We start from the raw sequence: 128778 nt of genomic DNA on the forward strand, positions 1-128778 counted from the left end.
ATGGATGCAACCTTGCTAATATTTTGTTGTGATGGGATCATGATTGTGACCCCAAGTGGTCTACACCGTCGAGGTGTTCAGATTTATGTTTATGTATCAATTGCTTTGATTATGCTTTTGACTGATCTTTGAGATTATGATGTGATTTATGGTTCACTGAGGTTTGTGCTAGTGGTTACCAGGATCGATGTGGTATCATGAGGTTTTTCCGTGATTACCTTGAGGTGTGTGCAGAGGTTGCATTGTGTACTTTTTACCATGCTACACTAGACTAGGTTCTTGTAGCAGTGGTTAGTCATGTTTATGACTATGGTTGTTTATGTGTTTTAAATGCCTTTTAATGCAGAGTAAACAATCATTATTAAATGCGTAACTAATTAAATGGATTGTTCATGTGAGATTATTTGGTTATGTGCTGCAGACATTTACCTTGTTATATTTCTGATTAGAGAGATATTTGTTACTCATGTTATGTTCACAGTTGAGACGACCCGAGGGTCAGATGTTACACTTTGATTTCAGTATCATAGATTTTAGACTACTATGTTGTTCGGTTAATCATATTGCATGATGATGCCATTTTGAGATGACAGTGTGTTCTATGATGATATCTGGTTATCTGGTATTTGGACATATCTCTGATTATGTTATGTGATGGATTTAATGCTATGGTTATTTACTTCATTCCTATGTTGCTATGCTTTATGTGAATGTGAGTGATGTAAATAGATTATTTTAATATAATTAAATAAATGGTTAAATTAGGTGATTTAATGCATTTGGTGCTTCCGCTATGTTATTATATGCAATTGCACTTGATCGTGTTGTTTAGTGTGCAAGATTTATATCCCTGGCAGTGGCACACGGAGTTAGTGATTCAGCCATTCATATTTTACCAATGTCATCCTTATATGGTCGACGTATCCTTTATTAAATGTTTAATTTAAACTTTTCGGTGATTATTAAATCCGAACTCATTTGCATTATGTGATTAGACCAATAAGCGTGTTTGTGCTTTTAGAGGTTTGCATTGTCGCGAAAGTTATTAAGGAGATTTATGTGTTTTTGGGTTTTCGATCTTTTTAATGGATTTATTTTAATTTCTAGCAGCTTAGCCATAGATGAATTTCTATTTATAGGAATAGCCTATTTTCGTTTGGGTTGATTCGAGGTTTAACTAGGTTGGCTGGTTATTTGCCCTAATCGATTATTCACTCAAAAAGTGAATAAGTATCCAAAGAGGAATTTAATTCCTCACTTCTCACTTTCAAATTGGAAAGTTGGAGAGTAAAACCCAAAATCCTCTTCATGAGGATTTATTTTTTTGTTTGTTGTGGAAGCTACGGGCGTGGGATCGTTGCAAGGTTGGGCTCGTTGGATCCGACTCGGGGAAACCTTGGATTGCCGCGATTTTCAGCTACTTCTGCGAGATATTTATTTTATGGTTCAGATTCCCATTTTGCTCTTTTGGCTGTGAGGTAGGGCTTTCTTGTTTTGTTGTTTCTGCTCCGTTTTTGCTTCTGTTTTTGGTAGCCGTTTGTTTGGAGGCTGAGAACTAGTGTTCCCCTCCGTTTTTGTATGCTAGTTCTACCCGGTTGAGCAGGTATGAACATTTCCCTATTTTTGGGATGAGGATTTGAGATTTTACGCCGTTATGCTGGCCGTTTTTGCATACGGTGTCCGATTCCATTTATTTTTGGATTTTTGGGGTTTTTGAACCCAAATGCCAAATGGGTTTTAATTTTGGATTTTTTTTTAAATTTGGGGTTTTTACCTCATTTTGTGTGCCACCCTATTTTCTCAAGTTTTCTTGGCACAATGTGGGTCGTGGACTTGGATGATCCGTTTGGATATCAGTCATACCACTTATGCACTTTTATGTTGCATTGGGATGTGTGTTCCATCCGTACTCTTGACATTATGTTCGGTTGAGTGATTTTATACATGGTGTTATGGTTTCTTTTAGACCTTTGCTTTTGTTTCGTGAACGCTAGGATTCATGTAGAATCCATACTCTCGGATTGAGGCCGGTTGAGTGAGTTCATGATGTTTGGTCTTGTTACATCATTGGGATTCGTGTAGAATCCATACTCTCGAATTGAGGCCGGTTGAGTGATTTCATGATGTATGATTTTATTGGCTTTGGGATTCGTGTAGAATCTGTCCTTCCCGTGTTGCTTTCAATTGGGTGTTTTCTTTGCATTGTGTTTTCATTCCTGTCCTTGTGTTTTGATCTTCGTGATGGTGGTGCGCCACACACGAGTATGTGCACGTACACTTGTCGGGTGACTTGCGAGGCCCGATCTTCCATGGTACTTTCAGAAGTTATGATCATTAGGGTCAAGATGGGAGTATGCATGCCCACGGGCACTTGTCGTATTATGAGCATGGGTAGGGTAGGGTAGCATGTGGAGGGGGCTTCTATCTCGCAGCCTGGCGATCATGACGCCACGGGTATGGTTGAGAGGAGCTTTGATTAAGTGATAACTTAATGACATGTGTGGGTTGTGCACCTTTCGTCGAGAAGAGTTGCTGCCCAGGGTTGTGCGCCTTCCGTGGAGAAGAATTGTTGCCCTAGGTTGTGCGCCTTCTATTGAGAAGAGTAGCTTCCTATACTAGCTTGGGCTTTTGGATGCCAAGCGACTCTCCATGATGTCAACCCCTACTTAGTAGCCTATTAATTGTCTGACCAGGACTTGTACTCCTTGCATTGTCTTAGGTTCTTGGTTGCAGCCATCATACTGTCTGGCGTGAGTGTTAGCCATGGATGTTGTTTATGTGTGTTTGTGGTTGGATCTTTATCTCCATCAGCATGGCAGGTGTGGACCTACGGGTTTCACATGGTTGGGAGGCATAGCTACCTTCACCACTGCTAGGGATCAATGTACAGAGATGATCTTTTGTCCTAGTGCGACCGTTGCTGGATGTCTTCACTTGGTACTTCGAGTTTCGGAGTATGCTTTCTTGTGATTTATGCTTTCATTGGGATGCTTGTATATCATGTTTAGATGATGTTATTTTATTTGACGCATTCCCTTATTATGATGTTTAGCATATGATTAGATGTTGTGAATTATTGTATTAGCATATCTATTGCTTATTGTTGTTTAGCATGTGATAGGTGATGTTATCTACTGTAGGATTATCTTATGCTTTTCTACTAGCATGTTAGATTTTCTTATGCTTATATTGTTGCATTTTTTAGTAGTGACGTCCTTATTACGACAGAATCGACGATCTGGTCGGTGGCTTTGGATGTTACGCGCGGGGATGGCTAGGACCCATGATGGTCTTATGATGCTATTGACAGTTGGGAGGAACTGCGCACTTAGTTTGGTTGTTCAGTTCACTGCAATGTTTATTTCAGTGTGTTCTTTGTTGCTGTAGTTTAGATGGATGGATGTTCTTCTTTCTATGTTGTTCTTGCACTCGAGTGTTCATTCCTTGAGCCTTTGTGGATCCGGTACTCCCTGGTGTGGAGGTTCTTTGCTCTATTTTTGGTCCTTTTTGCTTCTAGGAGTGTTTTCGTGTTTCTATGGGCGACATTTTGTCAACATTGTGTGACATAAAAATGTATCGCACACCCATACAAACTGTGTCGTACGATACTATAAAGTATCGCACGCCTTCTTGAAAAATGTTGTACGACACTGGAAGAGTGTCACACACCTTCTTGAGAAGTGTCGTACGATCCTGTAAAGTATTGCATGCCTTAAGGAGAAGTGTCGCCCTCCCTTAGTAAAAAGTATAAGTTGACGTATATTTAGTTTCTTATACTTAAGATATATTTTAATATATGCGATGAATCTTTTGAGATAGGTTTCAAACCTCTCGGAGATAAGTTATGGATTCTAGGAAATTTCAAGGCTTCAGAAATCCAGACTTAGCCAATTTTCAGGGCTTCAAGATTTCAGGCTTAGCCAAATTTTAGGTTTCTGCATTTTACCCCAGCTTGGTGTTTTGTTGACGAGTGGTTGTTTCTTGTGCCTTCATCATGTGCATTATCGTGGTTGGCTTTGTTTGTGTGTGTCAGTTTGGTAGTAGCGTTTGGAGATCTGTTGGTTGTCGGGATTGCAGTGAAGTCTTCCGTTGCGATCTTTGTGATCCCTGTATGATGTTGTCATGTGCATTTATACTTGTAAAAAAAAAAATCTTGGCTTGTATTTCATCCTTGTTTCCAAGGATCTCCAGGCGGGGCATTACATCTCTTGGCATGTACTAGTCTAAGTTGTATATGGGTACAAAACTCGACTCCCTTAGGAGGTATCATATTGTTCCCTCACACAAACTTTCATAGAAAAATGACTACCATCTAGACACCATCCTTGGGCTGGTTCCCTTGAGACACACAACTACAACCTAAATGGGTAGATCAATTATCTTATATTAAGTTTTATTATCCCATATAAATTAATTAGTTATCACTTTTTAGCATCTCCCATTTCACCTTCTCAACCACTTCCAAGGTAGGGTACCCGTGTGAGCCCACTCCACCCTGCTATGCTACATGCCTTTTTGTCATACAATGAGTTCCATATGGTAATGCAAGTTCCTAACATAACCCCTAAATGAACAAGTGCTAAACTGGTTAAATCAAGGAGTTTAGGTCTCACGAGATCCCACCATAGGAATGTGCACATTCTTGTGGGTGAGCACAATAAACTTTACATGAAACAAAGATAGAATAATATGCAAGGGTGGGATTCAAGAAATGCAACATCACAAGAAAAGCATAAACATGCTCGAAAAATCAACCAAGTGGAAACCATAAGGAGATATAATAATACATAGCTCAACTAGCCAACTTGTCGAGAGCACAAATTCCCATGAAATCCATAAATCATCTCATAATGTATAAGGATGATATATTGCCCAAAAAGGAACCAATACTCAAATAAAGGAAAAATTTAACAAAGGACAAAAATCTACCCTTTACAAATGAAAAACACACATTCAAATCAAGATAGAAATTCCTTGAGATTGTTCTCTATCCATTCTAATTTTATGATCCTACTCTTTGTAGAATAGTCTACTAAATACATATCTACAATCAATCTAAAAAGGTGATATACAAATACTAGGTGACACACAAAATTAGGCAATGCCCAAAACACCCTAAATACAAACATCCCCAAAGTCGATGAAATAAAAAACTCACTTGCATAATGTACATAAACTCTAAAATATACAATAAAAATCCCATTTTGGGCATACTTGCAAAATTTGACAACACAACATTACCAAAACTTGCATTTTGATAAACTAAAATCACATAAATAAAGATACTATAGACCAATTGAGCTATGGAATTGAAAAAAAATAGAGAGGAGCACTAGTTCTCAGCCTCCACCCATTTAGTAATTAACAAAATATGAAGAAATGAAGTTAAATAATAAAATAGTGAGAGCCCTACCTCTCACCAAAAGCTTAAAACTAGGAAATGAGTAGGACTTTGAAGATGATGAAAACCTCAACAAAGAAAGGGAATCTCACTAAAAATCCAATGAGCCTATCCTCATGATAATCTAACTAGCCAATCTCCCAGAATGAGAAAATCAATTAAAATATCAAAGAAGGTTTTGGGGTTGATGCAAGAGAATCTTCAGTTCATTGGAAATCTTGCATCATCCATAATATTTACTTTGTTTTACTTTTTGAGTTTTCTAACTGTTGAAGTTGATGAAAGATCAACCTCATAGCTCCCAAGAATCACTTGCATGCAAAAACCTATCACAAAAAGAGAGGAGAAAATCTACGGAGGTTGGAATTTCGAGATTCATAGATGAAACATTCTTGATGAGCAAAAAAATATATTATTAATATCAAAAGTGAATTAATAAATTACAAAGAGATCAATCCTTATAAAAGGCAAATCAAAACCCTAACAGGTAACTAACCTAGGTTGCATGATAATAATTAATAAAAGAATTAATTATTATATGCCCAAGGTTTACCTTAAGTAAACTAGATATAATAAGTGAGTTAATAATTAAATCAATATGATTTAATTAATTAGAATATACTTTATTATTGTAACACCCCCTTAAGATAAACTTAGGAAGTAGCTAAAAACCTAGAAATTACTATTGAAAGTAAATCTAGGTCCTAGCAACAAGGCCTAATCAGGTACTAAAGAATAACCAAATCTTTGAAAAAGAGGAGAAATAGAGAAAGCCACATGGGAAAAACCCTATTCCAAAAAGAGATGGAAATAATGTTGAAAGAACTAGTGAAGGACTAAAGAAGCCTCCAAACTACAAAATGCCCTAGAAGATAAGAACAATAGATGATCTAGAAGAACACCACTGAAGCATGAAGCTGGAAACACTACCAAACTCCTGATTTGAAGAACCTCCACTGTATAGAACATGACCAGGTAGAGAAGACTAAGTCTAAAAAGCTAATCAATAAAATATGGAAGGTGTCTTCATGGCCTCCAAAAACAAGAATGAAATAATGTCTATATGGTAAATGATCCATCTCACCAAAATGCATAGGTATCTAGCCACTACAATCACCTAGTACATAGGATCAAATATTGAATACATAGCTCACTCCATCGAACTAAGAAAGTAATAGAACCAACATAACCCCCATATAATGTTGAGAGGTCTAACATAGTGAGATCTAGAGGGAACCCCTTTTGGAGGTAATCTAAACTCCTAAAATTAAACCCAAAGTGGAAATAAAACAACAAAGCAAGATCTGATACCAATTCTCAACACTTTATTTATATAACAACTATTTACATGCAATGTGCCTGACTGTAAGGCCTTTCGAGTCAGGGACAAATACAATAGCATTTACAATAATAGTTCTACAAGATCCCTCAAGATACAACTCAAATTCTAGCTAGTCCAGATTCACACTCTAGTAGAAACCTCCAAGAAAGATCTAAACTTGTGCTCACAAGCCCACCAAGTAATCTCCTTGTTTCCCAAGCCGCAACTACTAGCCCTTCTCAAAGTTTGCTCCTCTGCCATATCCTCTTCTCCAAACTGGATAATTATGACCTAAGACTCCACAAGACACCTTACTTATACCCAACTAAGCCATAGGTCGGCCTAGCCCATTACAAATTAAAATAATCCTTCCATTAAATATATGCATAAGGCATAAGTTGACTGTAACACTCATTAAATACCTATAACCCAAATCAAATGCCAAAAGGTTAGCTCACATATAACTCAGGCAACACAAAAACCAAGACATGACCAAGTGTCAGAAACCACTGACGAGCATCAACAAATCCTCAAGATCAATCAAACTCCTTCATTAACTAAGCTCCTTGGTTAATACATCGACCATGAACAACTCAGTATTGACTGAGCCACACCTCTTCCTTTGACTAAGTCCTCCAACACCAAGCACTAGTACATTTGAGACCATTTTTCGACCATTATTGGTCAAAATTTTGACCCAATTTTAGACCAAACTTCGACCAAATTCGACCAACCCATTGGTCAGAATTTTTCTGGTTGAAATTTCGACCAATACGTTGGTCGAAAAACCTCCATAGCCATGGTGCAAGTTCTGTCAGGAATTGGTTGAAATTTTGACCAATGAAGGTAGAAAATTTTGACCAATAAAGGTAGAAATTTCGACCAATGAAAGTCAAAAATTTTGACCAATAAAGGTAGAAATTTCGACCAATGAAGGTCAAAAATTTTGACCAATGAAGGTAGAAATTTTGACCAATGAAGGTCAAAAATTTTGACCAATGAAGGTAGAAATTTCAACCAATAAAGGTCAAAAATTTTGACCAATGAAGGTAGAAATTTTGACCAATGAAGGTAGAAATTTCTACCAACATGTAGGTGTAAATTTTTTTTCAAGCATTCTATAAAACAGTCACATGCCTTGCGTATGATATGACATTTTGCATGCATCTTGCACTCTCATCCGGCTGATGATGGATTACGGAGAGTGATCTAAAACCATGATGCTAAAAAACACACAATCAAATCCAAAACGAACTTGCATTACAAATGGATTGTGGAAATCTGATATTGTTAATTTTGCATGCATGTCTACCAGGACAAATATATGTTTAAGTTGTGATTGTCCTAGTAGACATGCATGCAATTTTACCAATATCAGATTTCCACAATCCATTTGTAGTGCAAGTTCATTTTGGATTTGATTGTGTGTTTTTTAGCATCATGGTTTCAGATCACTCTACGTAATCCATCATTAGCTAGATGAGAGAGAGTGCAGGATGCATGCAAAATGTCATATCATATGTAAGGCATGTGAACTGTTTTATAGAATGCCTGAAAAACACTAACAGTAACTAATATGAAAAATATATAATTAGTTATATGATTGAGACAAATCATGTACCAGTGAGTTGGTCAAAATTTCGACCAGAAAAATTTTGACCAATGGGTTGGTCAAATTTGGTCGAAAATTGGGTCAAAAATTTGATCAATGAAGGTCGAAAAATGAACCTAAATGCACTAGTGCAAGTATGCTCGCCAAGTTGACTCTTTGAGTTCGATCATCAAGTCAACCCACCAAAGTGCCCCATCAAGGTCAATCTTTAGGTCCGCTCATCGAGCTTGCTCACCAAGTCAGCTCGCCATGTCACGTCTCTAAGTGGCCTCACTAAGTCAGCTCACCAAGCCAGCCCACCAATTCATGTCACCAAGTCGCCTCACCAAGTCGGCTCGCCCACATGTCCCACCAAGTCCTCAAGTCTGCTCGCCAAGCCGACAATTCAAGTGCGCTCACCAAGTCAACTCTAAGTTTTCTCACCAAGCCCATCCCCTAGGTCAACTCTTCAGGTCAGCTCACCAAGTCACTCCCACCCAGTCACCTCAATGAGTTGACTCTTTTAGTTAGCTCACCAAGTCTACTGTTCAAGTACGCATGCTAGGTCGGCTCGCCAAGCCAGCCCACCAAGTCATGTCACCAAGTCGATTGTTCGAGTACGCTCACAAAGTTGACTCTTTAAGTTGCTCATCAAGTCACCCCACCAAAGCACCTCATCAAGGTCAGTCTTTAAGTCTGCTCACCAAGTCAGCTCGCCAAGTCGCCGCACCAAGTTGACTCACCTCTTGCCTCACCAAGTGGACTCACTAAGTCAGCTCGCCAACTTGCCCCACCAAGTCGATTGTTCAAGTATGCTCGCCAAGTTGACTCTTTGAGTTCGGTCATCAAGTCACCCCACCAAAGTGCCTCATCCAGGTTAGTCTTTAGGTTCGCTCATCGAGCTTGCTCACCAAGTCAGCTCGCTATGTCACGTCTCTAAGTGGCCTCGCTAAGTCGGCTCACCAACTTGCCCCACCAAGTTGCCACTTTAAGCCCACTCACCATGTTAGATCACCAGGCCGGCTCCCCAAGTCAGCTCACCAAGCTGACAATTGAAGTATGCTAAGCAAGTCGACTCTCTAAGTTCACTCACCAAGTCCGCCCCCTAGGCCAACTCTCCAGGTCAACTCACCAAATCACCCCCCACTTGCCCCACCAACTCACCACTTTAAGTCAACTCGCCATGTCAGCTCGCCAGGCCGACTCCCCTAGTCAGCTCACCAAGCTGACAATTCAAGTATGCTCACCAACTGGACTCTTTATGTTCGCTCACCAAGTCCACCCCCTAGGTCAGCTCACCAAGTCACCCCCACCCAGTGCTTATTGTGAACAAACCAATCTGGATCATAAGAGAAGTGATTATAGATTATTATGAAAGGGTGCGACTGAAAAGAGAGATAACTCACTTCATTTACGACATGACTAATCATTTCTAATGAAAGCTGTAAAAAGGTAGTTCTATCATTCAACTCAGGATGATTGGAAGAACTTATTATATTTTGTATCTCACAATGATCGCTCTATAAGAGAGCATATTGCCTTTGGCACCCATTCAGTGCAGGCATATAAAGTCTACCATCAGAAACAACATCATCTTTGAGTATATTTATATTGTCATATCATACAACTTATCACATTATTTAGAGCATAAATATAAAGTTATATCAGAGACGGCCTGCATATTTGCAAATTCTTACTTGTATATCAGACACAATGAACAGTACAAGGTACTGAGAATTTCCTCAGTCATTGCATGTAATTTCATGTATATCAGAAATAGAAAATATATATCATCTTGATTGTTATGCAATCATAATTATTTTGATCTAAACCATATTGTATATTCATTTGGAATTAAGAATCATTCAAATATTACTTTAATACAAGAAACTATTTCTATATTCATTGAATTGTGAAGAATTCAAGTAGTATCTCATAATCAGAAACATAAGGAAATTACAACCACCAAATTATGTGACTGAGAAGTGAGTCTGCAGAGTTTGCAGTTGCTCATTTTACTATAGACAACATTTTCCTAAGAAGCTTTACCCCAGTCAGGAATTGATACTCCAATGACACATACTCACAACCACTAGTTTTCTGTCCACCAGGGTCCCTGCCAATATTTGAAGGTTGCATATGATGCATGACTACTACTAGGATTTTCTCCACAAAAAGAAATTCATGTTGTCATAAAAGCTATTGTCAAGTAACATCCTGGCAAATCTCGTGCCTCTAAATTTCTAATGATGTCTGTATATGTTGGATCCCAATTGTGACAGTCGCAAATAACACATTACATATCTTCCTAGAATGTTCTTGACAGGAAGAGATCCCCTGTTTTAAAATAAGACAAATCAGAGTCAGTCCATTTAAAAGTCAGATATACAAATATAGGTGGCACACAGTCTATTAGAAACTTAAGCTTCCACTCTACTTACCAAACATGAGAGTCATAGTTGTTGTTCCGGTTATCGCCCATCACAAAAACATAGCCATGAGGCACATGCTACAAATGGATATAACATGAAATGTAGAGATTTTAGTTAACTTTATTGATCATGTAATCAATGAATAACAAAAGGATATGTGATGTGTGAAACCTCTATCTTTATGGATATTGTAACTTTAATTCCCATATGAGTATTGTTTCCAGTGTATCAAATTATGTTAATTTATCAGGATTCAACTGCGAGGAGGGTTTGAGTCAAAACTTATACATTTAGCGTATTTTGCAGCGGGACCATTGTCTTCTACACCCAATATAAGATGTCAACAAGCTCTACACCATATGCAACAAGAACATAAAAATATAATTTGTTGGATTCAATCAACACTAAAGAAAAATTGCATATTTAATTGAAACTACTTTGAAGCCTCTATGATAAACTTGTAAATCTTTAAATGGCACTACAATTTACTACTGAGAGACTTGGTCCAGAAAGATAAGATGGATGACTGAATAGATTTTCCCCAACTAACAATTTGCTTTTCTGAGACTTCAGGAAATGCTATCAAGATCCTTTACAAATCAAATTTGGGGCAATTATATTATTTGATGAGAACCTGACTTTGCCCTCAATAATTAGACATTTTTCCCTTCACAAACTCTTCACATTCTCAATTTTGACTCCTTAAACATAGACATAGCTATGATATTCATTGTTTCCCACATCAAGGTAACATCAATGGCCATAAGCAGTGATGTTCAAATTAAATTTAAAAAGGACCAATAATTATGGCAAGGTAGTTAACTAAGTCCAACCCCAAGCCTTCCTCCAACAAAACCTAATATGACATCCATAACTTGATTTTGGAGTAAAAATAATGACTATTACAGCACTATATATTTCTTTCACAAAAAAAATACCAACAAGATAGGTATCAAATGATAGTGGTCATGAATCAATTTGTCAAGATGCCAAATGCATCTAGTCACCATATACTCTAAAAGCTTAATTCCCTGAGACAAGATTCGTAGGCAGGAAAATAGCCAGTATACAAATTGAGAAGAACTGAAATATTAGGCAGAATCTGCAAAATAACATATCTGAGTACCCCATGAAAAGTAAACTAGATTTCAAAAAGTTTGCTATCAATATGTATGGCATGTGCCATATAGCAAGCAACGTAGCAACATCCCCAACACAAGTGGTAATTCTGTGGGAAGGAACACTGATATCAAATATAAAATTTGATAAGAAAGAGACAAAACTCATTTTGATATTTCTTATGAAGGCTTGACCATGAAATCGTAATAGGGGAACCCATATCAATTGGACCATCAAATTGTGAGAATACTTGCTCAAATGCCCAACAAATCACAAACTTTCCAACAAACTCAAACTCTTTGCAAAAATAAGGTTGGGGACTTATCTAGGCATGTGTGCAATTGTGTTAACTAATCAAATATTGTTATACAAGAATACATTGCAATTTTGGCTTGTAGAAGAATATTAAATGGGTTGGTGGTAAGAAACTCTTTCAAGTTACTCCTGATTACATGTATGCTTGACTACCCTCTGCGGATTGGTGCAATTAATTGAACCTCCTATGAGGTCTTCATGATTCTAGGAATGTTTGGGCTAAGAGACAAGAATTTGGTCTAATTATCTACCTAAAAAGTTCTGTCCAGATGGGGACTCCTATTCTTTATGCTAAGTGTCAGAGAAGTCTTTCAAAAGGTGCAAGTAAATGTTAGAGGTATTATCTTTGAGACAAACTCTATTCAAACAATTTGATGCACCTTAGGCATATAGCTTGTGCCAGCCCTTGCAAAGAAATAGTTATTTAAAAAATTTGAGCCAATGATACTATTGTAGGCTTAGAAAGTATATGTTGGTTTTCTTAGATCATATCTGTACAGAATATTCCTTTGCTTCAACTATTTTTAGTTGCAGAATGTAGCTAGGAGTAGAGAAAAATGACATCACTAACAAACAAAATAATCTCAATATATTTTTCTCTACATGGATGGTTCCTCAAATGTGATGATCCCTCTCAATATCTGCTATAATTTTTCTTATCATTTTGGTTTTGAGTTATTGTGATTGAATATTCATTAAAAACGTATATTAAAATGCAAGTGCAATTCTGTTTGACAACAAAAATGAACAACATATATCTTCACAATAAAATACTATTATAAAGAACATTAAGCAGATATGAAGCTTCTAAATATAATGGAGGTTACAGATCTACTGTAACAATTCTCCCTTTATATGAAGCTGTATATAGATATAAACAAATATAACTAGTACCATGGCCATATTAGCCACATGTAATTAACCTTCACCTGACAGAGCTATAAAGTTGAGTCAGCATTTCCTCTTTGGCTTTCTCAACTTGGCAGAGCATCACAACCTGTCAATCATTGAAGGACAAGTTAATACTCATGAGAACCATACAGAAGAATGCCTATTTATGTAGTGCTTTAATGCAAGGATGTTCTAAGGTTCTTACTTTGGGTACATTTGCAGCAAGACTATTCAGAACAGCTTCCACATAACCACATACTTCCTGAGACATCAACCTGAACTCCTCCTCTGGATCAACTAGTCACCTGGCCATTGTATCCTAATTAAAAAGAACATGAATAAACTGAACATTAGCTTTTCCTCAGTATTTAATTTGTGTCTTGTTAGATAAATTAAGACGCATCATGATCAATCAACCTTATAGAAGGAAAAAACCATTCATAGCATTTTCATTAAATAATTAATAGAAAACCAACACAAATGTTTTTTACCACATTACATAAGTTTGTTTTAAGAATGCAGAGTGTAAAGCGTAGAGCTACTACAATTTTATTGTAAAGCAACTATGAGAAATAATTTAGCACATTGTTGAAAAGTCATCTGAGCTCCATATGAATGGATATTCCTAATAGTACATGAGTCTGTGTCTCATCTCACATTCAAACTCAGTGACCTTCATTACCTAAGTTGAATTCCTTCTAAAAGGTTGCAACTAAGAGATAAAAAGATTTGTATGGTTGATAATTGACAATAGTTCCATAGGGCAGACTAAAGGGGAATCTGTTTGTCCATCTCACATTCAAACTAAGGTTTTGCATATCATCTCCACAGTTTTTGTTTATCACTTCGGCTAAGATATATTATAATATTAATGAAGTTGCACAGACCATAGTCAAGGTACCTGGTCCATTAAGAAATTTATCAAATTAACTAAAACATTTACAAGGTAGTTATCTTGAACTAAGATACATGGCATGTACATAGGCAGAGATTTTTAATTTTTTACATTAAGCTTCTTAACTATAAAGGTCAAAACTCTACATGGGCATCCTATACTGTATTTCAATATAGTTATGCTTATATTGAGCTATCTTATTATTTTAGTTAGATACCTAAGTTACTTGCGCCAAAAAAATGTCTTCCAGTTGATGTCAAAAGCATTGACAAAATATGCAAGCTCATCATTCTTTATCTGCAAGAGTCATTCGATGAAAATGTCTCAAGCTACCAACTAGTAGCTTGTATAATATTTCTGCACTTCGATTCTCATTCAGCCACCTCAAGCTACAAGAGCCTCTTCTCATAAAACTCATTACAAGAGCATAAAAATCATTACAACTACCAACAAGAGGAAAGGAGGAGCTCAAGTAGTTCATATATAGGCTTTCATTAGCATCAAACACTTTATGTTGTATGGGTAAACCATTCAAAGGGACAGTCAGCATGACATCTTCAAACTAGTCATCATGTAAATTGTAAAGCAATAACCATCACAAGATTATCCATGATCAAATGGTGAAGGATCCTCAGCGTGACATCTAGTATTGAGCAATCATTCCTAGATGAAGGAAAGTACTCATATTAGAGAATCACAACTATGGATAAATCGTCATTTAGAACTATTTTCACTAGTAGCTAATATATCAATCTACATCATACATGGAAGAAGTTGAAGAGCAATCAATACACATCAACATCATGAGAAGAAGTGATTTGGTTAATGAACCAATTACTAAATCAATATGGAGTGATACATAATAGCAAATGAGGAATCCATAATGGGTATTCTGGTTCCCAAGTGCTGATAAGTATGATAGCTACTATGAAGACCAAAAACCAAGTGATAATTGATCAATGATCATATGTATATCCAATGATGGTCCATGATTACTATGTAACAGGATGATACGCAAATCAGGAGAAGTTGTATCAATAAATATAAATAATCAAGAGGACATCAATCAACATATGACTGAGCAATAATAAGCATGCAACACTCATAACCGATACCAATATGGAGGAACAATAATTATGTTATGATAATTATTAAGTGAAAAAATGACAAACTTTGAGATCTATTGAACCAATGAACCATATTATTATACTAGCTCATAGGAATTTCTAAGGCAATGCTCACTCTTCTCTTTTCTCCATGACTGATTCCTCTCAGGTGCCAGATTCCTATGGGAGTGTTGGCACATTCCTAAAGACCCATATAATATCAACCAATCAGCAAGCCCTTTGTAATGAAACACGTGGGCCTTATATGACCAAATCAAGCTTAAACTAGATATAATGATGCCTATAATCAGGCCTACGATGAAACATGAAGCTCAAAACTCGAGATTGGAGCCTAAAAATTATTTAAACAGCCTCTGGGTCTAATGAATGGACCTGATCTAATTAGACAAGTTCATAATTCAATGTAGAATGGGCTTGATTAGGCCCCAATAGCTGACATACAGGCCTAATTAGGCCTAGATCCAAGTGGCTAGGGCTTTAGCATATAGGGTGTGAATTTGGGAACATATACCAGGCTAAGTTTGAGACAGATCTAACCTCAAAAGGGTAACATGTGGGCCTCGGCCCAGAACATGAAACATATAGGCCTTAGCCACATGAAATAAGACCCAAATCTGGGCACAAAACTCGTAAACAAGGACCTAAACTAGATCCAATCCAAACATGTCACCTCAAATCTACAAGGCGGATCCTAATCGGCAAGGTGATGGAAAACTAAAAGTTTACCAAAACAAAGAACATTTTTTAAATAGAAGAGAGACAAGGGATGGAAAACTAAAAGTTTACCAAATTATGGTTCACTAACGTTTATAGCCATTGTCTTTCACCATTACTATGTCTCTGTTGTACAGAGCTGTGAGAAAAACCAGTCGAGTCATTGTCTTTACCTTCGAAATTCCCCTCACCCATGGACTTACTTGGAGTAATGTGCACGTTTGTCAGGCTGGAAATCATACTTCCAATGCAAGAGGACTTCTCTGAAGGTAAGTTCAGCATTTTGGACATGGGCATTATAGCTAAGATACTATGTTCCCAGCTTGACTTTTGACTGTATGAAATGATTCCTCAGACAATTTGGCTCAGAATCAGAGAGAAAATTGGGACTTGAATTAGAGTTGATAGTCTTGTTTCTGGCACGAGCATCCTTGAACCTGAGGAGGAGCATCTTGGCAGTCTCTTTGCCCCTAAAAAGGCAGGCTGCTTCATCCTTTGCAGTGTCAAAGGTGCCCAACAAACTGATATTTTGAATGTTGTCTTCTATCTCTGCAACCCATCTCCTTGATGGCCTTTGTCTAATAATAAGACCATTAGTTCTGATAGAAGAACCATTTCCTATAAGCAATATGTGTTGACACCAATAATATCATATCTGATTCTCATCATGCTGAATATACATGGTTTAATCTTCAAAACATTTGCGGAGTTCAAGGATTGCTTCTTCTGTCAGTTTAATGTTTCCTTGTTTAGCTTCTTCTTAATCAGAATACCAGCAATCTGTTGAAGTCAGTTTCTCAGTGAGATATTAGATGATACACATTTTATTATCCTTGTCTTTTTGGCCCACTACCAAGAAATCTCTCTTCCAATTGTGGTAAAACTTCATACATCCCGGGCAGGCTTGACAAAGCAAGGTTTCATGGACCAAAAAGCATGTAGAAGCCCAAAAACAATTCCATAAAGGAAAAAGCATTCCAGCCTAGCATGTATAGAAGATATAAAATATTAATTGTGAGCTGTATTATTTCTTGAATTTCTAGAGGCCTGTATGATTTACTCTATGTTCTTCAAATTCATATATTTGCACTTGTTTTTCTCATCAAGCTCATTCTTTGAATATCGTGAATAACCTTCTTTTCTTTGCACTTAGTTAGAGCAACATCTTATTGTTGGATTAATTGTCAACATTTTCTTTTGAAATTTGTGAGATGGCTTAACTCTTTAAGTTCGCTCACCAAGTCCGCTCGCCATGTCGGCTCGCCGAGTCACCCCTCCAAATCGCTTGAAGCAAAGAAAAATTTGGTGTATTGTGCAAGTCTAAATAATGCTATCATTTTATATTTATAAAAACACTTACTTGGAAACATAACGAAGTGTTCTCCCCTTAGATTACTTCCCATTTAACAAACCAAGGAAAATGCAATAGATATATTTATCAACAAAGAAATAACATCAACGAGAGTAACCATGCCATCTACAACAACTACAAGATGATAGATGTCATGCCATTCTCATGGCCCAAGGGGCCATATGACTTGGACACTCATTATGTGCCCTTGAGTTTAATTGAGGAGGATAGTCTCAACTCTCCCAGCATCCTATCAAGCTTTTCCACCGAATTCCTAATATGGTCAGCTATTAGAAGTATGCAGTGAAATGGATACAAGTGAATTTAGGGTGTTCTGTTTTCAATATCATTTGTATAATGATCATAAATCCTTGATACAATTTTCTCTAAATTGAATTGCAATTACGTATTTTATATATAGAATACTATTTATAAATAACTTGTGTTGTGGGACTTGTTATTTTTGGGCAAAATCCAATATATCCCATAAAGAGATCAATATGCTGCTTGTGCAGGAGCCCCATCATTCTGAAGAATCATACCATTTTTGGTAGGCACCTAAAAGGCAATTTCCATAAGGAGTTGATGCCTTCCATTGGTTAAGATAAAAACTTAAAATAGATCTTTGAGGAGTGACTGCAGAAGATACTTGAGCAACCGTAACACAATTATTGTTGTTTTTTGGAAAGCCTTAAAGCATCTACAAATGTAGCAAACTGAGGTAGGCAATCACATTTTAATATGCAATAACAAACAATTCATGCAATAACAAACAATTCATACACTCTCTCAGGTTATCATACTCAAGGCCCTAGAGCCACTGGGCTCTAAAATGACAAATAAAACTTCAAACTAAGAACATGCAGCATGAAATTAATTACTAACTAATGTCATTATGCCAACATCACTGCTGCACTGCATCCTGGAATAGTTTAACAATATACACTACTTCCAAATGGCATTTAAAGTATGCGAGCTAGAAAGCAAATCTAGGTAACAAAAATGAGGGTCAATCTCAAGGTCAATGTTTTACCCTGCCATTTGGCAGAGTCAGTCAAATATATTCAACCTGCCCTTGAAAAACATGAGATTTGTTGAACATCCTTAAGATTCATTTTATTTTTTTCCTTACCTGTAACTCGTGGTATGCAGAATAATATTGTGGATATCTTCCATTTGACCCCCCAAAAGCTTCCTACCATGTATCTAGCAGGACCAAGATCTTTTCTCTAACATTTAAATCAGGCTACAAAATAAAATACAAATAAAACCCACATAAAGGACTGCTGAAAATATGCACTAAGAGCACAAACCGAAAATTGTTTAAGCTACAACCCAGAAAAACATGTGCAAGTTACACAAAAGCTTTTTTTACAGACCTTTTTCTTTACTATCCTGACCATTTCATGTAGCACATCTCTCTCGGCAACTTGCAAGTGAACAGTATCACCACAATTTTTTGTAAGTGTCTCTAATAGCTGCAAAAATAACCAGGCAAATATTAAATCAAAGTTATCCATCAAAGTCAATCATAAATGAATTCTTACTATAGTAAATTTTTTGCACTCAGAATTCAACCAAATATCTCAGTAATGATAACTTAAAATAAATCAAAATGTATATAGAAATTTATAATATTATTCAATACTAACCGTCAGAGAAAGAATTTGGATCTTAGGATTCTTATTGGCAATGTGTTTCTTAATTGTTTTGATTACTTCCTTTGCTTGTTTGTTCCAACACAATCATATTGACCAATATAGACCCTTCATTACTATCACCATATCCAAATGTCCATTTATAAGAAAGAACTTAGAAGACAGAGCTGTTAACCTGGTTTATAAAAACCATACCAACATCTCTTATGCGAACTCTATTCATATAACAAAGATGGGATTACATTCTCCGAACATGGACTACCATTAATGCATAATACAGAGCAACTACCAATCAAATAATGTCAAATTGGATTTACAAAAGAGGATAACAGTGTATCAATATTTGCAAAGCATAATCAAGAAATCTGAACCTAAGGTGGATTAAAGCAATTTAGCATGATTCTATGTCTTGTAACTCAGAGATGAAGGTATTTCCAAATATTTTGTATGACTTCTCATCTTAGACAAAAGATTATATAGACACATCTTATAAATATAGCCAAGATAGAATATATGACAAAAGGAGTAAGATTTCTTTGTGCCATTCAAGGTTCTTGGATAGGCAGCATGAATAAAATGAAATGCTTTCATTTCTTTAAAAATTCTTGAAATCCATGTTTGATTGTGACTACCATACATGTTGATCTGAGCACGCCTAGCTCCCAATTGCTGCTATGATATAGTTTAAGATTACTGCTGTAACTGATAAGTGGTGATGTAGATGAGCAAATTTGGATAACAATTTATATATGTTAGGTGTCAAGAAGCTTCACTTTACAATTTAAAAAATGGTTCTAACATACATGCTGTTTTATTTTGTGTCATCTTGGAAAACATTGGATCATTCATGTAAACAAACCTAACAAGCTCTCTTGTGTGTTTATACTTAAGTTCTAACGTTTCTTTTCCAGCCTGCACTGGAAGACTCTTCTGAAAAGTAATTCAACATTATAACATAATTATGAGCTGCGGAAGCATCAACTGTACCAAATCCTTACATAGTTGAAAACTATATAACCCATCACTGAAAAGTGATCAATATTACTCAAAAGATGCATTTGTTAAAATCATTGATTGATCAAAAGATGCACATCTTGTTTCCAACTCGTACTATTTCCACTTCTTAATCTATTAATTCTCTGAGCTTGATTGTTCTAACACCGTGCATAATGCTTTTATTGTTCCTTCCTAAATAGGCTCTGAAAGGTATCAGAGAGAAGGTGCATATTGTAACTAAGTTTGGATTGACTTGGAGTAATGGAGAATTTGGTGTGAAGGGAGATCCTGCATATGTCAGGGCTGCCTGTGAAGCAAGCCTCAAGAGGCTTGATATAGACTACATTGATCTTTATTACCAGCACAGGGTGGATATTATTGTACCCATAGAAGCTACTATAAGTCTTCGGATTCCAAACCCTTAACCTTGCACCAAAATACTATTTTGTCATGGCGCTGTAAGTTTTAAGATTCAAAATCTATACTACTGTGACAGGTTTTTTATTTTAATCTTATTTGTAAAATTTTGGGCAATGGTTTTTCTCCAAAAACTACATAGTTGAATCTTGAATTTGATTTGATGTGAGAAATATATTTTACATATCAATTCTTGAGATTGATAAGTATGAAATATTTTCTACAGCAAGTCAATTTGTGATTTTACTACAAGGATTCAACTATGTGGTTTTCTAGTGAAATGCATTGACACAAGTTATTTTAATAGTGGTTCACAAGAACTCATTTTTCATAAGAATGAATGGAACATGTAGTACTCATTACATTTAGATGATGCTCATAAGGTGAAGCATTAAGCCTTTCCAGAAGGTCACTAAGTGCAATACTACTCCAACTTATTGTCATGAGAGATGATTTCTTATGAAGCTAATGTAACATGAGTCAATGAATTTGTCTCAAAAACAATAAAATCAAAATTTCAAACCTCTAATTTCACTAGAAAATATGTGTCTAATAATCAAGGTTGTATGGCTTTGGAGGGCAAGATTGTATCCCTCTGGCTCTTTACCGACGCCTAGCAAAACATAAGAAATCTGATAACAAGCAAATCAATTTTCCTTTTATACAGATGGGTGAACTAAAGAAGTTGGTAGAAGAGGGAAATATAAAATATGTGGGTCTGTTTGAAGCCTCTGCTTCAACAATCCGTAGGGCCCATGTAGTGCATCCAATCACTGTTGTGCAGCTTGAATGGTCTCTCTAGAGTAGGGATTCTGAGGCCCAAATTATTCCCACCTCTAGGTAAACGTTGTGACGATATAATACCTCAAAAGTCAGTGATTCAATGTTTACTGTATAGATTGCAGAGAACTGAGAATAAATATTTGTGAATTGGGTTCACAGTATATACCAAAAGTTGAAGTTTTTAATAAGATTTTTTTTTAACTTTGTTCCATTTGAACTTAGATAAGGAATACAAGCTTACTTATATTTATTTTATTTCATTTTATTCCATTCATAGGGAGTTGGGGATTGGGATTGTTCCATACAGTCCTTTAGGCATGGGTTTCTTCAGCACAGGAAGAAAACTTCTTCAAAGTGTGACAGATAATGACTTCGTAAGGTAAAGGATAGGATTTTTTTTTCCATTTAATAATTGTACCATTTTAAAGATGATCTGATGTTGAGTTCAAACACTGAGACTGAACAACAAAGTAAAATCTAAACAAAAATCTACATGACAAGACTGACAATAAAGGTGAAAATTAATTTGATTTGATTTTGTCATTGTTGATTGTTTCATATCATAATAATTGATCTGTTAAACAGGGGAATTTGAGGTTTTAAGGTGAGAATCTTGAGCGAAACCAAGATCTATTACTAAAGCTAAGTAAGATCAGTTTAAGAAAAGGGTGCAGCCCAAGCCAGGTTGCTCTTGCATGGGTTCAAGACCAGGGAAATGATGTTGTGCCCATTCCTGGAACCACCAAGATGAAGAACCTGGATGATAATATCTTCTCTCTCGGTAAAATTGACAGCAGATGACATGAATGAAATCAAAGCCATCTTTCCTATAGATGCTGCATCTGGAGATCGACACAGAGCTGTTGATTTGCAATTGACCTGAATAAATTCAAAAATGTTTCCATACAACACTCTCCATTGAATTAAAGCACATTAAATGTTTGTGTTCCAGAGCAGAACATTTGCAATTGAGCTAGATGAATAAAGGGCTCTGAAGAGTTAGCAGCGTTAAAAAAAAAAATCTAAATAAATGGATTTTTTAGCCTTGTACTATATCAGTTATAAATGCTTATTGTTGAAAATGTAGTATTTTTAAAGTCTATTAATAGAGTATTTTCAGAGCCTATTAATAGAGAGCTTTTGGTAAATGACTCTATAAAGAGTTTTATAAACCCGGTGGAAATATATTTTGTTAATAGTAATGATACTGGCATTTTAACATTTATGCATGACAATATTTATGGACCAGTGATAAACCCAAACCCTTCCACATGGATCTTAAGTAGGAGTTAGTAATAAAGATCCAATAAATGAGTCGTAATGTCTCCAAGGTTCTCTCAAAGACTTCGATATTCAACCATTGTTACTCCACATAACTTGTGGGCTTGGACATCAAGATAACAATATGCCATTTATTATCAGTGCATGCCAAGGATACATTAGAGGTTTTCACCCCATATGTCAACAAATTCACGCTTCAAAGTAGATAATCTAGAATGTCCATCTGGTGCCAATTACATGTTTTATTATCAAGACAAAGCACAAGAACCCGTAGCTACAAATAAATCCAAATTTCCTTGAATTTCCTTGAAACAATATGAAACACACTCAGAGAAGTGGTATAACATTGAATAAGACCCATATTACATTACAAAAACCATATAAAAATCTCAAAGTCTTTCTAATACAAATTTCAAACTCGTTTATGATCATATTAATTTAAACAAAAATAAGTATATAATGGTAAGAAGTTGCATGCAAAAATTATTTATAATATTGCATTCAAATTCATTGATATGCACAGAAGTAGTGCCATGTAGAGTGCAGGAAGGGTCTACGTTGTATGGGTATGTCTCTCTTGATACAGAGGTGTGACACTTGAGAAAGAAATGGTAGCCCTCGTTCACTATGTTGTGTACACAGATGTCACTTTTCTTGATACTTTAGAGTCTTAGACACTAATAAAATTATTGTAGGGAAAGTCAGTCAACTTACTAAATCTATTATGACACCTCCATTCTAAACGACATTATCATATTAGACTTTGTGATCCAACGTATTGAAGAAATTACCTTAATATTGAAGAATTAATACAAGTGATGTTGCAGGTGTAGTGGGATTGCTTCCAAATTCTGACTCTTCCACAATACCACTCTAAATATATAGTCCATCTCTAGTTCCTTTGTGCTCATTCCATTAGGAAGACTCCAATCGAAGGAGTGAACCAGCGAAGCCAAAATTAAATGAAGCATCTTATCAGCCAAAGGAAGCCTTAGGCATATTCTTCTCCCTACTCCAAATGGTATAAGCTCAAAATCTTGTCCCTTAAAGTCCACAGTAGCTCCCTCTCCCTCCAAAAACCTCTCTCGCATAAATTTGGAAGGCTCCTTCCAACACAACAGGATCCCTCGCAATCGCAAACCCCTTATTTCAAAAGATCTTGATGCTTTATGAGGGATCAAAAGAGGACCAGGAGGATACAGTCGAAGCACTTCTTTCACCATTGCATGAAGGTAAGGTAGATGATTAATATCAGATTCCTCCACTCTTCTACTATGACCTACAACCTCCTCTAACTCCCCTTGGACTTTTTCCATTTTATCTAGATTATGAATGAGTTTTACCATTGCCCATTCTATTGTTGCACTAGTGATGTCGAAACCAGCAATTAACAGATCCTGCATTATCAAAACACCCCATCCTCATTAACCAATGCCGCCACTCTCATCTTCAGCCCTAACTTGGCCTCCTCATTAGCAGACGACAACATTGATTGCAAGGATTTCATTAACACCGCCGCTGCCACACCCGTCTCCACGCACCCCCTATACATAGATGCCCCTTTCTCAAAAACCTTCGCCTTTGCCTCCTCCAGCCTGTGAAACCCTTCCTCCATTTTCGTCCTCAGCAACAATGAGTTTTTCCCACTTTTAAAAAAAAATTTAACATATGAAGCCCGTGTTGGTCGAAAATTCGACCAACACAGGCATGGATTTTTTAAAAAAGATATTTTTCCTTGCTTATTTCAACCAATCTAAAACATTTTAATAGATGGTCGAAAATTTTGGTCAAAAATTGGGGTCAAATGTACTAGTGAAGGCTAAACCACACCATCCTGCAGGATTACTAGCCAACCAAGGATGCTTCTGCATCATAAGACATGAACATTGAAATTGAATGCAATATATCTTGCAGAAAAAAGAACCAGGAACATCAAGAGTGCAAGAACATTGAGAGTGCAAAAGAAGTACAAACACCTATAATGACACGTGTCATTGACACATCACAAAGCTAATGTTGTGGAAGGAACACTCACTTGACAAAGGAAGATGGCGAATATGGCTAACATGAAACCCCCCAAGGCACTTTATAATGTAGTGTAAGTACAACAAAACTCAAAGATGTTCAAGATCCCATAATGCAATAGAGTGGAACTTTATCTCAATGTGTTTGCAAAAATACTACAAAAGGATGTCAACAAAGATCAAAAGAGACATAAGGTTGATATAAGATATAGTACAACCCATGAAAAATCATCTGAAGTAAAAAATTTGATCCCCAGACCTAAAACAACAAAAATATCCACCATAATGCAAAAAAACAAAAAAATTAAATGGGATGTGCTTGGAATAGAATCTGGAAAATAAAATGTCTCAAGATATGTATTCTGAAGTGCAAAATAGAACCTCTAATTTTGATTGCATAAAATAGCAACCAAACAACATCAAAAGTCCAAATAAATTGCACCATCATGATGGGCTCAAAATCAACTTTTTGATGATATCTTGTTTGCGAAAAATAGAGTCTGGATGAGCAAGTTATGACAAAAAAACCACAAGTAGGTCAAAAAAAAGTTGAAAGGGAAAAACAAAAAACCTTTGCCTCGGGACCCACGCCAAACTACCTCGAGAAGCGTGCCCACCACATCCAAAAATCACCTTGGAAAGTATGTCAATTCATACTAGAAATTGTCTTAGGAAGTGTGCAGGTTCAACACCAAAATTGCCTTGGGAACCATGTCAATTTGGTATCAAAATTATCTCGAGAAGTGTGTCAATTATGTACTTGAAATTGTCTCGATTTCCAAGCCAAAAAATATTAGTTTTTACTAGAAAACCTTGATTTTCATGCCAAAAAAACATAAAATTATAGCCTCGAGAAACATGCCCAATCTAGGATCAATATTTTTTTGTCTCAAATTCCAACTATGTCCAAATTGGACAAATTTTATATGAAGTTGAGGGTTTTTGGGTGCTTTGAGCTCAATGACAAGGTTTGTTTAGGCTCAAAGTGCATGAAAAAAGAGGTGACCCTTGGATCCAATATACAAAAAAAAAAACTCTGAAAAATGAAACCCTCTGAAATAAAAAAACACAGATCTGAAAGCTAAGCCAAACCTCTCATTAATAGAACAAGGGCATGAAGATCTGGAGCTCTGATACCATGTTGAAGTTGATGAAATATTAACCTCACAACTCCCAAGAATCACCTGCATGCAAACACTTATCATAGAAAGAGAGGAGAGAATCTATGGAGGTTGAAATTCCCAGATCCATAGATGAAACATTCTTGATGAGCAAAAAGAGAATTTACTATTATCAAAAGTAAATCAATAAATTACAAAGAGATCAATCCTCATAAAAGGAGATCAAAACCCTAACATGTAACTAACCTAGGTTGCATGATAATAATTAATAAAATAATTAATTATTATATGCCCAAAGTTTAGCTTAAGCAAACTAGAGATAATAAGTGACTTAATAATTACATTAATATAATTAAATTAATAAGAAAATACTTTATTACTCTAACACTCGCAATTTGAAAAGTCTTGCTATTCTTTCTTTGTTTTAACTATAAGCACAATTTCTTTTTGTGGACCTATCTTAGATCTTACACCTTTGGTTGCAGTTCTTAATGTTTCATCATTGGTGTGTCCTCATTCATTCTTGCTCATTATATCTTCTTCACTAATATCTTCTATAGCATGTGGAAATCTACTTATGTGAAGTTCATGCGTGTATGCAATCTTTCATGATTTTACATGTCAATTGTTGGATCTCGTGCAGACCTATCTCCAAGCTCGCATCTCTTCGCATGCTTAATTGTGCAGTCACTAATGGAATATGACCTATATGTTGTAACATGTTCTTGATTTTTAGAATGTGTAATATTTTAGCCAACTTGTGTATCCTTATGGCTATATTATGTAATGTAGTTGATGTTTATGAGAGAAATCAGAGAAGGCAAGATCAAGAGGTTAAGTTCTTGAGCAATTTTGTTCACGTATTAGTTTTCTGTTGTAATTAGAAGGTTGCGATTAGGTAGGCCTTAAACCTAACAAATTGTAATCAAATTGTATTGGATATGCATTATGTATATCAAATTTTACCATTTCATATCTATTGTGTTGTGCTTTTGTGTGTTTACTCTTCTCGCTTGGTTTGGAACATCTTCTTTGGGGACATCTCCTACCTAGCTTGTGTTAGGAGCAAATTCTCTCTAATTTCTCAACTCAATAATCAAAAGTGAGAGTAAAAGCTCTCTTTTTCCCTAACATAAACACTTTTATTAAAGTAACTTTTAAATCACAATATTAAACCACTTAATAGACTAAGTGGCACCCTTCACAAATTAAATAAGATAAATCCAAATATTCAAAATTCAACTACAACAAATTAGCCAGTAAATAAAGAAAATAATTAAATCCCCCAATATTTAGTTAAATCAACATTTTAAATAACATTTTTTTGCAACAACTACAAAACCCTAAATACACATACACATACACAAGTATAATCACATAATGCATTATGAATCAAGATTTACTAACATTTATTAGATGGTTAATAATAACATTAATACAAATACGTTACCCATCCATGGATGACATTGGCTCACCATGAATGATCAAGGTCACTAATGGAATATGACCTATATGTTGTAACATGTTCTTGATTTTTAGAATGTGTAATATTTTAGCCAACTTGTGTATCCTTATGGCTATATTATGTAATGTAGTTGATGTTTATGAGAGAAATTAGAGAAGGCAAGATCTAGAGGTTAAGCTCTTGAGCAATTCTGTTCACGTATTAGTTTTCTGTTGTAATTAGAAGGTTGCGATTAGGTAGGCCTTAAACTTGACAAATTATAATCAAATTGTATTGGATATGCATTATGTATATCAATTTTTACCATTTCGTATCTACTATGTTGTGCTTTTGTGTGTTTACTCTTCTCGCTTGGTTTGGAACATCTTCTTTGGGGACATGTCCTACCTAGCTTGTGTTAGGAGCAAATTCTCTCTAATTTCTCAACTCAATAATCAAAAGTGAGAGTAAAAGCTCTCTTTTTCCCTAACATAAACACTTTTATTAAAGTAACTTTTAAATCACAATATTAAACCACTTAATAGACTAAGTGGCACCCTTCACAAATTAAATAAGATAAATCCAAATATTCAAAATTCAACTACAACAAATTAGCCAGTAAATAAAGAAAATAATTAAATCCCCCAATATTTAGTTAAATCAACATTTTAAATAACATTTTTTTGCAACAACTACAAAACCCTAAATACACATACACATACACAAATATAATCACATAATGCATTATGAATCAAGATTTACTAATATTTATTAGATGGTTAATAATAACATTAATACAAATACGTTGCCCATACATGGATGACATTGGCTCACCATGAATGATCAAGGTCACTGTCTCTTGGTGCTACTGTTAGGGATATAGAAACACACTCAAGTCTTGTAATCAGGGTGAATGTATTGGGTGCATGTTTAGTAAACAAGCAAATATCAAGTACATATACTTAATATATAAATAGTCAAAGCACAAATATACACGTAGTTACATTAGAGAAGAATGAAACACAATGTAGATCTCACAAGTAAGTGACTACAATTCCATTCCCACTTCATACTAGCACTAAAATGTAACAATACATACTAGTAGTGCAATATAGTATAATAATATATAATCACATGATATTCTATTTAAATTCAAACATTTGAATAAACATTTACAATCATTTTAGCATATATCCATTGGAACTAGAAGATAAATATCCATGACACAGAGGTGCATTAACAATGAGTCCAAATGAAGATCCTCTAGGTATATAACCCATTATCTAAACCTGAATATAAATAAACTATTTCATGATCATTCTAAGCATATATTAATATAAATAAATAACTAAATTACTCAAGAGCATAATCAAACATATAAGTCAATAGTAGTACAATGACTATAATCAGGTGTAGTAATCAAATTTATTACACAATGTGACCAAAATTTGTATCTCAAGGGTACTCATGAAATAACATCATGATACCATACCAATCTAGGTAACTAGAGGGAACTTCCTAAGTGAAACCATCAAATACATCACAAATCTCATAAGTTTGACATAAATCATAACTAGTCTACTAATACATCAACATAAGTCAAATCACCCCCATGGGTGTAGACTACTCATGGGTCCCAACATGATCACTCAGAAAGCAAGGACATCAATGTTACATCCATCAGTATGGCATACACAATGCAAATGGGAGAGACACTACATAGAGCAAGGAACCACTCTCCTGTGGTAGAGACAACTTTCTTGGTCCATGGTTGCCATTTTTTAAAAAAAATTTTGATGGTTGGATACACTCGTCCACGAGCTATTATGCAAATATGTAATTTTTTGTATAGAGTGCTAGGAATGGGAAATTGAGGGTAGAATATGAACACAACCCTTGGTATATGATCAATATGTATGCAAATGGTTTTTTTTGGCATAAATGTTCTACATTACTTCCTAAACTAGATTAAAATAACTTTATACTTTTCTTCTATATATATATACACACACACACACACACACATATATGTATATATATGTATATATATATATATGTATATATATATATCTATACATATATACATATATATATATATATATATATATATCTATACATATATACATATATATATATATATATATATATATATATATATATATATATATATATACATATATGTATACATATATATATATACATATATATATGTATATATATAGATATATATATATATACACATATATATATACATATATATATATACATATATATACACATATATATATACATATATAGATATATACATATATATGTATATATATATATGTATATATCTATATATGTATATATATATGTGTATATATATGTATATATATATATGTATATATATATGTGTATATATATATATACATATCTATATATATATATACACATATATATATATACACATATATGTATATATCTATATACATATATATGTATATATCTATATACATATATAGATATATACATATATATGTATATATATATATATATATGTATATATGTGTATATATATGTATATACATATATGTGTATATATATGTATATACATATATGTGTATATATATACATATATGTGTATATATATACATATATGTGTATATATATACATATATGTATATATATGTATATACACATATACGTATATGTGTATATACACATATACGTATATATGTATATACATATATATTGACAAAAAACAACAATAATATTACAAAGGTCCATTAAACCATATCTATAAAATATATTTATAAAAAAAGAGAATAAATATACATAAATTCACACATTGAATAAATAAACATCAAAGCACATCCTACATTCTAATTTATTTCAAATCCACCTTTCATTACGTAAAAATGAATGTATTCATTTGTTAAAGGTTGTAACATAGCCAAACATCTAAACATAAAACTATGAAGATCATAACCACAATTGATTCATCTCATCAACCACAAAAGTATTGTGATCAAAATTCTAAAACACTTGGAACTCGTGTGGTTGTGTGACCGTGAGAGGAAGGGGGGAACATAGTAGCATTTCATATTCTTACATGTGATGTGATGAGTTGTATAAAAGTAGATTACGATGATAATCAAATATCAACATTCAAATACATCCGATAGGTGATGTGGTTATTACTAACGTGCACAACACAAGAAATAACAAAGTATACGCTCCCTTTTAACTTCTAAGACTGATATATTTCTTTTATCATATTACATAATGTATCACAAAGAGCTAAATTATAATTAAAAAATTCAAATAAATTCATCCAATTTGTCATAGTTAATACACATTGTGACTGATATATTTGGACATAATAATCAAATTATTAAATCAAAATACCTTCAATGTTACTTCTTTTTTACATATGTCCCCTAAAAGCGACATCAAATGTGTCTATACACACAAATATTTAAGTCCCTTTTGACTAACCATATCATATTGGCCCTTAAAAATATGTATGTACTAATTTAGTAAAAATACTTTAATTATCAAACCTTTTTGATCCCAAACACTTCTCTGAGATGGTTTCAAGGCCTCTAAAAATAAAACATCACTTTTTTGAACAACCATGTCACAAAATTCTAAACCTTCTGATATGGTTTATAAAATCAATTTAGAAAGCCCTGGGTTAAGCTCTTGTGAAAAAACTCTAAAGACTGCTTTCCCCTATCCAATGTTTACCATAATATTATATAGATCATAATTTTGAATCCAAATGTAAACTTGTGATATTTCTATGCCTCGTTGTTGATGTGAAAAAAATTAAACCTTTAATGAGCACATATAGATTAACTAATGTAATAAGTTCAATACCACAACTTAATTAATCTAATTGTATTAAAATAGATTGCACTAATATACAAATATTAAAATTTCAAACTCATTCAAAAGTTAATAGCACACTTAATAAAATGCATGCCACTCGAAAATTGCTCAATGAATCCCAATAATGAATATAGTAGAAAGATTTTGTCTATACCTAGATTCATTGAGCAACTTGATGCACGAATCATATACCCTCTTCGATTATGAGCAAAGGGTTGAGGAGTCTCCATTCCAAGCCTCTTCAATTAAGAGCCAAATGCTAAGAGGTCTCCATTCTTTCAAATTTGTATAGGGCTTGATTCCAACCTTATTCTTTTACATGTTGGAGGTTTTTATACTCAACAAGACTTGATCCCTCATAAACTCATTCATAACAATTTAATTTTATTAATAACCCAGAAATATAATAACATATTTTAATTTTAAAAAAATAATACATTACCAAAATCTAATAATAATAATAATAATAACATGAAAAATACATACTACTACTCTCTAGAGGATGAGATTCAAAATCCAATGAATATATATTCGTTGAACAATAAAATTACACATATTTGAGTTAACAAAATACCTTAATGAAATGAAATACAAATCAAAACTTAAAAATACCTCTAAATACCTTTCGGCGTCCCGTAGTACTTTTATGGTGCCTTCGCTGCTTTAAAAACCTTTAGAGAGGGATGAGGGTAAACATGAATTTTCTATAGAACACCGGAAATTTCACATTAAAGCTCTCGCGAAGTGTAGTGTTTTCGCTTCATACGGAGGGCAAAATACGCTTCTGAACAGATTGTCTGTGGTTGTGAATTCGAAGAACCCGTGAGAAGGAACGTAAATAACTGTTCAGAGTTGCAGTAGAAGCAGAATGGAAGGAAAAGGGATGGAGGAAGATTCCCAGAAATCTGTAGTTGTGGATGCCCTTGACTCTGACATTGCTGAACACAAGAAAACTGCTCTCCAGGTTCATATCTTCTCTGCCTTTAACATGCTTCAATTCTTAATGCTAGGATTCTGACCCATAACCGTTTTCCATTTTTGGGCCGAATGCACGATAACATGGGGAATCGTGGGATTTTTGCTCAGTTTAAACCTTGTATTTAGACTCTGACTAGGTGAAGCGCAAGTTCATCTCGATCTCGGCTCGACCGAAATGAGAGATAGGCAAATGCATATAAAAAGTGAGGTAAACGCAGAATAATATTATGCAAAACAAATTGGTCCAATATTCATTAGATGACCCCCCAAAAGACCCTTTTTTGTCTGTCAAAAATCAGTACCCAGGTTTTTCAGACAATAATCAGTTGCCCGCCTTGCTAATATTTCTTTTACGTAGTGTACCTATGACCCAGAATTTTTGATTTTTAATTAAACAAAGAGGGAATGAGCAGTTTACGCTTTCGCAGCCATTTCTTTCTCTCTTTTTGTTCTTTTTTCTCGTCTTAACTTCTTTCGCAATGTATTTTTGGGGCACGCTGAATAATGACTTCGAGTTTGTTTGTGGAAACTGGTGTGACCTTTGTATAATCAGTTTGATTGTGTACACAGGAGCAGTTGTGGCCCGTTTGTGATTTGGTAGCTTGATATTTCGGTACTTGTTTATTATCAATTTATATGATAGTTTTGAGTCTGTTAATGGAAATGGATCTGACTTTTTCTTAACATAATACCATAATATTTCCCCATTATTGTTTTAAAAATGATTCTGACTCCTTAAATGGAACAAGGTGTGACATGTTTTTGATATGCTTGTAGTATTTCCATCAAATTTATTGCATTATAATTCTGAGTATGTTTATAGAAATGGATCTGGTCTGTTATTCATATAATAGCACAATAATTGTACGACATACTATATATTTTGGTTTTGGGTTTGTACATGGAAACAGGTCTGACTTGTTTTTGATACGATAGTATGGTATTTCTATATTACTTATTGTATTATAATTTTAAATCTTTTAATTGAAATGGTTATAACCCATTTTTGATATTATAGCATGATACTTTCACAATTCATTGTTTAATGATTTGACTCTGTTGTGTTCGTTTAAGTGGGTGTGACCCTTTTTTATATTAGTATAAACTTTTACATCATTCAATATATTATGATTTTGAGCCTGTTCATGGAAACAGTTGAGACGAGTATTTTGATAATTGTATAGTATTCCATATTTTTCATTCAGTTATGATTTTAAGCCCTTTGATGGAAATGGGTGTGAGGTGTAGCTTATATAGGAGTATGGTGTTTTAATATCATTCCAAGTGTTATAATTGACACTGTTCTTTGGAGTTGACTCGCTTTTGATCTAATAGTTTCACATCATTTAGCATGCACATGGATTTTTAAGGAATTTAATTTGATGAAATTCTTGTATTGGTTGTTTTCTGTGCAGGAAGGCAAACTGGATATGGCCATTGCTTCCCTTTTAGACATAGAGAAGCAGCTGAGGCTTGCTGCTGATGTTTCTGGTACTCGGAAAGTGGTGGTTGCAATAGTACAGCTTTGCTATGAGGCACGTGCATGGAAGACATTAAATGAGCAAATTACTCTTCTATCCAAGAGAAGAGGACAGCTTAAGCAGGTATATAACCCATGAATGGTACCATGTAGTATATACATGCTTGTTATTAATGACATTTACAAAGACCTAAAATCTGAATTTTGCTAAGAAGCAAATATGCTAGAAGTTAAAATGTCTATAGTTTGTATTTCTTACTTTTACACGTGCGTGGGAGAATACAGTTGTCATTAGGATTTGAAGATTCAAAAAGTTTAAAAAAGCTTACTCAAATCCCTTAAAAAGAAGTTCTTTGATTATCAAATGGAACCTTTACCAAATGGGATACATGCTTATTATTGCTAGCTTTGCAAGATAAAATATGGTAATGGTTTACTTGTACATTGCATATGATCCAAAGTAACAAGAATCGAAATCGGATCGAAATCGGCAAGGCCGAATCAAATCGTGAATCGGCCATGAATCGGAATCGAATCGGCCATGAATCGGAAAATTTAAAAAACCCTTGAAATTTAGTGAGTAACTTATTTCATAAACCCTTTATCGCTGATTCGATTCACCGATTCACAAAAAATCGGTTGGCTTGAATCGAATCGCCGAATCGCGTGAATCGCATGAATCGCCGTGATTCTTGGAACTATGTGATCACAAGGATGTTTTATTGCTACTTACATTTGTTTCTATCTACAACAAGCTAGGGCATTAAGATGCGGATAGCCAGAACATTTGAAATATGGGAACTTAGAGTTTGATTAGAAACATGCTAAAGATTACTTTTCTTCACAGTTTTCTATGTAGAATGTTGAGATAGATGCAATAGTTCTACCTAACCTTTGAGCAATTTCAAAAAAAAAATTATTTGAAGCTTTTCAAATGATTAGCCTTTATAATTTTTATAGGGATTTTGGCACTTCTAGAAAGGGTCATAATGTTCCTTATAACCAGAGGTCTGCTGAACAATCATAAAAGAGCAAGAAATACTAAAAAAAGTTTTGACCTTAACTTATCTATTGAATTGTTAAAAAGGTCTCTGATCCATATAATCTTACTGAAGGTGCCTGCCAGACATATGCGACCATTTTTGGAAACCAATTGTAAGAGGGATTACTAATTTTCAATGAAGGTTTATGAAGGCAAGTTTCTTGGAGGCCAGCCATGAAGAGGTCTGGAAGAGTCTTTATCTGAAATTTTATTGCATTTTCCAGGGGGAACGATGTAAAAAATTGGGAAGAAAACCTTTGAGAACAAATTTAAAATTTATCTTATCATTCTTGAACTGTTTGATGGAAATAACATATTGTTCCAAACCTTGTTTGTAACTGACGTTGATCATAAAGAAACTTCCAAAATCTGTGAATAGAACATTTTTCTTTTTTCATATAAGCAAAGATTGACAGTCTTCTCTAAGGAATACTGTATTGTTGTATTCTTTCTTATTTGGAATAGGTCATGATTTTTACCTCGTTTGTTATCAATTGCATGCAAATAAGAAATTAACTTCTTTTACTTGGACCAGATTTTAAAATTATATCCTCAGATGGTGTTTGAAAATGGTCAGTCTCCTCTTTTCGTACTTTTGGTGCTTGTTGAGTATATAATTTTAATTTATAGAGGTAGGAGGCTTCAATTGATATGTATAGGCACTATAGTGGAATACTTCATAAACAACTAAAGTCAGGCCTTGGCAAAAAAAAGTTTTTACTTTGGGAGGTTCATATTGAACTACAAGTCCATCATCTTTGGATGGCTTTTAATTTTGGTTGCCTTTTAGCTCTGTAAAAATTGCATTTGATTTTCGAAGGTCACTGTTGCTCCCCACACATGTAAGCCAAAAGTCTTCTAATCATGAAATGAAACGAAGAAACAACACAACCCATGTCGTTTACATAGACACAATGTGGTGTTTGGAGTATATTATGGTCTATCTTGAACTCAGATCTATGGTTTGTGTCAATGTATTGAAGGGGTGATGTTTAGAGTTTTCGTATTTTGGAGTTTCATATGGTTTGGGCATAACTTTTTAGGGGTTTCCAAGGTGCATCACTAATTTCTCTTGCTGAGTTGTTACTAAATAAATATAAGAGACTTGTCAGTTGGTCTCATGCATATTGGATTTGAAGGTGTGAATTTATTCCTATTTATAGATGTTGCAGGTTCCTTCTTTTGTTCTCTTGCAATGTTGTAATATAGCAGGTGAAATTAGGCTCAGCAAATAATCATGGCCACAACAATCATGTCATAAAGTGTTTATGCTGGAGATGAGCAGGGAGATAAATTCCTTAGGAAATAAGTTGATTGATTCAGATATGAGATTATTGAATGACAGGAGTGCCATTTTGGAACAAGAATAGGATGATGTAAACTCTTAGGTGGACCCTATTTTTGCAGCTCATGAAAGAGAGGTTGAGAAAGAGTACAAGGGCCTCAATGTTTCTTATATATTGTATAGAATAAAATTTTACAAATTGTTTTTTAAGGATGTAGACAATATCCATGAATGGTTGATTACATTCATATTGACATTTAGAGTGCAATAAGTTAATTGTTTCTCTCTAATGTGTATGCAATGTCAGCACATGGGTATTTCTAGTTAAGGCATGTCTATGGAGAAGTTGAAAATAGATATTTTGAGTTTTTGGGGTCCAATGCCAAACTTTCCTCAATAATGGTGCAGAAAATATACATCCCCAAGTGTCAAGTTGAGATCCACACAAGGGTAATATTGTATGAATTAATTGCTTTGGAAAAAGCTATGACTTTAGTGAGGAGAAAGAAAGAAGGAAATAAATTATATTAATATGCAGTACGTCAGTGGGACTCAAGAGCACATCAATTTACAATATTAAGTTTTAGGAAGAGACACCTAGAAAAGGCCCCCTAAAAGGGAAGAACAAAAGAAATACAAAACAGGAAAGAACCGCCAATACAAGTGGCTGAGAAACTAGTACATATAGCAATGGGGAATAAGAATTCCAACGAACAAACTGTGTGGACACTAGGGATCATTGAGCATCTCTGTTTGGAATTGAAATGGTTCCATCATTGTTCACTCCGATGAGACTGATACAAGATTTGGTAATCGTCATTAATGAGTGTTGAGGGCCCAATAGGGTTAAGAAAAATACTCCTGGAAATTTGTCAAGGTGTTGAGAAAAACTATTGTGGGTACACGTAAGAAATCCTTTAAATTTAATAAGGGAAAGGAAGTGGGAAAGTGAGTCTTCATCTAAATATCCTAATTGCCAAACTTGAATCTGTTTTTGCTAGTGTTCCCAACCTTGGAGTAAGGTCCATTTTATAACCCCCAAATTTTTGTACAGTTGAAGATGTATAACTATCCAAATGAGGTTAAACTAAATAATGATTGAGCAACTTGAGAATGCTTACAGTTGAATAACAAACCACATGGGATTTAGAAACAAGGAAGTCATTAGCATTGTTGTTGCCATGACAGGGTTAGGTCATCCTTAACAGTTATGGCATGCCTTAGCAGTGTATTTAAAATCCTATCAAAAAGCAAGTCTCTATTTTAATATTTTGGAATCTTCCCAATCTGATTCTCAGATGGTTGGGACATTAATAGGACTGGCACACGGTATTGAATGGAAAAATTGTGATCACAACCTTGAGGTGAAGTTTTCTTGTGGTGAACATTGTAGGAGTGGATCGTGTTTTGACTTGTAGTCTCCAAGGGAATTCAGATTGTTGGCTTTTTGATGCCAAAAATTAATTGAAAAGGAGCTTTTGGATTTTATGGGCCATCTTTATTGTATGGATATGAACACTGATGAGTAAACTCAAAAACCTGTGTAAGTTCAAAGCTGAATATAATTAATTTCAGTATTGATATTCTATGTATGAATTGTCTATTTGTTTTGATTGGTTACAAGTATTTACTCTAAAACTCTAGACCTGAAACTTGGGCGATTTTAGATTGTTCAGGCAAATAGTGAATTCACAAATAACTAAATGAAATATAATCTAATAGACAGAGCTTTTAAAAAACTTTAGTTATTTGAACTATTATTGGAGTCAGTGGACAGGCTTGAGCAATATGATTAATATATCTGGCAAAACTTTCTTTACAAGTTTGCACTCTATTTGTGTGTCTTAATGTGAGCTAGTCATTCTGAATTACATGCTCTTTTGATGAAAGTTTATTTACACTTTTGGGGCCTTTGTTCAGTATGTATATTAAGGTCAAGCTGTTATTTGTCATTGTTAAACTCAAATGTGATCTTGTGGTGCATGCAGGCAGTCACTGCCATGGTCCAGCAAGCAATGCAGTATATTGATGAAACACCGGACTTGGATTCGCGAATTGAGCTCATCAAAACACTGAATAATGTCTCTGCTGGGAAGGTGTGTGGGCACTTTTTTGGTTTTCCTTCCTCTTCTATAGCTGCAATTAATGTAATTGCCTGGATATTATTATTTATTTTTACTATTGATGACTTGTGTATCAGATTTATGTTGAAATAGAAAGGGCCCGATTGGTCAGAAAGCTTGCAAAAATAAAGGAGGAACAGGGTCTTATTGCTGAAGCGGCTGACCTAATGCAAGAAGTTGCTGTATGCATTGAACTTGGTTCTTTTTTTTATTATAGCAGTCATTGGAAAACAGTGCTTCAAATTTTATAATTTATAGTTTATTGTGAAAAATATATATGTTTTTGTATGGTAGATGTATTGCCTTATACGTGGAGAGGTGACCATGAAATATTACTTTTGTTCCTCTTTTCAATCTTTTGTTTGCTGATTATGGTTTATGATGTATTCTCACTATTTTATATTACAGGTAGAGACATTTGGGGCAATGGCTAAGACAGAAAAAATAGCTTTCATTCTTGAACAGGTACAAATTTATGAGCCATATACGTGTTGCCACTGTGGGAGTAGTTCCTTTATTTGCATTTCAATTTCTAGACTTAGACATATGAAAACCGTTATCTTTCAAAATATATATCCTATTCATTATATTTGGGAATATTTTGCAGGTTCGATTATGTTTGGATAGGAAAGATTACATGCGTGCTCAGATACTCTCTAGGAAGATCAACCCCAAAGGATTTGATGCTGATACATCAAAGGAGAAAAGGAAACCAAAGGAAGGTGATAATATGGTTGAGGAGCCTCCTCCTGAAATTCCTTCAATACTGGAATTGAAGCGTATCTACTATGAGCTAATGATTAGGTAGGTAATGATGTTTGACAAAAATTCTCCACTACCAATGGGTCTTTGAAAACAAAAACAATTTTTTTTTATATTAATCTTTGCAACGTGTTTTTTTTAAATGCACTAGAGATTTTCCAATGGGATTCTATTTAACATCTTTATGTGCTTGTGTGTGAAAGCGTCTATCTTGTCTTAGTCATGTCGACATTGTATTAAAGTTGAAACTCCTCATTATGTAAGTGGGTTAATCTGCTATAGTGTTTATTGCTGAAAAAAATTCCCTCGTAAAAAAGGGGAGTTATACATGTCTTGTTGTCCATGAAAGACTTTTTGTTAGAAATGCTTTAGTTTTCATCTTTGAGTAATGATGGACATGCACAATGGCGAGATTACCATATGATTATAAGTTAAAACCACTTATGCTAGGTTAACTGTGATCATTAGATACGGTAAGCACCAGCATTCTATTGACACGTGTTTAAATCTTGCTCAGAATCTTGTGGCTTGATTGAGATGGCCTATTGCCCTTAACTTTTGTAAGAATACTTGAGTGCATTAAAATCAAATTAACATGTATAAATTTTGATGTGTCTACCTTTTCTAGGTGCAACTAATTTCTACTTGATTGATTCTCGACCTACAACAGGTCTATACCGTAAAATGCAAGATTTGTAGACAAGTGGAGACAGAGATGTCTTTACTGTGGGATTTGCATGCTTCAAATAGATTAGGTATAAAATTACTAAGAGAAAAAAATACACAGGGTTTACATATATTATAAATTTGGATTTTTTTAAAGAAACTGTATTATCTTTTTCTCATTTTTTGTCATTCTAGGTTTCTGCTGCAAGAAATGTCAGAAGATATGTTGGTAGATATAGAAATTAGGCAAAGTTTCATGATGACTAAACCTATCCTTTGTTACCCTGCTCAAAAAATTTAGTCATCTCTAAGATGCATCAGTTAGGAGAGATTGCTCTTGTTTACTATGATGCAAATTTGTACAATACAAAAATTAGAGGGAAATGATTCAAGAAATGGATGTAGAATAGAATGGAACAAAGGATGTGCTGTAGAGGTTGCAGGCAGAGAGTGACTTTGTAATTGATATATTTAATGCCTTAGGTTAGTTCAAAGGGTTTACACTTAAGCACATGAAAAATGGGGTGTAAGTGACTTGAAATTTATTAGAACAGAATGCATGTTATCTGTTCACATGCAATCCCCAGTGAGTAATTGAAGTACTCATAAAAAAATTGATTCATGTTTTTGAGCAAGTACACTATGCATTACTGATCGACAGAGGTAATAGATAGTTCTGAGGTGATCCAGACCATAATTAGAAGATTTGGACTCAACAGGCTGAACTTTGACTAGCATTCATACTTCACAACGGGACTTGGCAAACTGAAAATACTATGAACTATATAATTTTTAAAGGATTTAATTCTTCTATCCTTTTTAAAATAAACTTCAATGACACAACAATAGATTAAAGTTACAACTATGGTTGAGAGGAGTTTATATTGCTTGGCCCAATGTTTATAGCTCTATGGTGTGTCTTGTGCTAATGTTCAAGATAAGTCCTCAATGTTGATGCAACCATGATATTTACATGCCGATGATTTCAAAATTCAAGGGATTTACTTGTGTTCTCTCTTTGGCCAAAACTACAATTGTTGCCTCCACAATAGCCTAATTAAACCAACCCTTTAGTTGGCAATTTGTTGTGCTTCTTGGATTGTTGATGTAGGAGCATCCTAGGGTAGTCAGCGATCCTATATGCAGGAGCTTTGTGTTTGGATTTGTGGAGTGTTCGAGGCATATTGGGGAATCTTGTCCTAAGTGCGCATAATGATTGGAGTAATCATCTTGAAGTTAGAGCCTTTTTTGGTGATTGCTAGTAGCATGTTCCTGATTTATTGTAGACTTTGGAGATTGTATTTGCAAGCTTCAATCCAAGGGAATTGATGTGTGCTCTCTTGGATTTGGATAGTTGGATGACACGTGGATCTATGCCTAAGAGCCCATACTTTCATGTTGTCATTTGAGTTAGTTATGCATTGTAAACTTGGGGACTGTCCTAAGAATTTAGTTATCTTATGTATTTAATTTCTGTTGCCAAATTGACTTGTGGCTTGAGGGTTTATTTAATATGTGAGTGTTTATTTAATGTAATTGGCTATGCCGACTTGTGGCTTGGTTTAGTATAAGTAGGGGGTCTCTTGTGATGTCTTGAGTCATCATTCAACATTGAGTTCAGAATGGAGTAGTCGAGAGGAGCAAAGTTTAGCAGAGCTAGTAGCTAAGTGTGGGCTTGGGAAACACGAAGGTTGCTTGGCAACTTGCGAGCACAAGTTTAGATTCTTCTTGGGGTTTCCTACTAGATTGTGGATTTGGGTTAGCTAGGAGTTTGGATTTTGCGAGGTCTTGCAAAATTATTACTGTAATTACTTTGTATTTGGCCACAACACAAAAGGCCTTACAACTGTGCATGTTGGATGCAAATCTTGTGAGTCTATTATGAGAATTGGTGTTGTTATGGATCTAAATCTTTGTGTCTTTGTTTATATTTTCCTGTGTGGTTATTTGCTAGGGGCTAGGACATCTCCTTTGGGGATTCTCTTGCCTTGTACTGCATCAAGTGGTATCAGAGTTGGTTGTACTTGTGGCGCTAGTTGATCTTGTGGATTTGTTGCTTTGGGTCTGCAAAAATCTTGGAAGATGCCTTTGAGAAGATTGGACTTGCAGATCTCTGTGATGCTGTGGAGACTAAGATTTAAGAGAGTTAAGGTAGATTTCAGATTTGAGATGGAGTTGGTGAAGAATGATATGGTTGTTGAGATCATGAGAGCTATAGCTAGTGTACATAGGCATGTGGTTATTGAAGATGGCTGTTAAGAAGTTGCTGAAGACTTTGAGGTTGTTGGATCTAGTGGTGAAGACAAAACTGATTGGATGGAGAGACTTGTGGAAGACAGAATTGGTTGATTGGATAGATTTGAAGCTCACTTGAAGTTGAAGCATAAGGTGGATGTTTCTGATTTCTCAGGTACTTCGAATCCTGAAGACCTGATTGATTAGATTGGTGAGTTAGAAGAGTACTCTGAGTTACAGGATATTGGAGATCCACTCAGAGTGAGGTAGGCACAAACTAAGTTGAAAGGACATGCTGCGTTATGGTGGAAAGAATTGCAAAGAGATGGAGAAGAGGAAGGTGAAATGAAGATCACTAGGTGGAGATTGATGTTGACAAAATTGAAGGCTTAGTTTATTCTTGTTGATTATGAACTTGAGTTGTTTAAGAGATTGCATAATCTAAAATAGGAAGATATGATTGTGAAAGATTATACCAAGGAGTTTTACAAGTTAACAATTTGGTTTGGACATAGAGAACTTTCTAAAGAAAAGGTGTTAAGATATGTTAATGGTTTGAGAATCAATATTTAGGATGAGATTGATATGTTGAAGATTGTTTCAGTTGAGGATGCCTTTTAGTATGCTCTGAGGGTAGAAGAAAAGTTAAAGAGAAGACCCCATCAAGGTAATTCTCGAAGGAAGGCTAGTGATAAAAGAGTTACTATGTTAAATGAGAGTTGCTGAATTACTACCATAATTGCTTTGTATTTGATTGTAATCCGAAAGGCCTTACTACTGAGCATGTTGAATGTAAATCTTATGATTTTATTTTGAGAATTGTTGTTGTTCTGGATCTAAATCTCTATGTTATTGATTATATTTCGTTGTGTGGTTATTTGTTGGGGTCTAGGACATCTCCTTTGGGGATTCTACTGCCTTGTAATACCTCAAGTGTATAGTTTAAAACACACTCCACTTGTGCCCACATTTTGCTCATTCAATCATGCATTCAAAATGAGAAAAAATGGAGACTATTTGATTGTTCAATATGAAAAAAGTTTAAAGTACTTTTGTAATCAAACTGAAACATTTAAATGTTTTGCAATGCTATGGGTGTTGCCTTAAATATGTCTTGTGCAAAGAGGTCTCCTTGCTAAAATCTAAAGATCTCAATCTTGGAAACAATCTTCACTCTTGGTGGAGAACATACTTTGATCTGGCCCCTTGAATCTTCAACATTGACCTTGAACTTTGAGTTATTTGAATGTTGGAATCAAGAAATGAGAATTGCATGTGAGGGCCCATGAAGCTGGTTGTGCCATCACTCATCATCAATATATATGTAACATAATTCTTCCTTAAACCCACCATAAGGGATCTAATGGTCTTCTTGGCCTTGTACTTCATACACACCAACAATACGAGGGAGGACAGCTCAAGCTAGATAAACGGTAACATGAATACAAAACTAGATGGCGATTTGAAGAGGGAACAAAACTACAATCAAATAGAAGTCACATAAATTATAACCTAGAAAAGAGAAACAAGATAAACACTTACATTCATGGTCTTATTCTTTGGAAGCTAGAAGTTATGCTCATTATAAATTCACTTAGTCAATGTCAACTTCTTCAATGATCTTGGCATATATAGTGTGAGACCACTCTTCACTAGGATACATGTGCATTAGGGCAGCCTTTGATTGAAGCAAAGATTGCAATGAAATAAATTTAATTACAACTAGACTTATTCCAAGATAGACCAACTCCTTGTTTGAGTGTTGTCTCATTAAGTTTACCAACCATGCATGGTCATAATTTGTTTTGATTTTTTTGTACCATGCTTCACAATTGCTTAAATCTATGAGAGTTTGCTAAGATTCTCAATAGAAGAAGGCCAAGACAATTAGTAACGTAGTCCAAAATAGGGAATTGGTACTTCTCAATGAGAAATGTACTTGCAACAACTTAATTTATTATGTTGTTTGGCATTACATGCATACCATTGCCTCACTTGCTTTGGCTACGATTCCCTTCAGAAGTAAATAATGAAAATCAATATATTTTCATCTTCTTTGAAGCATTGGGGGGTGTCATGAAAACTATATGACTTGAGGAGAAAATAAGAAAATTCAAGAATGTGTTATTTCTCCTATATGGCCAATCATTAGATGTGATGTTGCAATCCTTCTTCCTCTTTATCTCACATTATTCATACTATGCTCTTAATCCTCAAGTATGTATAGGGTCATGAGTAGTTGATTTGTGGTTACCTTAACTCCTAATTAAGTCATATTAACATTATTTTATTTCTATTTAGTTATTTAGGCTGGCCTAGGGCCTATATATTCATATCTTAGACGACATGAGCGATATCTCAGGCACAAGTCAGGTATATATATATGAGGAAATGAGTTTTATTTCAACATCAATATGCAAATTGTGTTTTTATTGGAGATATTAGGAGGTTTGTGTTTTTAGAGTGGTTTAATATTCTTAGCTATTATAAACTATTTGCAACATATATTATTTTATCTTTCTCATTTGTACAAGTTATTTGATAACAACCCATCAATAGCAGCCTTCCTTTAGAGATGAACGATTAAAAATGAAGGTTGTAAATGTTGTGAATAGAGATTAGCCTTTCTTTGAAGCATTGGAGGATGCTATCTCTAAAGCAATTAATCTCTGTTCCCCTTAGGGATTTCTTTTCTTTCTTTCTCCAAAGTTTTGTTTCCTTCGGATCATATAACCTGTTCCTTGAATCACAGAACTCAGCTGGTAGTTTCTTGCAGTATGCCTAATATTCTAACATTTAAAACAAACCAAATTGAAATTTCTTAATGCATGAAAATAATTTGGACTTACAAAATTGAACTTTCCTCTAGGCACAACCTTGCAATTTACTGCTTTGTGACCAAAATTGTTGCAATAACCATAGAATGAGCGGAAACTATTTCTTAGTTCCAACAAAATTCTTTTTACCTTTTGCATCGTTTGAACTTTCTGCCTGTTGAAATCCGAAGCCCGTTTTGATGCCAGTGTCACGTTGTTGAGCCAACATATCATTTAGCATTTTTGAACTTTAGGTGAATCTCATTTGATTATCAGGAATCATAGTTAGTTTCTTGACTTCATTCCTTCTTTAAAGCAATTAATCTCTATTCAGAATATTTAAAATTTTCTTGAGAAGTTCATATTGGAATGGTTATATTTAGGGCTCCTTGGGATGCATACCTTGCCTTGGTTTCCCTCTTTCCTATAGGGGATGTTTTGGGGATTTGGGTGTGCCTAGGAAGTGTCCCCTCCTTATCCCCTTTCTGCTCCTTGTTAAGGAAATGTTTCACAAACATCAGGGAATGTCAAGGGTTAGCTGGCCAGGTGATGTCCAAACATCCCCAAAACATATTTCTAATTGCCATTTGATATGACCTAGCAATGGATGGAAAGATAGCTTTTATTATTAACTATCAAGGGATTCTTTGAATAGTTAGTTCTGATAGTTTTTATTATTAACTATCAAGGTATTCTTTGAATAGTTAGTTTGTACAGTTTATACATGTATACATTGTAGTAAATTCTATACTTGAATGAGAAAAGGTTTCAATTATTTTGTGGATCCTTGTACTGCATTCCAACATTTGTTTTACAAGATCAAAGCACTTAAAATAACAACACTAAAATAGTAGCAACTTAAAGTAAGATGCTAAGAATAGCAATGTAAAATGTAGACTAAAAATAAGTAATGTGTAGGTCGTTTGGTCACAGATTTGATGAATGCTTTTCCTCTTATTCAAAACACTCTGTAGGTCTTTTGATCACAAATTCAAAGAAGGCTTTTCCTCTTCTTCAAAACACTCTGTTGCTGTTGAGACCCTCCTTGGATCTGTAGAAAATAAATGACCAAGAGTAGCAGAGCCCGTCCAACTTGACGTTGGGTAACAAAGCTATCACCCCTTATAGTTAGAGACACTAAGATGAAATTGAAACCACGATTTTGAGGGAAATGGGCAAACCCTTTTGTAAATGGGCACTAAGCTCTAAAATAGACTGCAAGATACCACAATTTACCAAGAACTTTTGTGGCTGAGTTCTACGACTCAAAATAGACTGTAAGAAGCCATGGCTACAAAATCTCGAGATTGAAGGTTACAAGGCATTTTTTTTTTCTCAGTAATAAGATTTTATATTATTGATAAAGTATGAATTGTTACAATAAAGAGTCCTCAAATAGCAACTTTTCATGGGATTCTTGAAGCAACGTTTACAATAAATCTAATCCTAGCCCCCGAAAAACAAAAATTGTGGAACCAAAGATTTCATTACAGTTCGATTGACATTATTGGATAGCTCTCTGCGCACTTACTTTGTAAAAATTGTAAAAATTGGTGATGCTGGATCATGAAGTCTTACTGTATTGTGCAACTTTGAGCATTCCCGTGTCATTGACTTTCAGAAAGCTTGATCTAAAAACATGACCAACCATCCATCTTCTACCCACCAAGATAATATACACTGAATAACCATAAATGAGTAACCTTGAGGATTGGCTATCTTGGCTTTTTGGCAATGTTTTGGAACCTGCAAAGAGTTTCTTTATTTGTGCCCCTTCTTTTTGTAGCATCTTAGCAGACTTTTCTTTCAGTTGTTGTTCACAATATCAAGAACATTTGTTTTGGTTATTTTGTCTTAGGATTTGGGAATCGTGGAAGAAGATCAAGGGCTTGATCGCTCCTAGACAGTGTGCTCACAGACTTTGCAAACACAATCCTCTTCTGCTCATGCCCTTCTGTATTTTCTCTGCAATATTTATTTTTTGTTCATGTTTTCCACAATTTCAGTGGTGTTTCTTGGCATATGTGACGCGACATGTTTTTTAATGCTACTTTACAAACTTTTGCACCCTTCTTGTGTTTGACAGGCCGTCTATTTATAAATGCCATTTTTGCCCGTGATTCTACGACTCTTCCTCTGCATGCTTTTAGCATCATGCACCTTTTTTGCTCGTTCAAGGGTTTGAGTGCAATTTTTACTTGCGTTTTCCATTTTGTTTGTGGCATCGTAATCCGCCCCTGCAAAATGGCTCAAAATCAAAATGCGATTTCCTCTACCCAAGACGAAAAATCCACCACTGTTCTTTATGTTACGGGTCTTGTTTATTTAGCTCAGCTTTTGGGCTTTCATCATTTTTTCCCCTTGATCTTTTTTTTTTGCATGGATCTATAATTTTTTCCATAAAAAATTCTATGAGTGTAATCTAATTTTTTGTCCATAAACAATGTTTTTGGTTTTTATAATTTATTCCTAAAAAAATTACCACAAGGTATTATTGATTTTCAAAAAAACATCCGTTTTGATGTTTGTGTTTTGCATGAGTTTGTCCCCAAAAATCATGGATTCTTTTTTGAAGGGCTTTCTAATTTTGTCCAGAAAAATTATGTCAGTGGTTCCCGTTTTATGACTTTTACCCTTTTTTATAAAAAACAATTCCTTGTACCTGTTAATGGGGTCCGCTGAGGTTGATCTCACCATTTCTTCTCTTACGACTTCAGTTCAATGGGAAAAACCACAAGATGGATAGTGGAAATGCAACTTTGATGAGGCTTCCAAAGGCAATCCAGGACCCTCAGGGGCAAGCCTTATTATTAGAGATGGCTATGGTGACCTCATTGCATTAAGGGGGAAAGACTTCAGGATGGCACTAATAATGTTGTAGAAGCAGAGGCAGCCCTGTTGGCAATTAGATCATCTAAGAAACTTGGGGTTACCAGGTTACATTTGGAAGGTGACTTACTTATCATTATTAATGTTGCCATTAAAGGTAACATGGAAGCTTGACATCTACAAGAGTTCATCCTCAACATTAATCAAGAATTGGTCGCTCTACAGACTTCATAATCACACACATTAAAAGAGCAGGTAACACTAAAGTAGATAGAATGTCAAACTGGGCACTGAATCTCAACATGTCTGAAATAGTAATTAAAGACTTCACAAATGTACAATGGAATGATTTAACCATACTAAACTCCTAGGCTGTGTTCCACAATAAGACAAATCCACACTGTCATTAAATGACCATGAAGTAAGGTTTAGTGTTAAGCGTGCCACATTCAAAAGATTAAAAGAGGATGTGACAGGCATTTATGGTGACACAACTCACCACCCTTGTTGCAGCTTTTTAACTTCTCCTTCTGAGCCAGCAAACAAAGGGCAATTGTTGGGTGAAACAATGGAGTAGGCCTTCACTCTGGAATGTTCAAAACAACAAAATCCATTCCATGAAGTTTGTGGGAAGGCAAGGATGGATAACCTGTTTCAATTTGTTCATCCTAGACTTATAAATGGGATTGAGTTGCTCCTGGGGGAAATGTTCTTTATGGTCGAAAATCGTGTCCGCACAAGCACATGTTCACTCCATGATCATGGCATGAGCACTGCAGGTGGACAAATCTAAAGACATTGTGCGGTGTATGATGCACCTTCTGGTTCCCAAGTGAGCTCTATTGGGATTAGAGGAAATTCTTGCTACCTTTGTTCCTAGCTGCGGAATTAACTTGGGACAAAAAGAAACTGGTATAGAGAAATTCCTTGGCACAAAACTTACCCTGTTTGTTTGGCGATTTGTGGAAAGCCAGAGGCACACATGGTCTAGGCATGCCAGGAAAGGATGGTTTGCCCTAAAATTGTTGGTCATGCAGCACATTATAGACCTGGAAATATAGCAAATGAAGGCTAGTGTTGGATGGATTCGAGAGGATTAAACCGGGCTTAAGAACGCCAGTGAGCTCGTGTATCAGCCAACCAAGGGGACAACCGATGGACTGAAGCTAGGGTGAATGCCATGCTGCAGGCAAGAATTGAGGGTGTTGTATCGAGGTCCCTAAGATGAAGCAAGATTGCTTCTGGACAACCCTTCAGTGGGGATGGTGTGTGGGGTGGTTGTGGTTTGTTGTTTTGAGTTTTTTTTAATCTTTCTCTATTGAATGTTTAAGCTTTAATTTTTGGTAGACAGTAGTCTAGCGGTTTCCTGCTTTGGGTGTTTGGATGCTTGCACATACAGCAAGGCATTGACAGTTTTGTGGTTTTTTGGTTCCTCTCAGAAGTTAACTTCGAGAAAGGTGTTTGTTTATAAGCTTCTTTTTGATTTACTCCAGTGTTCCTGCCTGGTAGTTTGAAAATGTAATTGATCATGTAATTATGTAAATGTGTTTCTGGGTCAAGATAACTCATTTATAAACATAAAGGGCTATTCAATGTACATAATCTTGGTGGGTAGAAGATTGCTGGTAATGTTTTTAGATCAAGCTTTTTGAAAGTGAATCACACAGGGATGCTCGGAGTTGCACAATACAGTCAGACTTCGGGATCCAACATCACCAATTTTGGCAGTTCTTACAGAGTAAGAGTGCAGCGAGCTATCCAGGAATGTCAACTGGGCTGTAATGAAATCTTTGGCTTGATGCTATTTGTTTTTTGGGGGCTGGGATTAGAAATTATTGTAAATGTCGTGTCAAGAGACCCATGACAAGTTGCTATTCAAAGACTCTTTACTGTAACAATCCATATTTCATCAATAAAATAAAATCTTATTACCAAGAAAAAAAAAATGCCTTGTAACCTTCAAAACAGGCTAAAACTGTCACACGTGAATTAGTGAGCTGAAAAAATTTCCCAAAATCATGGCCCCCTTTGTGAGGGAGTCAGGCCCAGACCCACTCTGATACCATGTTCAAATATTCAATGTAATCCAATGTAAAACTGAGGAGACCAGGGCTCTTTAAATAATGATTACAAGACTGAAGTGCTAAAAATAGCTGACAACTTAAATTAAGATGAACAAATAAAACAACTAAGCAATGCTAAGAATAGCAGACCTAAAATAGGTAAATATATTTATTATTAATAGAACAACACCTTTACCAATCTCATGCCTCCTGAGCCCCCCTCCATGGTTGGTAGTTTTCATGAAGGTTCCTGATTTTAATGAGAAAAGGGCATTCTCAAGCCTGTGAAGAACAACACCATACAATTCTCACGCTTCTGACCCTTCCCCATTCAAATTTGAAGCTAAAATATAAAATCTACCACATAAATAATGATATTATTATGCATAAAGGCCAATAAATTTCATTTCCAAGATTGAGATGAATGAACTATGTGAGTCACCTATATGATTTATAAATTAGATGAATATTAAAAGATAATTAGCAATAGTTTTCATCTTTTTTTCTGCAAAGAGGGAAGGTCTATTAATTGACATTGTTTTGGCAAGAACAATATCAAAGTGTGTTGGAATATACAAACAGATTTTGCATGAATGCTGTCCAAAGGCAGAAAGATCTTCATGATTATGACACTTTGATAATACATACAAGAGGTCATACAAAACTATACTAGTTTCTCACCTCAACCTCTCCTCCCTGCCATATAAATGTAATGTAAATGTTGGAAACTTGACCAGGGGGTTGGCTTTGCCTACACATATTTGAGATTACATTAATTTATATACATGAAGAAGAACAAATCTCGTTTTCAAAATTGTGATTTGTGAGTCATGGTCTCACTTGGTGGGAAAGTTGTATTCATTTTAGGATAATAAGGAAATTTACCACCATTTTGTAAATTTTATGAATATAAAAGGATAATTAATAAACTGTTTTATCCTATTTTTTGTAATGAGGAATACCCATTGATTGGCCAAATGTGCACATTGATATTGAAAAGTGCATATAGGGATATATGTTGCATAGCACAAGTAAACTCTCCAACATGAAGCGGCCTGTGTATGCCACAATTGCTTCCTTAAAGGTCATGTTAGAGCATCTCCATGGATTTTGTAGGTGTTTAGCCTTATTGGAAAAAAAGTATAATCAGTAATATTTTTTTTTCATGTTCAGTTTGTTTATCTCTATCATCTCAAACAAAAATACAAGGTTCGTGGGCTAGTCTTTTAGAAGACATATAAGTTTGAAGGATTCAATTGCTTTTCATTCATAAACAGATGGTCAAACTGAACAGGTCAATGAAATATATTCCGTCTCTTGAGGTGGTAAATGAAGAAGAATCTTAATGCTTGGATGAAAACTTTGCTTGTATTAAACATTTTTACATTGTGACTATATTATTCTAGAGAGATTTCTTTTTATGCACTTCTAATATAGTAATTGGACGACAACAAAGAACTCAGAAAGCAGAGATCCACATCAGATGTCGGAGGAGTCCTAAGCAATGTACAAGTTGTGACATGATCAACATAGAGTTGAGCATAAGTTTACAGTTGTAGACATTGTATTGCTGTAATTGAGCAAAGATAGACTCCAAGGTTGATCAAGGAAGTGGAAACTTACAGGTGGTCCATTTTAGACATTTTTCCGAAGTGGGAAAATGTGCATTTAGATTATATAGGTTGAGAAGTTCATGTTTGAGAGTTTGGTAGGGAGTTGTGTGTGGCTGGGATTATGCATTTGTAACATGTTGCAAAGCAATTGCAAGTGCTGACCATGACTTCATATGTTTTGTTAAGGTTAAGAGCATGCAAACGCGATGGTAGCAAAACAAAGGATGTAATGTTCCTTTTTTTGGGACTTTCCTAATTTTAGCACTAGACTCACAAATTCCATTGAAATAAAAATTGTAAGATGGTTAGAGATAAACTTTACCAATTAAAATTCTTTTTTACAAGATAATTCGTTATTTAGCTCCTGCAACATCAAAGTCGAAACAAAAGCACAACTATACATTTATAGACTAAATATATTGTTTAAAAAACAAGGCACTACAAACTAAACAGACACTTAAACTAGAAGTTTAAACTAGCTACCAAGCTAAGAGAAATATCGTTGTCATGGGAGGATAATGTCAATCTTTGTTGTTTCCTGCCATGCCTTTGCACTTCCCACCCCTCTTTCAAGACCCAGAGGGGGTCGAGCTAGAGGATGAAGTGCTGCCTTCTGCCGTCATGCACATGCTTTTTGCGTCCTCGACCCTTGCAATGACATGGCAGTCTGCCCTATAATTCAGGTGAGCCACTCCCTGTACAATCTCGACCTCCAGCTTATCAAAGGCGAACTAGTCCTCCCTATAATCCAGCAAAGAAGGAAAATCCAGGTCTGCAAGACTAAATCCGTCATCATCTTGTACCCATAACCCCTTGCCATCGCAGTACGCGTGAAACCAGTCTACCATGGGTTGTACTATTTTACTCGCAACTATTTTTAAGAGGGAAAAATGTTTGTCTACCACTATTGATGCCTTCCACTATTGATCTACCTGGTGGTAACTACTTTTCTCTTCTATGATTTTGTTGAGAAGCTTTGTTAACCTATTAGCAATGATTTTGGTAATTGCTTTATAGATGGTATTGCATAGGGCAATATGTCAAAAAATTGCCATTGTCTGTGTTCGCTTTTTTGGGGATGAGTGTGAGGAACGTGTGATGGAAGGCTTGCAACATGACTTTGTTTTTTCTAGATTCTTCAACTGCTTTTGTGGAGGTTCGGGTCTATCACATCCCAAAGGGTTTGGAAGAAGCAAAGAGGGAAGCCATCTAAATGGGGTGCTTTGTTTGCCCCCATTTGAAAAACGCCCTTTCTTGTCTCCTCTAGATTGATACTATTGTATAAGGTTGCATTATCCGCTGGGGTGATTTAACTGGAGATATTTATGAGAAGATCTTCCCTATTTGCCTCATTGGTGGTCATGTTTAGGGTTTAGGGATTTTTGCAGCTGTAGACGCTTGAGATCTATCTTCCCTAGTGATTGTGCTGATCCTATTTTGCTTGCAGTTAGCCATTGTGGACTGGTGAAAATATTTTGTATTTTTATCCCCTCTTGATAGCCAGTTTTCTCTTGACTTTTGGTGCCAAAAGGTTTCTTCTTTGTCCAGGATATCCATGAATTCTTCCTTGAGTCGTTTTTCTATATTGGAGTCCTCTGTGTTATAAATCTCTCATTGAGACGAGCTAGTTTATCCTCAATTCTGAGTTTTCCTTAAAAATGGTTTTGAAGTTCGTTTCATTCCAATGCTTGAGGCAATTTTTGACTTGGAGCATTGAATCATAGCAAAGTATTTCAATTTGAATTGGAGCATCCTGAGCTTATCTATGCACCTAACTTTATTCCACCATTCCTTAATAAGGCGTCCCAACAATTTATCTTGGAGCCCCATGTTTTCAAAGTGAAATGTGAACCCTCCCTCTAGAGTGTTTGTGATCAAAGTTTTCTGTACTAGGTAGTGCTCAGCCCGTATATGGGAGGATAGAGGCCTCAAAAGCATTCTGGATATTGGCCTATTCTCCATATAGGGAAAAAATGTTTTAGCTTCTCTGTAATAGTGGTGAATCCAGCTTTGTGATTGGTCCAGGTGTATTTGCCATTCTTGATTTCTACTTTGTGCAATTCACAAGTGTGGACCCATGCTTGGAAGTCCTGCTAGACCTGGGATTTGTGCTGTACACCTACCTTTTCCTCAGAATTGTCCAAAGAGGCGTTGAAATCCCCGCTAGAGAGTGTGGGTTCATCTGGGTTTTGAGATAGCCGGTCCTTGACTTCCCTCCAAAGAACTCTCTTCACCAAGGTAGCAGTGGGTTCGTAGATGTTAATAACTTGGAACTCTAAGTTAGTGGATAGATCTCTACATTGTATGGCCATCCAGCTTCTCTGTAATAGTGGTGAATCCAGCTTTGCGATTGGCCCAGGTGTATTTGCCATTCTTGATTTCTACTTTGTGCAATTCACAAGTGTGGACCCATGCTTGGAAGTCCTGCTAGACCTGGGATTTGTGCTGTACACCTACCTTTTTCTCAGAATTGTCCAAAGAGGCGTTGAAATCCCCGCTAGAGAGTGTGGGTTCATCTGGGTTTTGAGATAGCCGGTCCTTGACTTCCCTCCAAAGAACTCTCTTCACCAAGGTAGCAGTGGGTCCGTAGATGTTAATAACTTGGAACTCTAAGTTAGTGGATAGATCTCTGCATTGTATGGCCATCCAAAAATGACTCTTTTTTATTGGAGAACAAGATATAGTGCGGGGATTCCAAATAATACCAATACCACCAGAAGCACAGTGAGCTTCAACCAGAAATCGCTCCTCATGCAGCCATCCCCTTAACTGCCTAGGGCCCTCCTTGCTGCAAAATTTGATTTCTTGTAGTAGGATTGTGTCTGAATGACTCTGATGAAGTCGATGCTTTAATAAACACCATTTGCTAGCGGCATTAATGCCCCTAACATTCTAGTTATCAGCTTCATTGACCACTTCTAGGATCAGTAGTATTATATACATGATTTCACTTCTATATATATACACGAGTATAATTCTGATTTCACTTCTATTACCATAGATGTATATGTATATCTATATATGCATATATAAACGTATAAGTATAATTCCGATTTTGTTCATATATATAATATATAATATTTTTCTATATTAGCATTATATAGGATTCTTATCCTTCAGAAGTTAGATATATCATTTCACAAATCAGTAATTAACTTACTCATACCATCTTCTGTTTCATCAATAGCTAATATATATATTTTATAATGTCTCTATTGATAATATGCAGAAGTAGAATGCAGAAGTGATTATACTGAGATTTTGATATTTGTTAGTATACAGACATTGTTATAACTGCTTTAATTATACTCGGAATATAATTAAAGATAAACTCATATTCATATTTCTTTCTGCCATAGATGCTATTTTCAAGTGCCAAGCTTAATAACAGTTTATCCATACATACCTGGTCTCTTGGCCATAATATCTTTCTCTTGATGCTTTGTGATCTTTCTAATCCGGATTGCTCTCTCCTTTTTGCCTCCTGGAGATGGACAGAATGCTGTTGTTTAATAGAGGATGATACGTCACGTCCAAAGTGACATGTCTCCTCTTTCTATTCATATTGCTCTAAATAACTGCGCCAAATGATTACTTTTACCAATCATCGACTCCTTTACTTTTAGCAACGATTTATCACTTATTTTAGTCATTAGTTCTTATACTTTGCTATTATTTCAATATTCCTTCAGTTAGCCTCTAGCCATAGACGTAGGATAAATTTTAGCGACAGAACATATCAAAAGAATTTAAATATTATTAATTTATTATTGTATAAATAATTTAGCATTACAGTAATAATAGATTACAGTTACACTGGGTTAATGTTTTAGCTACAGTTGGATTGATTTAACCATGATATACATTGGTATGACTGATTATTATGATTAATAATCATTGGACAATTGATGTGTGCGTAATCTTATAATAACTATTGTGTAATTATTAATCTTAAATATCAAATTAAAGGGACATGTCTCTTCTTGTCTTAAACCATGTATAAATGCCAGAGGTCGCTGCACTTGAAAAACACATAACAAGAAGGCATTGCTATCAGAACCTAATTACAGATTTAAATGGAATAGAAAACAAGGAAATAAGGAAAGCGAAAGGACTGGCATATGTGGGCATCGAACATGTGACTCACCGACCATTACCGAGTAAGGGAGCAAGATAGTCTTTGTCTCTGCAATAACGTTGACATCTTATATCTTCATCAGAGTGCAAGGCAGGAGAGGCCACACTTCATTTTGTTGAAAAGAGGGAGGAAGATGCTTAAAAATAGAATCTCATATCTGCAAAAGAAATAAAAGACACGAACATCAAATTCCTTACATAGCAGGAGAGCAGAGTAAGAACAAGGATATTCATTGAAAATTAAATTTTGAAGACCATGAAAAGATAGAGTAATGTTTTGGAAAACCGAGTTGGGATCATTCTATAACAGTAGCGATAGAAAAGATAATATTCAACATTGTTATACCGGCAGCTATGTGTATTATGTGGATGCCATTGTTATGATTTGGGTATTTGCATCTGTACGATCGCATTTCCTCATGATTGGGCATATAGCCATGGTCGTACTTTCTAATGATTGGCATGGCGTTAAGCTCGATAAATAATCTAAGGGTTACATACATGGAGTTTTAATCACCCATAATTTTTTGTGCCACAGATAAAGATTCAGTCAAAATTGCTTGTGAGAAGGCCACTACCAATCATTGACTTGGTAGTTGAGTAATAGTTTGAGGAGCACAATCCACTAGTAGTGGTTGGACCAATACATCAACATGGTAGAAGGGGTCAGGCCAATGCATCAACATTGTAAAGATCAAGCCAATGCATCATATGATCATATTGACGACATCAACATTCATTGCAAAACAACTCAACTCCATCATGTTGAGTCAGCCCAAAACTCAGAGCATAATAACTGACGTGGTACGTGGTATATGCTTGAGTAGTCTAGAAGTGTTAAGGCACCCCACTTATTGACTCGATTGAGCTGACGATAAAGGGTATGAACCCATTGCACTTACTCTTCTAAACTATTGTCCATGTCAACCACTATCGGTCCCACCAAGGTAAGTATGTATGGTGTATGGTTTTAAGTTCTTTTCATATTGTTATAAAATACATTATAAAAATTCCCTCCATTGATATGTTAATAGATATATGGTAAGTATTTAATAAAAATAAAATGTATATATGTGTGAAAATTTATAAGATTAACATCTTTTAATCTAATAATTTGACATTATTAAATGTAAAAGGATTTAATTTATGCAAAGATATATATTTTCCTTAAATACCATAGTTATCTATTTATTGAAGCCTCTCTATCTTATTTTTATTTTCAATATACTATAAGAGCTTTTTGTTTTGATCTTTTCCTCCGAGAATGTTCTTGTAGGAAAAGAGAGATTGATATTAGATTCAGAGGGAGTCTAACACATTCGTTTGGAGGAGTAGATGGAGGATGTGTTTCAGTTGATCTTTAAAGACCTTCATCATATTAGATTCAGAGGGAGTGTGACACTTCAACAAAGGCAACCTTGGTTGAGGAGCTCATATGGTTGATTTTCAGAGGGAGTTCGAAAGTCCTTGTGTGTGATTGTATGACCTTAATGGGCCTATCCCTTGTGTACATCATGAGGTAGTGAAAATTGATGTTTTGGAGGCCATTATATGGAGTATGTGGGGAATATAATGCGACTTGATGTTCTGGAGGTCATTACTCACAATACTTGGTGAATATCTTGCATCTCGACATTCAAGAGGCCATTACTCAGATTATTTCGTGAATATCATGTGTTGATATTTTGGAAGACCAATACATATGATATCAGATGTGATATCAAACCTTATTTGAGTACTTGGTGAATATTATGCGTTGATATTGTGGAAGACCAATACTCATGTTATCAAAATGTTACATAGAGTATTTGGTGAATATCATGTGTTGATTCTAGAAGACCAACACTCATGTTATCAAATTTGATATCAAAATGTTGAGTATCTTCTGATCAAAGATTATATTACATTGAGGTAATATATGGTCATGTGTTTAACCACCCTAGTTAAGAGGGAGTGTTAATGTTGTAGCTTCAGTCGGATTGATTTAACCATGATATACATTGGTATGACTAATTATTATGATCAATAATTATTAGACAATTAATGTGTGTGCGCGCGCATACTCATATATATTGGTAATCTTATAATAACTATTGTCTAATTATTAATCTTAAATATTAAATAAATGAATAGACATGTCTCTAAAGGGACATGTCTCTTCAAGTCTCAAACCATGTATAAATGCAAGAGGTCCCTGCGCTTGAAAAACACATATCAAGAAGGCAGTGCTATTAGATCTGCAAGCGTTATTTATATATTATTATTTTAATATTTGATTTAGTATTACTAATTATTTATATTGTAATCATAATTATATTGTATTATTAATTTATTTATTCATATTTTAATAGTATTTAATATTTATTGTTAAATTTTATTTTAGAAAGGAGACATGACAAAGAACCACCTCATTTCTTTGAGGTTTCTTCCAACATTTAGTTCTCAATGGTAATCTCTTGTGTTAACACCTGCTTGTATGATATTTTCACTTAACTTTTCTTGTGACTCTGTTAAATAGTAATCTCTTTCATTAACAACACTAAAACAGCTCTTCTCTTTGCATGCATTCATTGTTTTCTTAAACAAATTAAAAGAGGAAAGTCATATAATCGGCTAAGCTGTTACAAGGAATTGGTGATATTTGTGTGTTATAAATAAGATTTTAAGACTTGTGTAATTCTGTGCTAAGTCAGGATTGATCATTCTCTAATCTGTTTTGATAGTTGATAAACATCGAGTATAATTGTAATGTGGCGGTTTTAAAGTCTGTCTGCTCAATGTTAGTTTCTTTGTTAATAAGAAGTTTCCCTCAATGAAACACTTCTTTCTTCTTTTACATTGGCTCCCTTAATTAGGTCTATGGGGTTGCAGGTGATTCTGATGTGATTCAGACAGTTCAACAGTTTGTAAGTACCTCTTAACAGAACAGAAAAAAGGTGAAGTTCTGTTGTTGAAAAATTCTCAGAAGCACTAGGGTGGTGGTTTTGCCATGGCAGTTAAAGAAGTGTTGGAGGAGCTTAACAAATAGTTTATTGCAACCAGGTTGTTATATGATGATGTATGTGGTAGTTTCCCTTGTATTAGTTTCCTAACTGCCTTTGAGCCAATGCCCAGTCAAGTAGGCAAAACATTATTGCCAGATGAATAGTTGAAAGACTTGTGCTTTTACCATTCATAGACAGGGAAATTTTTATTTAGCAATGCACCTCCCATTTCTCATGTGGCTGAAGAATTCTTTGGGTGTAAAACTCTATTGCCAGTTTGTAAGTTCCTCTTAACAGAACAAAAAGAAGTTGAAGTTTTGTTGTTGAAAAATCCTCAGAAGCAGTAGGGTGGTGGTTTTGCCATGTTTATTAGTTTCCTAACTGCCTTTGAGCCAATGCCCAGTCAAGTAGGCAAAACGCTATTGCCAGATGAATAGTTGAAAGACTTATGCTTTTACCATTCATAGGCAGGGAAATTTTTATTTAGCAATGGACCTCCCATTTCTCATGTGGCTGGAGAATTCTTTGGGTGTAAAACTCTATTGCCAGTTTGTAAGTTCCTCTTAACGGAACAAAAAGATGGTGAAGTTTTGTTGTTGAAAAATCCTCAGAAGCAGTAGGGTGGTGGTTTTGCCATGGCAGTTATAGAAGTGTCATGGGAGATTAACAAAAATTTAACTATATTGCAACTAGGTTGTTATATGATGATGTATGTGGTAGTTTCCCTTGTATTAGTTTCCTAACTGCCTTTGAGCCAATGCCCAGTCAAGTAGGTAAAACTCTATTGCCAGATGAGTAGTTGAAAGACTCGGGCTTTCACCATTCATAGGCAGGGAAATTTTTATTTAGCAATGAACCCCGCATTTCTCATGTGGTTGGCATATTCTTTGGGTGTAAAACTCTATTGCCGGATGCACAGGTGAAAGAATTGGGCATTTACCTTTCATAGGCAGAAGGGATTTTATCTAGCAGTGGACACCCCATTTCACATGGGGTTGGAGAATTCTCTGGGTATGTTTTTCCCAGATATGGTCATTGTAGTAGATTCTAGGAGTTACAATCTGTGATTCTAGCTCTCAGTGCCTACATGGTGATTGACATTTGAACATGGATTTATTTAGAAAATGGTAGCAATTGTACAACTTCACAGCCTTGACATGGTGTACAAGGATACATTAAGCATCTGTATAATTGCTTTTGTGATATTTGGACTTGAAAGTTTGTTGTTATTGTACACAAATCAGCTGTTTTCTTAAGTAAAGCATAAAAGGACTTCAATGTAATCGGCTAAGTTGTAATGAGCAATTGATGAGTGTGGTGTTAATGAATTAGTTATAGAATATCTATACTAATTTTCAAATCAATAAGATGCTAAGACTTTGGAGTAATGATGTGTCGAATCAGGATCCTTCTGTACAAAAACCTTTTATTTTGTAATTGACTCTAGGAGTGACAATCTGTGATTCTAGCTCTCAGTGCCTACATGGTGATTGACATTCAAACTTGGATTTATTTAAAAAATGCTAGCAATTGTACAACTTCACAGCCTTGACAAGGTGTACAAGGTTACATTAAGCACCTGTAAATTGCTTTTGTGATATTTCGACTTGAAAGTTGTTGTTATGATACACAAATCAGCTGTTTTCTTAAGGAAAGCAATAAAGGACTTTAACATAATCGGCTAAATTTTTATAAGCAATTGATTGTATTGGTGTTAGTGAATTAGTTATAGAATATCTATACTAACTTTTAAATCTATAAGATGCTAAGACTTTGGAGTAATCATATGTCAAATCAGGATCCTTCTGTACAAAAACCTTTTACTTTGTTGAGACCTTTGTTATGATTCTCTAACAAACATTTTGTTTTGACTTCTTAGATAACATGTTAATCAAAGTTTTGTTGATAATGGTTTCTGAGATTGATCCCTTTGTTTAGGATTTTGTACACTTGTTTTCTTAAATTCTATTTTAATGTGTCAATTTATCATTCTAAGCTTCTTTCATTTGATGTTTGGATAAGATGAAATTTGTTTAAATTTCGTATTTGAAGCTATTCCACTGCATACTTCTGATTTGTAACTTGGGAAATCATCCCTGTTTTGTTCACAACTGATTGTTATCATTATTTAGACAATTTTCACCAGTCTTTCAACAGTCTTTGATTTGATTGTCATATAAACCAGCATGCTTAATCAAGTCGTTGCTTACAAATTTTCTACTGACTCTATTGTTACACATGACAATTACTTCCTTGCCCACAAAGGAAGGAAAACCGAAAATGTGAAGTCTGTTATAGTGGCCTGGTGAATTCAGTATCCAACTGTTTTTTTCCTATATTGCAGCAGTGATCATATTCCAATGCCAAATGCTCTAGAGAGCATGATTAATGTTATACAATGAAGTTTCCGATGTTTGAAATAGCACACAACAGCAGCTTTTGGAAAAATATCTTTAAATAGTAACACATCATGGGGTTCTCTTTCGTCCGTTTTTCTACCAAACTTGCTTTTACATACTTGAGCAAAATTATCGATTACATTGATGTTCTCCAGCTTAAATATTAGGTAGTTTTGTTTGAGAAATAAGTTCATCTCCTCTTCATTTGTTCTATGATCACGAGGAATAAGAATACTTGAGTCTGAATCTCAAAATGAAATATGGAATGAAATGAACAAATCTTTAATCACTTGCTTGTTTTAGTAGGAAAAAATATATTAAGAAGACATGTTAGCTGAATCTTGAATCATAATGAATCAAGCTTATGGTATATCATTGACAAATTGTTCTTAGGTTCTGTTTAAAATAAAGTTTTGGTTTATCTTATGATCATACAGACCTACTCCCATGGTTATTTTCAATCCGAGTCCAGCGTGTGTCTGGAGGTTTTTACACGTCCTACAGGCTTTGTTTTGTAGACTTCAAATTGAGTTTTGGTAGTTTAAGCTTGTGACTCAAGCTCAATGAGGTCATCTTCATTTTATTTTGTTTTAAACGAGTTTTTGTTCAGCATACAAACCCTACTGCCAGGGTAATTACGGAAGCCCATTTTCTTTTGATTGATGTTGTTCTATGCTGCAATAACATTATTTGTTGGGGGTTAATATTTTAAACTGAATGTTTTGTAATGGAAAACCAAAGCATTGTTTGGAGAGCTTTATGAAGTCCTAACATCTGTTTTAACTAAATTACAATGTTACCTTGCCTACAGGTATCACTCTCACAGTAATGATTATTTGGAAATCTGCCGCAGCTATAAGTCAATTTATGAAATACCTGCAGTGAAGGAAGACCCTTCTCAATGGATTCCTGTAAGTGGGAATTTTTAATTTCTGATAAGATCTGGTATCGTGGCGATTTGGGACTCATTCTTGTTCCTCTCACAATGATACTGCAGGTATTGAGAAAAATCTGCTGGTACCTTGTATTAGCACCCTATGATCCTATGCAATCAAGTCTTCTTAATGCCACACTTGAAGATAAGAAGCTGTCTGAAATTCCAAAATTTCGGTATTTATCTTTTGGTTTTCTATCCTTATGTCTTACTGGCTACCTTTATTTCTTTGTACACTTATAATTCATATTGTCTTTTGTGTATCCTTTTTGCTTTCCTTCTTAGCCAGTTGACCGATGGAGCTATGCACCATCATTTTCTTTGCAGCAAAGCAAACCCAACATACTGTCTTCATTATATTTCATTGACTCACTGCACAGATGTTTTTTTTTCCTCTTATTTAATATATGGTATGTTTGATACTTCCATGTTCAATGTTGATTCAATAAGTTACAGCCAGCATTCAAACTGACTATTTCAAAAGGGGTGAATATCAGCAGTTACTCTTAACTTCTTGAGTTTTTGCAACTATATTGGACTTTGTGGTATCCTAGTTAGACACTGGAAAATGAATGGATCCCTTGACTGACAAAATAGAAATGTAATGTTTGGCACTGTTGAGTTGAAATAAGCATTGATTTGAATCTTAAAGAGGGTATGCAATGTTTGGCATTTATTTGAATATTAAAGAGGGTATGCAATGTTAGGCATTGTTGAGTTGAAACAAGCATTGTATAGAGACAATGGTTGAGGTTCTTGAGAGTGCTATTATGTAGTGGTCCAAGTGAACATTACCTTTGGCATGCATGATTTGGCTGATTGACCACGTCATGTAAAAATTTGAGAAAGTCGTGTAATTTGATGACATTGCGTGGAGCTGGCTAGTATTAAATCATCTTGGTTTTCTGTAGATCTACATGGATACTCACACAATTGTTGATGTGGCCTAGATATGGGATTTGCATATTGCTATAGGTAAACTTGCTAAACTTGGCTGAGGCTTGCAACTTATGTGGTGTAGGATGTCTAGGATACACAAAAATGCTCCACGTGTTCCTCTCATTCCTTGTTGAAGAGGAGAATGTCATCCATGTAGATGATAACAAAGGAGTTGGCATTTCATAGGATGTTGTTCATCAGGTGCATGGTGGGTAGTTGAAAATAAATAACCATCCATTTTTACAATTTTGTGGTTTTGAATGTTACTTTTCAAACATTTAAGGTAAACTAGTGGTTGGTGATATCTTAACTTCAAGTTGATCCCAATCAAGTAATGTGGACCATGGAGTTGGTCCAAGAGGTTATTGATGTATGGCAAGGGACACTGATTCATCATTGTGTATTCTTGTAGATGCCCTAGTTTTTACCCTAAATTACAATTGCAAGTAAAATAGAATTAGTAATGTTATGTACCCAGTTGACATACTGCAATATGTTAGGAAATCATTGAAACATAATCCACAAGATAGATCTTCCTATTTAGAGATATAAAAAACATAGATAATCTCAACTAGGATTAAAAACATAAAATTCACCGCAATATATATTTAATTTATTGATTGGATCCAATTATAAAAGAGGCAGAATAAGGGGCGTATTTGTGCACCTTAATAAATTCTGTACCCTAGGCCTAGGAGCCTATTATTACTTCTCTTGGGTTCATGTCGCTCTTGCCATCCATTTGTGGGGGTGTACCTAGTGAGGTGTTCTTAATCCATTAATTGTCTACCCTAAGCTCAAGAGCTGGTTATTATCCCTCTTGGCCCAATGTGGCTTTTTGCCGTCCATATGAGGGGGTATACCTAGTGAGGTGCCCATAATCCTTTAATCCTCTACATTTGGCCCAAGATACAACCATTATCTCTTTTGCCGTCACGTGGAACTTTCTATCCATATGAGGGGGTTTACCTAGTGAGGAGCCCATAATCCATTTATCCTCTACCCTAGGCCAAAGAGGTGATTATTATTCCTCTTGGCCTCATGCAGCTCTTGCCTTTCGTGAGGGAGTGTAACTAGTGAGGAGTCCAGAATCATTCCCCTTTTCTGTTTCCACCTTTATACTCCTATGATTAGAGATCTCTATCATAATGAACAAGCAAACATATACGAGTTACACAAAATATGCTTATATTCTTCAGATGGAAGTCACACAATAATAGTATCATATATATACATGTTATTCATAAGCAAGAATCAATCATAAGAAATCATAAATGAGAATACACCATGCTGCTCATTTTCTGAACTGATACTTACATGATTTATAGGTATTATTACTCAAACACTTAAGAGTTATTGCTCTAGATTTAATTTGCTTAGGATCCAATGCCTTTCTTGATTGTTAGTTTTGATACCTTTACATTCAAGCAGAGGAGATGTGCCCAGCTTGTATCTCTTAGAAAACCAATGTGCCCATTAATTAAAGTGCATCCTTTTTTTTAACCACGCCTTGTTAACACTAACTTACACCTCCCTTATTAAGCATATTGCTGATTTTTATTAATATATATTTTTCTAATAGACCGATCATCATATTAGTTTTCCACCTTAATGTGCCCAGCTTGTATCTCTTAGAAAACCAGTGTGCCCATTAATTAAATTGCATCCTTTTTTTTAATCACACCTTGTTAACACTAATTCACACCTCCCTTATTAAGCATATTGCTGATTTTTATTAATATGTATATTTCTAATAGACCAATCATCATATTAGTTTTCCACCTTATTTCTGAATTATACTAAGAGGATAACAACCGTGCATATAATATTGGTTTATGCAGAAATATTGATTGACATCTTTTCTTCTGGATCGGCATCTTCAGAATATTGTGAGGTCATATAAGATGATTTTCTGATGGATTTAGGGATCCCCCATATTGGGGACACAACAGATGGTCAATGTAGAGGCAGATGGTGCCCATCCATCTTTCATGTAAGAACTATAGGGCTGTCACATGGATAAGAGTTGGGTGTGATACTGCCTTGATCAATCAACTACTAATTTTGGGATTTAATATTATCATTTCCTAAATGGATGTGTTACACAGGGCTATTTGGAAGAGGAAATTTTGATTTAGGAAATCTGGGAACCAAATTGATCTCATGTTGCATTGTGCATTGGGTAGGAAGTTTTTGAACTCCTCAAAGATATCCTTGTATTGTTGATGTTTCTTCGAGTTGTTGCTATCGTAATAATGCTTGTTTACCCTTGTTTTCTGCCACCGCACACTTGCATTCATCCTAAGAAGCCTTTGGGTGAATCTGACAAGCATAAACTCTTGTGTATCTGAAATGATTTTGCAACATTGTTTGGTAGATACTATGTCTACTTCAGTTTTGTTGAAGACTTGCAAACATAGATGTAGCAATCATAAACATGTACACTCCACCATCGCAACTTCCTTTAATAAATAGTAAATACCATCTTTGTCATATGCATGGCCTCCTAAGTAATATGCCATAGGCTTCCAATCATGTGACGTCACAAATGATTGTGTCTTGCCTGGATTTTATTGCTTACTTGAAAATACATTACTGTCCCTTTCTGGGATCACCTTATATTTTGCCTTAAATTGACAAATCCAAACTGATACGAAGAGCAAAATATAGTTAGAGATACAAAGGCATACTAATTGATACCTTATATTCTTAATCACCCAGTTCGCTGTAATGCCTACCTGACCAGCAGAATTTGGAACTGGTACCTGGTTCTTGTATAGTTCGTCTTCTGGTCCGGGCAGGGTTCGATTTTCAGCCACCCAGTTCAAACCAACCCATTTGCCACTCGTACCCTGGTGGAGCAGTCACTAACTGGTTGAACTAATGTTGAACCTAGTCATTGTTTCAGTTCAGGGGCAGGAGGATTTATACAAATATGACATTTCAGTATAAGTTATACTTGAAGTTATATTTGTACAAATGTTTGAAATAGGCTTCAGCTTCATAAGAATTAAAATGCAGTTTCCAGATTTTGGGGCTTTTCAAAAAATTTCAGACTTAGCCGAAATTCAGGATTCAGCATGCTTTCAGCAATGTTATTTCCCACAACTTGTCCTTTTTTTTTAGGACAAATTGAAGCTGGAACAAGGATTTTGTAATGTTTCTAACTCCTCACAAATCACATGGTTTCAATCTATATTTCTGGGAGACTGCTCAACACTTGCTCACACCAAAACAGACATTACTTCCCATCAAGCCAAAATTGCTCAAACTCATTCTCGGACTTGGGGACTTGAAAATTGCTACCACCTAAGAGGCTAAGACCACCTAAGACTTAAAAGTGAAGATTAAGAAGATGATGAAGAAGAAGAATATCAATAAATTTTCATCCATTAGTTGAACTTCAAACAGTGATACTTGAACTTGATGTTATGATTTAATTTTTATGTTGTGAATCTTTGGCGTTGAACTTGAAATATCTGATGCTATGATGGTATGATCATGATTCCTGATGCACTCAATACTAGTTTTTGTTGTTTCAATGTTTTAATGATACTATGTGACGTTCTAATCTTAACTCATGCTTCTAGGCTTCATAAATATGTATGTGTGTGTGTATGTGTCTATACAATTTTTATATGTTTTTTTTACTAATGAACACAAACGATGCTAAACACCTTTTCCAAATTTTGCCGTCCTAGCAAATTGGTCCTTTGTACCCAGACTTGGAACTGAATTCAAACCAGTAACTTAGTTTTTACTCATTGTTGAGTAAGCGCTTAGTTTTTATTCATCGTTGAGTAAGCGTTTGCTTTTAATGATGCATGCCCCTTCTCTTACATCAGCATGTATGATGAGTGCTAAATAATCTGCTTCTGCCTTTGACATGATGATGACAGACATAATCATGGAAGTCTTGGTTTGGTTGGATTCTTCTATGTGCTGCGATTATAATGGGTCTTTCTGCCTTCCCATATTTGGCCAAATTAATGAAACGATGTATCGATCATCTCGTTCGTTCAATTATCAGCAGTGTTCATTTTCTAAATACTTAATCTAACCATTGACTAGATATAACACAAGGCATATTGGCCTCTATTTGATTTCTTTAGCTGTTATTAACACATATCTTTAAGCCACGTCAGAAGTAATGTATCATATATATTTAGCAGTTACTATTAGTATTAAGAAATAATAACACATCTTTGAGTAGCATATATTATTAGTAGTTACTATTAGTATTAAGAAATAATATTAGGATTGGATGTTAGTATTTGATATTATTATATTGATTTTATATTGATATCATATTTATCCAATGTTACCCTAGTACTAGGGTGTGTCAGGATGACGGGATGTTGGAATGAGTTTTCAAGACGGGGGAAAATGGGCCTCATTTTCGGGACAACGGGGGATGACCAGGGGAGGGTGGCAAGCGGAGGACGTGGCAGGGGGAGGACGGGGCAGGGAGGAGTGTTGTATAGTATACATATAGAACTTGAAATGCTTGTTATGAAATGATGTTTTAGCAGAACATATCAAATTAAAATACTTGAGCATAGCCAAATTGCAACATGAACTAGAACCATTGAACATTCAATATAGTAACATATTACATACCCAATAGTAACATTCAAAAAGCAATAATTCAAGTAGAAATCCAAGTCCCTATACTAGCAACAACATGGTTGCAGAATGACGGAGGTTGGGGTACTTGGTGCAAAGACGTCTCGAGGATGGGTACTACGAGTTTTGGGAGGGGGGTGCGAGTACCTGTGTAACATTGTATTTATCTTATATTGAATACTATAATATTAAAATTCAGGGTAGATTATTAGTTATTACTAGTTATTGCCCTTTTGTAAAATTATATTCTATTGTTTATTTATGTATTCTTTATTTTTTAACTTTGTAAGCATTTATTATTATATCCTATTTTGGAACGGGGACATTACAATCCACCCATCCCAAAAATTGCTTGTACTCAATCAGTGATTGAGTAATTATGGAGTCCCATCTGTAATCCACCTCTCTATCATACATTATAGTTGTGCTCAATAGTCCTTATGTTATTTGTATTTCTTATAAGTCATTTTCATAGATAGAAATTAAGCATACGCCTTCCATCTTGGAATGAATAACGTAGCTATTGAAACACTTGTAAAACGCGTATGATTTAAGTTTGTTTGGAGATATATCAAACATGAAGTGCATACATTTTTAGGAAGGCACACTGATGCAAGTAATGGGTGTAAAACACTAGGATATCCTAATATCCTTCCTTAGGACCTACTCAAGATTAGAGTGGTGGCGATTGGTTTCCTCAACACACCAACTTCACCTCACAATACCATCTCTATCTTTGAAGTAGCCTCAAGCTACAAAGGGCAACCAAAACTTCTCCACAACTCACTCCCTTGCACCCTCCAGGATCTCAGACTCCACTACACCTCCTTGTACTCTTTTCCACCATTTCACCAAGTTTCATAACCCTCTGATAGGTTTTGGACTGCCTTCCAAGCCAAAACAGCAAGTTGCTTTGGGAGGCCTAATAGGGGCTCTTTCGTAGTAGCCTTGTCCAACCAAAACAATCACCAAACTCTAAATCCTCCCATAGAACTCACCCAACCAGTTGCAGAATCTCTAATGATATATGAAGACCTAACAAACTTCACAAGATGGGTTTTGGGTTGACTCTCCTGACCCCTTAACTCTCGAGCCCTAGTTTAAGGCCAGTTAGGCTTAATAACACAGTTCGGGCTTCTAAGCCTTCAAATTTGAAACCCACATCAAAAATTCTTCTTCCATCACCTAGGACATTCTTCCACATTACCATATTCCAAATCTCAAGCTCCCATGGCTATCCTTGTGCTTCTCGCAGTGTTAACTCTGACTGTCTGCACGCTAAGCACATCAGATGGGTGGGTGGTGGCAAAATAAACATCTCCATCCTATACCCCTTCCATACACTAAAAACTAGGGTTTTTCACTGTGGGGATTAGGAGGGAGACTTCATTGTAGTTAAAACCCTAACTGTAGACTAGGTTAAGCAACAAGCACAAATAAAATCGAAAGAGATACAAGCTTATTCGACACGACCAAACCTAATTAATACATTCACAAGTAAACCGAAACACAACTTTCCACAATCACAACATGTACTTATTGTCACTCTGCAAGAAGATCTCAAGGTTGTATTCACTGTCTCTACATAGTTTACCACCAAAAAATTGCTTTATTGATTCAAATTCTGTACAACACATTCCAACCCCTTCCTAGGTTGTAGATTTTATAGGCCAAGCCTCTTGACCTTACATTCATCCTTACATGATCGATCAAAGCAACAATCTGACTGTTGACATTCCAAATTTGCAAGAAAAGTTGCATGACAACTTTTTTGACAATTTTTGCAACTTTTCCATATTTCCAAACAAATGACTTCAAATGCCTATCAAAACTTAGGGTACGTTTGGTTCTTGGAAGATGATAGAAATTGGCTTTTTCAAAACCCATATTTGAAAATTTGTTTGTTTGTTTCAAAATTTGCAAAATAGAATTAGCATACGGTTCTTCCAATTTTGCCTCAAAACCAGGTTTTCCAACTTCCTAAAAAAGTAGGAATTGAAAATCAAAACCTGGTTTTGGTTTTTAAGGAGTGTAAAAACAATAGATTGGACTACTTTTTGAAATTTGCCTTCAACTCCAAGCTTACGCATAAAAATGTGTCTTCACACACATCTTCCAAGTGAAACAAACGGTTTCAGTAAAATCCCAAAAATCAGAATGAAGATATACAAAACCTTGATTTGGCTAAACCAAGGTTTGTAGAAATCCAGGTTTTTAAAATTCCACGAACCAAACGGACCCTTAATGAATCATGCAAGAATACTAAAAAATCATGAAAATGAAGATTTTTGGTCAACTCATAGCATTGACCAATGTTGACTGACGTTTGACTTGCCCATAAGCCTTATTACAACATGCAAGAAATATGCTTAAATGCATTCTAGGGATGCTTGAAATTGCCTTATTGTCTTGTGTCATCTTGGACACTTATTGACCTCCTAATCTATCCGAAATTGGTGTTTGACCACCTTGTTTAGGACCTTGGGCCCTGCACCACACAGATTCATGAAGTAATTAATGCTGAAACCACATTAGTCATGAATCAAACACACAAAAAATGAAATATGCGCATAAGGCATGAATTGTTCATCAATGCACAAAGATCGTGGAGTATACACCCGAATATGCATGAGGCAAGAAGGCATGAAGTAATGCATGTAAGGCATGCAGCACCTATGTAAAACAATTATGCAAGGCATGAATCACAAAGAATACAGAAGAATAAATACACTTAAGACCAAGGCATATATGAGAGAGGTACTCATGAAGTAAACATGCGGAAAAAACATCAATCATGAAGCGTATATGCTATAAACACATTAATCATGATGAAGTTATTCATGTAGTAGACATGTTGAAAACCATCAATTGTAAGGCATATAGGAAAGCATGCACACTCATGCTGAAAACTCTACAAACATGAAGCAACAGAATTTACAGAAGATGCATAGACATGAATTACCTGCAATGCATGGAGTATACAGTTAGTCATGAAGTAAATACACTTAGTGCATAAGCATGAGTTCACTTAAGTCACAGAGCATCTATGTGAGCATATGAAGTATATCATGGATTCACTCAAGTTATGAAGCATACATGTAGCAAATGAAGTACGAAGTAGGCATATAAATTCTTTAAATCATGGAGCATACACATAGCATGCAAGGCATGAATTCATTTATCCTGAAGCATACATGTCAATGCACGTAGAACATGAATTTACTCGAGTCAGGAAGCACATATTTGATTGCACATAGCACATAAAGCATGAGTATATAAATGAAAATACTGAAGTCAGGAAGTATACATAATACATATGAATTCACTTAAGCATACATGTAGCATGTGAGGGATACACATGAAATGGTCCCAAGGCATGAAGCATGCACGCAGCATATACAACATGAAGTAGCAAAATACATAGGTATGATGAAGGCACAAATGTATGTAAGCCACGGGGCTTGTGAATACACAAAAGACATGTACATAGAACACGGATTATAAATAGACAGAGCAGGAGACCATATAATGTATGCGAGGTAAAAAAATACACATCGGACGCTTCTAGGCAGTACACTTAATCACACGCCAAACGTGTAAGGGATGAGTTGTACACAAATACATGTCAGACATGAAGCCAGCAATAAATACCAATCATGAAGCAATACAAAAAGCATGAATGATGTTCAATAGTTGTGAAGCAAGCGCAAGGTATGCATATGAACGGAGTGCATAAAATACATTTAGAGTAAGTGTGTAGTTCAAAACACATTGGATTGCCCAATGTTTGTCAATAAATTCATATCTTTGGATTCACTCTAGTTTTTTAGTTATTCTAGATCAAGCAAAAGTAAAACCACACATGGGGCGTATGCTTGAAAATATGGAATATGCACAGAAATATATGAAGACATGAAGCCTACACAAAGTATACACAATATATGTACGGTTAGATTCCTTCTTATTGGTTAGAATGATTCCTTGTTTCATCTTTTACCCTGCAAGATGACATGATTAAAGCTCTAATACCATTTGTAATGTCCCTTGCAAGACTTAGGCTAACATTAGCCAATGTTTAAAATATTTAAGGCTTGAACTGAATTGATTAAGACATATTAAACCAAACTACGTTATACCATAATCAGAAGTAAGAAAAGTTATACAAACACCAAATATACTAAGCAATCTTATTATTTGCGATTCTTATGGTCCATGCTACCCTTATTACCAGTTCAGTCTGAGAAGTAGAAGATTAGGGTGTAACCAAGTTGCTTAGATACCGTTCACAATAGGTTCCCTCAAAGTTTACACATCCAAGCCCTTATCCTATCTTGGTACTATACTTGCAAGGGGCCCAGGATCGCCGATCTTACCTATCTTGGGAATTAACCTATTGGCTGGATTTAGACAGGCCTCTCATTGTAAACACTTCAGTCCCTTCCTCCTTTGGTACTAAATTGTAAAGAATTTGAACATGGATAGATATGATTATGACTTTTTATATATATATATATATATATATATATACATGTATATAATTCTGATTTCATCCTTGTTAACATATAATGTTAATAATAGACTATAGACTCTTTACATTTATATGCATGTGTGTATGTATGGATATCATCCTTATTAACATATAATGTACATAATAGAGTATAGACTATATAACGAATCTTTATTCTATATATTTGTCTACATTTAATATAATATAAATAATTCTGTTTAATTACTATTGACAGATGCCTCTCTCTCTCTCTCTCTATATATATATATATATATATATCTGTGTGTGTGTTTTTCTGATTTCATGCTTATTAACATATAATGTATATAATTGACTATATATAGATTCTTTACATTTATATGTATGTATATCATCCTTATTAACATATAATGTATGTAATAGACTATATAAAGACTCTTTATTATATATATGTATACATTTAATATAATATAAATAATTCTGTGCAATTACTATTGACTCTTTATCCAATGTGTTCTGGCTGTCAGACTTGTTTCCAGACGCTGAATACAGATTTAGTAACCTGTCAATATACGTGTAGCTTCCTCTAAATAATTTGTCTTTCCTATATAATCCTCCCATATTCTCTTATCCTTCGATCTCGTTCTTGTGAAGAGTGGTTAATTTATTTATATGCTATGATTTTCTATCCCTGTTGAGAATGGAATTGATCTTCAATATATATTCCAAGAATTCCAAAGGACATCTTCTTTCATGTGATAGATTATCTTGTATGAAGTGAACCACATCCCTTGCATTATAAGCCATCTCCTTCAAATAAATACTTTTTACCGGTTAACATATTCTCTAATTTATGTTTAGCCTTCCGTTTTATTGATTAATCATTATTCTATTTGGATCACCAAGGCATGCTTATAGATACCTTATATTCATTGTTGAGTAAGCATTTGCTTATAAGTTATAACGATGCATGCCCCTTCTCTTACATCAGTATGTATGATGAGTACTAAATAATTTGCTTCTGCCTTCGGCATTATATGATAACAGACACAATTCTGAAAGTCTTGGCTTGGTTCGATACTTCTATGTGCTGCAATTGTAATGACTCTTTCTGCCTTCCCATGTTTGGCCAAGTTTATGAAACAATGTTTGACTAGATTGCTGTATTGATCATCTCTTTCGTCCATTTATTGTCACTGTTAATTTTCTAAATACTCTATCTAATCATTGACTAGATTTAGCAGAAGGCATCTTTGTCTCTGTTTGATTTCTATCACTGTTAATAACACATATCTTTAAGCCATGTTAGAACTAACATAGCATATATAATATCAGTTGCTATTAGTTTTAAGAAATAATATTAGGAATGGATATCAGTAAAATTAATATTATTGTATTGATGTCCGATTGATATCATATTGATGTTATATTGAATTATATATTATTAATATTTGGGGTATATAATTAACTATTAGTAGTTATTACTATTTCTTGTAATTATATTATTTATTTATGCTTTAATTTTGTAAATATTTATTATTAAATTCTATTTTAGGAAGGGGACATTACATATATACATATATATGATGATCTACACCACAAATCACAATGATTAGTTAGGAGCTCAACCATAACGAGGGTTGTGATGGAAGACATGATGAGGTGCCCCAAATATCCTCCACCTTAGGCCCAACAACATACATTATCCCCTATGGCCATATGTGGCTCTTAACCATCATCATGAGGTGGTGTACCTAGTGAGTGCTGTACACCACTGCTCTCTATCATGTCAACCTCTCACCTTTTATGATTGAGGATCCCTTTTGGTTCACTTCAACAATTGATCAATGTGGGGAGAGTAGGGGAGCTGCAATAGGGTGCCCTTAGATTACCCTCGACTCTAAGTCTAAGCGCAAGATTTTATCCTCCTTGGCCCCAGATGGTCCTTAACCAGTAGTCTTTAATAATCATTATGAGGTGGCCTTATGGTCTTTAACCAGTGGTCCTTTATAATCTTTATGAGGCAGAATGCCTAGAGACTAATCATTCACCCCCTCCTTGCACTACCTTGTTTCATTCTACATGACCACTTCTATTATACAGAAATATTTGTTTTGATAAATGCATAGATATAGGGATTCAGCATACATTGGTTGCACAAAATCTGATGTAAACGCATATACTCACTTCTATGTATAATCCACATAAATATATTTGCATAGCTACTTCTTCATACTACAATAATTTAAGAGATCATAAAAGATAGCCTTGATGTAGATATGATTGTTTTTGCTATTTCTTCAATTATTGTTGAATTAATTCTTTTAATTTGATGATTCAAGATATTGGTGAGTTATGATTATGGAATCGTGAATAGATGAATGAAGAGTGACAATATAGTGTTAGTTTTATACATTGGTGGATGATGATTGAATGAATATTTATTTGATAGGGTGATGTTTGAGTGCTAAATTATCTGTTTTCTTGATCCCAAGATGGTGATGATTGACGTGGGATTGATGATTGTTTTTTTGCTTGATCTCTCAAGGGAATAATGATTTATGGATCAGCAAAGGATTTGTTTCAATGGATTCATGAGTGAAGATTAATAAGTTACCCTTGAATGATTGGAATGTTCTCTTTTATGGGTAAGAGGTCACTGCCTTTCATAAGGCTTGAGTCCCCACTGTTCATTGCTGTCCTGAGAGTAATAAATTATCTCTTCTCTATTTTGAAATATTCACTTCCTTATTTCCTTCCGATTTGTCCCCTTTATCTGTAATTGCTATGCTCTGTTCTTTCTTCCTCCTTCCATCGACATCTGGTCTCCACAGGGATGGTATTCAGTAATCTTTATCTGATTCCTTATATCAGTTTATAACTTCGTCAATGTCTGCTGCTGCTTATACTCTATTTATAGCTGCTTGGTTTGATCCTTATATTCTTTTTATGTTTCCTTTTTCTAGATCAATGTTCTTGAATTCTGTGCTTCTTTAATAATTATTTCTGCCATTCATTCAATCGATTGTGTCCTCCTTTCTGCCTTAAATTGTTCTCCCTGATTAATTCATTGTTTATCAGATCTGATCTCACTTGCTGTGTTCTGCATTCACTTCAGAGTTCAGAACCCTTTTTCTATTTTTCTTGATGACTTCACCTTCCTTCTTCTACCCCTTAATGAGACACCCCTGCATTTGGCAAGGGGCACATTTTTTCAAATTAATTGCTGTCCTTTACCATGGTCGGCACTTTATTCTTATCTTTATTAAGCTAAATAAATTGTTTTGTTCTCAAATCATGTCTTCTCTTTTAATGTTTTATTTATTGTTATTATTTTATTAAGTTGTTTCCTGGCTTGGTCAGCTCCTCATAGCTTGGCAGTTTTATGACAATCCATTAGCGTATCATGGAAGAGACATTTGTGTTCCTTTGAATATCAATTGTTGCGATGCTTTTGCTGAGAAATTATGTCTCTTGATTAGGCTCTTGGAATTGCAGGAGATTTGACATGACTTGCCCAATGAGAGGTGATGGATGTGATGACTATGGTATTATTTATCACTTGTATTTCTTCTTTCTCGTCTTTGTTTGGTGCAAATGATGTTGCAGATTTAGAATTTTTATGAGTGGCTTTGAGTTCTCCTGTGGCTTCTATGCTAGAGAACTTTTACCCTTGTGTAGTGTATTTTTAAGTCGCTTCTCATGCGAAGAGAGCTGCTTTTGGCTTTAAACAAATTGAAGGCGTAGCCTGCTTATATATTTGAGTACTTTGTATTGTTCAAGAATGTTTTCATGCAGCTGCATGAATTATTCCTTGAACATGAAATTCTAGAGATACAATTGCTTTAATTTCATATACTCATCCTCATAGTGATGAGGGGGGGCTGTAAACCTCTTGCGAAGTGCTAAATAGGAATACCATGTGAATTGAATCATAATCCCTGTCACACTGTGATTTGAGTTTTTGCTATTCGTGAGACACTAAAGTGGGCATTTTTGATGCTTTGAAAAGAATTGTTTAGAGCAGTGAAATGATTAATAGAGAAATATGCTTCCAGTTGCTGCTTTAGTTGTCTGTTTCTGTGACATCAATTTTACGTTTAGATGTTGGGGTGTCCAGGTTTAAAGGTTTTTAGCTTTTTTGGATAGTTTGGGAATGTCCTGCTTGATGTTTTGTGGCATTAGTCCAAGTTGATACATAATATAATTTTCGGAATATAAGCTTTGAATTGTCATTATATATCTGATGGGAAAGAATTTAAATTTTGTAATAAATGGACTGATTCTGTTGCAGTCTTGCTTAAATAGTTGTAGTGACAAGATGGGTAGAGTTGATGGGTGTCTTTCTTGTTGAATTTATACCTTCTGTTTATGGGTAGCTGTTCATCTCGTTTCCAAGCCAGTCTTGATTTACTCAGTTTAGGTACACTATACAGGAGAACTTATAGCAAGCTCTTTGTCTAATGTGTCTCTCCATTTTGTGGAAAGTATAAATACAAATGCTTTGTTTAAAGCTTCTCTCCACTTTGTGGAAAGTATACATACAAATTTTTATGTGTCATTTTCCAATTGTTTTTTCCCCCCCTTTATAAACTTTCTTTCCAGAACGATCACTTGTATCTAACTTGGGCTTCTGTGTGAACATCAATTGGATGCAGTGCATTGTTGAAGTACTTTGTTACAATGGAAGTGATACAATGGGTGCCCTTTTGGGAAGTGTACCAAACTGAATTTGAGCAGGAAACAAATATGCCAGGAGGGTTTCTAGGTGATACAGCTGCCGAGCACCTTAGAGAGCGTGTCATTGAACATGTAAGCATAATATTGCCCTGCTATATGATATTGACACTGCATATATTTTCTATCCTGACCATTAATTATTCTCATTTTGTCTGGCTTGCCATTTATGCAGAACATTTTAGTTGTGTCAAAGTATTATTCTCGAATTACTCTGTCACGACTTGCTGAGTTATTATGCCTCAGCATTCAGGTTGGTTGCTTATATCCTTGAAATTGTAATTTAGATAGAGATTCTATTTAATTGAATTGCTATTATTCATTCTATAAATTCATAGAAACACAAGCTGGAAATTGTAAGATTACCTCAGATGATGTATTATTATACACTTGGCTGTGTAAGCATGTCTGTATGATTTTTATATGGAATTTTATTTAGTATCAGTTACTCAGAAATCATTCATTAATATTTGTTATATCAGTTGATCAGATTTCATTCGTTAATATTTGTTATATAATTACATTGCCATGCTTTTCAGAGCTATTATATCCTTCAGCTTTCAGGTTGTTTGGATAACAAAGTTGTGATCTGTTCAGATACATATCCTTTTCAATATCAATCGTCTCATGAAAACTTAGCCGATGCTTATGATAGATGCTCATATTAAACCCTCCAAGAAAAGCGGGATAAACTTTCATGTGTCTTGTTTAGTGGAGTCCAAGGTTTTTCAAATTGTGTTTAATATCTGTTAGCCTTGGTGAGCTTCCTCCAGAGAGTTTTAGTGTTTGGTATGGTGTCATGGAGATTTTTAAGATGCTTTAGAACTTGTGTTGTATATCTTAATTCTATCGTAGGTTGCAGTGATGGTATATGTGGTGATGTACTTGGCTATCATCTTTATGCTTTAGGATTTTGAACATGAACATGAAATCTGCTAGCCAAGTTTAATTTGGGAACATATCTATCTTTCAAAGAGATACTTGTTGATTATTGATTACCATCACTTCTAACTAGTTTAATTGTTTAGACAGTATATTCCAGCAATTGTCAAAATTAGTACGTTTGGCATGGTGCTTGTAGATAAATTAGGTCTCTAGATATCATCCATGTGGAGCCCTACAGGAGAAAAGGAATCTCCGATATTCTCTTCTCTGATCCTTCCTATAATAGATGAGGCTGTAATATTATTTGCATTGTTATGATCCCTTTTCCCTGTTTTGAACCTCTAATATGTGCACAGTCTATTGCATTCATCCTTTAAAAAAAAATTTATTGGCATCTTTTTTTCTCTTCTTAACTCTGATTCCATTTATTTGTTTTTTGCATTTCTGAACTATTTTTAGGAGCTCTGGTAGCAATGCCATGTTAAGTAATTTATTTGTTTGTATTTGGCGTGCCTGTACTGTTTGGTATAATACCATTTGGATTTCATGGTATTCTGGTGGCTAACAGGTTTTCTACTTGATTATCATTTATTTCATGTATGTGAGCTTTAAATAGCATATTGTTTCACTGACATAATCAGCCGATTTATTTCTCCCAAACTTTCTTCCTCAAGGTATCCGACTTTTCTGTCTCCAATTCGCATCTTACTCATGCTGGTGCAAAGTCACCAAGGCAGTCGTCTTCCAATCAAACACCACTTAAGATGAACTCCTTCATTTTGTAACTATTGTCATAACCTTCGATTTGTCAAGTATTATTGTAACTATCCGTCAAGAATTACTAGTATTGTTGATAACAATCTCAGTTTCATTTTTGTCTTCCTATGGTACTCGTCTATAGGAGACAGATCAATACATAGAGACTGACTGATGTAACATTAATGTGTACAGGAAACAGAAAAACATCTCTCTGACATGGTCGTTTTGAAGACTTTGGTGGCAAAGGTTGATAGACCTGCTGGTATTGTAAGTTTCAGGACCGCTCAAGACAGCAATGAAATTCTCAACTCATGGTCTGTCAATATAGAAAAACTGCTGGAACTTGTTGAGAAGAGCTGCCATCAAATCCACAAGGAAACAATGGTCCACAAGGCTGCTTTAAAAGTTCAATAGACTGGAAAATAAAGCATTTTAACAATTATTTGTCTAAAATCTTATTTTTTCCCATCATCAATTCAGCATTTGAAGCATAGCAAGAAGAAGTAATCAGTGTTCTTTGTCCCTGGCATTAATTGAAGACATTTACTAGCAAGAACATCTGAGAGGAGGGTGGTATTTTAGTCCAAAAAGTTATATGAATTTGAACACAGCATCCATGTGTTCTTATTTTTGCTTCTACTTTTCAACTTTCTTGGTCTTACTATTATTTGCATGTACCGATGGAACTGAGTCAGTTCATAACCTTTTGAGCTTCTATGAAATGGTAGTCTTCTATTTATTTGAATCCCTTATTATCCTCATCAAAGGATTAAAGGAATTTGTAACATGAAATTTATTTTTAACTGACTTCAAAATGCAAGAATCAACAAATATGTTTTCTTACTTCACAAGACATCATGTTTACCCTACTTACATGATCTAGGATAATTGTTAAATTTTTTTACTCTTGTACTGTAAGATATCTGCTGGCTACTGTGATCAAGAACATCCTGACGATAGTTTTCAAGATGCCAATATTCAAGAATTCATCTACATTAGAGGAGTGATCCGAGTAAATCTACTTTTAAAACACATTCAACATAAATAGAACTATTACTTCTCATATAAAATGCGAAAAATAGCTTCGTTGTTATTGAAGTAGGCTAACATATTAGCATATTTAGAAGTAGGCTACCATATTAACATATTTAGACTGAATTGAAGGAACAGCATAGCACATATTAATTTGTTCATATCAATCCCATTATTTGCAGATTTTGTCTCTATTGTTCTATTTTGCTGCATTCTTCCACTGTTAAATACATTTTATATATCAGCATTTTTCATTTCCTATAGCATTTCCTCTTTACTTTTCTTCTATTTTATGTGCAAAAATGACATTTTTCAATGTGTTACGAAACAGTTTATACCATCTGTTTTGAAAGGGTAATAAAAGAATCCCTAATACACTTTCTTTGACCTTGTATGGTAGATAAATGACAAGTGCGTTTTGTGATTATTGTAGAAATTTGTTGCTGTTGAATGCTCCATTGCCAAAATATAAACGCGTAGTAGTCCAACTTCATGTAGAAAATTACTCGTCATATCATAAATTCTCCTTTATGTCTTGTCGTCCAATATCTATTTCGTCTATATACGTTGCTTTATAAGTTTAGCTCTTGATAGACATCCGATGCAGTGAATCTCAAAACTATGTTATTACTTGGAATTCTATTTCAATTATTTATGTTTTTTGAAATGAAATTTCCTTGAACAAGAATGTACTTGCCAAACTTATTCAGAAAATGAAAATCTGGAATCAACTTGAAGGGATATCTATAACAGGCCCAAAGAATGTGAAACTGTAAATATAAAATGAAAGAGAAAATATAAAATGCTGAAACTATTGATTCAGATTTTCTAGATACATTTGGAAACATACGGAATTGAAACTAACAATGATATTGAAATGATATTGAATATTATACTGGAATGATATTAATAATGTTTACATTGATGTCTCAACATCTTTATAGTCTTATTTTCCCTTACAATAACTACTTATAGGAATAATTTCTCGCAACTATATATTGAACTAATTTTATTTATCTAATCTAAACACAGAAACTAACCTAATTAATGTAATAAATCTAACATTCTTTTTTTATTATATTAATTCAACAATCTAACATTCTCGCTTATTATAAGTTAACCTAATCTAATTAATGTAATAAGTCCAACAATATCAACCCGATTGATAGCTGACCTCCCATTTGATAGCTGACCTCCCATTTGATGTAAACATGACTAGATCCATAATCAGTGTATTCCATCTTATGGTTGATCAAATACATAACTACATGATTGCTAAGTTCCAATCTTGAATCTTTAACACCTGAGGAAAAGATGATTTGACATGGATTTCTTCATCTATCTTAATATGAAATAAATAAATAAAAACTTTTCTCTAAAGTCCAACGTGGTTCCTTTTTAAGTACACTATAATAATGAACCACTATAGCTACAATTTCTGTATATGAGAACCCAATTATGTTAGTTTAATAGTTAATGCTAATAATATTGTTAGTTATATAGGAATTTCTTTGTGAAAGTTGTATGAGATAGCTAATTGGAAAACATGGCTATAAGTTGTTGGGTGTTATTTCTCACGAGTGGTGGAGGGGAGACATGGAAAAATGTAAGGCTTTATAAACCCATGCATGTCAATTTAATAAACAATCCTATGAAACAATATAGCAATATTACTGTATAGGAGTGTTGGTAAATAGATTTGTTACTTAGAAAATATACAATTTAGCCCAATGGAATGTGTGACAAATCAATTTCTCCAACAGTTGGATAGGCCCTTGGTATCCGACCTTCCTTTGCGTTTAGAGGGGCAGCTCCCTTGTAAGATTAAAATTTTTAATTTTTCAATAAAGGTGATTAGAACTTAGAAAATAAAAAGAAAACCATTGATAGTGAATGCACCACATGACTTAAATGTTTTCATAAAATCAATGTAAAATTTTAATGAAAATAGTCAAGAACTACGCTTGAGAGCTATCACTAACACAATTTTGATTCAATAATTCATGAGCATTTGCATAATACCATGAAAACACCCATTACAAAGAAAGAATCAACATTTCAATGTTTCAGATATGTGAAAAGAGAACGCAAAATGTACTTTCTTTATTTCTTAGCACCAAGAACATAAGAAATGATGGATTACAAGAACAACAATTGTACGTACTTTACAAAAATTGCTTTGTTATCAAAACATAAGTGTTCCTTGTCTCCTAGTCCAAAAAGTCTCTTATTACATTGAGATTTGCGAATTTATAGCCATTCTAGCTTAACAAACTTTTTGGGTTCGTAACCACTCAAAAAGTTAGAGTTTTGAATTTGGCATGCATTTGAAAACTAACTCTAACTCTAACTCATATTAATAAAAACTCTAGATCTTAACTCTAGTTACAATAAGCAACATAAATCACTTAGCATTGTAAGGTAATTAAAAATCTACTTAAAAGAAAAGATCACAATACTGATTTCATTGAGGTAGTCTTCTATCTACTTCTTTCCTCGTACTTTTATAGTCATCCCACAATAAAATCTCTATCCATACCACAGAGTATAACCATACACCAAAATATGCGTGCCTTCAAATTCAGCCTATGAGCAATTCCTTCAATGAAGTGATGAACATTTGAAGCAATATCACAATTTGACTAGCTGTGGAAATTATCTCCTACTTATCAATTGATGAGCTTAAGAGGCTTTCTAATGAATGGTTCATAAGGCACAACACTTGGTGAAGGTTTTGCAAATGGGGTTGCAAGCTTTGGGTTTAACCATGGAGGAAACTCCGTAGTTAAGCACGCTTAGGCTGAAGTAGTACTGGGATGGGTGAGCTCCCGGGAAGTCCCGGTGCTTCACCCCTGTGAGCATCACCTAGATCTAATGAGTGCTAAGTGTTCCATTTATTCTCATGAGAGATGGATTCATGTTGAATCACTACTCATGAAACAGGGGTCAATGAGTTTGACTTAAAAATCACACAGTTAAATCCTAATAGCAATATCACAATTTGACTAGCTGTGGAAATTATCTCCTACTTATCAATTGATGAGCTTAAGGGGCTTTCTAATGAATGGTTCATAAGGCACAACACTTGGTGAAGGTTTTGCAAATGGGGTTGCAAGCTTTGGGTTTAACCATGGAGGAAACTCCGTAGTTAAGCGCGCTCAGGTTGGAGTAGTACTGGGATGGGTGAGCTCCCGGGAAGTCCCGATGCTTCACCCCTGTGAGCATCACCTAGATCCAATGAGTGCTAAGTGTTCCATTTATTCTCATGAGAGATGGATTCATGTTGAATCACTACTCATGAAACATGGGTCAATGAGTTTGACTCAAAAATCACACAGTTAAATCCTGATAGCAATATCACAATTTGACTAGCTGTGGAAATTATCTCCTACTTATCAATTGATGAGCTTAAGGGGCTTTCTAATGAATGGTTCATAAGGCACAACACTTGGTGAAGGTTTTGCAAATGGGGTTGCAAGCTTTGGGTTTAACCATGGAGGAAACTTCGTAGTTAAGCGTGCTCAGGCTGGAGTAGTACTGGGATGGGTGACCTCCCGAGAAGTCCCGGTGCTTCACCCTTGTGAGCATCACCTAGATCCAATGAGTGTTGAGTGTTCCATTTATTCTCATGAGAGATGGATTCATGTTGAATCACTACTCATGAAACATGGGTCAATGAGTTTGACTGAAAAATCACACAGTTAAATCCTAATAGCAATATCACAATTTGAATAGCTGTGGAAATTATCTCCTACTTATCAATTGATGAGCTTAAGGGGCTTTCTAATGAATGGTTCATAAGGCACAACACTTGGTGAAGGTTTTGCAAATGGGGTTGCAAGCTTTGGGTTTAACCATGGAGGAAACTCCGTAGTTAAGCGCGCTCAGGCTGGAGTAGTACTAGGATGGGTGACCTCTCAGGAAGTCCCGGTGCTTCACCCCTGTGAGCATCACCTAAATCCAATGAGTGCTAAGTGTTCCATTTATTCTCATGAGAGATGGATTCATGTTGAATCACTACTCATGAAGTATGGGTCAATGAGTTTGACTCAAAAATCACACAGTTAAATCTTGAAAGCAATATCACAATTCTATGCAAACTGAAGACAGAGAAATCATCATGCCCTTAATGTTTCTTGAACAATTTAAGTAGCATAACAAAAATGCCTCTGGTAACTTCATGTATATAGTTTTCTTAGTCATACAGGTTTTTGATTTGGAGGGGAAGTAATCTTGTTTTTCTCCCTTTCTTGGCTTTGTACGATCTTGTCCTTGTCCTATTTCATTTAGTGGATAGTCTTGAATATGTGTGAAAAATTAAATCACAACCCTAAAAATTTCACTTGGCAACAACTATTGCCGAGTGCTAGTTTTGCTTGGCACCAATGGATGCCGAGTGACAGAAGGGTGCCAAGTAATCTTGGCACAAGAAGCCGAGTGAACTCGACAAACAAACGGCAACTCGGCACAAGTATATGCCGAGTGAGCTTGGCAGCAAGCAATGCCACTCGGTAGCCACTACAAAGTGGTGCTTGACAGAAGAGGACACCGAGTGAGCTCAGTAATAACTTCAGAGAGAGCTCAGTAAAAGAAAACAAAGAGGAACTTGGTAAAGACCAAACCGAGTGGGCTGTAAACCAAATCTACAATATAGATTTTTCCACCATTAAAACCAGAGAGCCGAAGTATGAAGATTTCAACAAAGAACCTCTCAAATGCAAAACATGTAATAATGAATAAGAGAAGAAAAACAAAGATATGTATGCTTGCTTGCTTGTTTGCTATTCAAATATGATAAACTATTACAAAATCTAGGAGCATTCGACTTCAACCAGAAAACCCTAAAATCTTCAAACTGGTAAAACTTAAAACTTTAAGCTTTAAACTTACAACTCTAATCGCTGCATACAACAATGCTTGGAGCAATCACTGCTTCATAAGACAAATCCAATAAACAACAAACTTACAAAATGACAAGAGAAAACATGTGCAACTGGAGTCATGAGAAAAAACTTCCTCTGAACTCAAATGATGGGATCTGCTGATCGATTTTCTTCACAGCTCTGTGCACTTGCACTTCTCTACTTTCCAATTCTTCCAACTCTCTGATCTGCTTAATCATCTGAAAATGAATCAATAAACATTCCTTTTTTCTCTCTTCAAAATGTTTTCCCCCTCTTTTCCAAATTTGAAACTCACCTATCGAACATTAATATTTCTGACTGCGGTCAGGGTGGTAGGTGGGTGTTTGGCTCCAGGGGCAAACAATTATTTGCATTTAATATTTCAACACTCACCCTTTGTCCCGAGCCAAAAAAACAAGGATCACCGTTGATCCACATCAACTACACCAAGACTCTCTCTTAGGTGTACAAAAGTTCCAATGCCCAAAGGCTTTGTGAAAATGTCTGCTAGCTGTTGCTCAGACTTGCAAAATTCTATTTTGATATCCCCATTCTCCACCAACTCTCTAATGAAGTGCTATCTGATCTTTATATGCTTGCTTCTCCCATCGAAGACTGGATTCTTGGACAATGCAATTGATGAGACGTTGTCACAATAAATTGTGGTTCCATCCTCTTGCCTTTCATTCAAATCCGTCAAGATCCTTCTTAACCAAATAGCTTAACATGCTGTTGCATTTGCTGTTAAATATTCAACCTCTACTGTAGATTAAGCAACTATAGGTTGCTTCTTGGATGCCCATGAGATTGCACCCGATCTCCATATGAAACATGTATTCGGAAGTGCTCTTCCTATCATCTAAACTTTCAGCCCAATCACTATCTGTATAACCCACCAACATGAAATCATTTTCTATAGTATACAATTCCAAATCCCTTGGTACCATTCACATACCTTAGGATCCTCTTTCCCGCTTGCTAATGAGAATCCTTTGGTGTTTCCATAAATATGAAAATCAAACTTACTGCATGCATTATGTCGGGCCGAGTTGCAGTCAAATACATCAAACTTCCAACCATACTTTTGTATAGTGTTGGATTCACACTTTTGCTGCAATCTTCCTTGCTCAACTTCAAACCTACTGCTGTTGGTGTTGGGGCTGCCTTACTGTTCTGCATTTTGAATCTCTCCAAGATTTGCCTTGCATACTTTTCTTGAGAGATGAAGATGCCATCATCCATTTGTTTTACTTCTATGCCTAGAAAGTACTTGAAGAGACCTAGGTCTGTCATTTCAAATTCAATTTTCATAGCCTCCTTGAACTCACCAATTAGGAAATTGTTATTTCTGGTGAAAATTAAATCACCAACATACAAGATGACTATCAACACATTACCATTTGCTTCCTTGATGTACAATGTGGGCTCACCATCGCTTTTGCTAAAACCATTGCTCATCAAATATAAGTCAATCCTACTGTACCATGCCCGTGGAGCTTGCTTGAGCCCCATTAAAAGCTCTTTTCAATCTATAAACTTTGTGTTCTTCACCTGCAACTTCATAACCAGGTGGCTGCTCCCTATTTACTTATTCCTTCAATACACCATTTAGGAAGGCGAACTTCACATCCATTTGATATACCTTCCATTTGTCCTGGGCTACAATTGCTATGACAGCACACACGGTTTCCATTCTTACAATTGGGGCATATGTCTCATCATAATCTCTGCCATATTGCTATTTGTACCCCTTGACCACTAAATGTGCCTTATGCCTATCTATTTTTCCTTCAGCATTGCACTTGGTCTTGTATACCCATTTCACTCCAATTATTTGTTTCTTGGGAGGCAAAGTAGTTAACTCCCATGTCTCATTTCTTTCAATAACATCTATTTCCTCATCCATGGCATTGCACCATTTCTCCTCATTCACAACTTCCTCAAAATAAATTGGATCATTATAAGAAAATAATGCAAAATTTACACTCTCATCATAATTTTCATCATACCTTTCTTCTTGGTATATCTCCTTTAGACTTTTGGTCTTTCTTGGCACTAGGGAGGCGAGCATGGGATCTGAATTTTCAGTATTGTTGTTGCTACTATTTTGCATACTAGCTTGGGGTTGTCTTGATGTGCTTGGAGCTGTTGCTCGGCATGTTAAGGGCTGCTTTCCTTTTTGCCTTTGTTTGCAATCCATATTTGCTACTCCATTTTCTCGCTGATCACCAATGTCATCTTCTTCCTCTTCAATAGTAGGCACTTTACTTGAAGTGTTTGAAGATTCATCTACCGATCCATCCCATGACTGATTTTCAAGAAACTCCACATCTCTTGAAATGATGATCTTCTTGTTAATTGGATCATACAATCTATAAGCCTTTGATTTTGAGCTGTACCCTGTGAAGATGCACTTCACACCTTTGTCATCTAGCTTTTGCCTTTGTTCCTTAGGCACATGTGCATATGCTACACATCCGAACACCCTCAAGTGCTCAACTGTCCATCTATTCCTTGACCAAGCCTCAAGAGGTATCTTGTCATGAACTGATTTTGTAGGACACCTGTTGATCAAATATACTGTTGTTGCTACAACCTCTCCCCAATATTCAATTGAGAGTCCTTTTTCTTTCATCATGCTTCTTGCCATTTCAACAGTGGTCCTATTCTTTCTCTCAGCCACTCCATTATGCTACGAAGTATAACTGGCTGTAAGTTCTTTTTTGATGCCATTCCATCTGCAAAAATTTACAAACATATTGGAGGTATACTCCCCTCCTCTATCTGATCTAAGGACTTTTACATAGTGTCCACATTCTTTTTCAGCCAGGGCTTTAAATTCTACAAATTTGTCAAATGCTTTAGATTTGTTCTTTAAAAAATACACCCATGTCCTACGATTGAAATCATCTATGAATGTCATAAAACAAGTACTCCTCCCAATAGAAGTAGTTTGCATAGGGCCTACCAAATCAAAATGCACCAATTCTAATGGTGCTCTAGCCCTTCTAGAATTTTCAGAATTAAAGGGAAGCCTATGTTGCTTACCCAATATGCAAGCCTCACACTTGTCATATGAATCTACAATGCTTGGCAACCCATCTACCATTCTTTTCTTGGATAACAAATTTAAACTAGCAAAGCCCAGATGTCCATACCTAAGATGCCAAAGCTTGGAGGGGTCTTCAATCACGCTCCTAAGAGATGATTGTTGATGTACTATTGTACATGCATGCTTGAGAGGTGCAACATTGACTTGAGAAGAGAATCATGTCTCTATTCTTAATGAGGACATCCGGTTCTTTGTCATTTGAACTGCTACAAGTAATCTATTACTCCCATCCTCCTCATGAATGACACACTTGTTATTTTCTATCATCACTTTATATCCATTTCGAATGAGTTGTCCAACACTCATTAAGTTGTGCTTCATACCGAGGGAAAAATACACATTCTATATCTCCTTCTTCTCACCTTGCTTGGTGCAGACCATAATAGATGCTTTGCTCATTATGCGAATGGTTCCATTATTTCCCATTTTAATTTCAGACTTAAAAATCTTATCAATGAAAAAAAAATAAAATTGCTACAACCACTGCCTAGGTACCATACCTCAAGGTTTCCTTCTTTACCGATGTTACACATGATGAAGGCAGTGGGATTATTTGCATTTCCCATGTTCACATCAGCCACATTAGCATTTTGCTTTGATTGATTACCTTGTTTCTTCTAGCATTCATTTGCATAATGCCCATACTTATGGTAGTAGTAGCATTCAACATTACTCTTGTTGGAGTTGTAATTCTCCTTACCTCCTCTAGAGTTGTTTTGGGAGGTGCTTGCTCCCTCTTGGTTGCTTGCTCTTCTTGAGCTTTCTACACCAGCATTCCTTTGACCATTCCTTCCATGACCTCTACTTCTTGAGCCTCTACCGGAGCCATTTCTACCTCTCCCCTTGCCTCTTGAATTCTCTTGAGCCTTAAAAGATTGCTCTTGGGAAGTAGTTGCTGATTTGTTTATCCGATGCTCATGGGTTTGAAGAGTTCCCATCAACTCATCCATGGTCAATGTGGTGAGGTCCTTTGCTTCCTCTATGGTCATCACAAGGTTGTCATATTTCTGAGGCAAACTCCACAATATCTTTTCCACAATTCTCTGCTTATCATATTCTTCTCCATTTGATTTGAGTTGGTTTATCAAAGTGGAGATTCGTGAGCTTAACTCTGCAATAGGTTCATTGTTCCTCATCTAAAGGTTTTCAAACTCTCTTCTGATCATCTGTAGCTTCACTACTCGGACTTTATCAGTTCCCTTGAAGTTCGTCTCAAGGATATCTCATGCTTCTTTTGCGTAATTTGCTACTGCAATCTTGAGAAAAACTGTCTCTGTCATTGCTGCCTCAATCAAACTTAATGCCTTAGCATCCTTTTCTCTTGACTCTTTCAACTGAGCCTTTTGTGGATTTGTGAGAGTAACATACTGAGCTGGGTCTGTCACATCATTGAACTCATTAATCACAAACTCCCATAAATCATTTGCAACCATTATGATTTTCATTTTCTTTGCCCATGTGTAATAATTTTGTCCATTAAAGGACGGTGGCTACTGTCATATCTTTCTTGTATCTCCTGTCATGTCAAATATCTTAGAAAAAAAAATGCCCTAACTCACACTGGATGTGGGGCCTTAAAGCTTTGATACCACGTGAAAAATTAAATCACAACCCTAAAATTTTTTTGGCGAGTAAGCTTGGCACAAGAAGCCGAGTGAACTCAACAAACAAAGTGCAACTCGGCACAAGTATATGCTGAGTGAGCTCAACAACAAGTAATGCTGAGTGAGCTCGATAGCCACTACAAAGTGGTGCTCAACAGAAGAGGACATCGAGTGAGCTTGGTAATAACTATAGAGAGAACTTGGTGAAAGCAAACAAAAAAGGAACTTGGTAAAGACCAAACTAAGTGGGTTGTAAACCAAACTTACAACATAGATTTTTCCACTATTAAAACTAGAGAGCCGAAGTATGAAGATTTCAACAAAGAACTTCTCAAATGCAAAACATGCAATAATGAATAAGAGAAGAACAACAAAGATATTTATGCCTGCCTGCTTGCTTGCTATTCAAATATGATAAACTATTACAAAATTTGCGAGCATTCGGCTTCAACCATAAAATCCTAAAATCTTCAAACTGGTAAAACTTAAAACTTAAAACTTACAACTCTAATGATTGCATACAACAATGCCTGGAGAAATCACTGCTTCATAGGACAAATCCAATAAACAACGAAGTTACAGAATGACAAGAGAAAATATGTTCAACTGAGAACAAACTTTCTCTGAACTCTGACGACTAGATCTGTTGATCGATTTCTTTCACAACTCTGTGCACTTGTACTTCTCTGCTCTGCAATTCTTTCAACTCTCTGATCTGCTGAATCATCTGAAAATGAATCAATAAACATTCCTTTTTTCTCTTGTCAAAATATTTTCCCCCTCTTTTCCAAATTTGAAACTCACCCATCGAACATTAATATTTCTGACGCGGTCAGGATGGTAGGTGGGCGTTTGGCTCCAGGGACAAATGATTATTTGCATTTAATATTTCAACAGTTTAAATGTGAGTTTCAAGTTCCCTATTAAATCGGTTTTGTACAGACTTTTGGATTCTTTCACAACCCATTTCTCACTTAATAAAAAGCAATAATTTTGATAAAACACTACTATCCAGTGCGACTTGTTAATTTAAATTACTGTAAAAACAAAACTCAAAACTTTGCAAATTCATGCCATTCTTATCATTTGAACTACTTAGGTGAATACTCATTTAATGATTTCTGCAATTTTAAGTTTTCTAATCTATGAAGAAATCCAAAAATGATATGAGGTCTTAGCCAAAGAAAAGGTGAGGTACACAAATCTCGAGTACATAACACGGATGCGAATAATCTTTCAACGATTCGTAGCTAAATAGAGTGGAAGAGAATGTATTGAGACACCTGGAGGAAGAAATGAAAGCGGTCTGGAAATTGATAGCATTAGGTGTTGATAGCTTTCATTAGTGTTGATTTTATGGATTTGAAACTTGAAAACAAACAAATGATAACCATCTTACGTAAACAAAAATATAATAGGATGGTTTGTACGTAAAGCCTTTTGAAGCTTCAGTAAAATTTGAAGATGGTTTATTGGGTTTGGTTGTATAAAGACAATCTCATCGCTGAAGTGACTTTGTTCAAAGCTGGCAATGTCCAGTATAATTGTGTATTGAACTTGTTGGGTTTTACACGCTACTTTGTCATTGTGAAGTGTGGATGCAGGGCTTTATTATTTATAATTTAAATGACAAAAATAAATAGTATTTTTTTGTCATTTAAATAAATTTCGTGTTGGAGTCGGCAGTTTAAAATGGGTGTATTATTAGTTGAATTCAACTCATTTTTGGCTATAGGCACTTCGGTATATTGAAATGTTTTCATTGATGACACTTTTGGAGATCTTGTTATTTTTGCTTTTGGTTGCTAAGAAGGTTGGAGAAACTTAGCCCATCTTGGTCTACCTTTTGCGTAAAAGATGGACGATGTATAAGAACTAGTTTTTCATTTATGCCAATTCTTTAGTGTTGGCATGAAACCAGTTTCCTGTTCTTTGTGGATGGTAAGTTTGTTTTGATGCACTAAAAGTGTGCTATATTTGTTGATAGTTGAGTATGTCTCATTTCACAATAAAAGTATTTGCACATGGGTGGATAGTAAATAAGCTTTGATTAATATAAAAAGTATAGTGAATAAGCCTTGATTCATATGCAAAGTGGTATAGTGAATAAGCCTTGATTCATATACAAAGTGGTTCTTGTGGATTAGACATATGTTTTGATTCACAAGAGTGGATAACTAATGAATAGAAATGTGTTAGGATAATCAAGTCATCCAATTTATGCAATCATAAAGCTGTGTTGTGTGCGAGGGGTATTTGATGAGTGGTGTATATGTCTTCTCATGTTTTTATTTGGGGCTATTGTGTTCATACTTTGTTGTTTTTCTTTCTTTGTTTGGATTGATGCAATTTATAAGACAAATGGAAGCATTGAAAGAGTTAAAAGTGGGGTATGGAGTATTTGATGTTTAGAATATGAATGTTGGAAGTCAAAGTTTGTGTTGAGAAAATAAGAGGGCATTGAGAGGTGGATAATTTGGCAAAAAAAATAGTGACCACCCATAGCACACTTATTGACATTAGTTAGACAATCAACATATTCTTATTTTTCTTTCTTTGTTTGGATTGATGCAATTTATAAGACAATTGGAAGCATTGAAAGAGTTAAAAGTGGGGTATGGAGTATTTGATGTTTAGACTATGAACGAGGGAAGTTAAAGCTTGTGTTGGGAAAATAAGAGGGCATTGAGAGGTAGATAACTTGGGAAAAAAATATTGGCCATCCTCAACACACTTATTGCCAATAGTTAGACAATCAACATATCCCTAGTTTAGTACAACATCAAGCGTTAATAAGATGAAATATTATTGAAATCTACTATGGCTCATGATAAATACACCATTTCAAGCAATTTTTTATGTTTGTGAAGATGTCTTTGAGTTTGTATTATGGGAAAAAAACTTATGACAACTCTTCATATGTTAGAAGAAACAAATGCATTTACTGAGTAGTTTGCCTAATTCCACATAAATTACTTATTTAACTAAAAAGTACATAATGAAGACGTACTTATTTGGATTTTTAATTAATGTCAAAAAGGAAACGTGTCATATGACTTCTATATCATTACAATAAAATGAAATACTTTTAGAAAATATGGACATGATTTTATTTATATGCATTTTACTAGGCAAATGTGTTCAAGGTTATTTGTCTTGTGAATGGGAACAAACAAGGCAAGCATTAAGAATACTAAGATATTATGTTCATATTAATGTTCTTCGAGTCTTGCTCATTTTCTAATTTTAGAAGATATTTAATTGGTTCATAATGATTTATAGGAACATTTCATTTGTAAAAAAAAACACAATTGTGATAACACCCACTTTTTATTTTCATAAGTAAAATTATTTGATTATAATATATTTTAAAACCAAACATTCTTGTTGTGTTTCACAAAGACTATGTATTACAATTTCAAATTGAAATATGAGATGTTTGTTTTATGAATATATCATTTTCTTCTAATTTTTGATGACAACATGAATTTGATGCTTGTAATGAAGTTTTAAAAGGCTTAGATATTTTGTATTCTTAATTTAAAGCTTATTGGCTACACAACATTAGATATTGGCCAAGTAAATAAAGCATATTTAAAGATTTGAAAATAATCTCCATATTTTTTGGGTACTTTCTTCTCCGAATTGAAATCAATATTTGGTTTAGAGAAAATGTATTTGAGACATAGATAGTTGTGATTTAGTGTAGTTAATATGCACGAAGTTGTTCTAGACATCAAGAGTAAACACCAAGGTAAATAATATAATTATATATTTCTTTTAAGAAAATATGTATATTTGATGCCTACTATAGGTTATAGTAAACAAAGAAAGTACATTGTGTTAGGGCTCCAAAATTCACAAATTTTGTAACACCATTCCCACAAAACAATCATTTGTATTTGATATCCATCCACAAACATTTAAGCTACAAGAGTTTTACTATAAATTTTCATAACTAAATCCTAGCTTGAAGTATGGATGTATGCTTCCATATTTTCCATAATCATAACAATTGCTATTGTAGAATATGATATATATAGGAGGAACTCAGGATTTCAAGACCATCGATATAACTTACCTCATTTATATATTGATGTCATAAAAACCAACTATCGATAAGATCCCCATAAGGTTACCTTGATGGTAAATAAGACACAAAGGAGTGATTGGTGTAAAAATACAAATTGAAAAAAGATTTCAAAGGATAACTCAACAGAGAGAGGTGGAGTGACGAGAGTTACATCGATGGAGCAATAATAGGAGTGGCAGAGGGTCAAAGTATATTGACAACAGAACAAAAGCTTACAAAATAAATCTCACACCATAAAAAATGTCACATCAATAACATCATCAGAAAAACTCACAACAATCAGCGGAAGAAGATATAAGGTGTCTTCCCCATGGCCGATGAGACAATGACTTAAACATCACACATTAAATCTTGATTCCTAAACTAAAATGTTTAATAATCAAAATTGACTTACTCTTTGTAAACTTAAAATCTCCCTTAATATGTGATGTTTAAAGATGGCTCCAACTAGAAATATTTATGATGATAGAACAAAATGAAGTAATTCATTGGGAGGAATTAGCCCGATCAAATGACACCAACATAACTTCTAGTTGTAGGGAGGATGATTAACATGTTATGCCAATAGTTGATGAAGAGGGTCATGATGAATTATCTAATTGGAAAAATAAAGGCACTACAAATCTAATCGATAGAACTTATGACAATAATGATGGAAATAAAATTAGTGAAGGTTATGCCAATGATCTCATCAACATGGATTTCTATTGTGGAATAACAAATTGATAGTCACACCGATACTTGATGAAAAGAAGCAACATAACTTACATCAATAAATGGGCATCGGTAACCCCATTGGAATAACATTTAAGGAGTCTTATTGATGGAGTGTAAAGGCAATTTTGATCGAGATATCATACAACAATTCTAACACTTATCGTATTAGTTGTTCAAATTTCAAAGATGCACAAGAGCACGTTATGAAATACATAAGACCACTTAAACATCATTTAGGCTAAAAGTGTTAAAGTTGATTTAATTTTCCAAGCTTAATTTCCTCCTTAGTGTGTGTTGTTTAAGGATGATCGAAAAGATCAAAGGAGTTTAAGAGCTTACACGAGACATTATAATTGTTTAATTAGTTACAAATTTGGTAAATTTGATACACACAATATTTATATCTAATTACCGAAGCCTTGGAGAACTAGCATAAGAATATTTTGCAGGAAAAAAATTCACATAAGGCATTGCTCATAAGGTTATTTTACAATTGTTCAAATGTAGCTTTCCAATGCATCAAGAAAGAAAAGGGTAGCCTCAACTAAGACATAAGATTCGAAAGGGAAGAAAAAAAAAAAGAGAAGACCCCAACTAGAAAGATAAACCAAGACATAATGATCAAATGCATGCTCCAAGCCCCAACTCGAACAATTCTAACATGTAGGGGACTTTTGGACAAATATAAGAGGGATATAAATTATTCTTTTTCCACTACTTGAGAAGGAACAATCTAGTACCAATCTTCTACCTATGGAGGATGAATTTGGGTAGGCTAATTGTTCCAAATGTTCTTGTAAACATTGAACAATAAGAAGTGTTGGTTAGAAATTACGATTCTTGGAGGAGGGTTATATTGGAATCATAGAAGAAACCCTTTGTGTATATATCGGCTAATGCCATAGTAGAGGTGTTTGCATTGGATTGAACATATGATTTGCCTCTATCATTTGAGGAATGAGAGGCATAATATACTAATTTGGGTACAACCTATAAGGGTTGGAAACTGATCATTCATAGATAAAGACAAAAGTCAAATCTGGTCCTTTGATAGATGATGATGGTCCTCCTTTCAACATAGAATTATTTTGGCCTTATTTTCAATTAACATAATTTTACCGTTGACATGTTAGAGATGTTGAGCTCCTTCATTTCATTAAAATATATTCGATGGAGTTGGCAACAAAATTTTCAAATGTTTGAAACTATGCCATTTGATTATGCTTAATATGCTTTTTGAGTTATATTATGCTCAATATGTTGTTGAAAATATGCATGAAGGATGAGTTCTTCAAAAGGATGGTGATCGACCAAGATTTAAGTAACTCAATATTATTGATACATATGGTGTTATTTCATGGGTAGACAAGGGGCATGCAACCAGAGCAATTGAAATTATCCACCAGAGACAAAGAAGGGAAGGCACATTCAATACAATTATGGACATCCAACTGGGATTCTACGTACATCAATTCAAACTATATTAGATTTAAAGAGAAGTTTATGAAGACAATTTATCAGATTTATGGTCATCCTTATGATTGTCCAATATCCATGGAGATTAAGAGGTTCCTAAGGCCTGATGCAGGAGCATCTTGGGTTCCACTGCTATCCTGCATGTTTTCAATTTTTATTTTGCTATTGAAACTGTGTTTTCTGGTTTCTAGGTGCCTGTTGCAGACCGTATAACTAATTCTTCATAACGAATGAGAGGTTGCACACTTCAAGGATTGAAGAGGGCGTAGAGTACTATCTATGATCCAAGGTGCAAGTTCTAATTCCTTATAAGTTGGGAGATATGGAAATTCTCACAGAGTATTGATTTCTGGTAGTTCTACATGATAGTTTTAGGTGCTCAACTTTTAGGTTGGGTGCACACTTTTATTTGGTGATTTAGCCTTTGCACACTTAAGGGCTTGTAGAGGACCTAAATATCTACCCATAGTTCAAAGCGCGAGTTCTAATTCAATTGGAGCTAGGAGATATCACAATTTTGCTCGGACATCGATTTTTGGACATTTAATTGTTGATGCAGGTCGACTTGTGACTTCAAGTATTTAGTGTTAGGTTTATTTTCATTTAATATTTGCTAAGAGCTGACTTGTGGCTTCTCTATGATCTAGAATGATCTATAAGCCATTTTGACTAGTATAAATAGAGTGTTTAGGCTTAAAGCTAGGACAGTTTTTAAAGAGAGGATTAGAGAGTAGAACTGGAAAGTGCGAATTTGCTATTGGATCTTTGAATATGAATGTATTTTGTATCTGGCCGTAACCTAGAAGGCCTTATAGCTGGGCATGTCTGTTGAATATTTGAAGAATCAATGAAAGTGTTTTCTCTTCCTCCTTTGGTTGTTGATTCTATGTGTTAGATTTTTGTTGTGTTAACTCTTTAAGGGTAGTTTGAAGAGCTTGTTGTGCCATTGGCCCTAGTTTTCCCTATCCTTCCTTGTGTTAGGTGGTATCAGAGCTTGAGGTTCATCCTTGCGGAGATTGGATCATGTAGAACTCTATTTGGATATTGGTTGCAGGGTTGTAGATTTACGGATTTGACCTATAATTTGTAGAGGGTTATGATCTTGTAGGAACCTGATTTGTAAAGATGGTTCGTGGCAGAGGAAATACTAATAATGCTATATTGGATCAATTGAGACAAATTGCAGCTAGATTAGATGTTGTGGAGAAAACCCAGAGGAGAGGAGCGCATCTTGATGATGTAACTGATGATGAAGCAGCAACACCAAACCATAATCTCGAACTTAAAGAAGATCAACATGAGGAAAGATTGTTGAGAGTATTATCTAGGGAAAATTCAAAGCCTACTGTAGAAGTTGTTCCTTATGATGGAAAATTGGATACCAATGTTGTATTAGATTGGATCTCAGATATGGAGAAGTTCTTTGAGTATGAAAACACTCTTGATAATAAGAAGGTGAAGATTATAGTTACTAGGTTGAAAGGTCATGGTTCACTGTGGTGGGAGCATTTGTAAACTGATAGACAAAGGATAGGAAAGTAGAAGATCAGAACTTGGCCGAAGATGGTAAACAAGGTAAAGAACAAATTCTTTCCTGTTGATTGCCAAGTTAGCTTGTTGAGAAAGATGCAAAATTTGAGACACAAGGACATGACTGTGAAAAGAGTATACCGAGGAATTCTATAGATTGGACATCTAATCTAGATATGTGGATGATGATGTTGAGAAAATTGTAAGGTACATAAATGGATTGAGATCTGGAATTCAAGATGAAATAAGTTTTGTGAAGTTGAAAAGTGTGGAAGAAGCATACCAATATGCCTTGAAAGTTGAGAAGATGTTGACAAAGAAGCATGGACAAAGACAAAGAGGTAGAGGTGGTAGATTCCAGAGAGGCAGAGGTAGATCTTATGGAGAAGATGGCAAATCTGATAGCTCTGTGCATGATAAAGACAATTTTGAATGGAAGAATGATGAAAAAGACAAGACCAAGTGGAAAGGTGATAGTTCATACTAAGGAGGTACTAGATCTTACTAAAGAAAAGGTAATTCTTATTCTAGAGGTAGTTTTCATGGTAATTGTTTCATATGTGGCAAAGAAGGGCATAGATCTTTTGAAAGTGGGCAGAATAATAGAAATGTTGTGACTCAAGGAGACATTGAGAGTTCACCAAGTAGACCTGAGGTTGGAGAAAATCAGATGGTAAGAAGAACCTTATGTAATAAGGGAAGTGATGAGGAACTTGTCCTTAGAAGAAGTCTTTTCAAGACTAGATGTAAGATGGTTGGAAAATGTTGTAAGGTGATCATTGATAGTGGAAGTTGAACAAATTTGGCATCTGAAGAGCTGGTTACAAAGTTGCAGTTGTAGAGGCTAAAACATCCCAACCCTTATCATTTTTCATGGATCTAATATGAGCATAAGATATTGGTAAGTGAGCAATGTATTGTGAAGTTCAAAATTGGACATTACTTTGATGAAGTTTTGTGTAATATATGCCCATGGATTGTTGTCATATTTTGTTGGGTAGACCCTAGCAAAATGATAGATATGCTGTGCATGATGGAAGATTGAATCAATATACTCTTTGGGTAAATGGGAGGAAACAAATATTGTTGCCTTTGATTGAAAGTCCAAATGAGGTCAATTGTATTGCAATAAAAGTTTGCATGGTTAATGGAAAGCAATTTGAAAAGGAAGCAAAGAAGAATCAAGTTTGTTTTTCTATAGTTCCTAGAGGACCAAGTGTTGGTAGTAATAACCAAGCAACAAAAGTTGGTAATGACAGAGTGACCATAGAAATTGAAGAATTGTTGAATGAGTATAAAGATATTGTTTCTGATGATATTCTTGATGGTTTACCTCCACTAAGGAGTCTAAGTCATTGTATGGATCTGATTCTTGGAGCTAGTTTTCCAAACAAAGCACTAAATAGATTGACACCTACAAAGAATGAAGAACTTAATAGACAAGTGCATGAGTTGTTGCAAAAAGATTTGATTAGAGAAAGCTTGAGTCCATGTACTGTACTTGCTCTATTAGCAACTACAAAGAATGAAGAATGGAGAATGTGTATTGATTCTAGAGCTATTAACAAAATTACAATAAAATATAGGTTTCCTATGCCAAGGATGGATGACATAATGGATTGTTTGAGTGGAGAAAAGTATTTTACCAAGATTGATTTGAAGAGTGGCTATCATTAGATCAGAATCAAAGAAGGTGATGAATGGAAGACTGCTTTCAAAACAAAAGATGATTTGTATGAATGGTTGGTTATGCCTTTGGGTTTGACTAATGCACGTAATACTTTCATGCAGTTGATGAATAAAGTTTTGAAAAGATTTTTGGGTAAGTTTGTGATTGTTTATTTGGATGAAATTTTGATATTCAGTAAGACTAAGGAAGAACATTTTGAGCATATTAGACAAGTATTGCAGAATTTGAAAGAGGGAAAGTTGCTGATTAATCTAAAAAAGTGTTCTTTTATGCAAGAGGAGATTGTGTATCTGAGATTTGTGATTTCAATTGATGGATTAAAGATGGATCCTCAGAAGGTTAAAGAAATTTTGGAGTGACCTACACCTGAGAATGTGGGTGAGGTAAGATCATTTCATGGTTTGGCTAGTTTTTACAAAAAGTTTATAAAGAATTTTAGTTCTATTTGTAATGCTATGACTGAGACAATGAGGGGAGATAAAAATGAATTCAAGTGGACACATGGACTTGATAAGAGTTTTGAGACTTTGAAACAAAAGGTTGTTGAATTACCTGCAATGGATTTGCCTGATTTCAAAAAAGTATTTCAAGTTGAATGTGATGTAAGTGGTAATGCAATAGGAGTTGAATTAAGTCAAGAAGGTAAACTTGTTGCTTTCTTTAGTGAAAAGTTGAATGATGCTAAAAGGAAGTATTCTATGTATGATCAATAATTTTATGCTATTGTTTAAGCTTTGAAGAAGTGGAGACATTATTTGATTCCTAAGGAGTTTGTGTTGTATACTAATCATAAAGCTTTACAATACTTGGGAAGTCAACATAAATTGAATCATAGACATATGAAGTGGGTTGAGTATTTGCAAAGTTTCAAATTTGTCATTAAGCATAAAAGTGGAGTTACTAACAGAGTTGCTGATGCATTGAGTAGAAGACATTCTTTGTTAACTGAAATGAAGGTTGAAGTTCTTGGTTTTGATGAAATGAAAGAGTTGTATGATGTGGACCCTGATTTTTCTAAGGCATGGAGAGAGTGCAGAGCACCAAATCTGACAAATCATATAAGTATGATGAGTATTTCATTCAAGAAGGTATGTTGTTCAAAGGTATTCAATTGTGTATTCCTAGAAGTTCTATGAGGTTGAATCTGATTAAGGAAAAGCACAGAGGTGGATTGGCTAGACATTTTGGAATTGATAAGACATTGAGTTTGCTGAAAGAAAGGTGTTCAAAAATTTGTAAAGAGTTGTGGAGTTTGTCAAGTTGCAAAAGGAGTCAAAATATTGGTTTGTATACACCTATTACTGTTCCTAAGAAACCTTGGAGTGACATCAGTATGGATTTTGTTCTTGGATTACCTAAGATAGTAAAGGGACATGATTCCATATTTGTTGTTGTGGAAAGATTTTCTAGGATGACTCATTTCATACCATGTAAGAAGACATCAGATGTTGAGCATGTTGCTGAACTTTTCTTTAAAGAGATTTTGAGATTGCATGGATTACCAAGAAGTATTATTTCTGTCAGAGATAGTAAGTTTGTTGGTTATTAAGACTTTGTGGAAGAAGATGGGTACTGAGTTGAAGTTTAGTTCTACATTTCATTCACAGATAGATGGACATACAGAGGTTGTAAATAGAAGCTTGGGTAATTTGCTGAGATGTTTAGTTGAGAATAAGCCAAGTAATTGGGAGATGGTATTGGCACAAGTTGAATTTGCATATAATAATTCTATGAATAAGAGTACAGGGAAGACACCTTTTGAGATTGTTAATGTAACGAAGCCTAGAGGAGTATCAAATTTGAGAGATATTGCTGGTGAAGAAAAGAAAAGTGCTGCAGGAGAAGAATTTGCTGATTTTATGGAGTCTTTACATAAGGAAGTGAAGTTGAGGATAGAACAAAATAATCAGAAGTATAAGGAGAATGTTGATCAATCTAGAAGACATCATGATTTTCAAGTTGGTGATGAGGTGATGGTTCATTTGAAGAAAGGAAGATTTTTAGTTGGAACATATAGTAAGTTGAAGATGAAGGAGCTTGGACTTTGTAAGATCTTGAAGAAGTTTAACGGTGGAAACACTTATGAAATTGAGTTACCTAATGACATGGATATATCTCCTATATTCAATGTTGCCGATTTATACAAGTATCATGAGTTATATGATGAAGTTATTGTATCAGAGGATTATCCTAAGAAGCAGATTGAAGAAGTTGAACAAATATTGGATCAGAGAATTGGTAAGAGCACAAGAGGAAAAGATTATTATGAATATCTGGTGAAGTAGAAGAATAGACCTATGGAAGATGCTTCATGAATTTCTCAATCTGAGTTGGATTCAGCTCAGGTTGTGACATCTCAATGATTTAGGAGAATCATTTCTTCCAACCCTAGTTTCCTAATGTAGGAGCATCCTGGGTTCCACTGCTATCATGCATGTTTTCAATTTTTATCTTGCTGTTGAAACTGTGTTCTGCTGAAACTATGTTTTTCGAGTGCCTATTGCAGACCATGTAACTAATTTTCTATAATGAATGAGAGGTTGCACACTTTAGGTATTGAAGAGGGCCTAGAGCACTATCTACAGTCCAAGGCGCAAGTTCTAACTCCTTATAAGTTGGGAGATATGGAAATTCTCCCAGAGTATCAATTTTTGGTAGTTCTGTGCGACAATTTTCTGTGCTTGACTTTCAGGTTAGATGCACACTTTTCCTTGGTGAATCAGCCTTTGTGCACTAAAGGGGTTGTAAAGGACCTAAATTTCTACCCATAGTTTGAAGTGTGAGTTCTAATTCAATCGGAGCTAGGAGATATCACGATTTTTCTCGAACATCGATTTCTAGACATTTAATTGCTGATGCAGGCTGACTTGTGACTCTTCAAGCATTTAATGTTAGGTTTATTTTTATTTAATATTTGTTGAGATATGACTTGTGGTTCTCTATGTTCTCGAATGATCTGTAAGCCATTTTTGGCTAGTATAAATAGAGTGTTTAGGGTTAGAGCTAGGATAATTTTTGAAGAGAGGATTAGAGAGTAGAACTGGGAAGTGCAAATTTGCCACTGGATCTTTGAATATGAATGTATTTTGTATTTGGCTGTAACCCAAAAGGCCTTACAGCTGGGCATGTCTATTAAATATTTGAAAAATCAATGAAAATGTTTTCTCTTCCTCCTTTGGTTGTTGATTCTATGTGTTATATTTTTACTATGTTAACTCTTGCAGGGTGGTTCGGAGAGCTAGGTGCACCATTGGCCCTTGTTTTACCTATCCTTCCTTGCATCAAGGTCGAAGGATTTTGATGAAAGAATAATAGTCCAATACACATGGGGTGACTGGTATGCAAATGATGACTTTAATTGCATTATAGTCTATGGTCAAGGGAAGTTGACCATGATCAAGGGAAGTTGGCCCTAATGAGTCAGATGTTGACCTTTACCAGACTGATCAGAATCGACTCACACGATGGTACTAATGTACAATTTTGATGTGATATACAGGTGCCAATATCTCTTTAGGAGCATTTGGGTGTCACATGCAATGTAGTTTGTATATGATAGCATGAAGACCATGAGTGTAGAGGACATTTGACTGCTAAAAGATGTTGGACTATATTGGATGGGTCATATACCATACTTGAGATTCCATTGAGGTATGATCTTAGCACTAATAGAGTGACTGGATGAGGATACTTGTTCATTCCATCTTCTGAATGGAGAGATTACCGTGACACTAGAGGATGTTTATTGGATACTTGTTCATTCCATCTTCCAATTGACTATGTATTAAGAGGTGAGTAGAATCACCAGATATTAGAGAGATAATTTGACAATATGTACACTCTTACATGTGTGGTTGTTTGATCATTTTACATGCACTAGGCCAATAGGAGTTCCTATAGCACTAGATCAAAGCCTTCAGAGAGTGTATTCATATCCCCTTGCTGAGTTATGGCAATTTGGAAACTTACTATATTAGAGAATTAGAATCAATCGCATGCATAGGGATGAGATTGTGTGGAGACCACATCTTTGGATGGTGGAGTGGCCTGATGCTGCACATTAGATGAGATTTTCACAGAGGAGATTCCTAGAGGGACGACATAGTCATGTGATCATGTTGTACTACTATGACCAAGTACTCAAACAATTTGGCTTACAACATGGTGTATCGAGAGTAGTGCCATGATATACCCACCCTCAAGGATATATTCAGAGCCGAAGCTAGACACCCACCTACAGTAGCTGACATCACCTCCTGTGATTCAGAGGATGGAGAGGATTTTAAAATGATAATAGAATTGTATGTAAGATATACAAAGGAGTACATCTAGTACTAGATCATATATGGAGTGCGACACATCTTTCCACTAGACTACCCCACAGGAGACCCTAGTCCACTATAGAAATTAGCAAGGAGCTGGCAAAGAGGAGGACGATGATATGAGAGAGGGTGAGGAGTTGTAGTAAGAGGATCATCCAACACTTGAGATAAGAGACGAAGAGATAATTGAGCCAGAGGAGAGAGGAGACGAGAGAGAGAAGCCACCAATCGAGGAGGCCACTATAGAGGAGAGAGGATAGAAGATGCCCCCATGAGATCATGCGATGGATGAGGAGCCAACCTTTACTGCTCATACCATACCATTGTGATCATGATATTCATGATCCCAAAGTAACACTCCACTCACATGACCTAGCTAGTGAGAGCATGAAGAGAGCAATTGATCCATGCCCCCACCCCCAACATTAGAGAGAGAGACATAGTTCTCTGAGGGGATGCCAAATAGGTTTAGAAATGATATGTAAATAAGTTTTTGTTTTTGATTTAAGAGAAAGAAGATATAATATTGATAAGTGTATATATATATATATATATATTACTTCCATGTACACCAACTCTCGATGATATATACGAGAAATTTTTATTTCCATTATTAATGTTACAATTAATTGCCTAAAAATAATATAGGTAGAGAAAATAAAAATGTTTTAGATTACAGTAAAAATAGGTTTTGAAGGGACCCCGAAACCCTTTCACATCCTCAAAAAGGAAAAAGCAAGACAACCATTAGGAAAACAGTCCTTAAACCTATTAGAAGCAACACCAAAATTAAGTTTTATAGGGTCCTGAAACCACTTACATAGTCCAGTTAAAGTACCCAAGTTTTACAAGGACCTAGAACCTCCAATACAGTTTAAAACTAAAAACCAAAAAATAGGACCAAACACAGGAACCAGATGTAACAACCAACAAAAAGGACCTGAACAGGAACCCAACCAGAGAAGAAGACCCAAAGAAACTATTGCAGCTCCATGATCATCGAAACTACCTCCTTACTAATCTTAGCCATATCCTGGATGCAGTTAGCAGTCGAAGAAGCAACAATAATCAAGGCTTTCTTCCTCGAACTCTGTCTTGTCCTCTTGCTAGGACCCTCTGAAGATATGGTTCCTTCATTTTCTCTTTTGCCCAGGCTTGTCGCAGCAGCACAAATGCTTAAAGTTACCTACTCCATTTTTGTTCCACTTTCCTTGATAAGCATTCTAAGATTCTGCTCATAATCCTTAAGTTTTTTTAGGATGTCTCCCATTTACACCTCTAAGTGTTTGATGATAGCTCGGTCATCCTCCTGGTTATGTTGCAAGGTTTCCACTTTCTTCTTCAACCCCATTATTTCATTATAAATCCAAGAATTGACTTGGAGGAAAGAATCAGCTTTAAGTTTGGCAGAATACAGGAAGGAGAGCTTGGTTTCCCTCTCTGGGGAGTCACTCGCGTCTTCAAGAGTGGCATGTGGTGGGGACCCCACTTTATCAATTTTTTCCTCCCCATCCAACGACTCCTCCTCTCCAGTCTCCACAGGGTCATGTTGACTAGGGACCTCCTTATCTTTTCCCTCAGTCTCCTTTGCAGGAGTGGAAGCCTTCCCCATGTTTTCCTCCTCACTCATAATGGTTGGATCATCAATTAAATTATCTTTATCTTTATCACCTCCCTCAGACACAGTCTGAGTACCCTCATTATCAGACTTGCTCTATTCCAAATTATCCTCAGTTGTTTCTTCCTCTCTCCCTTTCTCATTTTTTCCTTCCATTTTCAAATAACCTTCTAGGTTAGAGCTAAACTCCCCAACATCCGTCCCTTCCTCTTCCTCTGGGACATCCTTATCCGAGCCTTTAGTACTCTCTACCTCACTATCCTCTTCAACAATATGTCTTCGAGAGCTAGAGGGTTTCAGTTTTGCCTTATCTTTCTCTTTAACATTCTCATCAATTTTACATTTTCTGGACTAAGAATCCTTATGTTTTCCAATGGAGGGAGACAAAGCAATGGATTTATTTTTACAAAAACTCTCTATGAGCAATATCAAACCTTCATGTAAAATGGGTTGTGACTCTTTCTTTCTATGGGCATACAAGCTTTGAAGCAAAGAGAAATGCAAATAGAAAGGGAAGGAAATTCTGTCCTTATACCTAAAATGGTTAAGAAAAACAAAGTGGAATTTGAACGAATACAACCAAGCACATCACACCAAATACCTTTAATCTGTTGCACATCAAAGAAGTCTCCATTCTTCTCCAATTGCATCTCCTCCTCATCTGTCTTCGAGAATTTTTTGTAGGCCGCATTGGAAATACTGGTCTATTTCAAGAATTTAATACCTTTCATGTGGAGCCCAGTAACCACGGCTATGCATTCCTCAGTAAGCTTCACAGTGATTCTATGGAGAGTAACTTTGTCATCGACCCAATATTTGAATAAGGTGGTGGTGACATGGGGTTTGAATCCATGCAACTACTCTAAAAAATTGACCACCTTCCCTTTCTGGAGAATCTTCCAAACATCCTGCCTAGCCTTCCAGTCATCACATTTTTTGGGCTCCTGCTTCCTCGGTTCACCCCCCATTTTATAGAGCGAACAAAAAACCAGAGACACCTAGATATCGATAGCAGAGAGGTTGAAATGAGACCAGTTTTTTGTAACTCAAGATCGAGGTCGCCTTTTTGATGATATGTGCAGAGAGCACATAATCTTCACATGAATGTACCTCCTCGGGGAAGGTAATCTGACAGTCGTAAGGCCACTCTCGCAAATCATTAAATTTCTAATCCAAGAAAATATTTACCACTTTGGAATGAATAGCATCATAATTAATAATCACTTTAAGATCCACATGCTTGTTTAATTCATCAAGCCACCTCACCTTATGCCCTGTTTGAACTGGATGATTGGCTATCCAGTCAGTGGCCTCGTTGGCTTCTCTATATGTATGGGAAATGACCACTTTTTCAAATTTTTGAAATAAGGTTTTGATTTCCATAACCATAGCCTCTATAGACCATGAGATAGAATTTTTATTATTTAGGGTATTAATAATATTCAGAGAATCACCTTCCAACCATAATTTGGAATACCCCAAATCAACAGCTAATTTAATGGTATAGAGGGCTGCAGTAGCTCCAACAATATGGCTATTTGAGTGACCAATAGGGATTCCTATAGCATCAATAACATTTCCCACATGATCTCTAAGAACACTTCCACATCCTGCTCTTCCCGGGTTTCCCTTAGCAGCTCCATCAAAGTTCCCTTTGATCCATCCATTAGGAGGAACAAACCATTTTATGATCAATCTAGGATTATCAATTTTCAACTTAGATACTTGAGATTGTAAAGGGTTATCAGGTTGGAAGGTTTGACTAGACTTCCTCTGGGATTTAAAATTTTCCTTGAGGGCTTTGATGATATTCTAACCAAGCACCCATCCTGAAGATCTTTATTTCTGAATATTCTATTATTTCTTTCTTTCTAGATGCCCCACCAAAGGTGAGGGAGGGTTAATTTCCAAAGAAATTGAGCATTAGGATCCTTTGAGGGGCAACTCCAACTTTTGAAAGAAAGATCCAATTGTTTTGATGGACTCATGTCATGCCCCAACAATTCAAAATCTCAGTCCAGACTTCCTAGGTATAAGAGCAACTCAAAAACATATGATCTCTATTTTCAAGTACATTTCTGCATGAAGTACACCTATTAACCACATTTATACCTCTTTTTTGCAAGTTGTCAAGGGTCAGAATTTTGTTTTGGAGAAGAATCCAAAAGAATATGTTAATTTTGGGTATGAGACCCTTAATCCAAGCATGTGACTAGAAAGGTTGATTACTCTTATCCTTTGAAGCAAAGATAGATGAGACTTTAAATTGACCACTAGGATCAGCATGCCAGATAATCTCATCCTCAAGATAAGGGTAAAGAGCGACAACATTTAGGGATAGTTGAATATTATTGAAACCTTGATCAACATTAGTTAAATTCACCCAAGAATCATTTTGCCAATAATGACTTACTAGAAAGCCAAATCTCTGCTTGCATCGGTCAACTAAAGCCTTGTCATGAAAGTCTCCAATCAAGGGATGGTCCTTAAGCCATATATCCTCCCAAAATTTCACCTTTAGCCCATTACCAATTTTCCAGAAGCATCCTTTTTCTAAAGTTTTCTTGGTCCCCTAAACAGCTCCCCATATGGAGGAAGCATGAATAACATCAGGAGAGGCGAAAAAATTAGGAAGGGATTTACAATTGAAGACATACTTATGTTTCCATATGGTACTCCACTATTTGTTGTCATGGTAAACTCTCCACCCCTGTTTGGCTAAAAGGGCTTTATTCATACTTCTGATTTTCTGGGTTCCCAATCCCCCTTCACTGTAGGGTTTACAAACTTGATCCCAAGCAATTAAAGGCATTCTCCTTTTTTCCTCAGAGCTAGTCCATAGGAAATTTCTTTGAATTTTATCAATGTTTCTAAATTAATATTTTGGGATTCCAAAAATTACACACTAATAAAACATAATGATTAGTCTATTATTAGGAGAAACATAATCATAACAATGATAAAGATGCATAATATTAATAGGTTCCTTGAGGGGAACACCATCCATATCAACAATATTGTATGCACCAAAGCCATAAACTTTGGCAACCACAAAAGGACCTAACTATTTAGGACTGAATTTTCCCTTTTTGTTTGGTAGATCATTAACATTCTGTTGATTTTTATAAAGAACAGGATCACCCACCTCAAAGGAGCGCTCAAGTAATTTATTATTGCAACATTTTTGAAGAGATTTATGGTAAGCTCTTAAATGTTATAAAGCATTGATTCGTTGTTCATCCAACATTTGCAATTCTTGTAAACATTATTCTCTAAAAGTGTCATTTTCAATGATTCCATGGAAAGAGACTCGAAGAGAAGGAATTTATAGTTCCAACGACATAATAACATCTACACCATATACTAGGTTATAGGGTGATGTGCCAATAGCAGTACAAACTTTAGTTCTATAAGTCCATAAAGCATATGTGAGTTGTGTATTTTAACCTTTTCTATGTGTGTTTATTGTTTTCCATAAGATTTGCTTAATGACTTTGTTAGATGCTTCAACTTGTCCATTAGATCGAGGATAATAAGGAGTATAAAATCACTGATGAATGTGATATTCATCCATAAATTTCTTAACTTTCTTATTTTTGAAAGAGGTTCCATTGTTATACCAAATCAAAAAATGATATTCTAAAGCATAAAATCACAAAAAACCTTTGTTGTAGTAAATCGAAGAGGAACGACTTCAACCCATTTTGTAAAATAATCTATAGATGTTAAGGCATAAGTGTGTCCTTGTGAAGAAGAATGTGATATCATACCAATGAGATTGAGACCCCAAACACTAAAGGGGCAACATGCTAAATGAGTACGTGGTTTAGTAATAGGAGCATTCATAAGATTACCATGTTTTTGACACTGCAAATATTTCTTGAGAAAAGCGTAAGAATCTTGTTCCGTCATATGCTATTAATGTCCCAATTGTAATAATTTTTTAACCAACATCTTTCCACTAAAGTGTCCACCACAAAATACATCATGAGCTTCTTGTAAAGAAACTAGAATTTCAATGTTTCTTAGACATCTTAATAGATGGCCATCATAAGATCATTTATATAAAGTGTCAGCCAAGATGATGTATTGAATGATTGAATACAATTCTAAGAATTCTGAGTAGCATATGTAGGAAAAGTCCCATCTTTCAAGTTTTGGAAAATGTTAGAAACCACTCACCAAAGCTCATGTTACAAAATTGAGATGCCACACTATTACTGTATGGAAGAGTAGGTTCCAAGAGAGTGTGAATAATGAATTAGAAGTCTTTACTATCATTAAGACATAAAAGAGATGTTGCACTAGCCATAGCATCTTCATGTCGATTATCCTTGCAAGGAACCAACTAGATTGTGATATTGCTATCAAGATTTTACTATGTGATTTTGAGTCAAACTCATTGACCCATGTTTCATGAGTAGTGTTTCAACATGAATCCATCTCTCATGAGAATAAATGGAACACTTAGTACTCATTGGATCTACGTGATTCTCATAGGGGTGAAGCACCAAGACTTCTTGGGAGGTCACCCATCCTAGTACTATTCCAACCTGAGTGCGCTTAACTACAAAGTTTCCTCCATGGTTAAACCCAAAGCTTGCAACCCCATTTGAAAAACCTTCACCCAATATTGTGCCTTATGAACCATTCATTAGAAATCCACTTAAGCTCATCAATTGATAAGTAGGAGATAATTTCTATAGCAGGTCAAATTGTGATATTGCTATCAGGATTTAACTGTGTGATTTTGAGTCAAACTCATTGACCCATGTTTCATGAGTAGTGATTCAACATGAATCCATCTCTCATGAAAATAAATGGAACACTTAGCACTCATTGGATCTAGGTGATGCTCACAAGGGTGAAGCACTAGGACTTCTCGGGAGGTCACCTATCCCAATACTACTCCAGCTCAAGCACGCTTAACTACAGAGTTTCCTCCACGGTTAAACCCAAAGCTTGCAACCCCATTTGCAAAACCTTCACCAAGTGTTGCGCCTTATGAACCATTCATTAGAAAGCCCCTTAAACTCATCAATTGATAAGTAGGAGATAATTTCCACAAGTCAAATTGTGATATTGCTATTAGGATTTAACTATGTGATTTTGAGTCAAATTCATTGACCCATGTTTCATGAGTAGTGATAAAATATTAATCCATCTATCATGAGAATAAATGGAACACTTAGCACTCATTGGATCTAGGAGATGCTCACAGTGGTGAAGCAAGCTTTGGGTTTAACCATGGAGGAAACTCTATAGTTAAGCATGCTCAGGCTAGAGTAGTACTGGGATGGGTGACCCCTCGGAAAGTCTAAGTGCTAAGTGTTCCATTTATTCTCATGAGAGATGGATTCATGTTGAATCACTACTCATGAAACATGGGTCAATGAGTTTGACTCAAAATCACATAGTTAAATCCTGATATCAATATCACAATTTGACTTGCTGTGGAAATTATCTCATACTTATCAACTGATTAGCTTAAGGGGCTTTCTAATGAATGGTTCATAAGGCACAACACCTGGTTAAGGTTTTGCAAATGGGGCTGAAAGCTTTGGATTTAACCATGGAGGAAACTCCGTAGTTAAGCACGCTCAGGCTGGAGTAGTACTGGGATGGGTGACCTTCCGGGAAGTCCTGGTGCTTCACCCCTATGAGCATCACCTAGATCCAATGAGTGCTAAGTGTTCCATTTATTCTCATGAGAGATGGATTCATGTTGAATCACTACTCATGAAACATGGGTCGATGAGTTTGACTCAAAATCACATAGTTAAATCCTAATAGCAATATCACAATTTGACTCGCTGTGGAAATTATCTCCTACTTATCAACCAACTAGATATCATAAGATTAGAATCTCTTCAATAGATCCAACATTACTTCTTGATATTTCATCATGTTATCATTCTTGTCTCGATATAAAATTTTTATTTGTTGCACAATCAATTGAGAATCATCAAAGATATTCAATTCCGTTGAAGAGATAAAGATGCTCACAACCCAACAATAAGAGCTTTATACTCTGCGATATTTTTGTGCATGAGAATGTTAGTTTATATGAAAGAGGAATAGGCTTCTTAAAAGGAGGAACACATAACACATCTGTCGTAGCATCAATTTTACATTGAGATCCATCAAAATACATTTCCCAAGATTCATCGTTCTCCATATATAATATTCCAACATCATGAAATTCAATTAGAGTAACGAGTGTGTGCGAAAAAGGAGCCTCAACTAAGTGATCAGTTAGGGCTTGTCCCTTGTTGGTGTAGATATGTATTCACTATTTACACTTACTTAAGTTTACTTAGGTTAATGCATATTATTTATTAGTCACCTAGGAGTATGCATACTCTTGTGAGTTGTCATGTTGACAACATAGGAGTTTGCACCCCTTTTATGCACATGTGTCTACAATACAGGAGTTAGCACACTAATTAAGTACATGGTGTCTACAACCTTTTCAATCTTATCCACTCATCTAGAATGTTGGATAAGGTGTGTGCTTAGTTGTCAATGCTTATCTTATCTCCTAGTTCTTTCTAGAGACATTCTAGGTGCTTCCTGAGAGGCTTTTATAAATAGGCACTCCTAATGTGTTTGAATATCATATCACATATACTGAACATAGCAATGTATTAGGACATACTTTGATTAATTGATCATATCCATTTTTGGTTTATAGTTGTGCTTGTGTTTGAGTTCTTAGTTCCTATGTGAATTTTTCCCTTAAGCAAATTCTTACATGGTATCAGAGCTATACCAAATTATTACATGGTATCAGAGCTATACTGAATTCTTACATGGTATCAGAGCTCTTGGAGATTTTCTCATCACATAGCCATTCGAGACCACTTCTTGCTTTAGCACCTCAGCCTGAATCCAGAGTACTATAGAAATTGGGAGTGTCTAGAGCTAGATTTGACCTCGCCATTGCATCCGAAACACTGATTCAATGAAAATCGGCTATAAAGTTGCCTACCCTAGGCCAAAGTCGATTGTGAGGCAATTTTTTTTTTCAAACGGGCACCTGAAGGATCGATTTGCAGCATTGGTATAATCATTTAAGATCTGTACATTTAATTTTAAGATTTGCATTTTATTTTCATCTACATCTCTGCTATTTTATTCGGATCTGCATTATTTTTTGAATTTTTTTTGGCCATTGGGCCATAGGAGAGATTTTTTGCAGGTGAAGATTGAAGCTTGCTGGTGCAAATCAAATATTTGCATCACATTCAGAAGGTCCAAAAACCCCCAGATCAGATTTTGTTTCATCCAAATCGGACATCTAAAGCAAAATCTAGAGCCATTTGATTTTTGGAGGCGCGACGGCGATTCGGAAAAAATAACAGCGGCAATGATTTTCAAACAACGATATCTCCTCCATACAGACTCCTTTTTGCGAGCATTTTTTTTTGTTTTGGGGTAGAATTTCATGATCTACACATTGGTGCAGGTGGTTTGACATCTCTGTACCTGAAAATTTTTGCAACTCGCAAATCTCAAATTTTGTGACTTAAAATGCTTAGTACGGGCTCATCTGGACTCCAAATCAGGTTCTATTTTTTTGAAAGTGCATATTCTTTTGTCTACTTTCTAGATTTTCAATCATATTGTAGGTTCTGCAAACAAAAATACTACTTTCAAAAATAGGCCCTAAATTGGCAAGTGGCTATTAAGTGGCTAAATCATACATTAGAGGGGGGGGGGGGTGTGTTCTTTGATTCTTTGGAGGTTACATTGATTAGACAATCATTGAAGAGGAAGATTTGATTTACTTGACCCCAAAAAACTATCAGGAATGGAGTCAACTTGTTATCAAATATCTCTGTTAGCACAATGCACTGCCATATGCAAGAGATCTTGAGTATAATGGTGACCAGATTGAAATCGTTTGCCATACTCTCTTTCTATTTATGGATGCTGACATTCTAGATACAATGTCTGACATTAAGTCATCTGATCCATATGTTTTTTGAATGCATCTTTGGGAGACCTATGGAGATCCAACCATTGCTCCATTCCTAGAAGATCATCTACCTCCAGTTGCAGCTGACTCATCTTCAGATGAGATCACACCTCTTGCTCCTGTTGTTCCTACTACTCCAATTTTAGCCACAGATGCTTCAGATTCAGTGTAGTAGGATACTTTATGTCTTCCTACACTACCTTCATGTGATGACTTCCTTCCCACCATTGTAGGCCTGTTCGTGGAGTCTCACATTGAAGATGTCAGAGACATTCTTGATGACACTCGTCTTCTTTTTGAGGTGGATACTTCTTCTTTTTCCGCAGTGACAGATTCATGTACTTCAGCACTGTAGGGTACACATGGTCTTCTAGGTGATGATTTCTTGCTAGACATTTCAACTTTGTTCTTGGAGTCACACACAACATATATGGTAGACTTTTATGATGATTTCTCGCTTCTCTTTGCTGAGGACAACCCTTCTCCAGTTATTGTCCATTCTCTACATGATCAGTCTTTTCGAGCTGATGTGATTGTGGATACTTATGTACAACATCTGCAGTAGGTCTCTTTGTTAGTTGAGGAGACAAATGGTTCACTGGAACTGGTTCAACATCATTCCTTGTTTGATCTACACTTCTTCTTAGCAACTTTGGAGGAAGCCATTATTAGCATCGACACAAGGACACTTGAACAGGTTTTAGAGATATCGTTCATCATAGATATTCCTTCTCCATATAGGGGACGCATCTCCTTTGTACCCTTACCTTTGTTTCTTCCAAAGGGGAGGAACATCATTCTATGATCATGGATCAAATTCTACATCAGATCATTTCTCACTGGTTGACACACTACCTTTAGGGGAGGGGGACTACCTCATCTCCTTCTTCTCCTTCTTGGGGGGGACTTTTTCCTCTTAGGGGGTTTTGTCCTTCTCCATTTTTCTCTTTATATACTGGATGTATGTCGTAATGGGGGGGTCTTGATTACTCCATCCATCCGTGCATCCTCTTTCATCTCTCTTTTGTGGGGGAGGGTTTTTCCCATGAGGTTTTCCCTCTTTTTCCACTTTATGAGAGATTGCATTTCATTATGTACATGGGTACCTAACATGGCCTAGTAGCCAAGATCCATCATGCATTTCATCCTAGTTATCGTGAACTTAATTGCATTCCCCTAACTTGCACTTAAGGGAGGGTGTTGGTGTAAATAGGTATTCATTATTTACACTTACTTAAGTTTACTTAGGTTAATGCATATTATTTATTAGTCACCTAGGAGTATGCATACTCTTGTGAGTTGTCATGTTGACAACATAGGAGTTTGCACCTCTTTTATGCACATGGTGTCTACAATGTAAGAGGTAGCACACTAATTAAGCACATGGTGTCTACAACCTTTTCAATCTTATCCACTCATCTAGAATGTTGGATAAGGTGTGTGCTTAGTTGTCAATGCCTATCTTATCTCTTGGTTCTTTCTAGAGTCATTCTAGGTGCTTCTTGAGAGGCCTTTATATACAGGCACTCCTAATGTGTTTGAATATAATATCAAATATATTGAACAGAGCAATGTATTAGGACATACTTTGATTAGTTGATCATATCCATTTTTGGCCTACAGTTGTGCTTGTGTTGGAGTTCTTAGTTCCTGGGTGAATTTTGCCCTTAGGCAAATTTTTACATGGTATCAGAGCTATACCAAATTCTTACATCCCTTAATGGATCTGTGAGATATAATTTTAAATCGAACTCTATCATAAGCATAACCCATTTTACCAATCTCTTAGAGATGTCTGTCTTAGCAAAAAGATGCTTTAAATGATGAAATTTCACCATCACATTAACTCCCACATTAAGGAGATAATATCAATTTTTTTGACATGAAAAAACTAATGATCAATCAAAGTACAATTGATATAGTATAAAAGATACTCCTTACCATTATCATCATATTGAGTAAGAACCACACTTATTGCATTTGAAGAAGCTAATGTGTACAAATGAAAGGTTTATTAACTTACACAACCTTTAGAATTGGAGGATTAATAAGGTAATCCTTAAATTATTGAAATGCTTGTTGACATCCATCATTCCAAGAAAAGATAGAATATTTTTTTAGCAAGGATGTGAATAGAAAAGTTCGATCGACTAAGTTTGAAATAAATCTTTGAATAGCTTGTTTCTTTCAAGCCAACCCTCAAAGGTGCCAAATCTTTGTAGGTTAATGCAATCTCGAGGATAAATGGGCATCAACACAAATTAAGATTTAATGTTTATGAAGGAAGGGACATAATTCAACTTGTTTTTGAGGCCTAAATTAATCACTTTAGATCTATGCAAAAAAACTAATGTAAATTGATAAGTGCTGAAATGAAATGCTAAATTGAAAAAGAGGAACAAAGGTACTTATCTTGGAATTTTGAACCTTGATTTTTGTGTGTTGTGTGGAGCAAACAAGATTGGATCTCTTCCCCAAATTGCAAGGCAGACGAAACCCATTATTTTTTTTGTGATTTGTTAGGGGCGAATTGAATCTTCAAGGTCAAAATGGGATCATTAGGGGTGAAGTGCGCCCCTGATGATAGTGTTTGATACTAATTTTGATTTTAGAATTCTGCTAAACGACAAAAAAGGTTACCTTGATCTACAACCAAATTTCCTTTCTGAGATCTCTTGGTATCTGAATTTTGGAATGTTGGGTGGCTATGTAGGGGTTTCCTTAGTCAACCCCCTATTTTGGTGGTTTCAACCTCCATTGATAGCCAATTTGAAATGCAATGTGTTTCATGCTTATGTATGAGCTTTGATTGTGCCAATGAAAGGATCCAAATATTTAGATTCAAAACCCTAGTATGAAGTAATGTGCTTGAATGTGGATGAAATGACAATGCACAAATGTGAGGATAACATAGAAAACATACTCTAAGCCATACTCACGATCTGTATTTTCTACTCCATGATTGAATCTTGAATGCTTGAATAATAGAAATGAAGAGGAAGATGTCAAACTCTCTTGCTTCAAAAAATGTTTTCAAGCCTACTTGCTTCCACCTTGCAAATGTGCTAAGACAAATTGGGATGTCCACAATAGCTTGTCCACATAAGAAATGCTTTTTTGATCTTATTCATAGGCATAGGATATTTTTGTATATGCCAAATGAAGCAATTGAGGGTGCTTATAAAGGATTTAGATTAATTTCCTCCTGTAGGCTGACCAGGCTCAAAGACCTAATTCTAGACCAAACCTCAAGAAGTTACCAATTGCAATAGGACCAAATCAAGGGTGCACTATACCCTTGATGATCAGGTACAGAAGCCCTTGGGACTCCAAAACATGTCCTAAAACCTAGAAATCAGGTCCAAATTCAAAGGAAATCTCATTTCAGTGTGAAAAGTAGCTATGTTGATTGAAGAGAAAGAAAAGAGGAGGGCCTAGGTAAATAGATCCTACATCAAGCTTTGCACAATTGAATAGGAATACCAAGGAGGACTGTTTAGGTCCTAACTAGATCCCATTTAAGAGGAGGATAGGTGAGATAATTAAATGTTGATTTATCATTAAATTACATTAAATAGGTGCTAAACGGTCATAAATTGAAGTGCTTCCAATTTAAGACGAAACAATAGGTAATAGAGTTCTAACAAGTTTTCTTACCACAACTTCTTCACTTATGAATCCACTAGCTCCTTTGATAGCATCAACCACTTCCTTGCTTCTATTACTATATTGTACAATATTCTCACCATATTGCATTGTCATGCCATCAAATTTTCCTCTTAGACTTTCAACCTTTTTCGTTAGTACATTCTAATCACCTCAATGAACAAGTGCAAGTTTGTCCCACATTTCCTTTGTAGCAACATAGTCTTTGACATCATCAAAATCAACATCATTCAGGGAAGATACAATCTCTATCATTAGGGTGTTGTGCTCTTACTCTTCTCTATTGTCATCGATCCAAGAGGTGGCGATTGAATGATTATCTAGGTAGTATAATGCATAGTCTCCAATTCAAAATGTGTGCAACCTCATCCTACTTTTCCATGAGGGGAAGTTCTCCTTGTTCCTTTGGTACCTCTCTCTTATACATCTTCAGATCTTTAGCTTAAGTAATTCAAAATTATTCCTCAAAGAATCTTTTCTCTGATACCAATTGTTAGATAATTGGGGGGGGGAGGGGGGCAGCAGGGGGGAATGACTTAGTTATCCTCAAGTCCTTTAAAAAAAATCATTATACTTTTAACAACTTAAACTTATCAGAAAATTCACTTGGTAAACATATTAACTTATTCAACTAAATCATAATAGTAAATTAAGTTTTCACATGTAAACATAAAATAACATGCAAAACATTCATGTACACATTAACAAAAATATTTTTAATGTGGAAACCTAGTTAGGGTAAAAATCACCTAGGACTTATCGCCCAAAATAATTCACTCTTCTAAATTGAGATTAGTTAAGAGCCAACCTTGTTAAAGGTTACATACACATAATGCTAGATGTGACCTTGTTAGAGGATTTTCACCAAAGATCATCTCGACCTTATCACCCTTTAAAGAGTGGCATATTTAAAGGAATTATAAAAATTCAATGGAAAGTCACCTTACAAAAGGATTTATAAATAGAACTGTTAAGTCCACTCAGTTAAGAAATTTTTTGCTACAATGGTTAGAGAGTAATAGTTAAATGATCTAATAAATATGCAACATCGTTGCTTGTTCAGATCTCTACTCCACTCAAATCTTTCCTTACTAACTAGCCACCACACTAACTCTGACTATCCACTTCACTTTGCACTTTAGATCCGCTTGGTATGCCCTTCTACACTTGCTCTTTCAACAAATTTACCAATAACTCAACCAACAAATAGACCAACATAATTTTCCTTCTTGTACTCTCCTTATATAGACATATTATTTGCTTCTTCATCACATTCATTATGGTTTCCGTGAATTCCTCTCATCCACACGATCAATTTCTAACTCAGGTTCAATGTATCTAGTCAATAGGTACAACATTAGGAATCTTGCCGGTTCTATCTTTAGCTTGGAACTTGAACTTTTCTTGAATCTCAAAACACATCTTCAATCTTCACCATCTGATTTTACCTTGTCATTTTCAACTATGGTGGTGCGAGTGTTGTTGACTATGTCATTTCCTCTCCTTTCATTTCTTCCATTCGCAGTTTCACCATTTCGCATCTTCCGCTAGCCGATCATGCTCTTCTTAGCATTTCTATTTGTGTTTCACCCCATCCTTCCCCGCCCTTGCTCTGCCTAACTAGTACCGTCTCCCTTCCTACTCACTTCCATTACCTTGAGAGTGATGGTGAGCTCTTTACTTATCACCTTAGGCGTCTTTTTTCACCCGCTAGTTTTGATGACTCGCTCACTGCCTCAGACATGTTTGATTCGCTTGCCTCTACCATATGAGATTCTGCTCTCCTTTCTATTCTCCACCATTCCCCTCTCTCTCTCACAGCTAATCGTCGGAATACATGTCCTATGAATAAATGGTTTGATGTCGACTGCAAAGCTTTCCATCGCTCTGTTCGTGTTGCCTTTGAGGCTCAGTGTCCTGCCTTTATCCATTTGCACGTTTCTTATCTATGTTTTCTTCGTCATAAGAAATATTCCTTTTCCTCTTTTTAGTGCAGAACCCTTTGCTCCACGCTTATCCAGAATCCCCAGATCTTCTAGCGTACCCTTTTCCCTCGTTGCTCCCCCCCATCCTCCACTCTCGACTATCGTTCTTTGACCTCCCATGTCAAGACGCTTTATGATATTCCTGGGTAGCCTCCTCTCTACTCCACTCCACCTCCCCATTGCCATTTGTTCATCTATTCTAGCATTATGGAGGCCATTAGATCTTTGAGATGTAGCAGAGCAATTGATGAAGAGGGTTTTCAGGCAGAACTTTTCAAACTTGGTGCTTCAGTTCTTGGATCTTACCTTCCTACACTCTTTAATAGAGTGGTTTGTACTAGGTTTCTTGATTCCTGGTTTAGACATGTTGTTTACCCTATTCACAAGTTTGGGCCTGTTTCTGATCCAAGAAATTACAGAACTATTATGATTGGTCATACTTTTGCCAAACTTTATGCCACTGCTTTGAACACCATGTTATCTAGTGAGCTTGATAGACAGAGATGTAGGGCGAGAGGTCGGACTAGCTTTCGAGCAAACTACCAGACTATGGATCATGTTTTTACACTGCAGGCTATCATTGAAGAGGCTAGACACCACTCTTAGAAGGTTTATTGTTGTTTTGTGGACTTCCGTAAGGCTTTTGATTCTGTTCCTAGGTTGGTTTTATTTTAGCGGCTTCAGGAGATTGGGATTTCAGATATGTTACAGACTGCTATTTTGAGACTTTATGAGAGGGTTACTAGTAGGCTCAAAACTTCAGAGGGCTTTTTTGATTCGATTCAGAACACCATTGGCGTAAAGTAGGGTTGTCCTCTTTCCCCTACACTGTTTGGCTTGTATATTGATGAGTTGGAGGATTTCCTTATGAAATCCTCTCAACTAGGAGATGGGTGTTATTTACATCAGGTTTTGATCTCTATTCTCCTCTTTGCTGATGATGTCATTCTCTTGGCCTCTTCTCCCGATAGCTTACAGAGACTCCTTGATAGTCTTGCTTCTTTCTATACTCAGCGACAACTTGTGGTCAATTTATCTAAGACACGGGTTATGGTCTTTAACTGTTTAAAGACCTATCATCTCCATTTCTTCTTCCAGGGGAAGGAGGTTGAGATTACTCCCTCTTACATGTATCTTGGTGTGAAGTTCTTAGGACCACGTTTCAGTTTGAGACTTGCTATTCAGTCCAGAGTCAATAAGGGTATGGGCTTCCTGGCTTTGCTGGAGAGACAATGCTTCAGGCATCATTTTCAGGATATTTCATCCAAGTTGTCCCTTTTTGACTCCTTGGTTCGTCCGACAGTCCTCTATGGTTTTGTAGTTTGGGGACCTTCTCTTATTACTTTTGATTGGGCTTCTATTGAGCGGGTCCAGACACTGTTGTTGCGTTGTATCATTAGGTTTCATAGATTCACCCCTCACATCATTGTTTTAGTGGAGTTTGGTGCTCATCCTCTCAAACTTGCCGTTATTTTTGACTTGATTTGGTTTCTTCATCGATTTCGTGGTTTTATGGAGACTGGTTCTGATCGACATAGATACTCTTTTTTGGCATATTGTTCTTCGATGGGGATTATGAGATCTGACACTTCTACTAGATCAAGATGCTAGTACGCTCAGGCCACCTCTTTGTTGGGTTTGATCAGGATTGAGATTGATCGTCTTCCTCCCTATCAGTTTTTGCTGGGTGCCCCAGCTCATCTTCTTCCCTCTCATCAGGAGTTGAATGAGCATGTCAGACAAGATATCTATAGGCAGTACATTACCACTACTTGGTGTCATCCCCTGGGTGGTTTGCGACCTAAGATGGCCTTCTATGCTGAGCATTTTCTTGTTATTCAGGATGGTATTTTTGTTCGCCCTGCCTATCTTTACAAGCATTGGAATCATGCATTATGGTTCTCTTTGGGCTCTTTTAGGGTCGGTTCTCATTGTCTCAGGGCTCAAACTGATCACCATATGGATTAGGCTAATCGATTATGCCAGTTATGCACTCTGATGGAAGTTGAGATCGAGACTCACTTCATTTATTTTGTCCTCATTACTATGAGATTAGAGGGAGATTCTATTTCTTTTTGAAAGACTGTTCTTCTCTCTCGATGTTCTTTAGTTATATTGATCAATGATGTTTAACACTTTATCTTCAGGAGGCCACCCATCTTTGTGAGAATACCCTGCAGTCCTTTCATCAGAGACGGACTTCTGATCAGCTCATTACCACCTTTTTCTCTCCCTTGTCTCCTCCGCGGGGTTTGAAAAGGCCTTCCACTACTTCACATTCCAGATCTATCAAACATTGTACCAGTCTCTACAGGCAGCATCAATCCTATAGGGGTTCTTCATGGCATCCAAAGACTATGGATTTTCCACGGATGTACCTCTCTATTACGGATTTCTTTGTGACAATGAAGGACCCTTAGTCCTTACCTTTTCTTTCTTTCTTCTTGTTGCTTTGTTCCCTTTTAGTCACCGTTTGGTGCCTTTGCTTGGCTGGCTCTTCTGTTTGTATGCTCAGTCCCATAAACCGTTTTGGTTTTTCATGGACATTAATAATTTTATCTTATCTTATCTTCCGTATATTAGAATCTTCTAAGATAGTCCACATGTTCACTTGATATCGTCCTTTACTTGATCTTTCACAAACTATTCTTCTTTACTGAACTGTATTCTTGCTTTGTCGAACACTTCCATCACTCGGTTAACACTATGCTCACTTAAGAACTATCCTTGCTTGGTTATATCTTCTGCTCGGTAACACTTGACTTACTTATCCTTTCTTCTTCTTCTTTTACTGACCACCTTCTCTAGTTCAGTGAACCTTATTGATTCCTTATTTTTGCACTTTACAACTTCATTCCTTCTTTACTGACTAAAATAATTTACTTGTGCATCATCTTAACACTTCATCAAATCATGTAAAACAATCAAATCAATATTATCTTGCAATAGAACAATTCATCTTTTGCTCAATTGAGTTCTCATACTTGAAATCAAAAATTCACTTCACTTCTATCTTTACAATCCATATCTCTATCCAACACCACATCCTTTAGATGATTTGTAACTTACGTGAATCAATATTTTTCAATCAACTTGACATCAATGATAACATAACAACTGAGCTAACTCTTCTTCGTCCTCATCTGTTTTGTTGTTGGACCTTTTCTTTCTTTTTTTCTCTCCTCTTTGAGATAGGTTGCCTTCTCCTTGTCGAGGTGGTTCTTGCTCTCTTCTTCGTCTTTTGCTTTTGTTCTTTTCCTGGGCCTTCCTTCTATGTGGGACTTCTTTGTACCAAGTAAGGATTGTTGATTCTTCTCTCTCTCTCTCTCTCTCTCTCTCTCTCTCTCTCTCTCTCTCTCTCTCTCTCTCTCTCTCTCTTCTTTTCTTGCTTTCCTGTTTGGTGTATTTTTGTTTCCCCAAATACCATTTGGCACTCCCACTATTTTACTCTTCTCTACACTGTTGTATCTTTTAGTCCCATAGATCTTTGTTGGTCTCTTTTTGGACATTAATATCTTTATCTTATCTTATCTACATACATTTCACGACTTAGTTGTCCAACCTTGTTCCTCATCAACATCACTTACATTCATCAACATCAGTTGTGTCCAACATGTCATTCCTACTTTTGATCATTTTAAAGCCAAAGGTCTTCCTTAGTTTACCTCCATAAAATTTGTGGCTTCTCCTATTCACAAATGTCTCAAGTTTCCTCATAATGGAGAGATCATAATTGCTAACTATAATCTTTATCAACTTTCTATGCCTGAAGAATATGTTAACCTTGATTTCTTTAAGACTTCCATGCCTCAAGCAACTATAGTTCATCCCAATTATATTTCCAATTGCATCAAGCTTTCAAGATTCAAAAAAATTATGGACTTAGCAAACCTAAGGATGATCCTAGTTGTGATCTTCTTCCTATACCACATTTTCCTCCTTTTTCTTACTTGAATCTCCCTCCTGTTATATCTCAATCGAGTAGTGCAGTTCTTTTAGTTCTTCCTCCCAGAAAAGAAAAGGACTCGATGTTGATTGATATTATCGAACCTCAAATATCTAGCAAGACTAGATGTAATTGGCATACTCATTATCGTCACTACAAGCATCATATAGTAGAGCCTGCGAATATACTTCCCTAAAAATTTCTTCACCTTATACGCCTCATATTTTCCTTTCCTTTGATCAACCCATGCGTGAACCTATGGAGGAAGTGAATTTTAAAAAAGTAAAAATGAATAAACATGACAATATAAATCGTATATTAGATTCTATTACAATAAATTTAGATGAAGATACTCTCAAAGATGTTGTTCATCATTACTAAAAATGATATTCGTGCTAGTGCTTCTGATGATATGTATTAGACTATGATCTTGATAATGATTTACCAACTATGCTTTCACAACAATTATCTACCAGTTATAGTAACAAACACAACGACCTGTCTTCACAACATGGTCCTTGTTTGGAATTGGCTATTGTTCCTTTTGTTGTGCTTGATGTTGCTCCTCTTGCAAGTATCCCACCTTCCCTAACACTATAGATTGAGATATGGGGGCAAACGAAACTCTTGAGCAACTTCTCCTTCGTGGTGGATTTTGTGTGTTTGCTTGTCGTAATGTGCTTCCCCATGATGTGTTTCTTTTTATACAGCATGTTTAGATTTATTTAAATGACCTTTGTTGCTCTATTGATCCAAGGTGATAAATGAATCACAAATGTCATAGTCATTTTTCTATTTATATCAATTCTTCTTTATGTTATTACATGTTGTGTTGTAAATGTGTCAATGTTTCTAAATATGCCTTTATGTTGTCCGCTTGGGATGATGCAAAATGGTAGCACTTCTTTTTGGTCTTTGTGATGTCGACCCAAAAAAACTCTTCTTTATAACTCTCAAGTGTCTTTTCTTCCATTGTGGTGTAGTTCTACTTCCTTTGGGTAATCATGATATTTCATTTTGACATAATACTTTACATATGATCATATGGACCCCAAAGTTGGTATATCCCTTTTGTGCTCTCCTTTTTGTCATGTGTTTATTTCCCTTGATTTGTCCTTCCTTGGTTGTGTTTCACAATGGAAACATTTCTAGTAAATTCATGTACACTCAATTAAATTCATTGCTTTCATTAAGGCATTGGAATAGGTTTAACATGGGAGCCTATAGTCTGCTTAAATTTTATATATGCACATTGTTTTCTGATGCTACTTTAAACTTAGATTCCTTATTGACATAGAACCCTTAAAAACAAATCACTTTTTATCATATACCTTTTGGACATACAATCCTTAAGGACAACTGGTAGATGGATCGACTAGCACGACACACAAATCCTACTAGAACTTTCAATGTCATCTTTTGCGGTGCTTTCTTTGTGGGATTCTCAACAATCTTATTGGGACTATGTAATCATCTCTCTCTCTCTCTCTCTCTCTCTCTCTCTCTCTCTCTCTCTCTCTCTCTCTCATGTTTCCTTGTTTCATTAGCCTTGATGAGATCATCTTATGTATTTGATCTACTTTATTGTTAGCATGAACTTGCATCATACTCCTGCTAAAAGTGGGACTAAATGTGTAGACATAAAAAGTTAGCACCCCTTAATTTGGAATCTTTGTAACAAATTGAGCCCCATTTTATTGATCTTAATTTTTCCATTTTCTTTCTATTTTTCTCTAAAATTCTAAATGCTTCTAAGGTCCCTTAGTTTTTACTTCGAAATGAACCCTATTAAGTATAGGTCAAACCACCTTCACCCTATATTGGTATAGTGTGAACCACCTTCTATCTATACCTCGAGGGTTTAATTTTGATAGGTTTCAGGCCTGATGCAAAGTATTTCCATTTTCCCACCTAGTGAGGTTAGCCTTCATGAAGTTGGACCTCAAAATCATTATAAAAGTAGGCTTCCTCTCTTCATTTTGACATCTACAATCTACAAGCGTTCTTAGCAAGCATTCAAGTCCAAGGTGCATTCAAGGCAAGCAAGCAAGGATTTGGCTCCAAGATTTGAGGGCTTTTGTCCATTCAAGATCTCCAAGTTTTTTTCCATCCATTCCTAGATGAATCATCTATTGATTGTGTGAATTCCTTTCCCATGATGGATTAGTAGAGGAGTCTCCCACCTAGTGAGGTTAGCCTTCATGAAGTTGGACCACAAAATCATTATAAAAGGAGGCTTTCATCTCTTCATTTTTACATCTACATTCTACAAGTGTTCTCAATCCATTAATTGCAAGAGCAAGCATTCAAGTCCAAGGTGCATTCCAAGCGAGCAAGCAAGGATTATGCTCCAAGATTCTAAGGCTTTTGTCCATTCAAGTTCTCCAAATTCTTTTCCATCAATTCCAAGGCAAATATTCTATTGATTGTGTGAATTCCTTTCCCATGATGGATTAGTAGAGGATTTCCCAATTGAGCAAGAAGACTCCACAATCCACAATCCATTCTTCTTTCCCCTTCTTCTCCATCTAACCTATCAAGCATACATGCATCCATGACCTATGATTTGGGAAAGTATTGATCTATTGTATATGTGAAGTCATCCTACATTCTACATTTTAACATACAAAGAAGTATACATCTTTGTGGATATAAGCGGACCTAAATCCACCCACAAGGGTTTGACAAGGTAACACTTACATTTATCTTGTTTTACATGCTTTACTTATCTTATTTCAAGGCTAACTCATATACAAGGGCTTGACCAAGTCAAACCCCTTTGCCCCAACAATTTCCCCTTTTCTTGTATGCAAGTGCATAATCATGGAGTTTTGGATCTCGATTTGTAAAGTTGGAACTGCAGTATTAGTCACAGTTCTGAGACCTTCACATTCAACTTTCCCGAGGATAGGTCGAACCTCCTTCACTCTATATGGTGTAGGGTGAACTAGGTTCAATAAGTTCCTACAACACTAAGATTTTGAAAGTAGAAAGTTCCAACCTTTAGGTTTCCAGACCCTGGTCTATTACCAATTTTAGTATAGTTTGATAGGTTTTCTTCAGATTTGAATTCACTTCCTCTACTAGCCCTTAAGGTGAGTACATCTTCACCTTTTTTCTTTTCCACTTTCTAATTGATACGTGTGAAATGAATCTACCATTGACCACCGTTTTAGGCCATGCACTAATTGCATTGTTATACATCTTTCCACAACCAACATTTCAAATAGTATATGTATATAATATATACAACACCCTCCCCTAAACATGTTTCCCATCCGCGAAACTTGTTCCATCATCCCTCCTCCCCCGATCCCCCATAATTTTACATTTTAAAAAGTAGGATAATAAGAATAGAAACAGCATTAAAGGTTAAAAGTATGTTTTTCGCGTCATTCTTTTTTCACCATACTATCCTTATTGTATTGACAGATGGCTTAAACTGCATACTTATCATCCCACCACAAGAGTATGCATCTCACCATTCGTGGGATTTTGTGAAACTGATACCCAACGTTTTATATGTGACTATATATGCCTCAACACCTAAAATTAACTAAACCATAAAAATATGTAAAATAATCAAACATCTCCCAAGGCATCGGCGAGCAATATGAGCTGCATGTTTTATTAATAATAATAATAACAAGGTCCGAAATTACTGAACTGTCTTAAAATGCAAGCGAAATCACGACCCACTAAGCTTGATAATGGATGAAAGACGACGTGCTTCAATATAACATATAACCATTACAAGTAAAAGGATAAATTAATACTCTTCTTCCTAAAGACTACCATCAAACTCACCATCCATGCTATTTCTTCTATCCAGATTGTGCGGAAGAATTACATTCTTCCCTCGTGTAATCCAACGGTATCTGCAAATCACAAAGGTAATCCGACCATTCTTTTGTGACTATAAATGAGGAAATGGGACAATATTCCTCACTTTTAAAGCAAGTGTGAATAGAGAGTTACAACATTAATGAAATGCATGCACGATCAACTTCCATTTCCATGTGTGTAACGGTCATGCACTTATAACTGTCAGTGCTTTCTTTCTTTTTTATGTACACGACTCACTGTAGTAGTGTTTGGCTTTTGTTTTGTGTGTACATGCAAAAGTTTTACTTCCTTTTTGGTATGCATAAACTCAATAAATAAGCGAACTCAATAACTTCATGCTGCAGTATTTGTTTTCTTCTCTCACTAACTCCAAATCAGTAACTTCGTGTCGCATCAGTGTTTATTCTCTCTTTCATCTATACACACAATAACTCAGTGTTGCAGTAGTAGTGCTTGTTTTCTCTTTCATGTACACTAACTCAATAACTCTACTACAGTAGTGCTTGCTTTCTCTTTAGTGTACACAAACTCAATAATTCCATGTTGCAGCCGTGCTTGCTTTCTCTTTCATATACACGATTTCAATAACTCCATGCTGCAGCAGTGCTTGCTTTCTTCTTTGTATACAGAAAACTCAATAACTCCATGCTGCAACAATGCTTGCTCCTTTTTCATACACAACTTTATAACTCCATATTGTAACAATAATTTTTTTATATGTATACAAACTCAATAACTCCGTGCTGCAACTATAGGGTACGCCACTCAACGTAATAAACAAATTTCATGTCTCACAAATAGAAACAATGAGCAAATGCCGGTAAGTACTGCCATATGGGTTTCTCGTCTGCAAAAATGAAAGGAAATCCAAAATTTTGGACACCGGAACCGAACCGGCGCGATGCTGTAGCATTACGCGGGGTCTTTAAAATAATGTCAAATCTCCCGACGGTTTTGCATGCACATATTAATGAAGGCCGCATTATGCGTTGCTGTCTGAAACTTAAGTTGTGTCAGCTTGAATCAAGTGATATTAAAGTTACTGGGCTGAATGGAAGATTTCATCATGAGCTGTTACGTTTCTCCGGGCAACGAGTGTGATAGGTTATGTTTTTGCTAAGTGGGTCAAACTCAAAATTTTCAACTAAATCAGTTTGGAGGGTTATCTGCAGTAATAATTGAAATTATCGAAAACAAATAATGTCTATAGCCTATTTAAATACAGGCCATCCATCAAGTTCTAAAAGCTCAGTCAAAACATTTTATATGAAATAATTTAACATCTATAGCTCTTTGACCTTTGAAGTGAATATAAAAAATTATTCGACAATTGCTCTGAGTTGATTCGAATCAAAATTATGCAAGTGAAGCAATATGAAGAAAAATGATCCATCTTACGTTCTTTAAAGGTCTAACAAAACAAAATTATAGAACTTTAAAACAAGAAAATAAGAAAACAAATTCTATTTCATCATTTAAGAAAGAAAACAATTTTTTCTCATTAATAAGAAATTGTTAATCTGTGTAAAAGAAAAAAGCTGGTTTTTTCTACGTTTAAGAAAGGAATGAAGCTGGTTTTCCTATTTTGTGATAGTTTTTATCTTGAAAATATTATATACATCTTTGTTTTCTTCAAGACAAATTAACTGTAATAAGAACCGTAGATTGCAAGAGCAATTGTAAATTGTAAATTGTAAATTGCAAGAGTGTGAATTGGAAATTCTAAGAGCAATTACGCTATCATAATTATGATAGAGCAATTGCAAATATTGTAGTTGTTTTCCTGAGCAACAAGAATACTGATACCTTGCCCCATGGATTTTTACCATATAAATCGGCATTTAATGTGATATTTCTATCAATTCATTTTACTTTGTTATTTCTTTGCAACTAATTCTGTACTATAATATATTATCATCAACGCAATTTAATCAGTATTTAATATTATATTTCTATCAATTCATTTTACTCTGTTATTTCTTTACAAAGAATTCCGTACTATAATATTTTATCATCAATGAGATTTTGCTTCTACTTCCATAACAAGTGGTATCATAGGCAGGCTAGGAAGCCCCAACCATCAACATTGTAGCTTAACGAGGTGTTGTAATCAAGTCACACCCGGACTAAAGATGCGGGCAAAAGAGGCCGTATGGATTGGTCAAGAGATGCCAGTGTGTCAATTGGTATAGGCAGCAACAAATGGAAGGTCCCGAGTTTCCTTTACACACCCGGACTAAAGATGTGGGCAATAGAGGCCGTATGGATTGGTGAAGAGATGCCAGTATGTCAACTGGTATAGGCAGCAACAAATGGAAGGTCCCGAGTTTCCTTAAGTTCGAGTCCTAGCTCGTCCAGCTCTCCAGCATAAGGTTCAAATGTTGAATTTTTCGTTAAAAATGTTTTAGATTTTTGCATATACAATATTTAAATATATGGTGATTTATACCGTCAAACATCTTCCCTAATTCGCTCAAAATATGTCAGCATGACACATGGTATCAGAGGCAGGCTAGGAGCCCCAAGTACTAGTGCACATAAGCCCCGCCCGAACCAAAGATGGGCTAAGATATTATAAAAATATATATACGGTGATTTATACCATCAAACATCTTCCTAATTCCCTTGAAATATGTCAGCATGACAATTGAAAAAAATATACGGTGATTTATACCATCAAACATCTTCCCTAATTCCCTCGAAATATATCAGCATGACACATGGTATCAGAGGCAGGCTAGGAGCCCAAAGTACTAGCAGTGCAAATAAGGCAGGCTAGGAGCCCCAAATACTAGCAGTGCAAATAAGCCCTGCCCAAACTGAATATTGGCTAGATGTTATAAAAAATATATACAGGGTATAACGTCTTTCCTAATAAAAGTTATATACAGGGTGATTTATACCATCAAACGTCTTCCCTAATTCCCTACTTGTATGTCAGCATGACACATGGTAGCAGAGGCAGGCTAGGAGTACCAGCACAAATAAGCCCTGGCCGAACTGAAGATTGGCTAGATATTATAAAAAATATATACGGGGTGATTTATACCATCACACGTCTTCCCTAATTCCCTCGTTGTATGTCAGCATGACACATGGTAGTAGAGGCAGGCTAGGAGCCCCAAGTCCTAGCAGTGCAAATAAGCCACGCCTAAACCCCAAACCGAAGATGGGCTGGCCAACAGAGGCCAGTCGCTCAGTATAGAACTCTAGCAGCAAATGAAAGGTCCTAGGTTTGATTCCTAGGAGCTCTATCATAAATTGGTACAAATGATGAACTAACTTTCCATGGCTAAATGTTTTAAATTTTTGCAGCAACCTTAACCTAATACAATGTCTGCACTCTAGAAAAACTATTATAAAGATATAAGGTGATTTATAGTATATATCATCAAAAATCTTCACTAATTCCCCTTTAGATTATAATTCCCTTGATCAGCATGGCATATGTAAGTCGTATAGCCAAAAATGATGTCTGCATATGCCAGTCATGTCCGATCATGCAAAATAATAGTGAAATGGGTTGAGCACATCAATATCAATATCGGGGACGCTCAAGCAAAGGAGCATTTATTCCAATAGTCCCGATAAATGATATGGTGGTTTTAATTGGGACGGCTCAAATAGAGCATGGATTATGCCAATTGTCTCAAGTGCTTTAATCTCCTGAAGCACATACATCTCAATGGTATTCTTTTCGAGAATTACCATAACTGCAACC

General features: G+C 35.5%; 1 protein-coding gene and 2 pseudogenes across 1 annotated transcript; 2 read left to right on the plus strand and 1 right to left on the minus strand.

Annotated features, from left to right (window-relative positions):
- Positions 1–14848: 14848 nt before the first annotated feature.
- LOC149566998 (putative aldo-keto reductase 3) lies at positions 14849–21894 on the plus strand (annotated as a pseudogene).
- Positions 21895–23098: 1204 nt separating this feature from the next.
- LOC149566999 (geraniol 8-hydroxylase pseudogene) lies at positions 23099–23907 on the minus strand (annotated as a pseudogene).
- A 7541-nt stretch (positions 23908–31448) lies between these two features.
- Positions 31449–78386, plus strand: LOC149567000 (26S proteasome non-ATPase regulatory subunit 12 homolog A-like). Its single transcript, XM_089820207.1, has 11 exons — positions 31449–31721; positions 33151–33339; positions 37531–37638; positions 37743–37847; positions 38074–38130; positions 38273–38469; positions 60981–61080; positions 61167–61279; positions 75813–75966; positions 76067–76144; positions 77728–78386. Exons 1-11 carry the CDS (start codon positions 31626–31628, stop codon positions 77947–77949), a joined length of 1419 nt encoding a protein of 472 aa, XP_089676333.1. The 5' UTR covers positions 31449–31625; the 3' UTR covers positions 77950–78386.
- The last annotated feature ends 50392 nt before the right edge of the window (positions 78387–128778 follow it).

The sequence above is a fragment of the Cupressus sempervirens genome, chromosome 3, assembly GCF_028749045.1.
Source record: "Cupressus sempervirens isolate cs-2001-9-10 chromosome 3, ASM2874904v1, whole genome shotgun sequence".
Classification (NCBI taxonomy): Eukaryota; Viridiplantae; Streptophyta; class Pinopsida; order Cupressales; family Cupressaceae; genus Cupressus; species Cupressus sempervirens.

Excerpts from the sequence above, each read along its gene's own strand:
- LOC149567000 (XM_089820207.1), top strand. The coding sequence starts at position 31,626 with ATGGAAGGAAAAGGGATGGAGGAAGATTCCCAGAAATCTGTAGTTGTG. Across the intron at positions 38,131-38,272 it reads TAGCTTTCATTCTTGAACAG|GTTCGATTATGTTTGGATAG; the intron begins GTACAAATTTAT and ends AATATTTTGCAG. Across the intron at positions 61,081-61,166 it reads ACCCTTCTCAATGGATTCCT|GTATTGAGAAAAATCTGCTG; the intron begins GTAAGTGGGAAT and ends ATGATACTGCAG.